We start from the raw sequence: 102274 nt of genomic DNA, 5'->3' as shown, positions 1-102274 counted from the left end.
TTCTTTTTTAAAATAACACTGAGAAATGGCTCTAAGACACCTATATTAACACTTGCATTAGTTTTTGTTGCTGACAAGCATGGAGAAGCTGTCCTGGAAATTGCTGGTAACAACCATTGTCAGCCCCAATCAGTTTCCTGGCAAAGCTGATACGGGATACCCAATAAGTATTTGTGAGGTTATTCAGCCTCTTTTTAGGATATAACTTCATGTCACTTTAAAACTTTCATATGCAGTATGTCATTTTTATTACTTAGACTTCATCCTCCTCCATAAGGGGTTGATTAAAACTGCATTTGAAATGTATATCACATAAGGTTTTTTTATAGACCACATTTTCATTCTTAACCTCATTACCAAGCTGTAATTTTTTTCAGTGATTAACCTAAAATTGCAGCATTTCCTATCAGTCTATGCAGTATCTTCTATCTTCTCCCTCACACATTATAATAAAAATAATATGATATGGAGTATGATTGATTTATAGAAAAAAATAGATTTTTATTTAAATACTTTTAAAGAGAAACTTTTTTACCATCCAAATTCCTTCCCATATTGTAGAGCATATACTGAAGACAAAAACAGAAAGAAAAGAGGTCACAAAGAAAATCAGCTTGTTATTTTCTGTGTGGAGGTAGACTTTCCACAGAGGAAGGCAAAGAAAAACCTTCTGATTCTTACTTCTAAATTGCAGCTCAAATCTACATCATTACCAGAGGAGAAAGTTGTTACCACATCATGTCTGTGTACATGACATTTATCTGCTTGTTATCATCATGTTTCCAGTGCTGAGGTAGTGGGTAATTAATTCTTTCAGTGCCTGGCACCAGATTGCTGTTATACTAGATATGCCAAGGTGTTGAAGATGCCATTCAGATGTTCTGTTCTCTTCTGGAGGGGTTCTTTTTGAGCAAAGTAGATGTAGCAAATTTCTACTGTAATTGTCAGCTTTACAGCTACAGAACAGGCTTTGCTTTCCAGGATCCCTGGATTATAAAATTCATGGAGATACAAAGGATGAGAGGAAAAACCCACCAGCTAGTATTGTGGGGGAAAAATTATGATGGGATTAATGTTAATATAATCAAATAGGTAGTAGAAAAGATGTAATTAATTTTACCCCAGTTTTAGCTCTTTGGGGCACTGGGTACAAGAGAAACATATTCTTGATTTAAAATCCAAGAGTATCACAGTCAGCAGATTATCAGATTGTGAATTTCAGATGTTTCTACCAGATGCACAATTCACAAGTAAATCACAAGCCATTCTGCAAGTCATAACACTTAGTTAATAAATAGAGTTTGTAATTCACACAGGCTAGAAATAATTCCCATTTACATTTTTCATTACAGTTGTTAAAAGTATCATCATCTTCTCTCTTTTACCCACCAGCCATTATGGCTATAACAGCACAATTGTGCAGAAATCATCAATTCAACTCAGCAGTGCTATCCAGAGGAGGCTGCAAGTGCTGAAACTCCTCCTGGCTGGCTGTGCAGCCTAAAACCTGCCCATGAGCCTTAGGGAATTCCTGTCCCCCTGTAGGAGCTGTGGGTAGGCCTGTGAGGCTGGGGGAACAGTCTGCAGCATAATCTGAAAAGAATGGCAAGGATTTTGCACTGTTTTTGCAATACATGAGTAAAGTTCAAGTTGTTTAAGGCTCAAGTTCATAGGTGAAATTTCACTGAAAGAGTTAGGACCATCCATAAACTGAATGTGAAGGCAAAGTGCTTCCCAAGGGGAGGAACAGAGTGCTGTGTCACTGGGGCTTGAGTGCTGGATGGGACTTGGAATATATCATGATCTCTAAAATGTGCTAGAAGTAATGTCAGGGCTAGGCTGTATTCTGGGCAAGCTCTGTGAAAGTAGGAGGCTGCTCTTCAACTTTCTGGAAAAGGTAAGTGATTTTTTCTTGCTAGACAGTGCTGAAGTCAGTGCTGAAAGGCAGAGTTGAGCCTACTTTTATGGGGGCAAATAAAAGTACACATAGCAGTGATCTGGGAACATTCTTCTATGGCATTGATGGATGCCCAACACCATTTTTAAGGCTTAAAGAGCCAAAGAACCTTGAAAAGGTTCTCACTCCCCAGGATGCTGCATGGGAGTGGAGAGAAGTGCATGTGTACAAAGGTGTTGTAATTTGAATGGTAAATTCTATAACAACTCGTGCTTGTTCATCCAACTGAAGTATCTGTGCAGTAAACAGGACCTTTTTTCTGCCTGTTCTGCATGAACTGCCATCAACTACATTCCAGATGTAAAGAGTAGTAGTGGAAAAACAGAAAATATGGAAGAAATGTAGTTTAACTTTCTGTTCCCAAATTATGGCTCTTGTTCACATTGTATTAATTGTAAACGAGGCCAATCCTTGCATCTTCTAGGCTATTAGCTGAAAAGAAAACTTCCTGTGGCTTGGGAGTAGAATGACTTTGATATGGTATCACTGATGTTGACTGTAACCCACAGTGGATCTGCCCTTTTTTGTGTTGGAGTAATCCCAAAGTCATTATTATAGTGACTTTTTCTGACTGACTCTGCTTTTACTCCTGCTATTGTATTCTTTTCTTTTCTCCCAACAGTACACCAGCATATCAGTTTGAGCTTGAAATAATAATAACATTTTAGATAGTTTATGACACAGCCTTAACCTTCTTTAACAGCAGTTTTATGTATTCAATATTCTGCTGCTCTAGTCGGCTTGCAGCCTTTCAGAAGCGCTGGTCACTAAATAAAATAAAGTTCGTATTTATTGCTGTGTGTCATCTAAAAGCAATCACTCAAAACAAGAATTATAATATCTTCTACAGATGAAAATGTTTTTGTGATGGAACTTGGCAAGGCCAATCTGTTTTCATGAGGCATGGAGAAGAAAGGCCAATGTTCTTGACTGTTTAGTGAATGCACTTATTTTCTTTCTGCAATTTTCATTATGGCAAATTGTTTGACCTAGCAGAGAGACACCTTCTCAAGGCTGGGATCATATTGTTTTGCTAGTATAATTCCATCACAGTCAACAATGGATATAAATGGAAAAATGAGGCAGAAAGGTACAACGGTATAGAATGATATGTTTTCAGATCAGCAATCAGTGTCTATTTAAAATAAAATAGAAATATATTAAATGATATGCTTTGACTCTATTTTATTAAGGTGAAGTGAAGTTTTATTGCTAGTCTCATGATCAAATGAATGAAAATAGGGGTAGTGAGAGCTATGCACAGGAGAATAAAGCCAAGTAGCTAAAAATCTGCTTTATTAACCTAACAGTTTTTGACATTCTGTAAAGTCATTGAGATGCAATTTTTCATCCAGAGCTAAAAAGTTTCTCTGACAGTATTAGTTAAATAAAGAAAGGAAAATAGAAATCCTGGATATTGTGTGCATCTCCATTGCAGGAGACACATATGTTTGGTTTTTTAGGACAATGTAAAAGGAATAAAAATGCTAATTTTTCCCATCTAAATTCCAGAGAATAAATAGAAAAATAATAGCTAAAGTAGTGCAAATTACTTGCAGAATAGTAACTTCTACAAACAAAAGCACTGGTTTTTCCATTACCTTGCTAAGTCAATACAGTGGCATTTAACTGTTCATATTCTTACTTTCTTTGTAAAATGGATTTGTTTCCTTTTTGTTAGATTTTTCAATGTAATGGAAATATCAAGCCTAAGGTCATTCTTTCTTCAATTTTTATTTAGCAAATATTATTTTACAGTATAAACCAGTATGTGAAGGATCATCAATCCTTAATTTATGCTTTTGCAGCCCAGTACTCACGTGTAGTTACACTGGACTAAATTTAACAATACTGAAGGAGAAAAACAGACACAGGTTGATCTTATGAACTTTTAAAGACGTGAGGTGCTTGCTCATGTCTGTAGTTCCACAGAAGTTAAATTGAATTATGCAAATTAGACCACATGTGTACACGCTGTCAGGTTCCAGTTAATAAATGGTCTTACTCCTCTGTTATTTTCATGAACTATACAAAAAAAATGCTTATGTAGACACTTCCTCAAAAAATATGAATAAAATTTTCTATGAGATGAGCAAAATAACACCATTTAATCTGGCTGTGAATGAAACTGCAAATACAGTGTTTCACTTTCTGAATTTCTGAACTGTTTTAATTACATTATGAATTTATCTCCATATGGTTGCTGAAATGCACTGAAAGTGTAGTTATTAGCCATTTGAATTTATATTGTGCTGGTTTTTGTTGGGGCCTGATTCTTACGATTACATGAAGTGTCTGACACGTGTTGAGCAATGGAGAGGAGTGTTTAAAAAGATCTGCTGAGATTTGCTCCCTGTTTACAGCCTCATAACATGGCCAAAAGCAGGTACAGTTACCTTAGTGCAAATTATCATCAGACCCAGTACTTTCATGCACCTTAATTTTAGATCCTGGCATTGCAGGTATAAATATGTGCCCATGTCATAAGAGCGTGGATGTTCCTAGAAACTTGTGTAATATATGGCAGATATCTGTGGAAGGAATCACTGCCCATGTACACACTCACAAACACCCCAGGACTGTCTGCAAGCAGCAGTGCCTTTCAGAGCTTAACCAGCAGAGAGATGCACAAGGCTTATGATAACCTTCAGCAGCTTTTGCCAGCTCTTGCAATACTCCTCAGGCATGTGACCCATCACACTCACAAACACCCCAGCATCGTGCCCAGCCCCACGTGGCCTTTTGGTCACCAGTGGTTTGGCTTCCTGAGATGGTGGTGAATCTATTCTTTAGCCTGAGTTTTCTCTGGGTGTGCAAGATATGATAAAAAGAGGTCTGCCTTGCCATGTATTATGTCACATCCAGACTTAGTTGTAGTTCAGACTACCGCAAGCCAGCTCAGAGAAGTGGGAGGAAATATTGCTGTGCCCTTTCTCTCACATCCTTGCATCAATTTGTTTTTGACTAGCCCTGCACTCAGAGGTGGTGGAACATAGAGTGGAAGTTGCAGCCTTGAAGTAGAGAACACTTAATAAAATAAGGTTATTTTATTTAGTCACTGCTTGCCAAGGTATTTCTTACAAACCCAAAATTATTATTTTCATTTTACTGATGCTTTTTAGAATGAGGTGAAGGTTTTTTAGTTTGAGACCATGACAAATTCAACTGTTTAACAATCTGTTTTATAACAGTTTTTCTGACTGAGATATGAGTTACAAATCAACTCAATCTTTCTTATTCTCTATTTCATTTTTGAGCTTTATTGATAGTGATGAGTCATATGAAAAAGACTTCACATATGTTAGTGGTTACTGAAATTCATACAGTCAGCAATGACTTGCCATAGCAGTGGATGTCTGGCCATGTTTGTCCCCTCTTTTCCTCCAAAATTTTGAGAAGGCTGCTATATCTAATTTACAAAACACTTAAAATGGTTGTAAAACTTATATTTAAAAAAGGAAGGGGTTTTGTCGATTTTCTGAACACTCCAAATTTAACGAGTTGATATCTGAGATTTACTAAAAAATACCCCATTTGAACTGCAAGAAGAAAATACTTGTTAATATTTTCACTTTGGTTCCTTCAACTCTGTTAATTTCAATGGAGTTAACTAACACAAAGATGCTGGTCCTGAAGACATACGTAGCCATGATCTCATGTCATTAGTTCATTACTGATCAGACTACCTGAAGTCCAGATGTTGTCTGTGTGATTCCTTCTGCATCATCTTGCTTTAAGACTGGGTAAACAAATTACAAACTGCAGAGCCCTTACATCAAAGGTGTTGCTCACTTACCTGTTCAAACCATGTCCTCTCCAAGTACACTGCTTAATTGAAGTCATGGTGAGAACAATCAAGCTGACTGGGGTGTTTTTTTCAGTGTTTATTAGGCTGCAAAGACTATTAACATGCCTTTTCCCAAATGCTAGTGAGGGCTCCCTGTCATGTGCAACAGGCATAGTCCAGGTGAGTGCACTGTCTGCTAACTTGCCATTGTAAATTCTACTCTGAAAGCAGTCAGGGTTAGGGAACGTTTGACTTATTTTAAACCAGTGTAAACTATCAGTTATTGACAATATTTATGATGTATTTTAAGAGAAAAATTATTATCCAATGGGTTAATCAATTGTGGCATCTCCATATCTTACGTTTTTGGCAGAAATGTATTTATTTTAAGAATCCTAACTAAATTTAAATTGCTGCATACTTCTGACATTCCCAATCCTACACTTTCCAAAATTGGGTTCAATTTTATCTTCTTTATAGGCCTTGAGAATATTTTAGGTACTGTTTTACCATACTATGTTATCTTCATGAGGCATTTTTGCATCATCTAAAATTCTTCAAGACTGCATAGAAACTGTTTTTACAATAGTTTTGTTTCGGGTATATTGACAATTGTGACAGCAAGTGCTTGTGACTGTACAGCAATGGATGATAAAAGAGTAGTCTGGGCTTTCTCTGGAAGTTACCATTGAGAGCAGATGAACTGTCAGAGCTTGAGGAGACAGAAGTCACGTCCACACTACTGAGGTGCCAATTAGCCAACTTTGAACACGGTCCATTTGTCAGATTTTAGCGAGCGAGCGTTGCTGGTAGCTGGAAGCAAGAGACAGGGAAAGCTATTACTGGAATAACACATGGAAATATCCAATTGTTCTCTACAAGCTGTAACTTTTGTTTCATCAGCAAGTATGGAAGCAAACCTGGCCAGGCTTCCTGACTAGCAATTGTAGCACAGCTTTCTTTCATCAGATTTTGATGACTTCATCAGAGACAGCTGGCAGTCTCTGGATTTTGACATTGTCAGTTTTCTGTAACTTGATAAAATGTCTGAAACAGATTAAAAGTCTCTGCTAAAATCCTTTTAAAATTTTCTTGGTGCTTTGTGTGAGTATCCTGGGGCACAATATGAATATTAATAATAATGTCTAAAGTAATGCTGATCTGTCTGCCAAAACAAAAAAAAAAAAGTCCATTCTTTATCTCTGGCTTTTTCCACTATTTTCTCTATCAGTGGTGGTTATTGAAGTACAGAAGAAGTCATGTACCCAATATTTCTCTGTTTAAGTTTTTTCGGGAAAATGTCCGTCAATAAATTGTGTGAGCTTCTACAGAAGTATAACTGAAGCTAGTTATTTAAAAATAAATCACAGGATAATTTTTTTTTAAAAAATCAATAAATATATATGGACTGCAGTTAAACATACACCATTTCAGAGGCTGATTTAGGTGTTGAAACTAGATATGAACAGTGTTTTTTAAAAAAACACTTTGTGGTAGAAACAGTGGAAATACTAAGAAGTGACTTTTTTCATAGAAAAAGAGGGTTTATGTGTAGTTGTTGAAGGACTATTACTTTTCTCTTGTTTAACCAATTTTAGACATTCTCTGAGCCTCCTGCTTAAGTCCTACATCAATTACTGAAATCATTGCTTCTTTCACCTAAGGCCAAATCTTGAAGGCAATAAATACTTGCAAATGTTTTACTTTTGGTGAGAGTGGCCCAAGAGGCTGCACCCTGTTACCCAGGCCATAATAAAAGTGTTACACATATATTGGCCACAGACTTAGGAAGCTCCTTCTAATATTCTGGTTATGTTTGTTTTTTTGCCTTCATTTTGAAATTTATTATTGCAATCTATTTTATAACTGAAAAACTTCACTTCTTCCTTGTCAAATATAGATATTTGTAGATGTTATAATATTCCCTATAGCCTTTCTTTAGCAAATCTTAACAGTTCTTCTAATCCTTCTTCAAAAGCATCCTCTCTAATCCACACACACCCCCTCAGGTTTTTTTCTGAATTATGGTTAGTTCACTGGCACTTCTGCAGTATTAGAGTGCCAAAATCTGTGTACAGAATTCCATGTGCAGTGTCACCAAAGCCATGGGGAGAAAGATTATCACCTCATTGGGCTGTGATACAGTATTTCTACAATACAGAGCCAGTTACAGTTTTGGCTTCTTCAGACACCCACTGTAAGGTTTAATTTACCATGCTTGGCTCTCTCTTTAGACTTTCCAGTGTGTCCTTTCTATGGAATTGCAGTGCATAACAAAGCGTGACTTGGATTTTTGGAGGAAGGATTGAATTCTTAATATTTTTACTCATATTTCTAACATTTAAGAGGGTTTTTTTGTATGATTACTCTTTGACTAAAATATAAAACTGGCAAATTTAGCATGAAATTATATGCTGATATAGGAAATATATGAAATATTTACTTTCTACTTCCTTTAAATTGTCACTGTTAAAGCATTCTGGCCCCTTGCTTGTGGCAATTTTTGCTTGCTGTTGCTAAAACAGTGGGGACGTCTGAGATAATTTCAATACATTTTTAATAAGATTGTGTGAGAGATATTTTGTAAAGTCTGTTGATACATCAAACTCTAATGACAAAATAAGTGCAAACCCAGAAGGATCTTTCCTGTGTCTGGTTTTATAAGCATTTTGCTATTGATTGAGATTGTGAAACAGAGGATAAAAAAAGAAATTTAATGTAGATCAGACCAAAAGGTTGGGAGGGTCTGTGAGGGGGAGATTAAAACTGAAAATGGTGATGGAAAAACATTGCCAAATGTTGGATAAACATTCTGAAATCAGTAAGGTGACATCCAATAGAGGCAGATCTCTAGATGGAAACACCAACACACTGTGAATTGATTAGCTGTGCAAAATCACTGCAGATAATTATCTGGCCATCAAATGAATAGGAGTCATTCCACAAATGTGATGCTGGATGAAAAAGAACGCAAATGCTGCCATGAAGTGTGGAACAGGAGTGTGATCTAATTATGCCATGATATTTAGTACTGCTGGGGCTCTCCAGGACCACTGTTCTCTACTTGCAATCTCACACTTCAGCGTGTGGACAGTTTGGAGAAAGCTGAGAGAATGCCAGCAAGAACACAAGGCTTAGAAATGAAAGGCTGATAGAATTGATTGCTAAAGAAGCAGCTGAATGTAATAATCACCTGCAAAATGTTGTCATGGAAAAGACAATGATATGGGGGTTATATTTCCCTGTTTCTACTGACAATAAAAAAGAAAGAAATTGATCTCTTTGAAACACATGTTGTTCTGATGTTAGGAAATCTTTCTGATTTATAAGAAAAGAGTTGGGAACAGACTACCTCTGGAAGTTTAGCAAGCTTTTGCAGAGGATTTTGGGAAAAGGAAATTGGCCAACTATTACCTATTCGGTCTCAGAATAAGAACTCCTCTTAAGGCCTTGTCTAGCTCCCTATGCACAGTTCTGTTCCCAACTCTTAGAATTAAAGCAATATAAACTGAGTCAGAGAGGACTCACTTGATACAAACTCCTTATTTTACAGCCCAGCCAGCCTCAGGATCCCTCTTGCAAATGTTAGTCTAGCTCATTGTAGAAATAAATATGCTGAAGTCAGGTTTCATTGATAACAACAGTTCATTGAAACATTTTGGGTTCAGCAAACTTTCCCTGAAGTGAAGGTAGAGATCTGGAGACACATGTCTGTCTCTAGGTGAGTCTGCCCTAGGGAAGGGTAGTAAAACTTTGGGCTCCTGAGACAGGCACAGAGAAATAACAGATTTTCTTTGCTTCTTTCTTTGCTATCCACACCACCTTTCCTTATTTCTCTTTTTTATAGACCAAACTTGGAACTAAAAAGAAAAAACAAAAACCCAAACCCACAGTGTGAGCAGCTCAGCTGTGTTTTGAATCATTAGTAAGATAATCCTCCTGATTGTTTATTACCTGGTCTAATTTCTCATTAGTGTACTTTTTATTTTTGATATCTTCAAATATTCTTTTATTCACTGTTTCTTCTTTAACTAAAACTACCTCACTGCACATTCCCTTGTTCTTATCTTTGTCCAGCTCTGTTCATCTATATAATTCTTTCAATTTCCAGAGCATTCTTGCTGCCCTCCATTCTTTGAGTAGACATTTGGGAAGCTGTACTGGCTGCTTGGCATTTTCCTTCCTCTATCAGCAGGATTATATTGTATTCTGATGCCATTCAGGAGTCTCAGCATCCTTGAACTTCAATATCTACCACTCTAGGAGTCCATTCTTTAGCATGCACCAAAGGATTAATGGGCACTACCAGGAAGCATCCCTACTATCAGCTCATAGCATGAAAAATTACAGCAATGAAGGCTAGATCCATGTTGAACAGTCTTTGTCTAGAATCTTTACTTTTATGACTCATGAAGTTTTCTCTTGTATACCTTAATGTTCAGATTTAAACTCCATTATTTTGCCACCTTGCAAATAAAAAGGAGCTATATTCAGGCCTTATACAGCTTTCTATATATATTCAGAAATTATGAACAGCCCTATAAATTATTACCTGTATATAGAGGTCAGGAGAGAGATCCTCCATAACCACACTGGAGCTCATTTTAGTTATCACTGTTTTGTTGACATGGGTAATAGGATGCAAGTAAAAGTAGTATGAAGAATTACTCCTTTGGCAACTATCAAACAGGGAAACTGAACCTCTCTTTGCATTTTTCACGCTGTTTCTAAAAAGAACAGCAACCAGAAAACCAAATGGAGAACCAAGGCTGGTCATTAATTCATACCAGCCTTCCAAAAGTGTTCGGCCAGCTTGAAGTGTTTCTATAGCTTGGAGTGTTACTATAACCATCACTGGATCACTCCATTAGTGTTAGAGATTTTACCTGAATTCTTCTGTGGCCACCTCTCAACAGTTTTGCAATGTCTCACAGCCATTAAATTTGTGTATACACACACCATTCTCACAAATCCACTGTTATTTCTGCTTTCTACATAGGAAAAGTGAGTGCCAAGTAAAAGTCATGTTTAAAGTCTGAAAGGCTTGCAGCAAATCCCAGGTCTATAGGAACCCTAACATTATATGTTAGTTCAGGTTATTGAGAGAAGAAATACTTGAAGATTGATTTAAATGACATAACCTATAAATTATAATTTTAAAAATCATCAGTGGCCATGGCCACTATGCATCCAACTTCTCTAGGAGCAGCAAGTGACTTCTGCTCAGTGTAATGAAACTAGAAAATAAAGTTTGACAAAATCAACAGATTCTGAATGTCCTCCTCAAAACACCACCTTTTTAGTACCTGCAGGCCCTTTAATCAAACAATGCCAGCCCTTTCTGCAGAAAACAGAACATGGCAGTCCCAGCTAATAAAACCTGGGATTTGTTGGTAGCGTAGATGTAGCAGTTCATGACTGAGTCATTTAAAGAGTAAAGTTTTTATTTGTGTGGACAGTTAGGAGAAAGCTAGGGATCCATGAAAGACAGGCAGCAAAAAAGGTAAACCCATAAGATGCAGAGATATATGTCATCAGATACTGATGCAGTCACAGGTTCATGCTGAACTCCTCAACTTTTAATTTAGAATGATTTGATAATATTACATCTGTGTTTACCATCTTACCATTGTCTGCAAAATTAACACATTTAATACTTCTGGAAATTGTGATTTTACAGCTATTGCAGCCTTTGCTTGTAAAACTGTAGCCAGAGTTTGAACTTGAAATATGCCCCTTCAACCTTTTAATTTATGGAATATATTAGGCTGTAGAAATGTAAATAGGCATACAGAGGGAAACCTATTAACTAGATTACATTCTTGATTGACAAAAGCAAAGGAATACTGATAAACAGCACAGATATTGCCTGTGCATTGTCTTATGGGAAGATACATGTGTGTTGGATAAGGGAAGTAATACCCCATCATCCACTCTTTAACCAGCCCTTGAGGAACATGTTCCAGATAACAGAGCCAGAAAAAGCTCTGTAGATGAAAGCAGGAGATACTGGGCACAGACAAAGTCAGTCCATGAGCCATGGCATGCAGTGTTCAGAGAACAAAGCAGAGATTTGAAAATGCAATACAGAAATAAATAAAAAAGCATATTAAATAGCTGCATGGAGTGAAGTGGACTTGCAATAACAAAAAAAAAAATTGATGTCCTATAAAGCTCCTCTTTCTTCAGATTATCAATTTTGCTCTCTTGATAACTATGTAGAAAGAAAAAAGAGCAAGTACTGTCTTTATTGTATACTCTTGGTACAACAGTAAGGAAATGTCAGGTGTAGAATTTAAATGAAATATTTAATTAATTTTCTGTACACAGTAGTGATTCTTGGACCACTCAGGCGAGCCAGACATGAGTGGGTAGTGGGAATTGCAGATCTGCATTTGCTCTTACATGTTTTACTTGTTCAGTCACCTTTAGTTTTCTTCCTGGAGCCTGATGGGAGCTCCCAGATTTGGGCTCAGGCCACAGAATTACAAAGAAAGTGGGCTAATAACAAAGTACTGCAGTTGAGTGCTTAGTAACCAGGTGAAGTTGAGATTGATTTGTAGGACATTTGAACTGTGTCCTACTACAGGAATAAGCAAAGTAAATTACTCATTCCTGTATTGGAGCAGGTAACAACTGTGAAGATTGATACCTTTATTTTCCAAATCTCTTGAGTGGACCCTAAGTCAATCCTGCTAAACAGACAGCAAATATTTTAAGATCTGATTAGTGTGTAAGCTGATGACTTTATAACCTTAAAACCTTTATGACCCATCTCTGCAGGCAACGAGGGTATGTTTTGATTTTGTCCTGGATTACAGTCTACTGTCGTTAGAGAATGACTGACAGCTTAGAAAATCAAACCAGCATGGTTTTTTGTACACACATATGTGTGTCTCTGCATGTATTTCTATCCATAAAGCCTTAGAATTTTCAAAAGCAACTTGGGCACCATGTTTATTGGGTCATAAGCAGATTTTATTTCAGCAAAATTCTTGTTCAGTTTGGAAGAATTTGAAAAGGATGGTGAAGACCTGTCCTTAATCATGAGAGTGGCTTTTTTTCTGTAGCAATTTATGTCCCTGTCTGATCCACGTACAAAATTCTTAGATATATATCCTTTATCTTTCTGCCAGGATCTGAGTCCAGAAAAAATCATGGTTGGCACATGAGTAGAACTGAAAGTAATTTTCAAATGCTTTGTTTTAAACTAATTTTTGCCTCCTAAATAACAAAATTTAGGAGGCAAAAGTAGCTTCAGCATGTTAGTGCAGATTGAGGTCTGCTGAAGACTTTCATCAGGCTTGACTCTTAGGTACATCAGTCATCCTTTAGATATAAACACGTCTGCTAAATTGCAGCAAGTAAAATATGTGTGTTTGTCCTTGCAGGATGAGAGCTTTGAGTGAACTATGAGTGAAATTTTCCAAATTGTTTTGTCACCAAAGACTTTCATGACTTTACTTCAAGTACCAAAAGTGAATTAATTGACATATGTTAATTGCAGTAAACTTTGCTCTTTACATAGGCCTCAAAAACATCTTAAGCTAATGGGGTAAATAGTGTAGAAAGGATACAAAAAAAATTGCAGTTGCATGCCATTCTTAAGTCATTTTTAAGCTCATTATTATTGCTTTTTTATAAATCCCTAGAAATAGGTGTATCCAATAGATCTGCTGATAGATCCTGGAACAGAGTCTCACAAATGGCAGGTTGTAATTAGACAGGGGGTGGGGGAATGAGTCTGATGTTCTGCCAGAGCTCATTAAAACAGGTTGTGCACTCCAGTGCTCAGAACATCACTCATGACTGGTAACAGAACATACTACAGGCAGCATAGGGAGGAGAACATGAAATTATTTTTCTAAAAAAATGAGAAAAAAATGGAGAAGCAAGGGGAAGTAAAGAAGAGTGAGTCTTCTTTTCAAGGAGTGAGATAATGCTGTTCTGACTATATGTTGGTAAACCAAAATGCAATTGTGTTTTACCATTTATTAGCAGGGCAAAGGTTTACTGCTCAAAGGTGCCAGGGCCAGAGTCAGTGTCTGTACTGCCCAGTCTGACTGCCATTTATTTGGCAAGGTGCACAATTTTTTTTTGGCAGATCTGGTGGTTGCACTTGCCAATCATGTCCTATACATTCCTGTGCATTTATGTTTGACAGTATAAAAAGATGTGTGTAGTGCTGTGAGCTGCCATTTCTTGTTAAAGCTGATGCAGTTCTAGAAAGCATTTCATCTGGGGACAACTTTTATGCATTCTTACTGATCCTTGCTTTCTAATGGCCAGGTTTTGACCCTGAAGGATTCTTCTTGATCTGTGTAGATAACACAGATCACCACTTGTCCCAGCAAGGTCAAACAAAATACGAATTTCTGTCTGGCAGCCTTGGCTTTGCTGCATTTGCTTTGGCCAGACAGAATGGACACCCTGCATGGGGTAGCAGAAGAGAGGGGAGGAAATGCTGTTGAATGCAGTAATGGACTCATGAAGCTTATTTTGCAAACAAATGTTCTGTAGTTCACAGAAAGGTAAAAAGCAGTGAAGCAGGAGTTTGTACAGAAAAATAGCCTTAGGTGCATTGGTAGCCACTTAAAAAAAAAAGGGGGGGGGGGAAATAAATACTGTATAAAATGCTGAGATATGGTAAAAAATGAGACCAGATGTAGACTTGAAATGAAGATTTAGGGTAAGCTGTTTAGTAACCAATTAACAAAATCAGTGTAATGAAGCTTTCTTAAATGAATGTAAAAATGCAAGAATATTTCCCCTCTGTTGATTCCCACATAAGAAGAAGCTTTGGCAAGTCTGAAGGTTATTTCAGTCCAAGCATGTCAGAACAGGAGGCCAAAGTTCAGCACCTCTTCTGCACAGATCTTGAGAGAGAACATAGGTCCTTAAAGGTCTAACATCATCTGTTAAATTCTTCTTTCATAAACTTCTTCTTAGTATAAGATATTATTATTCTGTAAATCCTGTACCAAGTAAAATATCATTCTCATTTATATAGGGCAGGTGAGAGGATTTATCCCCAGTTTAGCTAGACTGAAGAATTGAACAGAAATTTGGTTAGTAAATGGCATCTCCCAGTAAACTAGATTTGTGATTCCTTGTTTGAATGCTATTCCGATATCCTATGGAGATGTTGTGTCCATATTATATGAACATTATTACCCCTGTTCATTGCTTATTGATCAGAGATAATAAAACTCCCTGGATCCAGGTCTGATTTCAGCTGTAATCCTATAAATCTAATGGAAAAGCAAAGCTGATAACTTTTCCTCTGTAGAAGTGGGTGAATCCAGATTGAATACCTGCCAGACATTCCTAATCCAAATTATGAATAAAATAACACATATTAACATATCAGTGTAAGACTACACAGGGTGAGGCAAGGTACTGGCAGAAATGCTAATTAAAAATAACCCTTCTTTATTCTGGGGAGAGCAAATAGCAGAATCAGCTCTAAGGCTTGCTTTGGCAGCTGCTCTGGAGTTGGTGGCCATAGGGAGATTGACATTTGCTGAGAATCTGGGCTAGAGATGCTCTCCTCTCCACAGTAATTTGGGACTGGATCTTACACACCAAGACAACCATGGAAATCATGGCTTTTTGGGAAGGAAAGTTTTCAGTGCTTCTGCTTCTACTGCTCTAGTGTGTTCTCAGCTGCAGTTATAACTGGTTTTGATCTATGCCAACGGTTGGACAAGCTTGGCAAATGCATGGAAAAGTTTTCGTTTCAAAATCCAGGGAATAGCAGAGAAAGGTCCTGGAAAAGGAGAATTTCGTGGTTCTGTGGCACAATATAACTGGTGAAATGGAGCAGTCAGCTGTGCTATCAACAGCTCTGGACTAACAGATTTTTGGGATGTAGATCAAGACCAAGCTGATAACTTGCTTAAGCCATCATGCCATCATGCAAATTCATAACCTAGAATAACCAAAACCTACAATTATTCTTAATAGTAAACATAGAAATTATTGGAAAAGGCTGGGAATATGTTGAGGTCTCTACAATACTTCTTATATTTGCTGCTTTCTTTATGTAGAGTTTCTCTTTGTAAATGTATGAACAGGTGTTAAGATGAACCAGTAAAGAGGTTACAAGAATATTAATTGCTGCTTTGAAGTGTTATCTTTAGGGAAAGTAAATTAAAACATAAACAAAGCAAGTAATAAGTATGCTCCTGAGGCAACAAATAAGACTCACTCAGAGAAGTTTCAACACCAAATGACCCAGCCTTTTACTGCCACTGAGGGAGCAGAAAGGCTCTCCTCTATCACAAGAGACCATTCCTGAAGTCAGGGAGGTATTTAAAGTGGATACCAATTTCTTGTTGTTCCAAAGTGAGAAGTTCAGGGCTTTTACACCAGTTCTTCACCAGAGGACTATCTTTTAATTAGCTCAATCTGCCCATGTCTGGCTAAATGAGTGCTCTAGCTGTTTTGTACAGTGTATCTGGAGGCCTGGCACACTCTTTGTGTGGTAAACTTGTCCAGCTGGGTATTTGAGAGTTTTTTTACCGGAGTAAACTCCTAGGATGCTTGGTTACAACTCTGTACCACCTGGGATAGCACTGGCAACCTTGAAGTTTACATGACAGGTGAATGAAGTCTGGAAAAAGACAAAGAAATTAATCTTTCTTTGGCAAGAATAATTTTGACACCAAATTCAATGGTACAGAAAAGATTTTTATCCAGCATACACAAATTTGTCTCTTGTGATCACGGGGCTGTCTTGATCTTAGTTGTATGGCATGACCCATTTGGAACCAAAGTGCTTTTGGGTGTCAGTTATTGTGATGAATTCCCTAGATATGTTCCAAGCTCTGGATTGCTTACTAGGTTTTGGTCCTATTCAGTCATTTTTGTTTCAGTTCTGGGATTTGACATTTCATATTAATAAATGTTGTTTTTGAGACAGTGGGCATTAATACCTGAGTGGGCAGGAGCTTTACTGACCCTGACATTTGATGAAGAGCTCATCTACCTACATAAATCAGCTGGGTTACTGGAAGACTGTGATGTGTTTATTTCTGAACAATAACATAAGCCAAACAGATAGATCAGTAAAGGGAAAGGAAGAACATATCAACAGGAGTCTGAATGAAGACCAAATACTGATGAGAATGAAACCTTATCTCAGGATGCAGGAGTTGGCATTCCCTGCTGCCAACAGCTTTCACAGGCCAAATAAGAGAGAGAAATGGTTTATAAAAATTATAAAGGAGTTGGGGGAACCCCTTAGATAACTCCCCACCTACATGTAGCTGTCCCTGAAAAACCAAACAGCAGGAATGAAATCCAATAAATGCTTGTTCTTCAGTACAGCCAAATGTCAGCTGTGGGGCTTCAGTGAAATGAACAAGCTGTGTCCTGAGTAAATATATATATTAATAGCTTGGAGCTGCACTATCAAAGAAAAACAGCTGAACAGCAGAACAACAAAACAAAGAAGCTCGGAGGCCTTCCACTGCCTACAGCAATATGCAGTTCAAGATGAATACTCTGCTCATTTCCATTCTAAACTAAACTCTATCTTCAATGCCATCAATATTATCAGTGTCATTATTGCAACTGCAGCATGAGTTTAATGCAATAGCTATTAATTAGACCATTTTGCCCTCCTCCAACAACAACCCTAGTGCATCAGTTCTTAATGGAGTTTATCTTATTGTATTTTGATTTTTCTCAGAGCAGTCTTTCTGAATTTTAAGTTACTGTGCAGTAATTCAAAGTACAGCAAAGGTTATAGAATACCCTTCATACTTTACCAGCTCATCTGCTTCACAACATTACACACCAGCAGCATAAACAGCCAACTCAATAAAGAAGAATGCTGACATAAAAAATAGCACCCTACAATCACACACTCCAACTCTTTTCACTCCTCTCTTGGTGGTCAGCAAGGTGAACAAAATTAGGAATGTCAAAGAGAGAGGGCAAACCAGTTAAAACTTCACTTTCAGAGGTAAGAAGTTCTTATCTTTAAAACATCATCAGTTGTTGCATTTGTTTTGCACCCCAATGGTTATCCTGTATAGCTTCAATATTTCTAGATGAGTGTGAATCTCATTGTTTCTTTTGTCAGCCTATATTTACCGTGCTATCTAACTTGCTGGTTGGAGCCTGTCCATTGGTAGATGAAAGAGCAGTAAGTTAATTTGCTTTGTGGGAGCACAGGTTGCTTCCTCACCAGTGCACAGGGGGTGATGAACATCTGCCTGTAGTGACATCTCTGTGCTCCCACCTCCTTTAGTTATTGAGTAGAGATAGAACATGGAATACACACCTTTTCTTACCTTCCTCTGTCTCCTCTGGTCCTCTGTGTTTTCACAGCCCCCATCACAAACAGAGCTCAGCTGCTTAGCTTCAGCATAATCAAAAAATAAAAACTCAGGGTACCTTCTGAAAACCCAGCTCCTTCAGTCTGGTGCAGAAATTAGCCACAAAATGTTGTAAAGATTTCCTGACATTCCAACAAACAATCAGCTCCCTTGCCCAATTTGTGGAGATGACAGTTGTTTCACAGCAATTCATGAAAATGTAAACTGATATTTGCCTATAATTTTGGAAGGGGACTGTGGGTTTTATTGATCATTGCTATTGTAATCCTTGCTGCTGTGGGTGAGTTTCTGCTTTCTCTCTCAAACAAATTATCTAAAGTTTAAGACCTAACCTATCAACCAAGGAAGTTTTGAGATCTATAATCACATATGTATACATAGATAGATGTACACACATATGTTAGTGTGTGTGTTAGAATCATCTGTTCCATGAAATTGCTATTTCCTGACTTTGGATTGGGGTATATTTTGAAGGAAAGCACATTCTGGTCAAATTTCATTTCAGTAATTAGTGAGATATGTGGGCTTGGTTTTTTGTTGGGTTTTTGTTTTTGTTTTTTTGGTGTTTTTTTTAAATGGAAAAGAAACTAAAATGGAACCTAATTTTTTGAAACTACAAAATGCTTTAACTCATTTTTGGTTCCAGTTTCTGCTTTTCAGGTTTATCATAACCTGTAAGCCAACATGTAACTAGATTGCAGGCATCTGATCCAGCAGCTTCTATGCAAGCAAACCCCCCACTGACTCCTGCTGACTTAAGGGATGCATCTTATTGCTACTGATGATGAGTTTGAGTCCTTGCAAGTGTGAAGCTTTAGGTCCAGATGTGCTGAGAGGCTTAAAATATCCATGAACAGAAATACAGATAATCAGTGTTGCTGAAATGTCAGAGAAGTTACTCAAAAGTGTCATGATGCAGTTTCCTTATCACTGGCAAGGAAAGAGAACTATAGGGTCTTCCATGATCTTTTTATAAAATCATTGTGGCCTCATCCCTTTAGAACACTTGATACTCTTGGCTCCCTGGAGTGGAACAGGAATGAAGTGCGCACGAGGGACAGTTAGTCCTGAAATCTTTGAATTTGAGATTCAGTGCCTGTTCTGCACTGAGTGGCTTATGAGGTAGATGTTAGGGAGGAGACTTTGAGATTTAGCCCTATATGTCTCTCTGGTTAGGACTCACAAGTATTTAAAACTCCATTATTGCTTTAGTAAAGCTGTTTAAGAATTTGCTGAAAACACTGTCTCCCTTGATTCTTAATGTCTACAGGATATTTCTTATGATAAATATTAATAATTTTCAAGGACATGGATGAATGCATTTTTATAATTATCCAAACCCAGACATACTGGTTTAGTGTTTAAAATTAATTATAGTATGGAAACCAGCATTCCATAAGGGAATTATATTAACTCATCAGAATGAGTTCATTTTGCCTTTCAATTTACATTTGTTGAATTTTATTTACTGATTTTGTATTTAACTTCTATGCACTTACTGAAAACTCAGTTTTTGGAACTAGAGGGCCTTATTCCTAAATGTTTGACTGGATGTGTATTTAATTTAGATGACCATGTATTTGAACCTGCAACAAGTACATAAATACAAATAACTTCAGAGAATAAGAGTAACTAATTTTCAAAATGTGCCTACAGTTGCAACATTCTTTATGGTATGAGAATGGAAGATTAGTATTTAAGCGTTTTAGATTGGTTTTCCTTCAGGATTCCTCAGTTTACTATGTTACTGAAAGGCAAAGATGAGCAAGAACAAATGGCAGTTAGCCAATGCTGATTTCAGGGCCCACTCTGTTTTAGAGTCTTTCAAGGGTTACTGATGTATAACAAAATGGGACACTATTTTAAGGGCAGTTAAAATGCCTCTCAGCTCTAATGCAATCTACTTTAAAGTTGCCACCCAATCTCCCCAGTATTTTGAAGACTAGTTTGCTTCTCTTAGCAAAAATAGCACTGAAAGTGGGCACCCTTGACTAGTCTCCCTCGAAAGTCAAAATTGAGATCGCATTGTGACATTAGTATGCATCCTTGCTCAGAACGGTGTAACTGATGCAATACATTTACAGCAAATTTTAAAATTTCCATCATAGTAAAGAGAAACTGTCATTCAATCCAGTGAAATGCTTTCTCAGCGTCAAAAGATGCTATTACCACAGGACTGGCATCATTTTTCATCTTAAAGAGTATATTAAACAAGCACAGCAAATTCATGCAGGTGAGCCTAGTGTACTAAACATAAAATAAAACCACGCATTGTTCAGGATGAATTATTTTAATGCTTATACTTTGAGTCAATTGGCCAATAACTTTGCCAATTTGTTAATACCTGCATTTACGAAAAAAATGGATCAATGTAACCTATATTGGTATATGTTTCAGTCTGTTTCAATGTTGCCAGAATCAGCACCCTGCAGTCAGGGAAGTATCTGCTGGTCAGCGCCTGGTTTGCATAATGTAGTGTTACAAAGATAAAAAAAAAACCAGCCAACATCAGCTGGCAAAAAAAAAAAAAAGTTCCCCTTTTGAAATGTGAAGGCTAACCTTGTCTAATGATTACAAGATTTATGAACAATTCAATAGCAATAGACTATAAAAGTGATAGGTCAGGCCACGTGTACACAAAGACTAAGCAGCTTTGGGTGAGATAAAAGATAAGGCAAAGATCCAACTTAGATCCAGAGCTGTATTTTCAAGACAGCCCAGCATGCTAAGCAGTAACATCTTTATACAGAAATACTTAGATTTGAGTTTAGGAATATATTTTAATCACACAGATTTGAATAAATAGCCTCCCTTTTCATGGATCTTGTGCTCCAGGCAGAGGGAAGCAAAGATGTTATTTCCCTTTACACCACTTCTTTATTAAGATTCAGAAATGTTATTTGACTTACATTAGGTATGATCAAGGAGCATCCATTGCATACCATACTTTCTGTATACCATCTTCAACTTCTAAATCCTGATTAGCTGGCTTGAAATGTCAGCAGCCGTGGGCGGCTTTAGACCCCACAGATTTCTTTTCTGTTTGTGTGAGTGAAACTGTGCAGATCAGAGTTATGATTTTCATAACATTTTGATTGACTTCTGGACTGTCTGTGATGCCAAGACATTGTTTATCCCTGACACACCCTTCAAAGTGCTTCTCACCTTGCACTGTTTCTGCATTTGCTGCATATACTCTTTCCACCCTCCTCTAATGCCTTCCCCTTCTTCTCTCACCCTTCAAATATGTAAAGCTGTGAAGAGAGCAGTCTTTCTTCTGAATGTTAGTTAATAATATCCAGACTGTGAAACTAAAACTTACAGTACTGCATTTCTAATTAATCAGAAAGACATGCAGTAATAATATAGCTACAGACAAGGAGCTCTGCTAGCAATCACCCAGTGCTCTGTTGAAAAGCAGCTTGCCAAGCAGACCAGTCATTAGCCAATTACATGATGGAGCTCTGTATGGAATGGATTTGGTACATACGTGGTGGAGCAGATGGTGGGGAAGAGTAGCCAGGGAGGACCTAGTCCAGCTGCTCAATGGCTGGACCAAGAAAAGTTGGAAAAAAAAAGGGAAAGAAAAGAGCACAAATGGTTTTCGTTGAAGATGAGGATGGGGGGGTTTGAGAATGGTTTCTGTTGGATGTTAGTTGTAGGTGTAGTGTTGGAACAATTAGTACAGTAATTTGAAAGCACTGCAGTGATCGTGGCTCCTGGTTCATGGTTTCTGGTTCAGGTCAGCATGGTTTCTTGTAGGTCCTTGTGCCTTGCTGTCTAGACAGGCAATACAAAGCAAAAAGGGCTGAGGAAAGGAAACTGCAAACCAGACCATATGCTTAAAACATTTGCTAATAGAGGCTGGCTCAGCTTCTCACGAAATGAGCCTGTGCATAGCCTGTCTTTGTCTTCTGGTGAGAGTGAGGAAAACAGGTTTTTTTCCAATGCACATTAGTCTCTCATGTGTCTCATCAGCTTTTGATAACTGCTAATTGTAATTCAGGAAAGTCTGTGGGGCTTCATAACTTATGGTAGCTAGAAATGTGCAGAATCAAAGTCAAGTAATATTCTAAGCCAGTATTTGTGTGAGGTCACTTCCCACCCCTTTCTGTTTGAAACTTCTTTCAAGCTGAGATGGGAGAGGTTGCTATTGCAGCAATTCTCGGGAATAAGAGAAATAAGAATTCTTGGGTTTTAGGAGTCAAGAAGGTTCAAGTTCCCAAAACAGCCTTCTAATTTTCAGTGCCTAACTTTAGGCTTTGTGGATTTCAATACCCAAGATATTGAATATTCACAGTTATAAGGTGACAGCTCAGAGGTGAGTGAGCAACATTCCTTACCCTTATTACACAACAGTCTTCTGGAAATAGAGACGAAGCCACATAGATTTTTGTGAGGACTAGTTAGTGTGTAGACAACCCTTAATTATGAATAGTGCTTAGGAAAAAAAATTTGAGGATCCAAAGAAATTTACGAAGTCAGTTTGATTAAAAGGATTGAGCCATCTCTACAAACAACACTGGTACATAATTCCTTCTCTTTTCACTTAGGAAGAAACACTGTCAACGTTTGCTTACTAGCAGGATATTAAAATATATAGCAAAAAATCTCCAAAAGCAGTGACCAAACAAACCCAGAAGTACTACATTATTTCATACTAATATATCATGCCCATTTATTCACTTTTTTGCTAAGCTTTGGTTCTTCTTTCCTGTTTGCAAGTTCTTGAACCACATCCCACAGTCCTTCAACACAGCAGACTGCTGGTGAGCTGGAGTTGGTGTGCAGATGGACCTGAGCTCCTCTGCACAGGCTCCAGACTGGGTGATGTGAGCCAGCTTCATCCCAGAAGGCTTTAGTCAGTGATGTGGTTCTGTGCCTGAGTTAATGTGCCAGAAGAGACGTGCTTTCACATTCCAAGCTCTGCATTTTCCAGGCTGATACTGCTTAGAAGCAGAGAAGCTCTCATTTATCAATGGACAGAAACTGAACCCGCCAAAGTGGAGGAGCCACTGCTGGAGAGTGGCTCAGGATTGTGACAGAGATGAAGCGGTAGGACACTGAGCAGAGGAAGCTCATACAATGAGCAAGAACAGCTTGTGTCACGTTGCCACCTGTTCCTTTGACATCTGAATTTATGGTCTAAACCATAAATGGCCTAAGGCCTCATTTATTTGAAGTCAGGACAGAAACAGCACATGCTCTACAGAGCTCAGCTTCATGTTTCAAGTACCAAGCACATACAAAACTGAACGAACCTTATGGAATTTGGGGGCTTTTGGTAACAAATAAAATTAGATACCATGCAAAACTATTGTAAAGAGAAAGACGTCAAATTAATCCCATCTAAACTCAAATAAACCATTAAAAAAAGGGGGGAAATTAAGTAAATAGATAAATATGAGTGTTTGAGGCCAAATGCCTCAAATTCACCAAGGGTTTCCTTGTTCCCACCAAGGAAATAATCAGATGGCAGTAAAAGTACTGGGGTAAAACTCAGTTAGTATGTTCCTGGCCCTGTAATTTATGGGAGAGGATAGAGATATACTCATCACATTGAATAAAATATATGTCATGATTGGGAAAAGTACATGATTTTTGAGGTCCTGTCACTTGAATAAAAACCATGAGGCAGGTGGGGATGACAAAGGCTAGAGAATGTGATAACATGTATTATTAGCAATTCAAAGAAAGAACAGTACAGCTGCTGCAGGATCCAGCTCTGCAGCTGAGCTGAATTTGGTCCTCTGCCCTGAAGTGTTAGAAAGAAAAATGAGTGTATGTTGCCATGGATTTGTTATAATCCATGATTTGAGGATGCCAGTAGACATCCAAGATATCTATCCTGTATGGAACAGAGAAGGCTTGTTTTCTGTATTTGTTTAAGAGTGACAAATATCAATAATATGGCAGAAATGTTTAAACAAGGACACAGCACATGGTAAAGGAAAACAATCCATCTGTTTCAGCAGCTGGTTTCAAGCATCCAGTTAGGTATCTCTTGCAGTGAAGAAACTCTCCCAGGTTAGTTCCTACAATACACATCTATCCTGGCTAGAAGAGTTGTCTAGGGTGGTTTGCAGGACCTGATTTCGACGCAGGAAATAATTTTATAGCTGCTGTACTCTGTACTCTCTGGTAGGTTTAGATTCCATGTCCAATTGCAATTAACCAAGGAAGCTACATAAACATGGCCCCTGTCACCATACCTTTCAAATGGCTGCACCCCCAGCCAAGATCTCTGGTGTCTGGTAGAAGAGGTCTGTCCCCATCTGGCTCTGCAAACAGCCAGAAACAACAGGGAGCTCACCCGAATGCAGAGATCCTCCTTCCATCTCTGTCAGCTTCTTGGGAAACAAGAGTACTCAGGACCTCTCAGCACTACAGTGAGCCCCCCAGGACTTCATTTATGTATCTGTCTCTGGAGTGTGCTGGGTAAACAGAAGACATTTGTACATTGCAAAGTTGGCCGCTACATAATTTCAGGAGCACACATGATTCAGGCATGAAATTGCTGAGCTATGACAGAAGTCACTGACAGCTACTGTACATTAGCATTATTGCTCTGAATTAACACATATGCATATATAGTGATATACTACGTGAATAGTAAAGATGATTCCCCTAAACATGTAGATAAGAACAGTAGCTATTACCAACATAAGATCTCTATAGCTTGGTCACTGAAGGACTTCACTTGATTGTATGATTGTGCCTTTTCAGTTGGATGCCAGTGGATCCCCTTGCTGCCACAGTTTATGCTCAGCCTGTCATCATAAGCAATGTTTGTGTTTGTGTTAGAAATAGCAGGAGACTTTTCTATTGACTTTCTAATAATACATAACTGCAAACCAATCCATAATGAGCACTTATCCTTCTTTGCTTCCTTTTTTGCTCTGATGCTTCATGTCTGATATTTGCTTGGTGAGTTTTTTTTAAAGTTTAGAAATTCTGTTGTGTTTAACACTTTGACTTCCTGTTGGTGTAGTTTTTCTCTCCAAAGGAACAAACGGATGTAGACTGAAATCTGAGCCCTTCAGGATCCTCTTAAGATCTCATATATTACAGCAAAGACACCCCACATTTAAATTTATCCAATCTCTCACCAAATCATAGTAATGATGTCCTCAGTTGCTTTGGTCCATGTGTTAAATCTGTGCTTTGTTTATACACAGGATGTATGACTTCCTTCTCTTATTTTGGTAGTGAATGGTAAAACAAAATGCCATGAAGGAGCTCCTGGTCATGCCTGTTTTGGTCCCACAAGTGGCATTTGGTGATCTCCATCTCAAGCCTCCTGTGCTAATTTCTTAATCTTCAAAGTTTCTGACTTTAGATGAGTAATTTTGAGTGCAATGTATGTTCCAGGATATGTCTTGTTTAACTTCTCAAAAAAAGTGATTAGAATGAAGCACAGTGTTTCATGTGTGGTTTTAAAGCAGAGGAGTCAGTTCAGTTGAGCTAGACATTGTTTCTGAAACATCCAGCACCTTTTTTAGATTGGGGAGGAAACTAAGAAATAAGAAGGGAAAAAACAGCAGATTCAGCAGATCTTATCTCACTATTTCCCCCTCCTGTTTTCATTTGCACTTCCATTTCCATGCAATATTTCATTTCTTTATGCATCTATCACTGTTTGCTTCTGTCAGAAGTTCAAAGGCAGCCTGCTTTCATAAAGGAGAGGCAGTATTGACTGATCTATAATATTGTTTCTACCTTTTTTGACCAATTCTCAATGCATATTTTGAGTTTTGAGAAGCATTTCATGAGTCACTGGGCAGTTTGAAAAATCTATAGTGTAGGCTCATTACTTTGCTGGCTGCTGAATGTTTTCCATTGGTTGTGTTGCAAGGCAAAAATGCAGCCCTTTTTCTCAGGAAAAAGAGGTTAAAATTTCATATACACATAAATAATAAAACAACACATGGAGGTTATATCAGTGTGATGTATTTCATTTTATATATATTTTTGACTGCCCTGCTGTCCATTAATCCACACAAATTCCCATCATATTCCAACCTCCTTAGCACCTTTAGTCTTGCTTTTCTAGGTAGTCAGTCAAAAAAAGTCTCCCTTCTTTCCTCTGAAATGTGGCACTCCCAGCCATCCTCCCAAATGTCACTGGCTGCAGGCCCAGGACAAGCACTGTTCTGTTCTATGCTGGTGATCATGGCTTAAGCTCCAACCTCACGAGGCTGCAGAAGTGGGAGCTTTACACCTCCAAGTGAGCTCCTTGTCCCAGCAAGCAGAGATGGATAAAATGGCTGTAGGAGTTTATTTCAGTAGAGCCAAGAGGTCCAGCTCCTGGAGACAGATCCAGGGCTTTACAGATCACAGAATATAATGGAAATGACAGAATGATGCAACTGACCAGGAGTCACTTTTAGATTAATTTTAAATATTTTACAAATATTTTCTCATGTTTTCTGCCTATCAAATCTTAGTAACTCATTCTGCATTTCAAAGGCATAAGGATATCAAAGTGGTCCCGATACAGTTAACCCCACCCCTCCAATCTATTTTAAGCACTTCTATCACCAATATTTTTCTGAAAAACACCTTCATACACATAGTGTGATGGGAATGTATTTAAGTGCTTTCAGCACTCCTGCAGAGTGACATGCAGAACTCACCTAGAGTTTAACTACTTATATCACACCAGATCCCTTTTCTTCTCACTCTTTTGTGAAGGGTAGTAGATAAACAAAAATTCCCTTTTTCTTATTCTTTTTAAAGTTAGGCACAGATCTAAATCAGTTCTCTAAAATATTTTTTTTTCCCAGCAAAAGAACCACACTGCCATCAATGAGTCGCAAAATAATTAAACATTTAAGACTGTCTGGGCTTCTGTTCGGAGGAGGTGACAGGGCTGAAGGGTAGCTGCAGCTTCCAGTTTAGAGGCATTCTGTGTACTGACTGCATGTGCAAACACTCTGCCTCTGGCCATGGTGGAAAGGAGACAGGCACAGCGAGATCACACAGGTGGTAGACAATGCACTTTGGGAAAACAACGTCTGGATCATCCACAGAAACACCAACCATTGCCCTCATGCCGAATTCCACTGAATATTTCCACTACCAGTTGCTGAGGTGCACTGGCATGGAGGCTCCTCCACTCGAGTACTCATTGCAGGCTGACCATCATGTGGAAAGTATGTTTATAACTGTGCATTATAGTAAGGTGTAAATTATGCCATATAATCTCTATAGGAACTTCATGAGAAATCAGCCATAGCTTCAAAGGGTTATTTTATATCTATCTAAGGAAATCTCTGAAAGACAAACTGGACTAAAATGCATTACAAAAAGGGGATTATTTCATACATCCAGACATCTCAGGAGAAGTTGTCGTTTGAGCGGTTTTATTTAGGAATCAGTGAAAGAACTCTGTAGCTCCAAGTCTATTGTCAGTGTTGAGAGGTTTGTCTCTCTCTGCACCACTACTTCTTTCACAGATTTTTCACTCTGCATGGATTTTTATGTTGTCATTAGCATCTTAGGTCTTCCTGAAGCTGCCACAAGCAGATTTTTATTCCATATGGCTATTTTGTCAGCCTGTAGCTACAAGAAAGATGAAAATGGGAAGGGTAAGTTTGAAGAGGAGACAACCCAGACCATTCCATGCAGACAAAAAGCTCTCCTCAGTCAGATTTGGTTGGAAAGCCCTGCTACCACTCTGCCCCTTTTTCTCCTGGGCTAGGGAAAACAGCTGTTTATGTTTTAATCTGTCTTTACCCCCAGCTCTAAGGAGGAATAGAAATACATGGGTCATTCATTATCCCTTGCATATAGAAAATAAATTGGTTTAAGCAGAAAGTCAAATGGACTTTAAGAAGTTTTCTGTATTGACTCATTTCCAAGTTGATTAAGTGCTCTTAAGTGCAGCCTATGCTCTTCTCCTTGCAAATCTGGCTATTGGGTATGCAGATTCATATTTACATGTATGCAGATTCCAATAGTGTTAAAACCCCCAAACCTCCAGATAGCTAGAACTATTAGTTCATAGGAATTTAAAATTAAATTAAGTAGCTGGGCTGCTTTCCAGATGATTTTTAAAGTTCCTGTGCTTACACAAAAACCTCCATAGGATTTACATTACACTACTGTATTTGTTTCAGTGAGCATTTGACTGCCAAGAATACAGTCTATGACCAAAATGGCAATCTAATTAAATATTTGACAAGCAGAAAGCTGGACATTATTCAAGTCAACCATTAAATTAGAAAATTTAGTTTGTCTCCTGTATCAGTAGATTTTTAAATCAGCCTATTCTACCAAAACCCGTAAGTTTAATGAATTTGGTCAGACATACTGTGTAACAGATGTCTAACATACAGCCAGGAGCCTAAATCATAAAAATGATTCTTCACTTTGGCACTGCAAAATATATATGAAAGACTCAGAAAGGTCAGTCACCAGCAACCTGCTTGCTGGTAGTTGAGAAACAGCACTGTAAAATGCATGAGCTGCCTTCTGTAGTCTCTTATAGGAAGCCTTGGAAAGCCACAGATAATTTGCTTTAATGATTCATCAAGTTGGCCCTTTGTTTCACTAATTTGAGTGTCAAGTGCAACCACATAATAAAGAATTACCAAGACCTGATAAGGTTCTTCTTACATTGCTCTGTTTGTCTGAACAACTGGTGCTGTTGAAACCAACCCTACAAACCGCATAAACAGCGGCTGTGTAACTGGTGTCTTCCGTGGAGTGATAAAGCTGTGTTTACTGCGTTATCCGCTGGTGAACCACACCTTCATCTTTCTTTTTCCTCTCTTAAAAGGCACTAATTGCAGCATGCTGTGTCTATGCTAGAGATGGAATTTGTTTCACTGTTAGTCTTCCAATGAATTAACAAAGATAAAAAATTGATTTCAATGACAATTCCAGCCTTGAGAAACGTGCTATTGTGACCATGGTTGAGTTACTCTGTTGATAGTTTTCTCCTTAATATAATTTTTAATACCACATAGCTGCAGGTTAGATGTGAAGCCATATATTAGAGCTACTATTTCGATGAGTAGTTTCAAGTGAAATAATTTCATGATTAGGAGATAGATTTTTTTTTTAATGCTGTCAGTCTAGTAACTTCGTAGAGATCAACCCTAAAAATGGCTTGTGTAGTAGAGGCACATTTATAAACGTGGGATTCCCACAGCAAAAGATATTTGCAATCTGGGGTCTGATAAACTTTTCACAACTGAACTGTACACTATTAACACAAAGAAAGAATAAAAAACTTTAGAAGGCTGCTTGTGAGAGTGGGAAAATGTCCGCCTTCAGAAACCAGAGAGATGGCATGGGGAGCAAGTCTGTGAGATTTCATTTATAAGATGAAGAAAGCTTCTGTCAAAAGGGTTTGAAACCGGTTGTTAGAGCTTAGGCAAGACTGTGTGAGGGGGCATTGTCAGCACCGCACAAGGAGTTGAGGGCGTCGACTTTTTTACTAATGTGAATTTAAACATTGCCTGATCGCTGCCAGCTCCAGGAAAGCCAGGTAGCGGTGGGAGAACGAGAAATTTTCCGCTAGGGAAAAATACAAATAATGTAACATGAAGGTCGTGCCCCGCTACCACAAGCAGGACAGAGGCCTGGGCAGAGGGAGGGAGAGAAAGAAGGAAGGAAAGAGCTCCAGCCCCTGCCCCTGCTCCTGCTCGCTCGGGGCGCCGCCCGCCCGGTGCCCGCCCGGTGCCCGCCCGGTGCCCGCCCGGTGCCCGCCCGGTGCCCGCCCGGTGCCCGCGGCGATCCCGCCGCCGCTGCCGCCCCCCCGCGCCGCGGGCTCGGCAGCGGAGCAGCGCCCGAGCGGAGGCAGAAGTTAACTTCCACCTGCCCTGAAGTCGCCGCTGCGCCGGCAGCAGGAGGCGGAGGCGGAGGCGGAGGCAGGCGGGGCAGCCGAGGACCCGGCTCTGGCAGGCTCCGAGGGTCCGGCCGAGTGTAATTCCCCCCTAATCCCCGCCACGGCGGCGCTTCCCTGGCCGAGCCATGTCTGCGGCTTCCCCGCCATGCCGAGCCTAGCGGGGAGCGGGAGGACTGGCGGCCGGGAGGCGCACAAAATGAAGACCCTGATGGTAAGTGCATTGTTGGCACGGCTCATCCCGGCTCTGGCGGCGGGGAGGAGAGCAGGGGAGCGGCGCGGAGCGGAGCTGCCCCGGGCACCGTGCACACGCTCCAGCCTTCGCCGGGCTGCATCCCCGCGGCTCTCCGGCATCGCGCGAAGGCGACCGAACCTTGGTAGCGGCGACCAAGAACTTTCCGCCTGCTTTCTTTTATTCGTGTTGCTCGTGGTTTGGGGTTTTTTTGTGTGTGTGCGTTTTAAGGAGCGTACAGAAAACCGATCTGCTTAAAGGACGAGGTATCTGGGCGGGGGGAAGCGCTACAGTCCCCAACACTCGTTAAAATGCACGGAGGAGCTGCCCAAAGGGGACGGCGGCACGGGAATGAGAGGCGCCGGGTAGCCGGGCGCACGGAGGGGAGAAGAGGCGAGGAAGCAGGGCTGGGGGAGAAGGAGGGAGCCACGGGAGCGGGCTGGCGAGGGGGCAGGAGGAGGACGGAGGGGCTTCCCCTGTTCTCTCCTCGCACTTCTGCCGGGTGTCTGGCGGGTGAAACTTGCGGGTGCGCCGGCGGGGAAGCGGCGCGCCCGGCCGGGCCCCGCGGCGGGGGGAGCCCGCTGAGCCGGCCCTCTCTCTGCCCCCCGCAGCGCCACGGGCTGGCCGTCTGCCTGGCGCTCACCACCATGTGCACCAGCTTGTTGCTCATGTACGGCGGCATCGGCATCGGCATCGGCGGGGGCCACCCGGAGCCGCGGCGGCGGCAGCAGCAGGTGGCGGCGGTGCCCAGCCGCCCGCCCGAACGCGGCCAGCGCCACCCGGCTCTGTCCGTCGGGGCCGGCCTCCTGGAGGGCTACATCAGCGTCCTGGAGCACAAGGTGAGCCGCCGGCCGCGGGACCGCCCCTCCTTCCCGGCCCCCTCGGGGCACACCGAGCCCGGAGCTGCCGAGCTCTCCCTCCTGCCCCCGTGAGGTGCCCGGTTCCTCTCGGCGGGGTCGACGTGCCCTGCCTGCCTCGCTGCCTGCCAGGCTTAGCCTGGCCCAAGAGCAGGAATTACCGGGGTCAGGTGCCGGGCTCCAGCCCGCGGTTGGGTATTTATGCAGTGCTGCTTCTCTTCTCCCTTGCACGGTAGAAAGGGAGAGGGAAAGATGAAGTGTTTCTAATGTTGTATGCTCTAGGTACAGTACAAATGTATGTTTAAGATGATATTAGTAAGAGTTAAAGAATGAGGTTATTTACCGGAGGGCAAAGTCAATAGGTAGGTGTTTATTCTTAGCTCATTTTGTCATAGGAAAAATGAAAAAAGTCTCCTGCGCAAATGACCTTTTCATCCCCCCTTCTGGGAAGCAGAAGCTGTCACCCGCAGTTTCCATTCTAGAAATTTGGGGCACTTCTTTAATGGTGAGCAAAATGATGTCCCTCCCCTTGACAGAGGAATTACCAGGCTGTATTGTCAGACTATAATACTTGTTTACCAGAGATAGGCAGACTAAGCTTTGATGGCTCACAGGACAGATGTAGTGACATAAAGCGAGCAAGGTGGCACATCTATGCCAAAGAGATACTCAAGCTTCAGTAGTTTTCTTAGGAGGCAGATTCCTCTGCTTTTTGTTTGGTGTTCGTGTTGTTGCTTTCAGCTGGAAATTTCAAGGTCTTCCTCTTCCAAAACCCCAGATATTGTTTAGTGCACACACATCTTGCAGTAAAAATTCACTTTAAAAATAAACAAGAGGAGTGAGGATTCGCAACTTTCTTATGTTTTCACATCCAGACTGACAACCTCCTGAAAGATATGTTGTCAGACAACTTACTGGGCTCCGTTTGTAGGTACTGTGTGAAGCTCCTAGTGACTTTGATATACAGAGGTTTTTATTGTTCCTTCTGGCATAACTTTCTATGCAAGAGTTATCTGTAGGGATCTTAGCACAGAAAAATAACACATGATGGTGCCTTGTAGGTTTTATTTGCTTTCCTACATGGTTCTCCTGGTAATTCTCAGATGTAATGCCTATAGAAAAAGCAAGTTTGGCCATGGGCTTCCTACTGTCTGACCTGTACTGTTGTAATTCATTTGTTCTTCTTGAACATGACTGTATGATAGGTGTAGATAGATGTGCACATGGTTGTTATATCCAGCAGTAATTGAAAAGACATCTGTGGGCTTTTTGGGATGCATGTGTGAGTAGTCTTCTGATTCTGATGATACCTCACACTGGTTTCTCCAGACTCACAAACACCCCTCATTAACAGGCCATACTTAAAATCACTGTTCTGTTATTTTCCAGGGTAATTTTCATGTTTCCTTGTGTTTTGGAGAAAGATGATCCTTTGGTTTTTTAATATATTGTAATATGGCCCAAACCCCACAGATACTCTATTTCTGAATTTCATTTCACACAGCTCATGCCTCACAGTAATAATCTCCTGAAGGTTTAATAACTTTTCCACCTAACTTCTGTGGGTCAGAAAGAATATTGTGCTATCCCTGCTGTGTTCCCTGCTTGCTTTGTCTGAATTTAATGCACACGAGATCATGCAGAGAGCTGTGCCACTGTGGTATACAGAGCAGTGAGGACACTGCATTACCATAAGGAGACTGGGGAGAAAGGGGCTTTGTCTCTTAATAATGTATTTATTTTTGTAATTTCATTTGGTAGTCCATGTACTTGTCATGGATTTACAATCCTAGAATAGATAGGTTTCATCCATAATAAAAAATGGAGAATGCAAAAAATCACAGAAATTCATGGTTTGAAGAAAGAAGGATGCAGGATTGAGGATGGTGAGAGAATAGGGAGAGAGCAAGAACTGAGGAATGGTGAGACATATTCAGAGAACCTGTGGTTTGGGTGGGACATTGGAAACTGCAGAGAAGACAGCTTGAATAGCAAGTGAAACGAGGGAATTGGGGAAGTTTTAAGGAATGTGAAGAGAGCTGCAGGAAGAAAGCAAGGTAAAATTCTGTCGCTGTGAAAAGGACATGGTATTTGAAGAGATGGGGCGGTCTGGAAGAAGATGAGAAGTATCTGTTGTTTGAGGACAACAAGCTTGCAAAGGTAAGGCAGCAATGAATCCAGCAATGGTACATGTTACTGTGATAGCACAGAGGTGATGGTGTGAAATGACAATGAATGGTAGATTTTTCACAGTATGGCTTCCTTAATTTCCCATATAGAATCTTGGAATTATCTGTCAGGTTGAATGACCTGAAACTGAATGACCATCATACAGAAATCATCCTTGGTATGTGTTCATGCCTGAATGACAGGTGGCAGTAGACTGAATGTCTGGATCATTCTTGTGCTTGTTTCTGGATCCCATAATTTGCTTTAACAGGAAAATCTCCTTTCATGTTGGTGGTGTTGTACCCATTCTGGTGCATTTAATGAGAGTAAGTATGCACATATATGTAGGAGCTGTCTGCCAGCTACTGAAGTTAGTGATCCATAATCACAGTGTGAGTATTGACACATGAGCTGTGTAAGTATGTGGTAGTAAAGATGTTTCTCTTCAGCGATAAAATTTAACAATTGTCCTCATTGTGAAATATCATGTATTACAAATGTCTGTCACTACTAGCAATACAGCTCATTTAGTAGTGCTGGATGATCTGTATGGAGACTATTTGCCAGAAAATCTGGGCACTTAGTACTCAGTAACAATGATTTTGAAATATAGCCTGCAATATTATAATTACCAATTATTTTTCTCCTTTTATTTTATATTCAGTAAGAATTGTAGTTCCTCATCCATACTGTCAAGATAAGCAGGCAGTCTCTGAGAATACAGTAAAATATGTCATTTATTTTCTAGGTTGAAGAGGTTTTTTGCATGAGTTTCTAGTCTTTGCTTTCATAGTTCCTGCAAGCCCATTTTTCCATGAGTCAAGCATCAGAGATCAGAACCCCTGTACTTAGCTTTAGTAGCCTTTCACAGTTTAGCAGTGCATACTTAATTTTTGTTGAGCTGAATTCTTGGAACAAAAAAAAATCAGAAATGCTCTGGATTCAGAGATACAAGTGGATCCTTGTCATTTCACCTCTGCATGTCCCACAGGAACAGCAGTTGACAGACGTTGTTGATGGATGTTTGAAATGAATAAATAGTATCTCTTTTTGTTCCCAATAGCTAGATGTTATATCCTAAAAAAATGTCAGATTTTGAAGAGAAAATATGGTTTGCTGATAGTTGTTATTGAGAGGTGAAGGACTGAAACAAAGGGAAGAAGTTCAAGGAGCTGTTGGCTCCTACAGAGGCACTTTGAGTGTAGCACTGCTTAGCTGCTGCATCTGCTCTGCAGTTAGAAAGGACAAGAGTCCTACACTGTCAAAGTGACATCTTTCATGAATTCTGTGGTGTTATCATGAAATTAAAGAGGTTTTGTCACTGGCATTGAGGGAAGCAGAATTATGCTCTTCTTTGGGGAGGCATGGGGATAAGCCTTTCTGTTGATTTATCATAGTGCTAGCAAGAAATTACAATGCTAATATTTTTAAAGCGATTACTGCATACAAATAAGAGAATGTTAATGAAAGTAGGAAACCTAGCACTATTCCAGAACTTGCAAGAAATAAATATTTAACCATTATATTACGATTCTGAAATGAATGTGAGAACATGTCTCTGGATAGTTAAAAGGCTTTTTACGCAGTATTGACTCAACAGTTGGTGCTGCAAATAAAATATGAGTTTGTCACGTATGTAATTGAATAATATTTCAAGCCATCAAGGATTTTGTTCCTTAGAAAATAAAAAAAAATTAAAATCAATTCTGCAGTCAAAATGTATGATTTATTAGAAATACTTTTAAACACCTTAAGAGCAAATTGAGATCAGCATGATAATTTAAGTGATCACAATGATTTCTTAATTTATGATAATGTGAATTATCATATGCAAAGAAATCTTGATGATCCCTCTAAATTAATGCAGATCAGAGAACAGTGTAGTTAATGAAGTGTTTGAGGAAGAGTCATTCTGCAAATAGTGCTGCTATAGCTCCTTAATCTCTGAGTTGCAAGAAGTTGCTCTTGGGTGAAACTACTTTTTTTGGGATAGTAAACTTTGTGCACTTAAAATCAGATGGGAATCTTGCCATGTTTTATATTATTTTTAGTAATTAAGTCAAATGAGTTTGGAATTTTAATTTTTACCTCACTAAACCATTGACAGTTTGGGGCTGGATAGTTTTGAGGGGCTTCACTAAACCAGCCTTCATAACTAAACATAGAGTTGAGAAGGAATCAAATTATTTTGAAGGTTTTATTGTTTTTTTAATGAATTTATCACAGAACCATAATGTATCTTACAGCAAAACAGCTTGTCTTGCCTGAGGTGGGATCAAGCCCACAGAGTTATGTAAACCATGTACTATGATTTCATTACATGTTCCTATTTGCCACTGAAATTCTTACCTGCAAAGGAAGGAACACAAACTTTATTACACAATTAAGGATTTGATGGAGTTTTTATTATGTGAGAGATCCACAAGGGGGAGACTTTATTCTAGAATAACCTTGTTGGGGACTCTTCCATCTGTCTGAGACCTGGGCAAGGTGGGAGTCCAAAACGCCCTTTGCTCAGTGCTCTCTTGGCTTCCTGGCTTTTTGTATTTTTAGGTGCCATAGTTACCTACCACTGATAAGCTGTAGGTTTATTTAAATCCTTATAAAGTTGTCATCTTAAAAAAAAAAATACCATGACAGTCCGGAAATATAATTGAGTATCTACACACAGGGAGCAGAGACAATTGTTTTTCCAGATTTACACAGCTTTTAAGTAATGACTGTCCTGTGCTTTACAATTTCTGACTTTTGAGCTACTGCAGTAGTGTGCTTTTTCAGGCTTACCTTCATTTTGGTGATCCTTGTCTAAAATTTTTAGTAGTTTCTGTGTGCACTAGCTGCTCACACAGGGCAATACAGAGCTCACAGCAATGACAGCAAATTATAGTACATTTTCCTGTTTTCCAGGCTGCTTGGCATGTCTGAAAGGAACCAGTAGTTCTATCATAGCACTGCTTCTACTTAGAATATCTTTAAATATTTTTAAATGTTTACATATATCAGGTGCTGTGCAGTTTATATATTTATTTTATGAAAAAGGCTGTGTTCTGTTGGACCCGTCTTTTGTAGAATTCTGACTCCAGTGTGTGCTTGAGAGAGATGTTAGCTAGGATAATAAGCAAGTCATATTTTACAGTTAACACTATTGCCTAATTCTTTCTAAAACGAGTGCTGTTAAAGATAAAATCTAAATAGCAGGGGTAGTGGTCCAGGCAGAAGTCAGCATCTGTTGCTTTAAAAAGTCATCTCAAAAGAGCACAGGTACTATTAAATATTGAAATGTCCCTGAAAACTGGAAGATGCTTGGTATGCATCTAGTGCATGATGTTGTAAATGTTCATTAATGTAGTGTGATGGATAAAAACCTACCCAACCACAAACTAGCTATGTTCGGATCATTTCCTGGTGATTGGGAGCATAAAGGAGTGACAATCATTGTTGTAATACTGAAAGCAAGAGAATGTTTTGGAGTTTATACTGGGTGAAGATCTTGCCCCATGTAATTTGTGACATTATGTGATATAGCCTTATTCTTTCATAGAAACTGAAGCAAAAAGTTTATTTCAGAGACTGTTTCACAAGATACTGATGATTTATTTCAGTAAAAACATAAATAGTAGGTATTCAGGTTGACAGTTGATGCAGAATTGTGTTTTAATTTTCTCACATGTAAAAAAAGTCACATCTCATCACAATATCTGATACCATATATTGGTCATGATATCTTATCTTATTTTTGCAGCTGACCAAAACAGTGTGTTTGTTTGGTGGATTTTTTGTAGTTTTTTTTTGCTTTTTTTTTTCTTTTTTGGTTTGTAGAAGAAAAACTGCAGAAGCATGAAGATGTTCATTATTGCGCTTCTTTTTTTTGACTGATTCTGGATTATATGAATTTTTCACAAATTATCCTGATTTATGAAAGAAGAGTAAATGAAGTTTATGAAGAATGAGTAAATATGCTTGTTTTATGAATATCATACACATAATATTTTAATATGTGGATGCTGTCTGTTTCCCTGTCTGTTTCCCTGTCTGCTTACCTGTCTTTCTTTGTGAACATACAAAATTCTTAATTCAGTGGATTTGCAAAGTACTTTCAGGCAGGGAATTGGTGATATTTTGTCTACTGGTGAAATTTGTTCAGCTCTCATGCAAAACTCCGTAATTTTTTTTCTCTTCACTTTCAGCATTAATTTCAATGACCACATTTGTATTTTTAGTATGTGTTGAAGTATATTATATTTGATAACCATTTAAAGTTGCTATATTGTGAACTTCTTTTTCACATGATCTTTCACTGTGAGCATTCTAGGCTATTTTCATCTTCCTGTGAAGACAAAGTGTTCTTTTGAAGGTTCTTAATCCTTGGTGGAAGCAAGTCTGAACTAAATGAGATTTTCAATGACAGGAAATGTAATTTTTGCTCACAGCTGATGGATATCTCTCAATAGAGTTCCTTAAATTCTCCCTTTCTGCTTGTCCTGGGGCATAAGTGGATATTGAGTGGCATCCTAACTATGTGATATCCTCAAAGCAGTAGATTGCAGGTAGTTTCCTTTTCCCAGTGACCTTCCTTAGGACTGTAACCTGTATTGCTCAGTAACGCTGTGTGCTCGTCCTTGGTGCTGAGGTGGCACTGATAGGAAGAACTCAGTGCATTAATTGAACTTCTAATTAGGGCAATTATGATCAAATCAGCAGTCGTTTGGTGCTGATATAAGCAGATGTGACAGCACAAAAGCTACTTTGAAGGTGAGGTGAAGCATCGTGGTATTTAACCTCACTCTGTTTCGCCTCATCCCCACGCAATCTCCATTAGTCATCACTCTTTCTCTAAGAGTTAAAACCTGAAGTGCTAAGACCGGGTTAACTACTACGGTTTGCTGTCACCTGGAAAAGCAAGTACTTTCAGTTCAAAAACTGCTGTTAATTGTTCTCTATTGTCAATCCAAAAATAACCAATTGCAGTTAAAAATAGGAATCACATAGGAGGAGAGGGAACTAGTCAAGGCTGAAGCTTTCTGCCTTCAGAGCGTTTGTTTGCAACAGAAGTGCAAAATGCAGCTGGGGAAGTGGAGCTCTGAGGTGTCCCTTGGTAGTCCAAATGAAAGACAGAGCTGGGCACTGAGGAACACGTACACATTGCTGTAGAGAATCCAGCACGTTTGAACTGGGTTAGGCAAATCTGGTAACACTGTGTCTGGGAAGGAAGGGAAACATGCTGTGTTTGTTACATGCAGTAGTGAATACTGAATCCTTACTGAAACCTTGTGAGACAACTTCAGAAAAAGATTGGATTATTTTAAAACACAAAGAGGGAAAACTGATACATTTAATAGATTAGTAGAATATTTTTTCACAATGGCAGTGTAGTATAAAGTGTTCATTGTCCAAGATAAGGGAATAGTAAGGGGTTTATATGGTAAACAGGCAGCATAGATCAGGTTTTCTTAATTTATATTTAATAATATGGACTATTGTAAGTAACACAGAAAAAGAATATATAAATATGTGTCTTGTTGAATACAACATGTTAGGAATTCACTGCAGCTGCAAAAAATTTCCATTACAGAATGGATGGCTTAGTTAGAAATAACCTGGAAGAGGAAAATGTTTCCCAATAAACATTCAGTATATTTGGAATATCCATTTTTGTTTAGCAAATTATATATTTTGCATCTAGTGTGTTATTAGCATCCTCAGGTATTGGCATGATGTTAATATTGCAGAAACAAAGTACTCTGTAAATTTTGTACTGTTAAAATATATGTTGCCCACAGCTATAGCAAGTCATAAAAGTAGACGTAACAGCAGAACATCAGTCTAAGAGTTGCTCTAAAGAAAAGAAAAATTCCACAGTGCAAATTTGTGAAAATGTACCAAGCCTTGTGCACAGGAAAGTTAAAGGAACTTTTGTTATGTTTAAGAAATGGCTGGCTGAGAAACAGGATTCTAAAGACCATGTTCATCACCGTGTATGGGCTGCTTACCAGTTTGCCTGCATGAAGTTAGAACCTTTTCTCCCAGCTTGAGATACCAGGCTGTTTTGCAGGCAGTGACATGAGTTACAGCCAGGCTCATTCTCTTCTAAACTTTCTTGCCTGCATTACTGTTCTCTGTGGACAGACACTTTTGTTCCATTTCGATAAACTTCATGCTTGTGGCTTGTACAAAACAGCATCTGAGGAAGCACATAACTACAGAATCCTAGAACCCTGCCATGGTTTGGCTTGGAAGGGACCTGAGAGATTATTTTGTTTCAGTCCTCGCCCCACAATGGGCAGGGACACTTCCCACTAGACCAGGTTGTTCCAAGCCTTGTAGCACCTGGCCTTGAACACATCCAGGGATGGGGCAACCACAGCTTCTCTGGGCAGCCTGTGCCTGGGCCTCACCACACTTAAAGTGAAGAATTTCCTCCTAATACCCAGACAACACCTATTCTCTTTCAGTTCAGTCCCTCTTGTCATAGCATACAATGTTTTCTGCTTCAGCTCTACTGTATTTCATGCATAGTACACACCAAATGTAATAAAGTGAGGGATGTAATAATCTAAGAGTATATTTTAAACAACCACCGTTGACACAGCAGACGGAAGGTAGCATGTGGCTGTGGGCTGATGAAATGATGCAGAGATTCCAAGGCTGGCAGAGGCTGGGTCAGTGAGTCTGCCTGGTGTAGTTTGAGACAGCCTTGTTAGCTTGAAACCAGAATAGTCAGGCTGTATCTGAGTGAGTAAATCCTGGTCTTTGGCAGCCACATTTCTTCTGGAGCTGGGCTGGCTCTGCTCTGTCCTTTCTGTAGCATTTGGAGATCAAGATAGGTGGAAGCTACATGGAGTGCCTGGGGAGTAGTGGTAAGGACACGCCAATAACACATCTGGGCAGTTCTCAAGTGCGGTGCCAAGGACTGAAATTGCATTTGGTGTTCTAACAAATACCAAATTATGTACACGTTGTATTTGAAGAGACCGAACCTTTAGCCCACAGCAAAGGCATGTTGAGAAAACGCAGTTTCCAAGACTTGTCCATAGTCCTTATGAGAAAGCTTTTGGCCAAATACATGGAAGCAGTGCTTTCCCAGCTTTATCCTCAGTCAGTGCAGAGCTCAGAGGCTCACAGGGAGTATGTGCTGTTGCACAACCTGTCCTGTCCCTTCTCTGCTTTCTTAGAGCTTTCAGTGTGACATCTTCGGGTCAGTCCTTCTGACACTTGGCCTCATTTCATCCATGGAGATTAAAATAATGTCACATGTGCTCCTAAATTTCATTGCTGTCCGTTTTAGTCCTAATGCTACTGTAAAAGGGTTAGTTTTACACATCTCAGCGTATTGGTTGTCTCTAAAATAGAAACATAAAACCTCAAAATACAGCCAGTGTTCTGAATGCAGCTGCTGAAGCATTGCAGAGTTAGCACTGCCTGTCCTTGCTCAGCTCATCTGCCTGTGCCTGGATAATTGCAGGTGAACTCCTGTTTAAAAAAAAAAAATATGATAAAACACTAAATGTTATATTTAGGTAATGTCTTTCTTAGAGTTTATATTCCATAAAATGGTCATTGTTGATTGTATTGCTAACTATCTTAAATACATTTTACAAACAAAATGCCTGTAACAAAGTCACTGCTATTTCCATTTTTTCACCTCCTTACGTATTCTCTTTGTAACACCACTCCAGATTTCTTTCTGTTTTTAATAGTGATTCATGAGCCTGAGGAAGAACGAGACACTTTGTTATAATATTGCTCACATTATCCCTGAGAACTCCCTCGGCCATGAATGGGACTGTACATAATACCCAGCCCTTCAGTGAGGGCTTGCCCGGTGCCAGCTGACATGATGTCTAAGCATATGTCAGGGTGGGATTTTGCCAGCAGACAGGAGCACACTCTGCCCTCCCTTTGAGCTGCTTGGAGATGCACAGGCTCTGCTCTGGCAGCAGAGCCACTGCAGTTTGCCTGTTGCTAAGCCAGAACTAATAAGCTTGACTGAAAGGCAGGGTTTATTGTCCTGGGCTCAGCACACTGGTGTGGCTTTGTGGCTTTCACATGGAGCTTCTGTGAGTGCTGCGCTCGACTCCTGGGCACTGCTGGAGTGTGGTTGGCTGTGTGGAGCATGGTCAGTATTTGCCTGCATCTCCCAGAAAAAAGCTCCTGGTCCATGTCCTGATGGCTTCCTAACTCTGCTCCAGAGGAGCATTTTTAGCCTCTGCCACACTGCCAGGAATTTTTTGCCTAGTATGACTGGAGAATATAACTGAGAGCACTTAAATTCTGGTCATTAGTTTGCCACGTTTAGTACACTTAACAAAAAAAGACTATTTTTCATAATTATTTTCTTGTACTGCAGCCTAATATGATAGATGATGTTGTGGATCAGGTTTTCAAAGTTTGAAATGAGACACTAAATTTGGTTCACAGAGCATCTGAGCCACCACTTAGAACAAAATCTACTGTTTTCACTGGGTAGATACCCACTGAAGAAAAGATTTTAATTTCTTTGCTTTACAAAATCATGTTTGAGCATGAAGCTGTGTGGTTTTTTTTGCTTGTAACATGGCTATTTCTGTATGCACAGATTATTTCATTTGGAATGTTTGTGTTTTCATTTGTCTTTTCTGATATTCTTACCATGTATATATTGCTTTGGAAATATTGACAACTGTATCTTAATTTGGGTCAGTGAAGAATTGTTGCTGATAGGATATTTAGTAATGTCTTCACTAACAAGAGACTGGTTTGCCTTTGAGCCTTAATGTTACTCTTTCCATGTGTAATTATCATATTAATAGGTTTGATTTTGATTTAATTTTTATGAATAGCCAAAAGCTCTGGTTTTTACAAGTAGAATCAAAACTAGAGCTGCATTTTCCACTTTTGCTGTATCTGCTTTATGTCTCAGTAGCAGTGCAAAGCAGCAATGAACCTAGTTACAGATATGCTGAATATTCTTTCTCAGGGGTAGTGTTGATGTGTCCCTGATGGTTTAAGGGCATAATTGAGGTACTTTGTGCAGCTGGTACATGTGGAGGAGGGATATCAGGGCCAGGAGGGTATCTTTGCTATTAATGTGTCTGATTTCTTCCAGCACAGTGAACCCTTTTGATCTGTAGCAGTTTATGTAATACAAAACAGCTTTCAGGGATCTTTAATTATGCCTGTGGACATTTTGAGATGGAAAGTGAAATGAGGCTTTAGAATCACCTTTCACTCCCAGCTGTGCTGATCTGAAACTGGCACAGCTTGTTACCCACCTGTAAGTGTAGGGATCATGCTCCTGCCCTCATGAGGGGTGTGCTGTACAAGGTGTGGGTGGCTGTCAGTCTGTCAGTGCTGCCAGGATGGAAGAGCAATATATCCCGTACACAGACATCATATAAACTGTGAGAGCATGTATCTTCAGATCAAATTGAGATTTGAGGCACCTCACAGACCTGCAGACCTGTCTTTGAGGTTTTGTATTGCTAAGGAGCACAGTGAGGCAGCTGCACTGGGAGCACCTGGAATTAGAGTGTGTGCTAACAGAGACTGAGCCACTGTGCTTCTATCACTGCTCTCAGACAGACTCATATAGAATAAATTGGTTGATGATATGATGCATCACCTTTATTAATATTTCTCAAAAATTGTTTTTTTTAATTATGCCACTTTTTAAGTATATTTTTCAGCGTGTTATGAAGATGAGATGGCATATTTGTAGTGCATAATGTGAAAAAAAATAATTTTAACATGAAAGTTAATGTCCTAACATTTGAACTTTTGGGTATGTTGGTTAATTTTCACAGTCTGTAGCAAATAAAAGAAGATTAATTCTTTTTGAAGGTGCAAGAGGTGATCTCATCCATGTTATACTAAGTCCAAGGACCTAATAGCTATTTAAGTTCTCAAAACTTCTTAAAATTGAATGCATTGTTCACAGCAAGTGGATGAAAACCTTGTGACTGAGATCAGAGGTAAAACGAGCTGTAACAGACCAGTGTGTAAGCCAGTTTGGCTGAAATTGAGTCCCTCATGATTGTGAATGATGAGGTTGCATCTGCTTGTCTCTTTTTCTCTCTTTTTTTTTTAAATGGTTTTTTGTGTACCAGTCCTTGCAAAGCACTGAGACCGAAATTCAAAACAGAATTAATCTCTAAAAAATAGTTACCCTTGGAAAACAAATAGATCTGTCAAATTATTTTTTGCTTCATGTCCCATACTTGACATCAGTAAAACTACTGAAAATTACATTACACTGTGTTTATTAAAGTTGTGCTCCTATGCAGTAATACACATAAGACATCTTATACTGCCTTAAGGATTAAGTTAAGCTCCTTTGTCAAGCCTGTTGGTCTGGCAGGACTGTTAATCTTTAACTGTCAGACTGGTTAGATCCTTCTTTAGACTGAGGCCATATCTAAGTGCAAAGAAATTAAAACGAATCAACTCCTAGTATTTATGCTTTCATGTTTTTGCACAGAGCAATCAATAAAATGGGAAGCTGGTTTAGACATACATATTTCTGTAAGAAGATTGTATTTCAAGCTCTTACTTAGCAGCATCATATTTGCTTTATGTTTATGAAATATTGTGAGATATGAAGACAAAGTTGGCAGTGTTCAAAATATTAAATTCAGGGAAGTAAGATATGCACAGGGTGACAGCTCATTGAAAGGAGGACAGAGGATAATTTTGTGAACCTACATTTCCTAGTTAAAAATCCAGAATTATCTACAGTATACCCATGCTTTATTGTTACATCAGTAATTATTCTTACATTTTCCTTACAAATTACAACATTAAGTCACAAAAGAAGAAATGTGCTATAATATCTGCATATTTAGATTTGACAACACTTGCAACAAAACTGTATGAAAAAGAGGGTCAAGCTGGGAAGCAAAGTTAAATTTATTGTGAAAGATTGACATTAACATTTTAGCCCTAAAAGAGTACAAAACTGGTTGTAAGGAACTATAATATTGTGCTTTGGGCATCAAAGGTTTGTGTTTCACTGTGAATGTCTATATCACTTAATTAATATTGTTCTTGCTAAAATTTGTGAAGAGGAATTTTTAAATAATTATATGATAATAACTAACCAGTGCAATTTGTGCAAATATTCATCGATGAAGTGATACAGATTGTATGTTGAAGCAGTAGGTAAAATATACTGCAGAGAAGCTTTTGAGTGTGATAGGTGCCTAAACTGTACTTTTCTAATCAGGCTGTATTTTTTTTAGTAATACAAAAAGAACCCCCCAACAAATACAATTTTTTATCTACTCCTTCCAGTATAGTTTCAAGTGGCTGTTTTTGCATTTTATAACCTTCCCGTTTTTCAAAATCCCTTTATTTGAAGGATTTTTTTCCCTCAAATCATTAAATAATAATTCTTTCTGCTTGCATATCACCTTGCTTCTGAGGATCTCCAAGTGCCATTAGAAGCATTACATGGAGACCCCTGCCATCAAGTACAGGAGTATTAATTCCTTATGACATAGGAAGATAGTGGAATGAAGAAGTTCAAACCACAGTTGTGATTTTGAGTGTCCCAAGAGGAATTTAATGTTTGAGTTTGGGAAGCTCTGGAGTATTCAAAACTGAGAGGATTCAGCCTTGGGACAGGCACACAAGCAATCACTTTGAGATACCTGACTGTCATGCATGGCTTGCAGGTTAAATTTCAGACTCATTCTATGTAGCACTGAAGTTGTATGCAATGGATTGGGAGAGTGATGCACCTGAAATGGATTTGAGATACCTGCTCTGCTGTGCAGAGCCGCCCATCAGAAAAACACAAAAGTGTGCTTTCAGTCCAGCCCTTCTGCTTTTACAGAGCCATGGTGGGGGATGGTTCAGTCCAGATAACAGGTAACAAAAAAGAGAGCACAAATTGTGGGTTTCAGTTGCAGATCTTGGAAATGGTGTGTAGAGCATTTGAGTTCCTTCTCCAGGAGCTGTTAAAGCACATCTTTTGAGTTGGAGCTCATAACTCTTTGGAGATTTCCAAAGAACTTCCTGATCTGTTTTGTGGAGCTGTGCAACTCCTCCAACTTCATCAGTGTTGGATGTCCTGTGAGGTTGCCAGATTTACCCGTCAGACACACTGAAAGAGCAGCTCCTTAAATGCAGATTTGGGTGGTGGCTGATGGAGGCTTTTGTAGACCACACTTCAGGTTCTGGCTTTCAGCTTCCATCAAAATGTCATCAGCTGTGTCTGACACACTGACATCTCATTCTGAATTAGTACTCGGGCACTTAGAGTAATGCCTGGATTTTTAGAGCATATTGAGCCATATCCACTTGGTGTTCCACTTGGCAGCAGCTCTGGTGGCTTAGGGCTGGTTAACTCTTTAGGCGTAAGAGTTGATGTGCACAGCAGGGCTGCACATCAGTGTTTTGGGCTCTAATAAATCTCAATGGGGCATGCACACACAGGCATTGAGCAGCATAAAATAGGCACCCTCAGGTCCTTAGGGAAACAGTCTATTCATCATACTGGCACCAACTACTTAGTTTACATTAATTTATTGTGCTTTGAAATATTTGGTGTGTATTTTATATGCTAATGTATCATGCATTTGGTATTTATTATATGACATTTTATCAAAAATATATTACGTTTAAAAATAAAATATGTGAATTTCATTGATGGGGGGAAGAATCATGATAACACGTTTCAGACTTCTTTTTGCATATTCAAATAGTTCCATCTCATTTTAGTTTAAAGCAAAAATAAAATCCTTTCCTGGCTCCAGAAGATGACCAACGAATAGGATGATTTAAAAGATATTTGAATATAAATGTAGCCAATAATTGACTGATAGTTTTGGAGTATGAAGTCTGTCACACTATGAAACAAGAGTAGTTTGGGAAGAGGAGGAAAGAATCCTGCCATTTACCTGCTAAGACCATCTTTAAGCACAAAGAAGCACAAAGATAGAAGTAGTGTTTAAGCTGCCAACTGAGTCCTTAACCTCTCCAGGAATGCTGATCCAGAGTTTCCTTGGGCACTGAGTTGTGGCAGAATCACTTGGGTTGTGACTGTGTCTGATCTAGTAAATTAAAACAGTGGGTCTCTTTAAATTCCTTAGACAGTAAGGGCATCCACTGTATGCTTGGTCTTTAGATAGCCCTCAGTTTTCTTTACCTAAAATTTGCAAAGTCTGCAGACCAGATACAGAAATTATAAATACAAGAGTGCAGATACAAAAGGTTTCAATTATTTTATGTGTAGCAGTAGTGAGATATGAGCAACTGGGTACAGAAATACAGGATTTATAAAGTATGACCTTTGAAAAAAATTGAGGTCTTCTTTCAGGCTTAACATTATGCAGCTAAAGATTAAATGACCTCAGTTTTCTTTGCTTTCTATGGATTAGGAATAAATATTTTTCTCTTCCCTTCCAAAGGGTGAAAATAAAGATAACACAGTTCTATTCTCATTTAAACTAGGAAAATTTGAGAAGAGAACTGCAAGTAGTGAATCATGTTATCATGGATAACAAACCTGCAGTAAAAGCTGCTGTACACCCTTTTCAGAGTGAGATTGTTCAGACCAGGCCATTCTGATTAGACACTGAGATACACAGTGTTCCACAGTGTTACAGCTTAAGGTGGATACATGACTCACAAATGGTGAACCCTGGCAAATCATCCATCAAGTGATGTTGAGACTGTCAGGCAAAGCAGACTCAGATAACTTTTTTTTTTCTTTATTATAATCCATCACTTCTTGTGTATCTCCTAACACTCTAATTTGACAGACATTCTTGTAACTTTTTTCCCCTTTGTATTTCTTGGGATAACAAAAGCCTAACCCTGGGTAACTGGGGCCATTCCCCCATGCTCTTTGCAGAGCTGGTGAGAGACACACAAGGTCAGGAAATGCTATGAATGGAATATCATCATTCAAAGAACCCAGCCTTGCTTCTCCTAAACCTCTGTGGAATTCTCCCCTGGAAATCAGTGGAAGCAGGATTAGTGCCCAGGTCTGCAGCCCAATCAATCGTTATTAGCAGAGGCTGCTGGGTGCAGACTGCAGGATGTTGAGCATCAGCTGCTGATCACCTCTCCTGTGCTGGTACAAAGGCATTTTCTGATTCTGCTGTGAACTGTTGCAGTCTATAGATCAATAAAATCTGAAGACAGGAAGGGCAAGGGTCAGGCCGACTCTGTCAGGTTCTTACAGATTAGGAAAAAGAGTGTGAGGCTGCAGTCTAGGGCGGCTGAGGGAGCTGAGTTGTTAATTCTGGAGAAAAGCAGGCTCAGTGGACACTACTGCTTCTGAAAGAAGGTTGTAGACAGGTGACAGTCGGTCTCTTCTTCCAGGTAATAAATTTCTTCTGAAAGGATGGTCAAGCATTGGAACAAACTGCCTGGGGAAGAGGTGGAGTCATCATCCCTGGAAGTGTTCAAAAACACAGGTGAATGTGGTGCTCAGGGATATGGTTCAGCGTTGAAGATGACAGTGCTGAGTTAATGGTTGGACCCTTATTGGTCTTTTCCAAACTTAACAGTTCTGTGGTTCTGGGATGAGCAAAACTGAATCTTTGTTTTCTTCTCAAAACTAGCGCACAGCTCAAGTCTCAGCAGTTCCCTGAAAGGCCAGGACTTCTTGCATAAACCACTGAGCTTTCTTGATTTATCTTTGTGAACTGGTGCTGTCTTTCAGTTAATGGAACTTTGTAATCAGTGAGCTAAGAGAGATAAAATAAAATTACATATTTTGCTGCTGGTTAGATGTTAATGTGAGTCCTGAAGGCCTTTTAAATATGTTGTTCTAAATCAGAGGAAATGAAGAAAAGCTCTTGTACGTATCAAAAAGCCTAGGAAGATGAACATTTAGTTGATGAGACTGAAGGATTTGTCACATGACTTGAAACTGGAGATATGGGTACAGAAACTGTTTATAAGTACAAAACTACAGTGCTTTGTACGCTTTCGTATGCTTTTTTTTTTTTTTTGAGATTTACTACTTTAAATATAAATCCTGTTTGTAAATATTACTATATTGTAAATGACTTTGGGTGTTGTCCTGTAGCTGAGACTGAAAGAGAAATTCAAGTAGCAAAGTATTTCTGGAACTGGACTGTTACTTTGTTCCTTATTGAGAGTTAGAGCAGCTCCATGCCATCTCTAAATTTATTCTCTCCTTTTGGTAATACCATTTGCAATGGTGAACAAAGTGGTTCAATTCTCTACTGTTTCCTGCTGTCTGTACTAATGGCTCAGGAAGAGGTTAGTTTGAAGCCATTTTTTGACACTTCACAATATCTGCCCACTTGAACACTCCTATATAATATTTTACAAGTATGAAATGCTCTTAGTGTAAAATAGAACCAGGCTAGCTAGTCCTATTTTGGAATCTTTAGATTAAAACCCCAGCCCTTCAAGTGAATCTCTCTGTGTCTGGATGTGCCTCAGATTTCAGAGTGGATGCCCTCAGCCAAGAAAATTCAGGCTCCACATCATGAGGTGTTACAGTTCCTGTGCCACTGGGGAAGAGGAGGTAGAGAAAATCCTGAATAAAGTTAACCTGGGAAGCAGGGATGAGTGAGGGTGTTTTAAGATTTAGCTTTATTTCCCATTATCCTGCTCTGATTTGATTGACAGCAAATTAGGCTAATTTCCCCAAGTCAAGTCCTTTTTGCCCGAGAAGGTAATTGGTGCTCAATCTCTCCCTGTCTTTACCTCAGCCCAGGAGCCTTTTGTTCTATTTTCTCTTCCCTGTTCTGCTGAGGAGGGGAATGATGGAGCAACTTTGGTGTGCACTTGATGTCCAGCCAGGGTCAACCCACCACAGATGTTTCCGCTTCTGAGTTAAACAATTGTTTTACAAAGTTGCATAACTAAATTGTTTAGGTCTGGCACCAGGTGAAGCATCATAATCTTGGAAAACTATACACAGGGCATCACAACCTGTATTTTCCAAGCAGCTGACTTGTACTTTTTTGTGGAATGATTCAGTGATGTTAATCTTTATTTTACCTTGTGCAGCATATTTAACTGTGAAAGTAGCATGCATTCTTTGGTATTTAATTCAGTGACATCTGTGAAATCACTACTTTTGAAGATAGGAGCAAGGGGACACCAGATTCAATATTCTCCCATGGGTAAAGCTTATGGAAAGATGCATCAGTTGTGCCAGTCCAGATCTGTCCTTGAGAATGGTACATCTTCTTATTTGCAGTAAAAGTGAGTGAGTGGATGGAGTGGGATACAGATGGAATTTGTAATTCACCTGTAGTGAAATTGTGATATATGGTGGATTTGGTTTAACGGAAGGAATGGTTAGTGCTTTGAAGCCCAATGATGACAATATAAATCAGCTTTTAGTTACATTGTAGCTGTGTTTAATTAATTAATTAATTAATTATTAATTAATGTTGAGACACCAGTGCTAAAGTGGAACATAGTGTAACATTTGTTGTAAAGTCAGAGAAACTTGCTCCTTGGTCTTCTTTCAGTAAAGGTTAAATCCTGTGTTGGAGAACAGTACTTTCAAAATTCCCAATTATACTTCATACATCATCTCAGTGTGATTTTTTTTTTTTAAGTTCTTTTTCCTGTGTGTTGTTTTCTCACCTCAGTGCAGTTTGTTGCTGTACATTCAAATGAAATAAACTGTTAAGATGTATAATACTTGAAACCCTCTGCTCTGAAGTCCAGTGAGACACATTTTCACTTTTACTGGTAGATAGTGATAATGTAAGTCTCTAATCTCATTAGTTTGTAAAAAAACACCCCATAGCACTTGTGTGCTTTAAAAAAGCAGGAGGTAGAAGAGACATGATTAGGTTTTTAAGAATTGTAAGGAAAATGTTTCCTTTGCAGTAAAAATACACTTATATTAGTTCAGTATTAATATTTTGGAAGACAAGGGGGAGAGTCTTTGATTCTGAAGTTAATATGCTCATGTCCTGCATGAAAAAACTTAGCATTTACATTAGTATGTTTGTGACAGAACTACAAAATGGTGTGTTGATATATTTTACTGTTTGTAATTTACCTTTCTGTCAGTATTCTTTTTCTTGTTTTTCTTATCACCCTGAATGAGACAAGCTAGCAACTTTGGTTTTGTTTATGATTATTCTCAGGTTTGTTTTGTTTTTCTTGGCAATTACAGAATCTTCATAGACATGTTTATTCAGTAGTGTTATTATTTTATTCATGCCCTTAAATTTGACTGAAATTAATTTATTTGATATTTTGATATAATTGTTGGGGCTTATGTTAGAAGATTAAGCATATGCTATAGAATCTAAACTCCAGTTTTTGGGAAGAAAATTACTGATGATTTCAGTGTTTGATTTAGATTAAAAGTTTGATAGGGGACAGACAAGAAAATAAGAAAACTGTAACAAAATAGTCATGAGATGAATTCTCCATGTATTTGTCATTCACCTGAGCAATTTTCTCCTTGTTTGTAGGTCCACCCTATACTTCTGCATGCCACAAGTCTTTTGTGCTATTCTTAAATGTAATTATCAACTTAAATTTGGTTCTCAGGCTGTTTTGTTGAAAACATGAAAAAAAGGCTAAAAGGTCAATCATATTTATCTTAATGCAAATTATTTTCAGTAATTGTATTTTCACTCCTCATTGATTCTAATGGGACATAATATAAGTGCTCTAAAATCAATATAAAATACAAAATACTATTTATAGCATTGTGAGTTAAAGAGAAATGGCCATTAATATTCATGTGATTTTTGTATGTATTTTACTAGCTGTGCAGTATAATTTATCAGATATGGTACAGTGAATCCCATTGAAATCGGTGAGAAATAGATATGTGACTATTCACTGTGCTCACTTACTATAATGTTTTGGTTATTTAGAGCTGCTCAGTGTGTATTGCCAATGTTCTGGCCTTTTCTTCCGTCTCCTGGGAGGGGGTTCTCTGAAATTCAGTGCTTTTTCAAACTATCCACTCAAACACATCCTTCAGTAGTGCATCCTTGGCTGTGTCTTTTGGAATGTTAATGACTAGTACTTCCTTAGGGTTGTCTTGGTTTTCATCCTCAATGTCAGGTAGCCTGATGTGGTGAACACAACATTAGGCATTCCAAGTATGTAGACAGAACTTTGATCTTGTACTTGATTAGAATTTATTAAATGAAAATGTCTTTCATTAGATTCTGATGTCCTGGAGTCAGTACTAAATTCATCACTGACTTCTGTGGGGCATCTTAAGTAATAAACACTGAAATATATTCTGTCATTCTGTTCTTATTGAGGGGAGAAATGTTCTTTACTTTGGGACATACAGTCTGTTGTCTCAAGGAAGCTGGGAGATACATTTCCTTTTGCTTTGTTTCCCAAGAACTTCCAGTTCTGTAGAATTGAAAGCCATAGTCCTGCTAGCATATAGACTCTTGAGCTGGTGTTGTAGTTGTAATTGTATCAGTGTTTTGTGTAGTAGTGTGTGTGATGGACATGAGAGGTTGTACTGTAGATCTGCAGTCCTGAAACCAAAGGGTGCTAAAGGACTGAGTTGCTCTAGCTTGAGCTGTAATGGACTGGTACCTGTGGTAGAATTATACCATTATACTCTCCATTTGTACTAGAAAGATGTAGGCAGGGTGATGGAATTGTAGAATAATTTAGGTTGGAAAATTCCTCTAAGATCATCAAGTCCCACTGTTAACCCAGCACTGCTAAGTCCATATATGTGTGTGTATATATATATTTATATACATGTACATACATACATACATTCATTTAAATATATGTAATGAGATAATAGATTATTGCAACATGCACACTGGAAACTGTTTTGGTTCCTGGAATATGAGAAAAACTGAAATACAGATGAACTTGTGTCATTAATCTTAACTCTTGAATTAAAAACTTGACTTGTTCATACACCATCTACTTGCAGCTTTTAAGCTGAAATGATTAAACACCTGTCTCCCATCCTATATATTGATTAGCACAAACGAACTTTTTGAAATCATAAAAAAGTTTTTTGAGTTTTGTAGCTTTACTTCTTTTTGGAGTAAAATTCTATGGGTATTTTAAAAATTATTTTTAAGATTCCAGTTTAAGTTCAACTACTCTGAACACAATGTAGTATCATTCAATCTTTTGAACGCTTCTGCAGTATTGCTCAAATGATTCCTACTGTCTGCTTGAGGCTGGAACTAACACAGTTCATATGCTTTCCTCTGTAAGTCAGGTCTTTCACTTTGGGTGTAAGAGAAGTCCTTTTCCATGTTCTTTTGTGTTCTCTGCAGTATTTCATTGGTGTTTTGCAAGTGTGTCTGTAAAGCTGGTGTGTCTATGTGTTAACATAGCTCTTTCTAACATAGTTCTCTATGTTAATGTTAATAGTTCTTCTATTCTAAGACAGAAGTGTGATACAGGGTCTGGTTCTTTGCACAGATCTGGGGAACAGTATAATTCAAGCACTTTTTCATCAACAAGTGTAGTTTCATTGCCTCTTAGTGCTCATTTTCTTACTGTTGGTTTCATGTTGTAGAAGATCATGATTGAAATTTTCCTCCCTGAAGCAGTTTGAAAGTCAGAGCAGCAGCAGTGGCAGCAGCCACAGCCCTCTGTGCTTTTCATCCTGCCAGGAGCTGTGTCTGCAGTTCACCCTGTAGTGATCCTGTGTGGGGCTCATCCTGTTTGGGGTTTGTCCTCAGTGAAATTCATCCTGTGTGGGGTTGGTGCTCCAGCCCCCTCCCTCGGGTGCTTTTCCTCCTGTAAGCCCCTCGCGCTGTGTTATCTGGTTTGGTTGTCTGGTAGGTGGAATGAGCTTTTGATCACTGTCCTTTTTTAACCAGGTTTTGATGTCAGGAAGAAAGCTGATGAATGCTTTTTTTTTTCTGATCCTCTCTGAGGAGGTATGTTTAAAGGACCATGAACTGTGTTCCCACTTACTGAAGAAATTCTCTTTAAAAATTATCTCATCATCCATTATATTTTCTAGTACTCTCTTTGAGACTTCTGGATTTTGTCTACTCCATAAACACTACTCTTCATGAACTTTAACATTTTCTTGCCTTTAGCCTTGTCCTTTTTTTTTGTCTTTTTTTTTGCTTTCTACTTTGTACTTCCTGCTTGCTTAGGTAATCTTGTTTCATGTTTTGTTTTACTTCTGCCTTTCAGTTTTCCCAGCCTTCAGTTGTATCTTTGTGCTAAGTACACCTTGGAGGCTTATGGCACTAATCGGGGCTTATGATGCTTGTTTGCCTATTACGTGTAATAAGAATCAATACCTCAGCTTGATTCCACCTAAGACTTCCATGTCTTTAAACAGGAATTAGGTTTGAGCCCCATAGCTCTGGCTAATGCCAGACATCACATCTGTATTGCATCTCCTGAGGACAGCTTTCCTGTCCAGGCACAGATGGAGATTTGGAGGACTGCAGCTCCTCCGTGACCACAGCCAAATCACCCGAAACTCTGAGCTCAAAAAAGCCAGGCCTCCCTGGAGTAAATCTACTCAGGCATCCAGCCTGGAGCTGGGCAGAATCTCTCAATCCTGTTTAATTACACAGATCTGTCTCTAAATTGTGTTTCTGCAGGTGCATTTATTTTGTCATAAAAAGTCTTAATCCTAAAAAAGAAGGGGTTTAAATTTAAGCATTGAACAAATCTATTGTTAATTGCAAACTACACTGTAATACAAATAAAGCTAAATTTGATGCCATGTGCACAAATCTTCATTTAGTTACTTATTTAAAGCTAACCTATATGGTCAGTTAATATCTATAGTCAGCTGTAAATATTCTTGGTTATTACATATCAGTAGCTTTTATGAATAGCCTGTTTGGCTAGAGTTGTAGATATGTTTTGACAATTACAAACATTTGTTTTTCCTTTGTAGATGATTGCTTAGACAACTAAAGTGTCAGGAATAGTCCAGAATATAACAAATTATATACGAAGTATAGGAATCCTATAACATATAGGATTTGTTATACTATTTAACAAATATAGTATATTTGTTGTATTTTGGACTATAGGAATAGTCCAGAATATAACAAATTATAACAAATTATTTTCGCTATTTAATGGATAAATTAATAGCCTGCACTTCTGCAGTTTTTTAACGGACATTCATAAATAACCTATGGGAGAGAGGTAATCCCTTTGAGTATTGCTGTGACTTGTCCTAAAATGAGGCTGAGGTTTGGTGACTCTAGTTTGTGGAGAAATTAATGATATTGAGTGTACAAAATCACTTTAATATGCAGTAGATTTCCCTGTGTTTTGAAGATCAAAGAAAGCACAAACATGAAAACAAATAGGATTTGTTTACTTGTTTTGCTCTAAGATAAGTGGAATCCCAAGTGAAATTAAATTTATTTTAATTATTGATTTAATGTCAAATAACTTGCATGGCAGGAATGTTTCTTCAGTTGCTTGTTAGTGAGTGGAATTGATCTGAGTGTGTTGCATATGGTTATATGGTTTATACGCTTTGTGTTTACCTGTGAACCATGTTATAATAATAGTGAGAGAATGAGTTTCTTTCATAATTCTCCCATACTGTTCTATATATAAAGGGATCAAACCTTGATATGAGTATATCTGACTTCTTGTAGGGGTGACCTACCAGAAAGCAAAAACATTTAAAAATATTTCAAGGGTTTTTCTGTGCTTTTTTTTTTTAATTTGTTGATATTTTAAAACCAGATTTTATATTTCATGTGGCATATTTTTTATATTTGTAATTTTTCTTTAACAAAAATCATTTTAGGAAAACCAAGTAACCCTGGTATTGAGAGGAAAATTTCCAGGAAGCTTAGGTTTTGCTTGTTTTTTTAAATGAACAATTTTCAAAGCAGAAGTGTTTTGAAGTATTTTCTGTGAAGAGAATCTGTGTTCAAATTGTGACCATCATCAGTATTTTGCTTTTCTTCAAGAGGAATTGTTTAGCAATGACTGTGGTGGGGTATTAGTTTGACAGGTACAGATGTGCCATTAAGGACTTTTATCCATTGCGCAAATCATTCATTTCCTTTCATGGTCCTGTTACAATGTTTTAAGTTTGACCATTAAATGTATGTAACTGAATATTTACTTACATCTGTAAATATTTCAAGGCCAGAACTCACCTAGCTCCTTCCAAACAGTTCTCCTTGACTACCAGTGCCTTCACTGTATAATTTCAGCTTCTTAAATGAAAATAAACTCCTGAAAACCTGAAACTTATTTTGTAGTCTGTAATGTTCTGTTATGAGCAAGCATCTGATGCTGTAATTCAAGTTCCAGTGTTACAGTATGTCAGGGGTTCAGTGAATAATCAGGGCAAGTCACATTTCTCTGTACTAACAAATTGGGTGTTTTCAAGTGTTCCATATTTTCAACTTGATAAATGTTTAATGATGACAGCATTTAATTATGTGTTCAAATTCCAAAGATTGTGTTTATCATGAATTATTTACCAGGGTGAAGATTTTATTCAATTTTTTTTGTTCAGTATGGATTACTTCAGGAAAAGGGACTTCAGAATTGATTTAATGCCTGTTTAATACCTAACTGACTATGACTTTCTGATGCTTCATAAACCCTTTGATGGGGTGGGGGAGCAGGGGGGAGGGGATGTTTAGTCAAATATTTAATCTTTATTTCCAGATCACAGGATATTCTGAGTTGGAAGGAACCCAAAAGGATCATCAAGTCTGGCTCTTAAGTGAATGGCCCACACAAAAGTTGAACCCCCACCCCCATTTTCAGTTTCATGTTGTACCCTAGGATATAAATTGCATGAGTTTTTTGTGCAATTATGGGAAAAGTGTTTTTGAGAAGGATCAGTATAAAGGACAGTGTCTTTTGGAACAGAGATCAATTGATACTTTATGTAAATCAGCATACATTCCATGAATTCTTCAAAGTAGATTGTAGAGTGATTTTTTTTCCCAAGGATGGTTAAATTCTGCTTATTACATTGGTCACATGGGTCAAGCTGGGCTGAACTGCCCTTTCTGTAGTTGTAGATTGCTGTGAGTGGAGCAAATTAGTGTTACTTTGGCTAGAGAGCTGGGAAGAAATGAGCACTGGGATGTTGGTGGGGAAGAGTCTCTGGGGAATTGCAGTGGAGAACCTCTTCTGTTACTGCATATTTGTTTTAAGGCACAGGTGGGGAACCAAGCCTCGATGTGCTGGGAAATCTATAAACATGTAATAAATAGATTAGTTGCCAGACCTAAAGAATTTGAGGGCTAAGTCAGATGAAAGACAGTAGGTGAGGCAAGAAGTTGCAAGGTAAAGCGGAAAGTAACTGTTACAGTATACTTGTGTCTGAACTCTGAGAAATTTTTGTGATAAAAGTATTGTGGGAACTGATTATCTCATATTGATACAGTTACATGGTAATTTAAATGATGTAACTATCAAACACGGTGGGGGGGGGGGGGATGGAAGTGAAAAAGGAAGTTAAAGCATCAGAAGATAAAATAAGTAACTGGACTACCTACAAATGTCTATGCTGATTATTTGTGCAGTTCAAGATTCCTGCAGTATTGCAGAATGTCCTGAAGGCTCTAAACTCCTGTAACCCAGAGGGATTTGTTTTGGTAGCAGAACACAGGTTTTCAGTATGAGTGTGAGGGGGCATGCCTGTGTGTGTCACTTCTGATTGGGCTGGGTGGGGTAGATAGAATAAAATGTTCTACAGTGTATAAAAATATACTAGATGAGATTATTAACTGCTTACTAGGCTGCAAAGGAAGGTTGAAATACTTCTTTAGAGCACTGATATCAAAGCAACTGTCTGATGCATGTGAAACATCTACTGTGAGGATTACCTCATATATCAGGTGTCTTTTTCAGTTAATGTCTCTATGACTTGCTTTCTCAGATCAGCCATCTTGTGTCCTTGTATTTGGTTGTGATCCATTAAGAACACAAAAGGACATATTTTTCATACTGCTTCAGCATCTGTAGAGGTATCACTTCAGGCACACAGTGAGAGGAGGTTTTGGATTATGCATTTTAGTGGCATATGAATATTAAAGAATTTTGGGATGATACATCAAATTCTTGAAGTATGTTCTGAAGGAGAAGTTTAATATGTAAAATAAGTTTTGAAAGAGAGATTCAGCCTCATTTGGGTTTGCTGTTGTGACACTGCTCATCAGCTGTCCAACACTGAGGTACTTCAGCATCTGTCAGACTTGTAATCTGATGAGCTATACTTGGAAGAAACCTGAGTTGATGAAACAATCACTGAGCCTTTGGCTCTCTCAGAACTGATTAGTGAGAATCTAGCAGGTCTTTGCTCATGTGGCACATAACACTGTGCTCTATGTACCAAGGCTGAGCCATGGAGATTTTGCACCGTGCCTGACCATTACTTAATGCTAATAGCTGCTAAGGGCATGGTCGCCTCTTTAGAGAGAGCCTACATCCTTGCAAACATCAGAATTGTGATTATGTAAATACTTCAGTATTTGCTGGCAGGCTGGGGAGTTTCTTATTGATATTCCAGACAGCTCTGGTCATTTTTCCATAGATATCAGTAGTGCAGTGACTGCTAAATGCAGAGGAATGATTGATTCAAATTTATGCATGTTAATTTTCAAACTTCTGTCTAGACTCCATAAAATTAACCAGTCATCCACAGAGATACAACTGAATTTCAAGGTATTGCTTGCCTCAGTCTGACACGTGCTCACCTGACAGCTGCACAAAAAACAGTGACTGCTTGCTGTGTACATACAATACCCTGTGTGGAATGTACTGTTCATGCATTTGATGTGTAGAAAATGCCCTCAACATGGTTCAGGGCAACCTTCTGTTGGAGAAGGATTTTTACAAACCAATTGATGTGATTACTCACTTATATCAGATTATGGGATTGGTCCTGAAGTCTGTGGGCTTATTTGAAAGTACAGTCAAGGTTTGTGGCTTTCATTTGCAAGCAAGTAAGAATACTGCAAAATAAACTGAGGCAGTGTTATACTGAGTGACTTGATCCAAAATCTGTCTAATAATAATTCAGTGAAATTCCAGAATGTCTTTGGCACTCTGCATTAGTATCAAGTAATTATCTCCAGCTAAGATAAAATGAGGGTCAAGATTGGTTCTGGCTCTTAGAGCTGAAGTGTTGCTTGTGTTATTGAACATGTAAATTTAAAACTGCATTAGGAAGAGATGAAAAAAAAAATTCTCCAAAATGAATTATGTAGTGACTTTTTTGAAAGACTGGTCTCGAGTTGTTTTCAGAAGTAAAGGAGGGTTACTGGCAATTAAATTTATATTAGTTGGACAGACACAAGCTGCCATAAATTGCTATTAGTGGAATACTTGTTGTGTTGAGCTCGGTATCTCAAGTTTAAGCCTCTTAACTGGAAAGATCTCATTTCTTATAAAATGATTACACTAGGTTTATAATTTGGCATTTTGTGAAACTCATCAAAATTATACATATGGGAGAAGATCATAGCCTGCTGTCTTATCCTGACATACTTTAGACTAGTAAAATAGTAAATGATGCCACTTGGTTTGTGTGGCTTGGTGTAGCCCTGCCATCATGGGATCATTGTACTAAGGTCTGACAGGCAATGCCACCTAAATGTTTCTCTAAATTTTGCAAATACTATTTGACCTATGTGTCCTTTATCTGATGCCTATTTCAGATCAGTGGATATGAGACTGGTGTTGCTGTGAGTGTCGTGCTGCAGGCACAAACAGTTTCAAGGGCTTTTCTGCCCAGCCTTTCCTTCACGACAGGACCTTTCCCCACACATTGTCTTCTTCATGCATGTTCTCCTCAAAACCTAGGGACACTTTTTGCAGGGGTCACATAGCAGTTCTGCTTTTGCTTTGGAGGAGGGTGCTCTTCCCAGCACTCCCAGCCCAGGAGCCCCATTTGAGCCCAGCCTGAGGCGCAGTGACACTGACACCAACCCTGCAGTGGTGCCAGCCTCCAGCTGTGTCCCAGCCCTGCTCAGCCAGGCCCAGCCTCAGGGTGCCATCCTGGCCTGGCCTCAGCACATCCCTGTCCCCAGGGAGCTGCCCAGGGCTGGGGCTGCCCCAGCTGGGCGGTTCCCTGGCTGGGAAGCTGGGGCTGAGCCCTGCCAGCTCCATGGAGAGCCCCCTCCTCCTGCCCTCCTGCATCCCAGGGAGCCGCTGGGCCTCCCTGGCACTCGGGTGCCAAGGTAGCCTGCTAGGATCATGGAATTCAAACACCTGCTAGTTTTCATAGAATTCACTATTTCATGGGTTTAGCACCCTGATTTTACAGTGATATCAGCATATTAGCCAGCACTATGGGAAGGGAGCAAGCTGCACAGAACAATACTAATCCTTGAAACAGTTTGAAAATGTACAAAATTCTAATATGAGACTATTTTCTTCACTGAGGAGGGTGCAGCAAGTCTCAGCTTGTGACTGAGCCAATTCCTTTCCTGTGTGAATGCATTAACTGTGATGATAATACCCTGAGAAATCCAGAGGGTCAGTTCTTCAGTAGTTTGATGAAAATTTGCATTTATTTCTAACAGATTTCAGTGTCTATCTGTTTTAAAGATCTAGGTGTAAATATTTTAAAATCCACATCATGAAATAGGAATAATGGAATTTAACATTTTTTGACTGTGACTCTGTGTTAGGTGAATGTATTGGTTGGCTGTCAATCACTACTGTGATTCTCACCTAACTCTCTAAATCAGTATTTGTGCAGAGGTTTGTTGGAGTTAATCACTCTTTTATAATGACCCCTGTAAATCTAAATATAAAAATATATTCTCAGTTGTTTATATTCATTTCTTCTAGCACAAGAGAAGTGCTTTAGAGTATGAATTTGCATCAGAATAATTCATAAAGCAGTTTGTTTCAGGGTTGTTTATTCCCTTCCAAGCCCTCTCACAAAGCAGCCACAGTAGAATTATGAATATTGAGGTATTTTTTTGAATCACTTGCACAGTTGTCCCATGGGAGCAACTTGATCCTGGGTAGGGATTTAGTAGATCGTGGGTGCAAGTTAGGATTGCAGGAGGTGTTGCCAAAGAATGCAGCTGGAGGTAAGAGTGCTCAATGCCAGGGACAAACAACACAAACTCTGACGTGAGTTTCCATGGCATACAGAGTTGGTGAGGCCATCCAGGCAAAGTAAGATTATATATATATATATATATATATGTATTATATATATGTATAATTATGCATGTTCATCCCAGCACACCACAGCTAAGAGGAGAAAAACCTCATGGAATAGCGTTGGTGCCACAGCAAAACATTTCAATTAGGTTGGTGCCTGGAATTTATCTGTACTGTATCTACATCTAACCCCAGTAGTGGAAAGTATAGTATTTTCACAATAAAAATAGCTTTGGTTGTACTCATGAGTTGTGTTGGTATTTCAGAGGAACATGTGTGGTTAGCAGGTAGGAAGGTTCTGTCAGTGTGAGTATTTCAGTTTTTCCAGCAGATACTCCTGTGTGAGCAGCTGTCCTGCAGAGGTCTGTTGCTTTGCTTCTCAGACAGCTTTGCCTTGTAAACATTTTGGTTCTTATCAGCCCTGTCAGGAAGCAGACAGTCTGCTGCTCTGTCTATACATTAAATTATATTCTGAAAATGGAAATATTTGGAACACAAATGCTTTGAATAAATATTCAAAGCAGCACAGTGATACAATGCAGCAAAAATAATGAAAATGCTAGGCTCAGTGTTGCAAAGTGATAACTCCATTGAAAGCACCTTGTGGAGGTGGGTGTATTTCTGTTTGCTATAATTACACGATGTGGAGAACTATTAATGGAAAGCCTGTTTGTGCAAACCCTGAGGAGGACGTCACTGAGATGCAGAGTTCCCTTTGTGTTCCTGATGGCATGCCTTTGATGTACAAACAAAAGACAACTGCTTTTTTCAAATGCTTTTTAAATCAAGAACCCAATTTTGTTCTTTTCTGCTCTCTTTTGTCGGGACTGGTCTCTGTGCACTTTTTTTTCCATTATGTTCACATCCCTAATGGAAATAGCTCTCTTCTGCCATGGGCATAGATGTATAGTGTCAAGATACCTTATCCCAGAGATGTCCTTTATTCTTGCTTTCTAAGACTTGCTTATCATGAAACAAACACCTTTGTACCTCTAAGTCTTCATCCACATTAGGACAATTGCACCACTTTAATTACACTTTCATAATTAAATGATATGACTTCTGCACGTGCACTGTATTTCATTGAGCACATTACTTTTGAAGTGTTTTTGTAAGATATCCATCTTACTCCTAACATGTTTGTGTATAATCCTGCCTCTCAGTACCAGTAGACTATTATGTGTATCTAGGTCCCTGATGGTGCATTGTATCCTCAAGTCATTTAGCCCTTTCTCTGTTCATAATGACATGACTGACCCCTTTGAGGCAATTCCTTAAAAGAAGATAACAGTTTTTTCCCCTGACCTTGACCACCAGGCTGACGTGTTCGCTCTCCTGAGGACACTGTTCTGTTTCCCTCAGGAATGTGAAAAAGTAATTTCCCCAGATAACAGCCAAAAACCCAATTAAGCTTAGATTAAAGAAAAAGAGGATTTATTGGTATTTTATGGAATAGAGAGAAAAGGAAAATAAAAGATAGAAGATATTAAATTGCCTGAAGTAGAGTCACAGACTGTCCAGTTCCTAGCATTACTCTTCAGTTTACTGAAAAATTGGTGGAATTTTAGCTGGTTTTAACCACATAACAGTCCAGCATTGTCTCAGTCGCAGCCCAAAGCCATGTCTGTCTTTTTCTGTCAGAGCTGAAAGCCTGTGACACGCTGTCTTTGAAACCCTGTGTGAGGCTGGAAAACCCCCTCAGTGACTTGGTCTCTGAAGTTGATGTGAAGATGTCAGTAGTTACAAAACATGTTTATTTTCCCTGTGGGATGCTAAAAGGGACACAGATTGAACCAGTACACAAGATTTTAATTTCTTTTTTCCTGGTATGTTGTATTTCAACACATGATTTTTAACACCTTTTGTACAATGTGTTTCACATCTCATTGTGATCTTCCTGGGGATCTATTGTTTTCTCATTACCTATTTGAATGGGACACTAAGTACCTCCTAGTTTGAAACACAAGAACATGAACTATTTGCATATTTTTAATTAACCCTCTCTTTGTATAGATTAAGATTGCCTTTAGTAACTGTCAGATTTCTTGGCCAGTTGAATAAACAGCTTCTTGCATGCATTTCAATTACTGCACTATTATATTGCTAATGAGTCTAAGCAACAGTTTCTTGGAGGCAATCTTAATTTAGCAATTTCATTCACATTTTTATACAGGTACAGTGTTCCAGCTATGTAATTAATGGTGCCATCTCAGCTTTAGAGGTGGATAGAGAATTAAAAGTCAGCATGACAAATACAACAGGTACAATTCAAACTGAGAAGCCATGCTATATTTTATAATATAACATGGCATTATTTTCATACCACAGAGTCCCAAACTATTCTGTGGTGTACACACAGAATGTGCATTGTACAGACCGTTCTGCCCTCAGAAGGCAGCAGCCAAATGTGCAGTGTTTGACTTGGGAAGGTTTAGTCATGGCCAGAACATGACTGTTGTGAACCAGACATACCATCTTCATCTGTGGCAGCAGACAGGTTTGTAGGGCTTTCATGGTCTTGTTGGGAGGCTTTCCTCATGACAAATGGAGTGAGCCTTGCAAGGTGAGAGGTCAAGCTCACCAGCCTTACCAGTATAGCCAAATGCTTACCACAACCAATGTTTATGTGTACAGTTGCAAATTCTGAAGTTTCAGCAGCATACAGAATGTTCTGTGAAGCTGTTTGCTGATGGACAGCTGCAAAAGCAGTGGAATAAGCAGCAGCAGGATGATTTGTAAATGAACCTTAAGTCTTTTGTAGTTAGAGAGAGGAAACGTGATTGGAAGTAATTCTCACTATACCGTTAAAACCAGGGCTCGGCTTTTTGGCCAGAGAGTTCAAAGTCAATTTTGGAGCTACTGTATTAGGAAAGCAATGAAAGAAATTCTAGGGTCAAATGTAAAACAGCACCAGGAAGGTCAGAGAGATGCATTTGCAAGTCAAGAAGACATTGAAGGGGATCTAATTATAGGCTTAATTGCTGTAGGTAATGACAATTCAAGCTACTATATTTAACATAGCATGGGTAGTATAACGGAGGTCATCCAACAGATGAATCAACAAATCCAAGGCAGATTTTCAGGAAACATTTAGAATAAGAGGGGAAGTCCTAGACCCACTGAAGCCAAGAAGGTTTTATCAGCAAGCCAGGTTTTCCAGCAGAGCTCAGGTTTCACCCTTAGCACAGAAAGGCTGTGGCTCTGCTTCAATGTGATTATTCATAAATTTCTAGTAATGTATCTGCTTATAATTTTGCTGGAGCAATGCCCATGATACTCTGTGGGGTTTAGAGCTGGAAGTTGATCCAGGGAACTGTGATCCCATTACAGACCCATTTCTGGCTTGCGTGGTGACTTTGGCTGAGGAATGTGGGAATTTTTTATGATTATTTGCTCCTTAGTCTCTTCACATCTAAACTACCAGTCTGTCTTCATAAAAGCTTAAACATCTATGATGAACAGTCCTATGTAAGTGCAGTAACTTGATGCTCAAGGAGGAGGCAAACAAGGCCCAGTGAAGACTTGGTGACGTGAGGTGGGTGAAGTTAGTTGCATTTACGGCATTCCTGCTTGTTCATATTTGTAGTTCAGAAAAGTGGAAACAATGTGATATTAGTTCATGGTCTATAAAACAAAATCACATTTTTAGTCTTGCATTTCAGTTGGTCTCATTTTTATGAACTTTGCAGTTGTGTTTCGCTTGGGATGTATTTGGCTGCTTGACAAAGTGGCTGGAGATTTATAATTCCTTATTAGTAACTCAGGGCTCTAAAGGGAATAGCAGAGTACTTATTTACTTTTCTAGGTCAGACTCATGATGTAGGAGTTTAATGAACTTCTGCTAAACAGGAATTGAAGCAGAATTAGAATCTCAGAGTGCATCTGTCCAATAAGGTTATTAATCTTATTTTCTATAGGTTAGATATTTTTTGCTTGCACAGGGTGGTTTAGGCTGCATTTTCTAAGTAATCAGCCAAGAATATGAAACTGTCATACAGAACTTGGTATTAGGTCAATGCACTGATGTGATTTTGCTCTGAAATTACATTATGTCAAATAACTGTATTTATGTGTTAGTGTTTAGGGCAGTAAGATTCCAATTCACATGTGCTGAAAGAGAGTTTGTGATTTACATTAGCAGCCTAACTATTTCTGCAACTTTGATGCCTCTCAGATGTTGTTTGGATAACAATAAGGAGGACAGTTCTCTGTAAAGAATACATTGAAATCTCTCTTCAGGAAGAAAGGTATAGTATTTATGCTTCCCTGTTAGTGTGAAGGCAATACAGTGTTTCATATTCTTACAGGAGATAAACATTAGGATTTATGTGGTGGTACAAAATTAATGATGAAGATAAAGATGCAGGAAAGGAAGAGAAAAGCATATTACATAAGTAGAGTCATGCTTAGCATTTGACTTGTATGGCAGGAAATAACATCTCCTATAACATTCAGAAAGGTCTGTGAAAGTGGGTAAAACAGTATTTGAAGTATTTAAAGTGATACTGTCTAAACCTTAGAGGTGTAAGTGTGTATGGACATAAAATGCCAAATCTGCTTAGTTTATGTAGTATTTAGTAGATATATGTACATTAGCATAGGTATAAAAGAGAATATAGTTATCTGGGGAAAAAAAACCCAAAAACTTAAATACAAACCAAGAGATAATAGAAAAAATAATGAGGGAGGGGTTGTCTTAAATATCTGTCTTTATGCTTGTTCATAGCTCTGAGTTCTTCACACTATCCTAATGCTGGTCTTAAAATAAGTTCCTCTGCCCTTTTTTCTAGAATTGGTGTTCAAGGTAAACTTTGCAAAAGTCCTCTGAGCCCTCAGTTAAACAAGAAGGTCCTCTGCTCTGCCATGGAGAGTAGCCTGGTGGTTAGTGTGCTCATCCACAGTGCAGGAGGCAAACCCTTCATTCTTCCTTGGTCAGAAGGGATTTACAGTTCTTTCTCAAGGATGCAACCCCAATCTTTAGATTACAAACTCATGTAGGGGTCAGACTGCTCTGTAGTTGTGGTTGAAGCTGTGTCTGTAGGCACAGAGATCTGAGGAAGGGGGCCTGTGAGCTGAGTGCTGGGAGGAGCTGGGCTCAGCCCCTGCTCTGTCTGCATCTTTTCCAATGACCAGAGAGCTCCTGAAAGCCCTGGGGTGTTGAGGAGCTCCTTGAGCCATCAGGCAGGCCTGTTGTGCAATCCCTGTTCACCATCTCTTCTCCATCTCTTCTCCTTATTCACTCTTTGGCTTATTTCTGCATTAAGTAATGGAAAGGAGTATTGAACTTAAAACGCATTTTCTGCCTTACTCCTCAGCAACCAAGTGGCCAGCTGGCAGAGAGTTTCAAATCCTGATTATGCTTTACAATGTAAGAGAGAAAGCACCTGGCATCCAAGTATTGAGCTAGGCTCTAAGAGATATGGGAAAAAAAACTAGGCTGTAAGAGATACAGCCATTTTATTAAATGAATCTGATGTGGAAGAGAGGGGGAGGAGGGATTTTTTTTCCTTTTCTGGTTTTGACCAGAGAATTTCTTGTTTCAAAAACAATAAACTACCATTATTCTTGTAAAAACCACTTAAACAGCCCTTCAAATAGTAAGATGAAGTTCCTATTTAGTAGTAATCAAGCGAGGCAGTTCTCATGTGACAGCTAAGCAGAGAACTGGGTATAGGAAACTTTCAAAACCTTATTGGTCAGCCTGATTTTGTAGTTGGTCAGTGGAAGGACTGGTTGTAGTTGCTTGTTTACGGCAAAGAAAGACTAAAGCAGTTGGAAATTCTAGAGCTTTTGAGGGCAATGCCTTGTCCAAATGGCAGTGGAGGTTGTTGCCTTCTGTAGGATGTCAATAATGGAAAATAACTTCTTGTGTGCTACTGTTGGTGGTGATGGGAGGACATCAGACTCCAGCCCAGGTAGATGCTGAGAGAGGAGAAAAGATGTGATCACAGCCAGGCACAGTTGTTTTAGAGGAGACTGTAATGTAGAATGATTTGTAATGTAAATCTGGCAGAATTTGGCATGATGGAGGGGGTGATGCAGCTTGCCTTGTAAAAAGCACTTTCTTTACTGTATAGCTGAATCTCTGCTAAGATTGCTTTTTCCAAACGTAATATACTTGTTTTGCTGTAAAAATGACAAGTCTCTAGAATAAAAATTTCCTGAGAATGGGAAAGGCTGGCTACCAAGGAAGGTTCTCTCTCTTTGGGAGAGGTCAGTAGAAACAATATTGTGTGTTAATAGCATTCCCATCCTTTTCATTGATATGGATTTTTTTTCCTACTAAGATATATGAACTGCCTTGAAAACTGGGTCAGCCTAAATGCTGTCACAAGTGCTTATCACCAAGCATATATTGCTGCATACCTGTCACACTCAGCAGCTGGAACAAATTTCATGAAGAAACCAGGGTAAAAGGTGAAGCTCAGCAGGATTACTGGCTGTGAAGGAATCATCCCTTTGCAGTTTTTCTGGTACAAAACAAAGAAAATGGATGAAATTATACTCAATACTGATAAATACAAATTGTATCTGACTTTTTGTATTTAAACTGATGTTTTTGTTAGTCAAATTTATTTGCATACATATGGTAAATGCAGTGTAATTCCCATGGTGGATTATTCTTGCTGCTTAAGAGGCTGAATTTATTGACATATCTAGACATGGAAATTTACTGGGAATTGCTTGAAACCCTTTAGGGGTTGAAAGTTCTTTAAATTGAGTCAGTTTCAATGTAATAATGAGCCTGTTGGTAATAAATTAAAATACTGTATATTTTCTGCTCACCAGGGAAGAGCTTTTTAGAAGATGCTCTTTTTTATGCCAAAGTAAAGTTACATGGATGAAATCCATGGTGTCTGCTCATGGCATATCTTTTCTCCAGCAACTCTTGAACATGGTTCATCATAGTTTAGGATTTGAGCTGGAGAACACCAGGATCTCATCCTTGAGGGACTGTCCAGCAGTATCAGAGATACTACAAAAATCATCAAAGACTACAGTTCTTCTCAGTTGGTGATGCCTGAGTCAAGGAAAGCCTTATGTAGTTGCTAGAAGGAAGGTTGTGTGCTAAGGTCCACAAGTGCTGTAATTTCTAGGTTTAAGTCATATAGCAAGTACAAAAGAAATAGAACAAATTATTGAAGCCATTACAGAAAGCACAGATGATTTCTATTACATCTTAAAATTCACATTCATGTTGTCAGTTTTTGATCTTCTTCCTTCATATTTCAAAATTAATTTCAGGATGTTTCAAATGCATTCCTAATTTAACATCTTCATTTTAGTTGTATCACTGCAATGGCATGTGCATGGCATAGAGATTTTAGCCTAGGAAAATACCAATGTACTGGGGAGTGAGCAACTGTGAAAGAAAGAAAAAACAGAAAAAATAGTGAGTAGAGAAGCTGGATGCAAAGAAAGTGGCTTGGATTGGAAAGAGATTTCATTGGTGCCAGCCTGCCTTTGAAAGCTTGCCAGAGTGCATTAGAGAGTTGGAAACAGAGTTTTAAAGGAGAAATTTAATCTCCTTCCTAGAAGACAGCAGAATTTAACTGATGCTGGATAAAGGGGAACCTCCTGTGATGCTGGATGGCTAATTTTCACAGAGAATGTTTAATTCTCTCAGATATTGCAAGACAGCATTTACCACTTTACTAAATAGAAATTGCTACTTGTGAAAATCTGTTTAGTAAATGTTATTTTGTAGGGCGTGTTGGCATGTTAGGCAGTCCTGAGGCTTCTTTATCCATTTTGACCTGACTTGCTAAACAACTGCATATTTTCCTTCCTGCAGTGAGCTTTAGCTGAATAAAAACCCCTGCCAATACTCAGTAAAACAATCAGATAAGAAGAGGCATGGTATTAAGATGAATGGTTAACATGGGCAATATTTTTCAATATAGAAGTATTCTACTTGCAGTTCTGTTCATTTTATCCATGCATGTATAGTGCAAAATTATGGTATAAAGGATTCCATACACCCATGTGCAGCAGACTGCATGGTAGCTACCAAATCTTTACTCTGTAAATAATTCACATTTGTTGCCAAGCGGAATCAGAATTTTTGAGTCTTGGAGGAAAATAAAGTCTTGTCAGTCCATCATGTTGTCATTATCGCTGATGCCTACTAACCAATTCCACAAATATGAAAGTCTAGATATCCTACCTCTTCTTGGATAAGCTGTTTGATTCCTGGAGCTAATTTGCTCAAGTTGCATCTGTCTTTCTCAAACTTCATGTAGGATTTGCTCTGGGTGAGAAGAACAAAGAGAATACTGGTATTAGTTTGTGCTTTGGGCTAATTTGGAAAGAGTAGAATATTTTATGGTTTGTATCCCACCTGCTGCTAGTCTTGCTAGTAGGGAGGAAGGAGGCATTTTTTTTCTGTGATACTCACGGTGCTTAATTAATACTCACCAGAGCTAAGCCCTGTTAAAAAAAACACTGATAATTTTTTTTCTTTTATTTTGGGTTGGTTGTTTTTGGTTTTTGTTTTTTTTTTTGTGAGTTTTTTTGTGGTGGATTTTGTTTTGTTGTTGGATGTTGCTTTTTTTCATGAAAAGAAAAGAGGCTGGCCAACTGCTATGAGTAATACAGGAAGGATGCAGTTATTTCTGATGAAGACTGTCTGTTAACATTTTGTCTGCCTGTGGGCTTGGAGTTGGTCATTCCAGTCTTTTATTCAGGAGGGATGAACACATTGTTAAATATTGTGAGATAATATTGGATAATGGGTCTTCAAATAGAATTAAGAGGCATGATTCAGAACATACAAGGGAGGTATTTTGACTTGTGAAATGTACAGAACCAGGTTTCCTCAGACTATATTAATCAGCAAATAGTAAATACATCTGTACATTTCCACAGTAAGAATTGCCTGCACAGCACTTGCATAGCCTGTACTTCATAGGTGGCCACTGTTGAAGCAATTCAGAGTGGTGATCAGACAAACTGCCAGCACTAGGATGGCACTGGGTGTGAGATTTTCTGCCAGTTGAAAAACAAAGACCTAGTACAGGGTGCAGAGGAAGCTTTTTGTTGATATCAAGTTATGGCATTGTGCTCTTAACCTGCTGTCAGCCCAGAAGGAAAGATGAATCTGCTTCCTTTGGGTTGAGATGCCACTACCTGTCAAACCAAAATGTCTTCTTTTTATGCCCATTAAAGTGAGCACTGAGCAGCACATGTCTTCATTGGGACTTTGCTGTTCTTAAATAGCAAGGGCTAGGATTTGTTGCAACATAGCATGGAAAGAAATTAGTCATCCATGAGGTAGAGTAAGATAGGTCTTATCCAACCTAACTGATTTTGTAATTCTGTGATTTTCCTTTTAACATGATTTCTTCATTCCTGCCTTGTAAGCCACCAGCCCTTTGCTTCATTTTAGGTGATACATTTGCAATTTCATTTTGTATGTTTCCCTTTTTGGTTTTGCTCTTCATTGGTATATAGGAGGGGAATAAATATGAGAATTAGGGGGGAAAGTGGTGAGCACACTCAAAGCTTCAGCAGAATGGTTTTGGGAGAAGTGGTGTCTTTAGATATGGCTATGACATCTGGATACTTGGGAATTTCATCCATGTGTGTGAACTAAAGTTAGAAATGCCAAAATACTTATAAAGGGTCCAATTTACAAGTCATGTATCATTTTTGCACTGAATAACTGATTTGTGTTTGAAGTTAACACCATTTATGTCTGAAATAGAACAGTAAGTGCAGTGTCCCTGTTTGCTAGCACTTCAGACTTGGGACTGTAATGTAAAGTATAATGTCAGGCAGTGCCTTGCTGAGCCTAATTTATGGCTTTGGAACAGCTTGTTACACACCCGGTGTGGGACTGGGTGATGGGAGTAAAGAAACCTTTCCATGTGCCCTAACAGCAGATTGCCAGGTCCGCAGAGCTCTGCTGCATCAAAAGTAGATTAAATCTTTATTTAAGAAGCACAAGATGGTGATAGTGCTCTTAAACAGTAGCTGCTATTAAAATGTCAGCGTTGCTGTCAGTCACCACCCAGCACCTGAGTTAACGCTTCTTGCCCTGGTATGAGAGTGGAAAATAGGTTGGTACTTACAGTGAATTATTGTAAATGAGGAGCACAGATGTAATCCTTTTTGATATGGCTTATTATTCATCTGTAAGATTAAAAATGTATGTTGTATTACTTCAGGGGTTACACTGACCTCTAGATTTCATGCTCCTGGATTCTAATACTTCTTATGTACTGTTACGTTTTTATTCCATATTTTGGCAATATCTAGGCTTAGCCACAAATGTGAAAGAAAATGTAAAGTTACAGATAATGTGGTGATTGTCCATTTTCTGAGAACTTAAGGGTTTTGTCTTGTAAGCGTTGTGCAAAATGGCAGATATTGATATCTTAGCTAATTATTCAATCAAAGAGTTGGCAGGTCAGTCAGTGGGAACAATGTACAGTGGACTGGAATTGATCACACTTCATTTCCCATCAATTGGCAGAGCAAATGGTAGCTTGGATGATAAGTTAGGATCATTGCCAGTTATTTCTTGAGCTTATGCCTTCCATTATTTATTTTTTTTCCCTCCAGATGAGACCCCCCCCAGACTATTAGGTGAAAGTGAATGCCCTCTGATGTTGGTGAATGAAGCAACGCAGAGTTTTTGTAGCCTCTGAGGGACATGAAACTATTTCTGGCTCCATAACTAATGCTGCTGCATAGTCCTATAATCACCTAACCTTATTGAATTGTCCCCATGTGAAGATTTGATTTCAAATTTTGTAATCATTATACATCATTTATTTTCACATAGATTACAGGTTAATCTGTAAAGTGACACAATTTCACCCCAGAGCTCTTTGAATATTCAACTTTTCACTTTAACTCTTTTTGGATATGCTTCTGACACTTCCAGCTTTGGTGATTTACTAGTAATTAGTAGGGTTCCATGACAGATGTATTGTAGCCTTCCAAGGAGTGATGAATCAGACATGTGGCTATGAAGAAATGGTTCCCTAAGACTTTTATTTAATACAGAAACCCAGAGATAGATCCTGTGAATAGCTTTGGTGTGTAAAGCAGGACTTAACCCAGTTAAAGCTCTACTCCTAAACCTAAATTTAAAGTTTCAGTTAAAAAAAATCTTTACTTAGCTGCTGACTAACCCTGAAAGCACATAAATGAGCTTTGCTGTTTCCTCATTTGAATTTCAAGAGAACTGGATGCCTACATTTGTTTTTTTGCGTCTGCCAAAATCTTTGCCCGATTCCCATGTAAGGCAGCTCAGGAGCTGAAAATGAGAATTTCTTTCTCCCAAATGCTCTGCCAGGTTTGGCAGGCCCAGCCTGCATTCCCACAGCCACCAATGCCCTTCCACAGCTGGAAGGGACAATGCCATCTACCCCCAGTAGCTGTTTCTTCAGATCACTCCGGGCTGGAGGGTAGCTCACACTTGGTGTGGGGATTCTGCACGTGTTCCAGTTTCTGGGGTTGTGTTATTTTGTTCCTGTCACAAAGGTAACATCCTGTTAAGCTTCTGGGATAGAGATTGATTCCTTTGGAAAAGGTGAATGTTCAAAAATAATCTAGTTGTGACAGGCCAAATGTTTTTGCATTAACAAGCTTTCTTTTGAAAATACATTTGTTTTAGGTGCTCTCCCAGGTGTCTGTTGACACCTAATTAAAAAAAAAATCTTATTTCTGATTTGAAGCCATCCACATGCTAAATAAATATACAATGAACCAAAATAAACTGTTTTAATAACTTATTTTTTAATTAAATGCAAATGTAGCATCCTTTGCAGTCTGTTAAAGCAAACATAACCCCCAGCACATTTAGCATGTTAAAAAGAAGATTTTTGCTGTGCTCACAATATTACACAGTAATTAAAAAGGAAACCAGCTAAGCCTTTGGAACCTGTCCCCTTCTCTAAAATGTAATTAATTTCTGTTTAATTATAATAGTAGGGCTGTAGCGTGATTATTATTTTTGAGGGGTAGAAATCCTGCATTGTTGCTTTTTTTTTCTGAGTGAGTGTTTCTGGAAGCAGAACACAGGACAGAAAGGGAAGGATTTGAACCTCACTCCAGCTGTAATTAAGTGCTGACACATCAGTGGAGTTTGGCCGCATTTCTTCAAATGTGGGTTTCCAGGACAGAGGCTCCTCCCGGCTGTGCTGTGCTGTGCTGTGCTGGCAGGAGCTGGCCTTTCTCCTGGGAGGATGCTGCTTTTCTCCTCAGTTGTGCAAATCTGGGCTGACTCAGAGCAGGCACTGCCCTGCCCAAGGTGAAATTCCCGTTTTGTCCACCCTGGTTTTCAGCATGCCAGGTTGCCAGCTGTCCTCGGTGGCGTTCCTTTGTCAGCGCTTTGGGCTCTCCTGGGCTCCCGGTGCCTGTGACTGAGCCAGGATTGTGCTCTCGTACCATCTCCTGGCAGACTGTCCCCCTGTGCCCTGTCCTGTGCAGATGTGTTTGTCCCTGTGTGCCAGCTGGCTGAGATCAGTGTCAGGGCTGGTGTGGCCTCCAGTGGGTTCTGGCGGTGCCAGCACAGGGACAGTGCCCAGAGCGCTGCTGAGGCTGCTCCAGCCTGGGGGTGGCACCTTCACCTGCACAGGGCATGCACAGCGAGGTGGGCACAACTCAGGGATCTGAGGGTGTGCCAGGAGTGAGAAGCAGCAGGACTGTGGGCATGTGGGCAGCAGATTCCCATACAAAAGGCTGTTGACGCTCCAGTGTTTCTCCCTTACAAGAAGACAATATCCTGCCCTCTGTCCCAACCTTGAAATTGTGGCTCTAGAGAGATGGGTGAGCATTGTTTGGGGAAGTAAAGCTGAAAAGATGAATTTTCATGTCCAGTGCAAAAAAACTGCTTTACAATATGCCTATTGCTCTGAGGAAACTGACAGAAGTTCATTCACACGAAAGAAGAATCCTGGGCTGCAGCCAGGTGTGGTACAGAGCCCTGAAAAGCCAACATTGGTTATAGAATTTAAAACTTCCTGCTGACAGGTTATCAATTAGATGTCAAGGCATCAGTAATGGTGACTTTTAAACAATGAAAGACTGAGAGGTACTTTGTAAAATGTAGAACTTGGTTGTGCTGCCATGTTCGCCTTGTCATTCTTCCATCACCACTACCACTGTTACCCATCTTATCATAGCAATGTGGTCTGAATTTTATGTGCATTCAGTGTTACTAAAGACAGCAGTGCTGGATATGTGCATCCATCTATCTTTTCTTTTTGTTCCTGCCTTCTTTTGACTTCTCTTTGCCTCCTGTTCTGATTGTGAAATGGATCCAGGGAGGGATCCAGTGAAACACACTCCACCCCCCAACCCAGGAAGAAATGAGGAGGAATTGTTCAATGCCACTGTCAGGTAAAATGCACTTAAATGACACACACATCACATCCCAGGAGTACAATTGAGGACTAATAATGTAAAATAAAACGTAGATAAAGTGTATAAAGCACTCAGAAATCCCCTGTGACTCTGGGACTCCACATTGCACCTCTTTGTAGGAAGGTTTTGTTTCTGCTGCTGTTCACCAAGGGGTGATTCCTTTTTTCTTGATTTTTGTAGTATCTGTTTTAAACCAACCTCCTGCATTCTCTCTGGCACACCTTCCTGCACTTCATATTCCTTAACCAAATGCATTAGGTAGCTGTGATTTTAAGTTCTATCATTTTCGTAATTTCAGATCAGTTACATCTTTCAGTAAGGAATATTGCTGAAGAGTGTTAACTAAGTGCCTGGGAATCATGCTTGGGGTAAAGCATAAATAAAAGCATTTGTGTGCCACAGCCACAAGCCAGTGACCTAAACATCTGTGAAATACACAGATCTGAAATAGACTTTACTTCCAGCAAGGTCAGCCCCTGCTCTTGCCCTGTAATTAGCTGGCTTGCTATCAGCTCTTCCCTGGCTCAGTTTTTTAAGGGCTCCCTCTTCTCATTTTTCCTGCAGCCCAGGGTACCTTACTCTGGGGGAGACTTTCCTTTCTCTCCAGCCACACTTTTTCAGTGGTTCCTCCAGAGATTCCAGTTAACCTCATCCATTTCACACCCACAGAACATTCAGCTGTGAACCGAAGAGCTCCTCTTTGGAGCAGCAATGCCAATATTGGCAGACTCTTGTCTGCCAGCTCTTGTCCTTGATTGTCTAATTAACCCTCACTGGCAGGTTCATTTCAGTGCTAAATATTTCCATCTACAAAGTGTTTAATTTCATATTAACCTGCATGCAGACAAATAGACTCAATACAAACATCCTGATTGGATGTGTTTGTTTTTAGCTCCTGATCAGGACTGTGGTAATAGTGAACAATTGGAGAGACATATTTTGAATGCTTGAGACCTTTTAACAAAACCCCCAAAACTGAAAGACCTGACCCCTGATTTAAAACATTTATTTTTCAAATGCAGTTGTCCAAAATCAGTTAAAATTGTAGTGATAGTTGCAGATACACAAATGTTTATATGCCTGTCTTCAAGATGTTTTCTTTCATCTGATTTTTGTTCAAAACTAAATATACAAATACTTTAGCACAAAACATTCTCTCTTTTTCTTTTCTACATATGTGCATGGGAGAAATTTGCAGTGTGTTTCTGCAACCTGTCACTCCCAAGTTGAATGGATGTTTTGGCCACTTCAGCTGCCAGTGCCTGTTTCCAGCATCTCTCTTTGGTATCAATATGCCAGTGATTTTGGAGGCTGCCTTGGGATTCTGCTGTGGAGGTGGTACAACTTTGTGTATTATTGAATCTGATACATCTTCAGAAAAACATTTTAAATTCAGATTCAGTATCTTCTGTGGGGGGGAAAGGGTTTAAATCTGCTTTCTTTAATTCTGTTCTCTGGTTTCTAGTGTGCTGATAAGTCAGAGGGAGAGAAGTAAGAGGATATAGAACAGCCTGGTTTACATAAAACAGGCTGATGAAGATTACATGGAGCTACCACATGAGAATGAAAAGACCACGAGGCTGAATGTATTTGACAGATTTTGAAGGAAAGACATTTGAATAAAATTTTTGAACAAAGGCCTTTCAAAAGAATAAGGTGCATTATTTTTTATTTCACTCTACTTCAACCAGGTAGAGAAATACAAGAAAAAATATATTTTAGAAAAATTCTCTGTGGGGGCAGTGACTTTCTAATTAGAGATTTGGTCTTATATTTCATCTGGCCTGTTCTAGGGGCTCTGCATGCTGTGCTAAGTGCTGTTAAAACGGGATACCATTGGAAAGGCTTGCTTTGTCCTTGCAGTGCCCATCCCATTATTGCCTTGTTGAGATAATAGTTGTAGTGAGAGTTGTGATGCATTTGGATGAACCAGATAGTGCCACAGAAAGAAAAAAGTGCTTGAATTTGAAAATGTAGGCACAAACTTTAAAGATCAGTGATGCTTGGCTTTAGAGCTGGGTTAGATAAGAAAGGGGACCCTGTGAAGCTTGAAGCTCAAAAAATATCCTGCATAGCCATGACAGGTGCAGAGAGAGCATATGAGGGCATACTCACATGAAGTATTTAAACTGGAAAGAACTGCCAAAACATACCAAAGCAAAGCAGAGAAGTTGATGTGAAAACATTCTGAAACAAAAATCCAAACTGTCCAATTCTTTTCCCAAAGATTGTTATAATTTCTGTTTTTCTGGCACTTCAGTGATAACAATTTGCATAGTTAAGACACCATGCCTGTGGCTCTGTTTCATTATAGTGCAAGTACTTTAGCTGCAGAACAAAAGTAAAGCAGTTTGATGTAATATGGATGTCTATTTGCACTCCTTTTAAGATAAACATTAGGCAATAACCATTTCTTTAGAGCCTGTGTATTGTTCATATGATACTCTCTCTTGTATAACAGTTCATGTTCATCAACATGATACATTCTTGCCTGATTTTCCAGTTCTGCCTTTCACTGAGGATATTCTTTTCTTTCTCTGATTGCTTTTTCTTCTGAGACCATTACTCTAGTTGATAGCTTCAGGTTATCATTGTATCCTATCTCCCTCTCCAATAAGCCTATGATTGATACTAATCTTCCTCATGGGACACATTTATAGGTTTCAGGATGGAAACTACTCTCTAAATCTTAGCTTTATATGTGCTGACAATTTGCAAGGTTGCACCTTATATTCACTTCAGGTGGCTTAGGGGAAAACATCAGCACCTGGTAATCATGCTTCTAAAATAAGAAGAGAAATTTGCCCCATATACCAAAAGTTACCCTGTTGTTCATCTCCTGTGCTGCTGCTCCTGCTCGTGGATTTTATGTAACCAGAAAGGGCTCAGTTCCTGTAGGTGGTCAATGTCCTGTAACCAAACTCATGCCTTTTCTTTCCAGAGAGAGAAACCATATTTTAATTAATCTAATGGAAGCTTTGACTAGCAGGCAGTGCCCTGAAAAGGAGTTAATGTGCCGGAAAACACTTCACACAAGAAGAAGACTCTTCATTGACTAATGTGCTTAACGGGACTTTTTCTAAGGAAATTGCTCCACTGAAAGCTTTGTGAAGTGCATTTGTTGGGTTTTTTCCCTCTTCATAATATAGCTGCATGTTCTGAAATTTAATTAGATTTAAGGACCGTTTCAAAATAGGATTATTATGTTTTTCCTACAGGTTTTGCAGATGCCCCTCAGTAGGGTATCATGGCAAAAAAAAAAAAAAAAATCAATTCCCTGGCAGAATACAATATAAGGTGCTGTGATCCCTAGTGTGAGGAGTGCGTGTGCTGGAGTTTGGCAATTTCACTGTCTTATCCAGTATCTGAAGGCAGAGTCCAGTTATATAACTATCTCAGAGGAGTCAATGGGAAATGACAATGCTAATGTTTCCACAATATTTGCATATTCAAGCTCCACAGCCCAAGGAACAAAGAGAAGTAATAAGAAATTCAATTGTTTTATCTTTTTAAACAGACATGCATTTATCTCTATGAGCAGACTTGCCAGACCTTTTTTGAATTGCAAAGTTTCACTGCAAATGCTTGTTATTTGGATTTGCATAAGGATTAACAATGTTGGGCAAGTGGTATCTCCTAACCCTTTCTGTTTACTTGTGTGATATCAGTCACTGGGATATAGTTATGAAGGCCATCAGTGCTTTTAGTTCAGTGGATAACGCAGTTTGTTTTCATGGTAAATTCTCTAATGTTGTTAAAGTGTACTTCAGCAATAATTATAAATGTGTTTGCTCAGGGGATTTTTCCCCCTCTTTGACACCATTCTGTACCCGCATAAGGTGCTTTTATCTAGCATAATGGCTAAAGAATCAAAATTTATGAAACTTGAGGGGTTAGTCTGATCTGGCATGCAGAGTGTAGAAATTAAGCTACACTCCCTCTATGAATACACATGTGAAAATGTCATGGTCAAAGCAAAATAATCTTTTTGATCCAAACTAGGCACCACAAAATCAAAACTCACAGAGACTTTAAAAGGGCATTTACCTCAGCAAGTTGAACTTGAAAACTCTTCTCATGCTTTTGGTGTTTTAGTTTGGGTTTTTTGCTCCAGCTTTTTATACACAGAAGTGTATAAATATTCCTGCAATATTCCAATATGCATTTGAATGACTTCTACTGTTCAGAGAAGACTGGCTTGATAGCATCATTTCATAGATGGGACTTGAAAAATAACAAACTCTTTCAGCTTGTATGTGGTTGGGTTTATTTTGTTGGGTTTTTTGTTTGCTTGTATTTTTTAATTTGTTTCATTTTGGTTTTTTGTTTGTTGTTTGTCTGCTTTTTAATTTTTTATTCCTTTCATGGTATTATGAAAGTACTATTCCATCAATATATTACAAACCAAAAATAATCAGGGAACCTGCATTATTTTCCTGGGATCATGTCTCCCAGAGTCCTTGCATTGTGGAAATCACTTCTGAAGTGCACAGCTGTGCTTCAGTGATGAGACAGCTCAAGCCCCACAGCTTGCTGCATTGGCTCACAGAACACAAGTTACATGGCAAATGTGAAGCCTCAGCATTTCTATTCTGCTTTAAGGTGGTTGTTGGGAATCTCTCAAAGAAAAGTAGATTTGGCCTTACAGTTTTCAGTCTTTTAGGGAAAATACTAAAGGAGGCACACTGATAGAAACAATATATATAGCTTGTCATGGGGGATGGACATAATGGCATGAGCAGCTTTACAGCTGGGGCAGTGCAGAATGACAGGGGCTCACCAGAGCTGGAGCATTCGGCTGATTGTGATGTGCCAGCAGTGGGCTGGCATTGGCTGGAGCTCCTGCACAGCTTGGAATATAGTTGTGACAGGACATTGTCCTCCAAGCCTCTGGGAGAGGAGCACTGGGAAGGAGCAGCCAGCCTGGTAGACCAGTGGTTCCAAGCCAGCAGCTTGTGAGAAACCAAAGAGCTGCTCAAAGCTACAAGAAAGTTAAAAAAATTGAAGCTGTCAGGACAAAATACTGTGTCACTGACAAAGCCTTAAATATTTAGTGGTTTTGCTGGTGGCTGATGATGCAGCAATCAAGAGCAAGCCATAAGTAACAAATGGCATTGAACATGGTGTGAGCTCAGGGCTCATTAGCATCACGTAGGAAATGTTAAGTTCTGTGCACAAGGCAAGGAACATAAAAAGCAAATATTGAGGTAACATACAGTGAGTGTCTCAAGCTGTTGTGCTTAGGCCAGGCACAATGGGCACCACGTGGAGGAGACATGAAACTCCTCCCAAAGAAATCGCCTGCTTTATAACAAAAAGAAAGCAAGGCTGCTCTGGAATAAGGTCACTTTCTCCTGAACCAGTAAGACTGGCTCTTACAGGCTTTATGTGTGCTTTTTTAACCATTAACATACTGAATTCAACTGAATTACTTCAGTTGAACATGGGAACAGATTTGCTTTCCTGTACATCAGTCTTCTTTGTATCAGTGCTTTTACTTGTGCAGCCGGTGTGGGAGCTGTTGCAGAGAGGCTGTTGGTTCAGGGATGCAGTTCAGTGGCTGGTTCCTGCAGAGAGGAGCAGCTCTGTAGCCCCCAGCCCCAGCTCTGGCACGAGAGAGCTGGCCCACAATAGAGGTTGCAGTGCAAGACAAACATTTTGTACTTTGTCTCAAGTGCTTAGTTAAAGGTCATCCATCCAAAACAAATTTGGATATTCTTTAACCTTTCATGGTATCTCTTGTCTCCCAATACACTCTGAAGTAATCTGTGATATTTCCAGATGTATCCATGAGGAATGCTGGTGTTCATGAACTGACAGGTGGTCTTTTTCTGCTGAACTCAGTAGTGAGCTATTCTCACTGCAGGTCGTTTTTTGTTGTTTTGGTTTGGGTTTTTCTGGGGAGGTGGGTTTGCTTGTTTGGTTTGATTTGGTTTGTTGTTGTTGTGGCCAGGTCATCATTGCCAAGATAAAATACTCTGGCTTTTATTTATAGAACAGAAATTTTTACGCTACTGACAATGGAGCGATCTGAACCCAGGGGTCTTGAAAGTAGGTCATTAAGTACTCAGTATAAGAAAAAGTGTGTTTTACAGTATTCGTGATTTTACTGGAGAGAGCTGTCTTCTTATCTAAATCTTGGCTTTAAAATCAAGAGACTTCTATAAGCAAAAAAATTTAATTGATTTAATCACAAATAAAATAATTATATCTGAGAATAACTTATTTTGTATCAGGAAGAACATTTTTCAATTTATTCTTCTTGAGCACTTGAGCATTAAAGTGTCTGAAAATAACATTTTTCGATCATTGGACAATGTAGATTTTAAAGTCAATAACAGAGCAAATTGCCTCAAATTGGAAAATACAGAAACAACCATGGCTTTGTTTTTTGTTTCATTAACCAAATCAGGGATTTGTGATAGAGCAGCAGCACTTCTGGGCTAACCTCTGGGAGTGGGAGTTGTCAGGAGTCAGTTTGGCCTGTGGGAATACTTGTAACTGTGCTTCCTCAGGGGCACAAAGGTGCTGTTACGGGGTTTATCCCATGACAGAGTTCCCCTGCTGCCTTCATTCCCTCGGGATAGCCCATCTGTCCTTGAAAAGCACCAGCTGATTTGCCATCTTCTGGGGCTCCACTCTGTGAACTTGTACTGTAACCTCTGTTCTCCCTCTCTCCATGTGTGTCTTGAGATGACTGGAACTGAGAGGTGATTTGGGCAATTTTTTGGACAGTACTTGGCTCATGCGGTGCCCAAGTGCCTGACCTGTGTTGTAGCAGTTGCCATGTGCTCTGCCCTGTCAAAAGGTGCTGTCCATGGAGTTCAGGTACACATGAACTGGGGCTGCTGGTTAACAATGGGTACGTTCAATGTCAGCAGCTTTTACATGCATGATATGTTACACTTCAGAGTAATTAACAAGATGCTATAAAACTCGCCTTCCTCTCGCCCTCTCCCTTTTGAAGCAAGGCTCCTGAAATACAACTCATATTTCATGGAGTTTGCTTTCTTTTCACTTTGCTTCTTTTTTCCAAAATATCACTGTAATAATTACTGTAACAGCATTTTCTGTGGAGTTAATGTTCTTCTGGCTTAATGGCCCCTGGTTATTCTCAGGCCATCAACTTTTTCCAGCTGGTCATCAATCCCAAAGAACTGCCTTGTGCTTCCATTATTATTGCTTAAGTAGATGACATTTCTGGTGCCACCGCTGCCTCCCAGTGAGATGATATTACAGCCAATGGCATTTCCCCCCCTTGCTCTCACTGTTGTCAAAGCATTATAAACAGCTGGTGTGAGAATGTTGTGGCTGTTCCCTGTGAATTCCTCTGATAGTTTTTAGGTGCGAGTTTTGTAGACTTCAGCTGAAGGAATCTGAGTGAGGCAACTGAAAATGACTTGCCTAGAGCAGCTACAAGGGCTCAGCCCCCATGAATCATTCAGGAAGTGGCTGGGAATACCTGACTGTTCCACTCTAAAGACTTTTTCCCAGAAGGAACATGTTTCAAACAAGATCTGGGACAGATGTTCTGGGGGGTGTTAATGTTCATTAGGTAGCCTCAGACCCCTCCCCAAGTTCCCACAGCTCTGCTCCCTTGTTTCCTAACAATTGATGGATTCTGTGGCAGGCTTTTTTAAAAGAAGAAGGAAGTTGGAGCTCAGTAGGCCAGAAACCAGCAGAGATTGTTTAAGTGAAAATGCCTTGCTATGTGGATATTCAAACCTGTGTGAGTTAACATTGGTGCTGACTACATTTCCTTTAACCTCATTAAGACCTTGTCTTGCTTTCCCAAGCATGGTGATGGAGCAGCTAGTTCACCTTAGAGCCTTTCACTAGGTAATTTATCAAAGTGGCAGACAAAAGCTTAAAGGAAAATGCATGTAAATACTACATTAGGAACCTTGGCTCACAAAGGCATGAACATTTTCACCCATACCATTAGCTCTGAATTATAGTCCACAGATGTGAAAGGGATGTTTATTGGGGGAGATGGAAATACAAGGCTTACTGGTAGAATCACTGTGCAGATTGTATACTTTTTCTTACATTTTCTTTAATTAAAAAGCATTAAGCATTCATGAGCTAGTCTCACAGAATAAAAGAATCTCAGACTGTAACTGTAACCACTTAATACCTTCAAAATTAAAAACGAGTTATTACAGTAAAACACACTCATCAAGTACTCAGGGCCAAAGCATTTTCAAACAGGGGCCTGAGATTGTGTCAAACCTACATCATGCATCCTTTTCAGCTTTACAGCTTTAAGCTGTGCCTCACTGCAGACTGATGTAGTCATTGGATTCCTGTATATGAGTAGATCAGATGATCGAGCAACTGCAGTTCAGTCTCTGTGCCAGGGGTTTATCGATGGTTTTGGGGTTTTTTTTGGTTAGGCCGGTTTGGGTTTTTTTTAGGGGGTGGGTGGGCACTCTTGTTTGTTTGCTTTGTTGATGTTGTTTGTTGTTTTTCAAAGACACTAAGATGCACACTAAGTGCAAAATATTATTTCCTGAAGGTCTACCAAGGTACACCCTCAAACAGTTTTTATATACCTCACAGTTTATTGTATTCTTGTTAGAAAGTAGCACTTTGGGAATACTGTTAACCCTTGCACCTTTTAGTTCTCATGCTGAGCAGTAGATAGTGACATACTCCTCTATAATTGATACCTGTGGTGGTGGCATATTTCAGTAACATGATTTATCATGCATTTTCATTTTCATGAAAGCTTGTTTTACTCTTCTGCTTCCATTAGGTCAGCACTCACTGAACAGGCACCTCCCATTCCATTTTACTGAGTAACTTTCAAACGTGACCTGACAAGGTAGCAAAAGTTCAGTGCACTAACTCACTGTCATGTAGAATACACACAGACATTACTGACCAGCTCTGACTGTTGAACCATAAAGGAGGTATGAGAGCACCGCAGTGGTTGTGGCACAACTTGCAAATAGCAGGGAAGCACTGGGCCAGGGTATCAATCTCTTCCTGTAGCAAAATGTCCTGACCCCAGGGTTGAACAGCTATTCACACATGAACTTAGAAAGACTTAGGATTTATTATTTCCAAAAAAAAAAAAGGAAGGGGAAGAAAAATAAATACTGTAATTACAGCTGTTAGAGCAAGTGGAGGAAGTACAATCCTAGGCAGTTGGGAAGAGTAGAGAGGCTGTTGTTATTTGTGTTTATGAAGCAGCAGTGGAAAGGAGGATTTACACAATGGGCTTAGCTCCACAGAGGAACTCTAAGGGCTGTACATCTACCCCATATTCCCCCCAAACACGTACAGTAACGGGTCCCCAGCTACTTGGGCAGACTGCAGGGAGAGATTTCTGCACCTTGCTCTGAGGATTTTGCTGTGAAATACACCATGAAGGTGTAAAGCAGAGCTGTGCAGGGACAGGGAGATGCCTGCAGCTGACTGTGTGTCTTTGCAGCCGCTGAGGATGCACTGCAGGAGCTGCGCGCTGGTCACCAGCTCGGGGCAGCTCCTGGGGAGCCGGCAGGGCCGCAGGATCGACGAGAGCGAGTGCGTGATCCGCATGAACGACGCGCCCACGCGCGGCTACGGCAACGACGTGGGCAACAAAACCAGCCTGCGGGTCATCGCGCACTCCAGCATCCAGAGGATCCTCCGCAACCGCAACGAACTCTTAAACATGAGCCACGGCGCCGTGTTCATCTTCTGGGGCCCCAGCAGCTACATGAGGAGAGACGGCAAAGGCCTGGTGTACAATAACCTGCAGCTGATGAACCAGATACTGCCTCAGTTAAAGGTGTACATGATTTCTCGCCACAAGATGCTTCAGTTTGATGATCTTTTTAAACGGGAGACTGGAAAAGACAGGTGAGAACTTACATGGGTACACCTAGGGGATGTCACAGAGTAGTAAAATAATGCAATTTATATATACCAATTTCAGATCTGCTCAGAGGGACAATCCTGCCCATTAAATCCTCTGCCTCGTGAGTTGAAATGTGGCATGACATGCCAAATAACATCACTGATAACATAAGTAAAAAATACACATCAAAGTGATTTGTATGGAGCGCTGCCTCATCAGCCTAGAATACCAGAGTCTGCATGTCATGTTTATGGAGTCAAGGAGGCAGGAACTGCTTAAATCTCACTTTGGGGTAATATACATTAAAGTTTTTTTCACTGACTCTGAGAAATTAGAATGGATAGGTTATGTTTTCTTATAGAGGAAATGCCACCATTCAGTGAATTATAATAGCTGTTTATTGAATTTAAGCATTTTTGGAACATTGCAGCTGTAAAGCTTCTTGTAAAACAAATAAACATTAGTCATACATTAGGTGCTTCAGAACAGTTCATCTTACATTTGCAACTGGAAAATGGAAAGTTATTATGATAGTTACATCTTTATGAGACTGTTTATGAGACTTGTAGGCTGATCTTCAAATCAAATTTGTAGTAAGTGACCCACTGCAGTACTTGAATATTTTCACATGTAATGTTTGAAAATGGGCATTCAAACTAAAGACTTCCCAGAACGATAGACATTTATTTTTAATGAAGTTCTGGTTTTTTACTTATTAAATATGCTGCTGTAAAAATGGCACAGGGTCCCCACTTAGATACAAATGAAGAGGTAGGTTTATTGTGCAGTAACTCACAGTCAGATGTTCTACCTTACAAATACAAAACACACACACCAAAGCTTTAACAGGGATCGATCCTTTTGTGTACTCGAGCACAGATCTCATTTTCTGGGCTACATGAGAAAGGCAGAACCAGTGTTAGAGGAAACTGTTGTACCCTCTTAGCTGAAGGCAATGTTTGCTTGGCATTTGCTGCCTTTGTCACACCCCACATGGTTTGCTTGCAGAGCTCTGTTCAGTTACAGCAGATCTGAGTTTGTGGCTGACTCTGGCTCAAACCAGAGCACAGAGTAACTTGGTCAGTTTTGTAACATAAAATTGTAACATTAAAGGTTCTTCTCTTCATCTTCCAACTGGTGTATTTGGGTCTCTGCCAGAACAAGAAGGAAGGATAAGAAGAGGCGATACCTTGCCAGTTGTGATGTGTTTGTCTTTTCCAGAGTAAAGCAGAATGAGAAGGTGAATTAAGCATTTGAGCCCTTCAAGCAATGTGCAGAGGGTTATCTGTGTGCTCAGTATTTACAAAGGCATGCAAGCCAACAAACTGCACTGTAACCTGGCCACCATGAGCCCCAGGGGGAGGCCCTGGACACAAGGAATGCACACTGCCAGCTCCTTTCCTGGACTGTGCTTTTGGTGATCCAGGGCAGGATCACGTGCTGTTCCCAGTTCTGAGGAACAGCTTCCCTTCGTGCTTCACTCTCAGAACTTCAGTTCTGCCATGTGGAGCCAGGGTCCCCTTCCTTCCCTGACATTGCCAGCATCCTGTTCTTTTTTGCCACATGCTGTGCAATTTCAGGCAAGCTGCTCTTTCTGTTTCTGCATCACCCATCCAGAGCCAGAGGCCTGTAGTGAGTGTGATGGAAGCATTTCTTTTTCTGCACAGGCACCAGGCTCACGTCCTGAAATATTCTCAAGGCATTTGAGCCATTAATGACATTGTAACAAGTTTAGAGTGAACTCAGTCATGGGCACCCGGAACTCTCAGAGTGAATCAAGGGCACTCAGATGCCAGCAAAAGTCAGCCTGAGGAACAGGCCCTGTTGGTTTTAATAAACTGCAGGCTCTGCTCTGAATGAACCACTCCTTTAGAGGGCACAGACAGCATACTTGAAGGGCTAAGAAGATTATAACAGGAGATGAAAATAAATGAATAAGCTGCACAGAAGAAAGGGAAAATGAAAAGAAACATGGATAGGAAATAATTTGTAAGGGAAAAACTTCAGGTACTTGTGGGGGCAGGAGCAGAACATTGTAAAGCCCAGAATGCTGCTGCTCCCCGGAGGGTTTCTGCTGAACTCTTGACATTAGTGCCTACAGAAAAATAAAGGACGGAGAGAGAAGCATGATTGCAAGGTTGCAAGAATCAGACTATTAATTTCCATCTTGAAAATGATGAGAAGAAAGGTAATTTGATGTATTGTGCTTTTTGGAAAAAAAATATTTTGAAATGAATAAAAACCTTCAGAAAACATTGCAAGTTAAATAGTATGGTGAAAGACAAAGGCTGCAGAGCAATACATTTGGCATTATAAAGTAACTGTACTTGAAAATAACTTTATAATTGAATAAGGGTACATTAAGAAAATACGATTCAGAACCAATATTATAGTAATTAGATAAAAGCAGCATAAATGAAATAACTGCAGGAAGAGTATTTCCAAAGAGATTATAAATGAGATTCTGGTGGAGCAGAAAGGCCTTTAATTGTAATTTAGTGTGCACTACAGAATTATCAGCACAGTGTGTTAGTTCATCATATAAAAGAATATCTGATAATTTCCCCTAATAAGCACATGACAGTTCTTCATATTCTCTCATTACTGCTGATTAGGTATAAAAATAGTATTCTTTTGTTGGACTCTTGCTCAGATCTTTTAGTAAATGCAAGACACTGTAACCCTGTTTTTGTGTTGCTGTCCTACAGACATGGTATTTTAAGAGGGCAGAGTTGTACTTTAATGAAATTTTGAATCTTTATTTGATTATTCAGCTTCTAAGCCAGTTTAGTTATATTCAGTTGTTTTCCTGTTTTTGGTAAGCACTAAATGACAGCCTAAGTGTGTGTAAGCAGAAAGGAAGCTAACCCAGAAAATAAAGCAGAGAGCCTAGCTGGGTGTCCTGCCCTGGGCAAAGCTTTGGTCGTGTGTGGCTGCAATTGCTCCCTTGGTTTTGGAATGTAAGTGTTGGGCACCTGGAACAGCAGACTTGTGCAAGCTCCAAAGCACTCTTAACCTGAACATGTTCCTGAATTATCTAGTGATTCAGAGCTCAGAAACTCTCAGGTGGCAGAGAAGCAAATTTTTTAGGCTTTTCCCTACTATTCTTTTGCCTAATAATTTTGAGCCAAAAATTCTCACTGTTGTATATTTTTGCTGTGCCTGAAGGCCTCCACTGAGCTTATGACCCAGCTCTGACATTGTGACAAACTGCACCACCCCCTCCAAGCTTCAGTGCACAGTCAGAAAATAAATAAGGCCCCATAATTGGAAATAATGAGATGCTTATAACATGTCATTCTCCAAATGCCAGCTTAGCTTGAAAGTCTGTGTGTCAGGAGCAGAAAAAATGTGTGTTTCAGGAGTTTAAGCATTACCAGGTGATCCAGTAAGGACAGGACAAATTACCTAGGCTCCTCAGCATCCTCCAGGCATAGTTAGTCAAAGAATTCCCTTATGTTTAGAAGTGTCTTTTTAAGCAGCTGGCACAGACACCACCACTTTTTTTTTTTTTTTTCCTTGTAGTAGTCTGATTCCCTGAGGAAATGGGAAACCTTGGTACAAGGCATTCCTCAATCTGACAGTGCTCAAAACATCTCCTCCTACTGCCCTGTAGGTGACCTACTTGGAACCAGCTTGTTTAGCATTAGCTTGGAAGCTGTGTGGTGGCTCCTGTCAGCTGAATTAGATGTTAGTGATTGCTGGCACTTGCTTGCAGTGGCTTTTGTGGCCTCAGGTCCCTGCTTCCAAGAGTGTTCCACATCCTATCACTGGGTAAACTGTAAAAGATGGCCTTGGAACTTGGGCCAGGACCTGGGATTCCCTGGTGACTTCTCTGAAGAGAACCTCATGTTTTCTGCTGTGCTTTTTTGGGGGGCTGTGACCAAGTTTCACTGGTATCTGGCAGATACAGGTGTGGGGGAATGGGATTAATGTAGGTCCTACATTAATACATTCAGGTAGAGTGCCCAGGCCTTCCCAAAGCCTGCACTTTCTCCCCTGGTGCCTCAGCTTTAGTAGGAGATGAAGGGAGAGCCTGTCACTGTGACAGGCTGTCAGCAGGGATCTGAGGACTCTTTGGGCTGCAGATAACACAAGCTTGAACTTCTTCCTGTGGGACTTTCCTAGCTGGGTGAGGAGCCATTAGGGAGAATTCCTGTCTTATTCTTTAATACCATTTGAAAGGAGACCTTTGAGTGAACCTTTGCAGATAAGAACCTGTGATACAGCAAAATTTAAACACAACTTTTAAATCTCTTACATCTGTGAGCAGTTACAGGGTGGTATCTCCTACTTTGCCTAATTAATACTGGGATCAGTTGAGCTTCTTCTAAAGCCATGTCCCAGCCTGCAGTGAAGGCAGGAGAGGTGCTGCCTTAGGGGCTCCCTGCCAGCGCTCTCATTCCCATTGTCAGGCTCCCCTCGGGCAGGGATGGCACCTGGGGTGGTTCCTAGGATGATTTCCCAGGCTGGGAGCTTCTAGAAACCAAGTCAGAAGGTCAGCTAAATATTAATGTTGCTTTGCTTAAAATTAATTACAGTGAGGAAAGTTCCTGCCCAGATTACTCCACTGACAGGAGGCACCAGAAAAATCATTAAAAGGTGGATGAGCAAAGGAGTCTTGGTTGCCCAGTTTTCAAAGCCTTTTACAAGAATGAAGAAAATGCCGAGAAATTGCTTCAGAATGAATGAATAAATAAATAAATCTCGAGAATTATTTGCCAGCTTAGAAACTTAATTATGTTTTTGCTTTCAGGAAGATATCCAACACTTGGCTTAGCACGGGCTGGTTCACAATGACTATCGCATTAGAGCTCTGTGACAGGATAAATGTTTATGGCATGGTGCCACCGGATTTCTGCAGGTAGGATTTATTTTAGAACCATTATTAGCCAACAAAGTAAATGTTACAGATAAACATCTGAATCTTTTAATCTTTTTCCTCTGCAACAAGTCTTCAGTCCTCTTAAAGCAATTAATGAGATGTCCATGATCTCATTCTGAAAACAACAAACAGCATTTAATTATGTTATATAAAATATTTTAAAAATTTGTTTGTACTGTGGGAGAATTAATCCATCTTGTTGCTTTCTTTTAGTCTCTGAATATTTATCAGCTAAAAGTAATGCAATAATTGGCATGAAATTAATCTGAAGAAAGTACGGGAAAACATTACTTTTAATTTGTTTTTCGAGTTCCCCCCAAATTAATAGAGGAACAGTGTTCTCTCAGTGACTAGTTTCTAAATTGAACTTTCTGTGCAACTCAAATTAACATTATTGTACCTCTGTCACACAAATGCCAATCCTGCAGCTTCCTAAATGGTGCCCAGGAAACCGTCCCATGAATTTGGCCCCAGAGAATCAGTCCTGTGATCCTGTTGTGGGCATGGCAGGGGCAGATCACAGGAGGCAGAGGCAGCACAATTGTGCCAGTGGGAGCTGCTGTACACACAACAGCCTGTGCCCTTTTCCAGCCCCCTTCTGCCTCAACCATGCTCAGCACCCAGACCCCAGCTCCTGGTTAAGCTTTTCCCACTGTGGATCAGTGACACAGGGAGAGGCTCCAGAACTTCCAGTGCTAGACCAAAATTGCATTAGCCACAAGGTACCAGTATGAGCACAGACAAATTTGTATTACAGCAGCAGTCTTGATGCTGACATAAGTCTCACCTGCCCACCCAGCACTAGCCCAGCCTGAGTGGTTCCTGCCCACAGCTGGTGCTGATACCATTTGTCCTGCTGGGTGAGCTGGGAAGAGCTGGAGCCAGTCTGGAACGAGGCCTCAGTGCAGCATTTCATCACCTGCTCACAAACCCTCTCACCAAGAAGTACTTGCTTAAATTTTCGATTGCAAATGTAGTGATCTGTCTCAAGTGTGGTTCATTGGGTAATTCCAGATGCCTTTCAGGGGCAGGGAGGGCAAGGCTGCAGTGCTGGGTCCGAGAATGGGACTGCTTTGACTTTCCTTTGAGCACTTACAATGATTTCTCAGGAATCTGCATTTGTCTTGGGCACGTTGTAGAAATCCCCAAAGAAATCACAGCATAAAATGTCAACACTAAACTCCACTTTGTGAGAATTTCTACAAATTATAACAAAATACTGATGATAAATGCTGTGATGTACTGCCAGACTTCAGCATGAATTCTCCAAGGAAAATTGCAAACGAGATCAGATATGCCAGACAACACAAATACCTTCCACAGCATCTCATTCCTCTGTCATCTCAGTTGGCCAACACATACTACTTCAGTTTCTGTAAGTGGCTGGTCTGTCTTACTCCAGAAGGGGCTGTATTCCCATGGCACATGGAAGTAATTCTTAAACTGATGATCTAAAAATACAGAAGACAGCATTTTACTGCAAAATAATGTGTAATCCTGACTTTTCAAAGTCAGAATAGTTTAGATACATATTAAAAAAAGCTAGCTAAACCCAAACAAACTGTTTTGAGAGAGACTAAAAATGTCACTGAGACCATATGAAAGGCTTTCATAGAATCAATACACTGAAATCACATGGACTTAAATTATAACACAAGAAAGGCTGTAGATCAGTCCTGCCAGTGAAAGATGTAATTGTTCTTACAGTCTGCATAAAAAAATCTTAACATAAAGGTACACACACCTGGTTGAAAAAGGGAAAAGGTCATTTCTTAATCAAAGTAATATGAAATGTCTTTACTTCAGCTTGATTCCTCAGAGGATGAAGGGGAAAACTGTAGTTGCCATGCCTGGAAGAAACTGTCCATGAAGATCTGTGAAAGGAGTTTCTTGCCATAAATATAGTTAACCTTCTTAGCTGGCTCTTCAGCCACTCATTAAAAAGTTAAAACAGCGCTTTCCTTGAAAGAAATCAGACAACAGAACAGAATAACAAAAAGAAATATTCTGTAATCGTAAGCCATATTTCCTGGGTTTCAGTCAGACAGAATAAGAATCTACTATTAAAATAAAAAAAAAATCAAAACAAAAAATCCTAACAAAACAACTGAAATGTGTGTGTGCTAGATGTGTGTGTGTGGGTATCCTTCTTGCTGTGCAAGTAAAGAATCATTAAGATTGAAAAAAAAACCACCAAGAAATCTTATTTCTGTTCATAATTAGTATCACCAAATTTATAACTTCAGCAGAGAGATACCCATTCATTTTTAAGTATTAATTTGTGGAATAAGTAATAAGTGTGGTGATCACTGTCATGGAACTAAATTAGTGTCACATTTGTAACGTGAAGGACACCTCAAAGGTAACAGGGATCTCATGCTGTTGATTCTGCTACAAATTATTAGCTTAAGATCATTAACTAAACTGCTTTGCACCCGTGCAGGAAAAAATAGTTTAGTGAAGGAGTCTGGAGCAGAGACTAAAAGATTTGTCACTATTACTTGCAACAAGGTGTTTTAGATTCATTTTTATTTACTTTCACTGGACACTGTTTCATAGCTGAACTGGACTTGGTGTCCTAATTATTATAAATTTCTAGTACTTTACAACAAAACTATAAGTAATTTCAAGCCCCTTTGCTTCCTACAGATTTATGCTGTAGTAAGGGTTAATGGCTTGATATTGCTCTCATGCTGCCTTGTGCCCTCTGTAATAAGATGAAAGCTTGTGCTTCCATGCACATTGCACACATTTCTGTGAAGTGTGCACACCTCTCACTCTTTTGTCCCAAGACAGACAAGCTGTACATCTTGCTGTATTTTTTGCAGTGCCCAGGGATCCAATCCAGGCCTTTCCAGATGGGAAGCACTTCCCTCTCAGAATTCCCCTTGGCAGCCCTGCATGCACAGCACTCACTCCTCAACTGGGCCATGCTGGATTCTCCTCTTGCCTCCCTTCAGCAGCAGCCTGACAGTGGTGCCAGATACCACAGCAGTTCCTGAAGGCACTGCAGGGCTGCTGCTTCCCTTTGTGGGTGCTCAGCAGCAGGGCTGGGAAGGACAAGACAAACCTTAGTGAGTTTGTAGGAATTCCAGCCCCTGTCTGTGGCATTATGGCGGCAGGGACAGAAAGGCTGGTTCCCTGCAGGTCTCAGGGTACTCCTGTACACAAGGAAAACTCAGGAGGTTAGTGAGATGAACCCTCTTTAACTCTTCTCCTCTTCATGGGCATTCTGGAACTCCCAGAAACTTAAAACTTAATTCTGAGTCTTATTTTGACTAATATGAATAATTTTCGTTCCAGTTATTGAACCAGATAATTTTCCTGTAAGAATCCTCATTTGACTGCCAGGTCATTTTTCATGATAATTCACCTGAAAATTGGTATTTGAAATACTTTAGTGTTTTCTTACCTCTCTCTCTCTCTCTCTCTCTCTCTCTCTCTCTCTCTCTCTCTCTCTCTCTCTCTCTCTCTCTCTCTCCACTTTCAGTTCCTTTAAATCAAATGCAAAGCAGCAGTTGTTGCTGGTTACATTTCCTGGAGCTTATGAGAAACTGTAAGCTGTATGTGAGCTAGTCCTGCTCTTTGGTCCATATGCCTCACCTCATTAGCTTAATAACAAAATGCATACATGGTTTGGAAGACAGGACTAATTATGGAGGTCAGGGAAAGGAGATCCTGGGAATAGCAGGCAAAAGATTATCTAGAAATCTTCATGGTCCTGACACAACACCTTGCCCATCACTCAACATATAAATGACACTTTACTCACACATCAAAATAGGAATTATTTTACAAAGTATGTCAGTACCTATAGTTTTAGAGGGTTGATTTAGTATGGCTCTTCATTTGTAAGGAAAGAGGCTGACCAGAATGTGGTATGGGATGGCCTGATTTCCCTGCCTTTTTTCTTTTGTGTTGTACCTCCAGCTTTTGCTGTAGGTGGATACCATCTGTGGGAAAATGTGCACTCAAGTGGCAAACAGCAGCTGACTGACAGGGGTACAGGCACTTCCACGGGTGCTGTGCTGGCAGGAAGCTCAGGATATCTTACAGAGAAACTTCCAGAGATTCCTCCCAGCTGTGCTATTAATATGCATGCAGAGTCTGACAAAATACTGATTAATGTCCAGTATCAGTCAGTGATAAAACAGCATCTGTTTTAATGTTAATAAATGAGGTGGCAAGCAATTTCCTTACAGAAATTACTCATGCATTTCATTTGCTGGTGACACAAGCTAATTGCAGAGTTAGAAGATAACACAGCACAGTTAATTTTGGTTATGGTGTACTCAAGCCAGAATTCAAATCCAAAGCTTACCAGCATGCAATCTGGGGGAATCCAGAACTCCCATAAAATGAGAAGGTCCTTCATTATGTAAATACCCTTCAGAGTTTCAAATCTAAAAGACAGCTTTTGGAATTTAGCCTTAAAACCTCAGTCAGCTGCAGAGTATTCCTAGAGAGGTCTGCAGCCAGCAGCCCCCATTCCTGTCCTGATCTCAGCCCCAGCTCAGCCAGCAGAGCTGCACACAAGGCCTGAGCCCACAGGCTGCCTGCACTGAGCTCCTGCCCCTCTCACCTGCCAAGCTCTGTGCACCAGGTGCCTCTGGGCTGGTTCTGGTGGCATGGTGCACAGGATGCAGTGACCTGGTACAGCCTGCCAGGAGCTAAGGACATCCACTTAGGACACACTGGTGTTAGTTCAGACCCTTCCATGGAATGTGGAATCCCTGGCTTCAAAACCACCTTGCCTGGAGGGACCTGCAGCCTGAGAGGGTCACTTTGCCCCTTAACTGGGGCTGCATTTTCCCAAGTCTGTTGGACAAATGATTTCAACTTTATTAATACTAACTTTAAAGCAGTAAATTTATACCAAGCTATACAGGTTGAGGACCCAAGAATAAAATCCAGCTTTAGTGCAAGAAGGAGGAGCAGTCTGAGTGAAAGGCAGAGGCCTATTTGTTCAGTAGTTCTTAACAAAAACACATCACATGAAAATGTATCCTATTAGATTTATAGCAACCATACAGATTATTCATTTAAGCGACAATAAGAGGTCCAACGTGTCAAAAAAGTGAAAAATTAATTGAAGACTGAGTTTTAATAGTTGTAGTTTAGAAATAATAAATTTCTATATGAAGGGCAGGTTTAGATTACAAATACATTTTTTGTAGGTGAGGTGATGAAGGATTTTGTTTCACTCTTATGTATTCCAGTGAGAATATATTTAATAAGTTTAGAATCCATCTTATTCTAGAAATGTAATTTTATTGTTGTTCTGGTCTTGTAAGATTGATCACCATGTTGCGTTACAAGGAAGGCAGACTGATCGAATTAAAACGTTAATGTAAGGCACAAATGGGAAGCAGCAGCAATATCATACATTACTCTGCATATACAATATGGATAATGGCAAAATAAGAAAAATTAGAAAATTGCGTAGGTGACAGAATTACACAGTAAAAATAATGACCAGCACAGACTACTGACAGATTGTGGATGCATTCAATTGAAAGTGACCTTAAATATTAGCTCTTCAAAATGAAAATAATCAACTGTATATTAGAGCTGACAGCCCTGAGTCTGTATCAGATTTCTTGCTCTGTCCTGGTGTCCTGTTCAGGCTGTAACACAGCACAGCTCCAAGGTTTCACTAAATGCTGATATTGGAAAATTTTCTGCTACAGCAAAATAGCTGGTAGCAATCAGGGAGAGAGGGATACAACTGGGTAATTCTGTCTGGGACAGCTTGCTCTCTTAGTATTTATGACACAGAGAGAGTGTGAGTTCCTGTCAGCCCAAAACGCCTGTGCCCAAAGTAATAAACCATCATGGGTACAGGTAGAGATGAAAATAAAAGAAGAATGAATTGCTCTGGCTTATTATAATACAGATGTGCCATTTACAGAATGTTCCATGGAAACACTGAGGTCAGAACTGCTAAAATGAACTTTATCCTAAGTATTTCATTGGTGTTTGGCATATGCAGTGTGTCAGCACGAGTCACTCATCTCCCGCTGGGAAATGTGAACGGGTTCACAAGGTCAGATGGATACTATGGATGAACTGGTTTAATTTTTAGCTTAGATACATGAAAGCTGCTGTTGTAAAATAAAGAACTAACTTGTGCATGAGATGTTTGATTAAAATGCCAGCACCAGCAGCCTGTAGCACTGACCTGGTGAGCAGACTCTCACTGAAGCTGTGCTCTCGGAACCTCGCGCAGCACGCTGGGAACGCTCAGCTGAGCTGACGTGACACAGATAACCACCTCCGTCCGTCATCTTTTCTTCCCCAGTTCAGGAAATACCTCTGCAGGACCTTTAACAAATCACAATCCAGATTTAAATCTCTTTTAAGCAGTTTACTTCAAATTTCATAGTAGTAACACCTCCCTGTAGCACTCTCCCTTGTTTCTGAGCTACTGCTGTCCTTCGTTTAGCTGGGAGGAAGAGGATTAAAGGAGAGCAAAAGAAAAAGCAAAGAAAACACCTTTGCCCCATTCTGATGTATTAGATATGCAAGAAAAAAACCAGCTACATGGTTTAACTGGGAGGAAAAGTGGATTTGAGCCCATCAGTTCATTAAAGATAGCATCTTTTCAATCAACAAGAAAGAATATCTTGGGCTTCCATCTATTTTCTTTTTTCCACAGGGATCCTAATCATCTTTCAGTACCTTATCACTACTACGAGCCTCTGGGGCCAGACGAGTGCACAATGTACATTTCCCACGAGCGGGGCCGCAAGGGCAGCCACCACCGCTTCCTCACCGAGAAGCGCGTCTTCGAGAACTGGGCTCGGACATTCGACATCCGCTTCTTCCAGCCCGACTGGGAGCCACAGCCGCTGCCTGGAGCCCAGCCCGAGGCCAGCCCGCTGGCCTGAGCATGGACACACGGACACATGGACACACAGACCCAGCCCGCTGGCCTGAGCACGGACACACGGACACATGGACACACAGACCCAGCCCGCTGGCCTGAGCACGGACACACGGACACATGGACATACAGACCCAGCCCGCTGGCCTGAGCACGGACACACGGACACATGGACACACAGACCCAGCCCGCTGGCCTGAGCACGGACACACGGACACATGGACATACAGACCCAGCCCGCTGGCCTGAGCACGGACACACGGACACATGGACACACAGACTCAGCCACGGCACCTCCCACAGGAGCCTCTGGGGCTTTGGGCCAGCACAGCAGCCTGAGGAGAAGGGTCCCAGGGTGTGCAGCTGGCACGGGCAGGAGCAGCAGGCAGGAATGGCATGGAGGAGCAGCACACACCCCCAGTACTTGCTGTTAAACTGTATGAACCCAGTCTGTCACCTTTTGGGGCCATCTGACATCCTGTGTGTGTTTGTGATTCATGAAACACAATCTGAGTGTCATTAAGGGACCTTTAACTCATTATGGCTTTTTTAAGTGCGATGCCACTGAATTTTCATAGTGAAAACTTTGCGTATTTATTTAATGGAGGTTTTTATGCAACCTAGGCCAGTATTTTTCTAATTCACAGTTATGTGGTTATCTTTCATAATCTTTTAAATCCAAAATTAATATTGCTGATGGTTTGAAAGGCCTAGCTTTTTATTTATAAAACTTGTTTGAAATATATAATTCTATATGGCATGTAATTAATATTTGATCAAGAAATGTTGGATTTCTTCTAAGAATTTTGGGCTCTGTTCCAGCCTAAAGCCTTTAACAGCAAGAGTGGTCCCATGCGCAGATCCAGCTCACTTTACATTCTAACATCTTATGTTAATAGGAAAATGATAGTGAAAATTCTGTTTGATATTAATGTGCATTTGCTGCTGTGCTATCGAGCTGCTGTTTTTTAAATAGGGGTGGGAGGAAGGAGGGCAAACAAAATTTATCCACAAAAAGCCAAACCCCCCACTGGCCATGGCAGCAGCTTCTCAGTGAAGACAAGCTAAGGCTGGAGGAGTTGTGTTCTGTTTTGCCTCTTGTACTCCTGCAAGAGGCTGCCAGCAACCCCCTGAGGCAACTGACTAGGAAGCAGGCCACAGCTGCTCAGCACAATGTGACCAAATTTCTGGAATGAAGAAGGTAAACTACCAGTACTACAACACCAGTCATGGTAGCCAGAGAGATCACAGCACTGCGCCTGCAAAAATCTCTGCTTTCCACTGTCCCAAGATCATCACTGATCTCGGAGATTCTGGATCACACTGAAGCTGGGATGTGAAAAGTGTTCCATGAGTACAAAATTGTCCTCCTGAGAGGAGCAAAGTTAAACTCTGCTTTTTTTTTCCCATGAAGTCCCTGTATGTGGTGAGTCCCTGCAAGACAAAGGGGAAGGACAATGCTCATGCTATGTATGGAACCTTACAGGGGGAATTACTGGGTTACATGTGGCATGTGAATAAAGAAGATTTCAGTTACAGTATTACTTTTCCTTTTGCCTCACAAATATCAAATCTCAATTTTTTTTAAGTAATCAGTAACTATTGCATGAAACATATCTCAGGTGATGAAAGGTGTCTCTCATTAGACAAGTGCAAAAGCTAGAACAAAGATACTACCTTTAAAAACCTAAATCCAAGAAGCTGAACCTCAGAGGTGAGACACAGAACTGGACCAAACACTCATTTAAAACCCCTTATAACCCATGGTCTTCCTCTTTCCAAAACTGGATAGCAGTAGCTGCAGCTGCCCCACAGATACCCTGATTGTCTGGGGATAAAGTGAACTGTCCTGGCAGGGGCCAACTGGTGTCACCTCTGTAACACTGCCTGAACCTGAAGTGCAAGTCTCCAAGAGCCACTGTTCTGCTGCAGCCCTGCCCACTATCAAAAAGTAAGAATCTATAATGTATTTTGCCTTAAAAGCTTTATTTTGGTGTTCTTCCTGGTACACACCACTCAGCTTACAAACTGAATGCCAAGTGCATGTTACCTTTCTCTTGACAGCTGGTGTTTACCTCTCCTTCTTTCACTGATGGTGTTTTATTTCTTCCACTTGATTTCACTGCATTCTATAAAAAACAGAATGGGTTTTGAACTAATGGCAGTTTGAACATTCCTTTCAACATGTGTACTGGGTGTGTATGCAGCATATATTGCCCCAATTGATGAAACCTGTCAAACTGATTTACAGATCGTTTCTAATGTGACTGCAAGACATGGTACAGATCACAGTAGGTCCTCTGATGCTTCTGTCCCTGTTTTATTACTGATACAATAATAAAAAGATCTTTTCATTTTAAACTAGAGCTCTTAGTTTTTCCATCACTCAAGGGCTGCAGGATGTGTATGTTATACGTTTAGCTATGTTACTGTTAAAATCGGATCATTTAAAGATAGAGTACACTGGTCTACTTCCAGTATTCTGTAGAAACACACAGACTTGCCAGACCCCAGTGTTCCACAGGCTTGTTCCCTGTCTGCAAGACTGCTCAGTGTCAAGTATATATGGGGAAGCACTAAGAATATGAAGAAACATGGAATGAAATGTAAGGGCACTAAATCTCCTAAGACAGCCAAGCTAAGCCTTGTAACTCATTCCTTGTTCAGTTTCTGTTAACAGCTCTGTGTTCTTGCTACCCTCATACACATATTTTAAACAAAACAAACCCAAACTCACTTTAGTCTCATCAGCCTCCTGTGAAGTTTCAGCAAGGTCCCCCATCTAATTACAAAAATTATGAAGGAGTATTTTCTAAGTCACACCTGTATATATTAAAAGGAATTTGATGAAGCCAAGGAGACAGCAAGTTTTAAATAGATCACACAGATTTAGATGGAACATAAATTGAGTCCAAAAAGCGCAAGTTATAAGAGTACAGATGAAATGTAAATAACTGTTAAAGCACTGCAATTTTAATTAACAAATGACTGATGTATTTCTCTACAAATGCACAAATTTTGAACTACAGAATCCTGCTGCATTTCAGCTGGATGTAAGGTTTTATGGCCTAGTTATAAACCAAACAGATTTATGACAGAAAATGCTGTCAGCCTAGGGATAAGTAGTACAAACTAGGCATTGCTGCCATTCTCTGCTTTATGCTGTCATCTCACACTCTTCACTATAATTTGATTGATTCATGATCTGCAGAGCATCATTTCACATATTAAAAGCTGTTGCAAAACAGTGTTTACAGATATCAGCAATTCCAAGATCTATGTTGGTTTAGTTCTGAACTCCTTACATACCTTTAGGCTTTTACACTTGCCTTTGTCAGGAGATATTTTTCATCTTGCAGAACTGTAGCTCTTACACCATGATACATGCAACTGGAATTGAGAATGATAAAGAAAACATCTCTGCAACTAAGAACAAAAATTACCACAGCTGCTTTGTGTTCTGTTGGCTCAATGCTGACAGCACCATGGTACAAAGAAAAACCATGATGCACATGGAGAAACCTTCTACCCAAAGTGCTACAGACCTCACAAAGTTAACACTTTATTCTTCATAAGGAAACGGAGGAAAGGAGAGGTTAAGAAATGAAGACCAAGTTACAGCCTTGGAACAAGATTTGGGAGAGACTGGGGGCTGCTGACTGGCAGCCCTGGCTCCATCCAGCAGAACACACAGTGGTACTGCCATGTCCATTCACACAGGCAGGAAACTGATAAAATCCTTCTGGAGCTGCTTCCCTGGGACTTCCTGCTTCCCTGCTGCATTTTCCAGGCAGATTTCTAAGGAAACTTAAGTGATTTTTACCCAAAATACCTCTAAGGTTGCAAGGAAACAGTAAGATAAAAATAGCTGGAAAAGCATTGGGGAATGGGGTGAGGGGAATCTAAACAGTAAGGAGTGAAATGTGCCTTGTGCCATCTAGCTTTACTCCCCTGGAATATGAAGATCAAACTCAGGCTGGAGCTGACAGAGGAATGTCCTGGCTCAATAGCAGTGGCTGTCATACACAGATTTCTTTGCAGTATTCTGTAAGCTGAATATAAGTGCCACAAAAACTCTTCCAAAAATGCTGGTAATAATTTCTGTAATGAAAGGTAATTATTTAGTCTGATGCAAGGAGACAAAATTTTTAATTCAAATTAAAACATAGCTTAGGGGTTAAAAAAAAAAAGCAGTTGAACAAAGAGTACTTGTAAGGCAGCAAGAGGTACAGCAAAACAAAAGGAAGTACAGAAACCTTACAGGTACCAATACCTCTGTCTTCCCTGGACTGCTAGTTCATACTGATCACTTTGAACTTCCAGCTGCCTGCTGCAAAGACACACCTTGCATATAACAAACATAGGATTTTGTAAGAAGAAAAAAAATTAGGGACAATCTTGTTTAATAAAAAACTAGGAAATATTCTTTTAAAAAACTCTAGGAAATAGGAAAGGGCAAATGTCTAAGGTGGTGTGAAATTTCTCTGTGCTGAAGCAGAACAATATAAAATTCAAAGACTCTTTTCTAAAATGAGTGTCAAATGGCACTGCTTATGCTAAATATCCTTAAAACCACTAGACTGTTAAATGTTTTTCACACTGAAAATTACACCAAAACATGAAATGTCGAATGATGCCCTTTGACCAGCATGTGGGTGGAGATTCAGCATCACAGCAGAAGCAAAGCTGGAGATTTCATCTGGGCCATCTGTGGAACAAACCCCAAGGTGAAGGCAGAGTGGAACCAGGCCCTGAACCAGCAGCCCCTGGGTGCTGAGCCCCTTCCAGGGGCCAGTGGAGAGCACAGGGCTGCACTGCACTGCAGGAGGAGGGGACACTCCCTTTGTCCTGCCTGGCTCTGAAAGCCAGGCCACACCAGAGAAGCTGCACAGAGATCACCAACACAGTGTCCCTGTCTGCTGTGAGTGCTTTGACCAGGAGTTGTCAGGAAAACACAACAGACAGGAAAACTACAGACAACCCCATCAATCCAGAAAAACAGATGGCAACCTGTGAGAACAAAATCAGGAGTCATAAAGAAGACAGATTGGCTAAGATGTAATGCAGCTTTTGTAAGCAAACCCCTGCCTTGCAAATCTGTTTGGTGTTCTCCAAGGTTCTCGGAAGCAAGGGAACAAAGAGATCCAAGTGATGCATCCACTTGGAATTCCACAACTAGGTTTGCAAAAGACTTCCAAAGAAGTTACAGTTAACACAGAAAAAAAAAAAAAAAAGAAAGAAAGATCCTCACTCTATGGAACCTTTCTGAACATAGGAAAATAAGGCTAAGAGGATACAGGGTCATCTTAAGGGTACAAGCAGAATTCCACAGGAAAAATGTCACAATATATTTTCCTCTATTTTTCTGTGCTATTCCCTTGGTAGCTACCATAGGCCATTTCTAGATGCAGGACACAGGAGCTAGACTGCATTTAAATAAATAGATAGATGAAAAATATGCAAAAATGTATCCAGTGATCATCACCTTGTACACTAAAGCCCAGTTCCAGCCTTGCCATACTCTCCATGGGAGATCTAACACAGGAACTGCATTCTCATTTTACTGACAGCAATGCCAAAGCATCCAGCACACATGGAGAACAAGACTGCACCCTTTTTAGCAGAAACAGAAAGTCATCTTAGTAATTTCATTTCTGAGAACAGGTTTGTCTTCTTTAGGACATCTCTAGTGCTATTTAAATCTGCCAGTTTCTTTACACAGCCCAGACAGGTGTTAAGGTAACATGAGTAACTTTTAGGACATTAGCTGCTTCCTGAAGTACAGGGAAGACAAATGGAGTAATTCATATGTGGCAAGGTATAAAGTTTTAGGACTTTGCTGAGTTAACTTTGGCTGTCAGGTCAGTTGGAGCCTATTATGATCCAAACACAGCATGGTGAGAGTCTGTCAATAGCAAAACAAAGGAATTTCTGAAGGGAACCATTTGGTGTGGCTTCATTTAAGGCAAGATCTTATGTTAGGTTTATGTTTTAACACAAAGGCAAAAGAAGTGAACAGATTTATAGCCTATGAGGATATGCTTCCCCATTGCATCCTGGCTGCACACAAGGCCAAAACTGAAAGTGGTTACTGATACTGAGTGGGACTGTCCATTTGTGTTGGAGAAATTTGGAACATCCCGACAACACCATCATTATTTTTTAACTGGCTGTACATGTGTAGATGTGCATTACATGAAACACTGAAAAGCTCTTCCTCATCCCTCCACTGCAAATGATGCTGCAGAGAAGGAGCAGATTAAAGAAACCAGCAACAACAGCAAGTGCAGAAAACCTTCTATAGATATAAAAAACTATAAATACAGGGACCACTCCAGAGAAGGGCATATAAAAGAACTGCACAAAATATAAATATACATTGCAATGATACACTGATGACCCCAGAGATCCTATTTGCTATTCTATGTGCATTATAAATACCAACGGAGGTAAGGGGACCCTAAAATCATCACAATTCGAGCCACAATATTTTCAGCTACAAACTTAACCTGAACAGGAAAATCAGTACAAAAAAAGTAACTTAAAGAAAATCAAACATAATCTAATATTTAGTGAGGCTCTTTGTTAGTAAATGTCAAAGCATTTGGCAAAGGAAATAAGTACCATTACATTGGAGCTGGATGTCAATGACAGAGCCTCAGTTTAAAATAGTCACTACATGCAGAGCCAGTGGGCCTAGTCAGACATTTAATATAAGAGCATTATTCCAGTAAGTCATACCAAGAAAGGAAATCTATTTGCTATTCCAGATTAGTCAGTTTTGTCACAGGGACTGGTATGACATGCCATGAATCTCCTGAATAAACCACAGCCTGGTGGCCCGGTCTCTGCTGAGCTGTCACCAAAGCCATGTCAACAGCAGTGTGCAAAATGCTGTTACACTGTCCAAACTGTTTGCTTCTTATGTGGCTTCTTTTGTTCAAGGGATTGTTGTAAACAACATCACCAAAATAATGTAGGAAAGTACAATTTGCATATCTATTAAGCCTGTTGGCCAAAGCAGCAAACTGGCTCAGTAC

General features: G+C 39.8%; 1 protein-coding gene and 1 long non-coding RNA gene across 2 annotated transcripts; one reads left to right on the top strand and one right to left on the bottom strand.

Annotated features, from left to right (window-relative positions):
- Window positions 1-29894: 29894 nt before the first annotated feature.
- ST6GALNAC5 (ST6 N-acetylgalactosaminide alpha-2,6-sialyltransferase 5) lies at window positions 29895-95542 on the top strand. The gene is made up of 5 exons (XM_054286082.1): window positions 29895-30159; window positions 30789-31016; window positions 83056-83465; window positions 88220-88327; window positions 95007-95542. The coding sequence occupies exons 1-5, from the start codon at window positions 30094-30096 to the stop codon at window positions 95236-95238; spliced, it is 1044 nt and encodes a 347-aa protein (XP_054142057.1). The 5' UTR covers window positions 29895-30093; the 3' UTR covers window positions 95239-95542.
- Window positions 83844-94995, bottom strand: LOC128943218 (uncharacterized). The gene is made up of 3 exons (XR_008483680.1): window positions 94530-94995; window positions 89663-89799; window positions 83844-85558 (listed from the first exon to the last, which is right to left on the bottom strand). It is a non-coding gene; the product is annotated as an uncharacterized LOC128943218 (long non-coding RNA).
- Window positions 95543-102274: the final 6732 nt, after the last annotated feature.

The sequence above is a fragment of the Melozone crissalis genome, unplaced genomic scaffold (genome assembly GCF_028551555.1).
Source record: "Melozone crissalis strain CALT ecotype California unplaced genomic scaffold, PUWL_Pcris_2 ptg000045l_1, whole genome shotgun sequence".
In the NCBI taxonomy this organism is placed as follows: domain Eukaryota; kingdom Metazoa; phylum Chordata; class Aves; order Passeriformes; family Passerellidae; genus Melozone; species Melozone crissalis.
The sequence above is the reverse complement of the archived record's forward strand: the minus strand, read 5'-3'. Positions and strand labels throughout refer to the sequence as shown.

Bases quoted from the DNA above. Each gene is read 5' to 3' on its own strand.
- ST6GALNAC5 (XM_054286082.1), top strand. From the start codon at position 30,094: ATGCCGAGCCTAGCGGGGAGCGGGAGGACTGGCGGCCGGGAGGCGCAC. The intron at 31,017-83,055 runs GTGAGCCGCCGG...GTGTCTTTGCAG, and splicing joins TCAGCGTCCTGGAGCACAAG to CCGCTGAGGATGCACTGCAG. The intron at 88,328-95,006 runs GTAGGATTTATT...TTTTTTCCACAG, and splicing joins GTGCCACCGGATTTCTGCAG to GGATCCTAATCATCTTTCAG.